The sequence below is a fragment of the Populus trichocarpa genome, chromosome 1, assembly GCF_000002775.5.
Source record: "Populus trichocarpa isolate Nisqually-1 chromosome 1, P.trichocarpa_v4.1, whole genome shotgun sequence".
Taxonomy (NCBI): domain Eukaryota; kingdom Viridiplantae; phylum Streptophyta; class Magnoliopsida; order Malpighiales; family Salicaceae; genus Populus; species Populus trichocarpa.
The window spans coordinates 37,298,633-37,420,591 of record NC_037285.2 but is presented as its reverse complement, the minus strand read 5'-3'; the positions used below and the strand labels follow the sequence as shown (position 1 = coordinate 37,420,591).

At 32.1% G+C, this 121,959-nt stretch overlaps 6 protein-coding genes across 10 annotated transcripts; 5 read left to right on the top strand and 1 right to left on the bottom strand.

The window, feature by feature from the left end:
* Positions 1 to 14,214: 14,214 nt before the first annotated feature.
* Positions 14,215 to 25,380, bottom strand: LOC7470815 (protein PLASTID TRANSCRIPTIONALLY ACTIVE 12, chloroplastic). 4 transcript variants are annotated; one of them, XM_024588919.2, is made up of 10 exons: positions 25,073 to 25,380; positions 24,885 to 24,961; positions 23,739 to 24,377; positions 21,711 to 21,823; positions 21,326 to 21,585; positions 20,233 to 20,354; positions 19,301 to 19,369; positions 15,304 to 15,360; positions 15,047 to 15,163; positions 14,215 to 14,582 (listed from the first exon to the last, which is right to left on the bottom strand). In XM_024588919.2, the coding sequence occupies exons 1-10, from the start codon at positions 25,104 to 25,106 to the stop codon at positions 14,484 to 14,486; spliced, it is 1,587 nt and encodes a 528-aa protein (XP_024444687.1). In that variant the 5' UTR covers positions 25,107 to 25,380; the 3' UTR covers positions 14,215 to 14,483. The 4 variants fall into 4 exon arrangements, with proteins under 4 accessions (XP_024444687.1, XP_024444693.1, XP_024444690.1 ...); XM_024588925.2 differs by having other exon boundaries at positions 24,885 to 24,958; positions 25,073 to 25,379; XM_024588922.2 differs by having other exon boundaries at positions 15,304 to 15,357; positions 25,073 to 25,378.
* A 14,853-nt stretch (positions 25,381 to 40,233) lies between these two features.
* On the top strand, positions 40,234 to 44,893 carry LOC7470814 (CSC1-like protein ERD4). Its single transcript, XM_002300301.3, has 6 exons — positions 40,234 to 40,867; positions 41,464 to 41,609; positions 41,684 to 41,959; positions 42,326 to 43,170; positions 43,475 to 43,730; positions 44,230 to 44,893. Exons 1-6 carry the CDS (start codon positions 40,597 to 40,599, stop codon positions 44,608 to 44,610), a joined length of 2,175 nt encoding a protein of 724 aa, XP_002300337.1. The 5' UTR covers positions 40,234 to 40,596; the 3' UTR covers positions 44,611 to 44,893.
* A 2,470-nt stretch (positions 44,894 to 47,363) lies between these two features.
* Positions 47,364 to 57,863, top strand: LOC18095363 (BAG family molecular chaperone regulator 3). 2 transcript variants are annotated; one of them, XM_052455933.1, is made up of 4 exons: positions 47,364 to 47,971; positions 49,215 to 49,471; positions 56,938 to 57,084; positions 57,647 to 57,863. In XM_052455933.1, exons 1-4 carry the CDS (start codon positions 47,731 to 47,733, stop codon positions 57,755 to 57,757), a joined length of 756 nt encoding a protein of 251 aa, XP_052311893.1. In that variant the 5' UTR covers positions 47,364 to 47,730; the 3' UTR covers positions 57,758 to 57,863. The 2 variants fall into 2 exon arrangements, with proteins under 2 accessions (XP_052311893.1, XP_024458553.2); XM_024602785.2 differs by having other exon boundaries at positions 47,369 to 47,971; positions 57,565 to 57,863.
* A 4,175-nt stretch (positions 57,864 to 62,038) lies between these two features.
* LOC7470812 (protein BREAST CANCER SUSCEPTIBILITY 1 homolog) lies at positions 62,039 to 67,752 on the top strand. Its single transcript, XM_002300299.3, has 14 exons — positions 62,039 to 62,194; positions 62,269 to 62,322; positions 62,406 to 62,476; positions 62,593 to 62,709; positions 62,948 to 63,438; positions 63,931 to 64,044; positions 64,137 to 65,099; positions 65,205 to 65,305; positions 65,499 to 65,685; positions 65,757 to 65,854; positions 65,959 to 66,085; positions 66,161 to 66,326; positions 66,662 to 66,780; positions 67,299 to 67,752. Exons 1-14 carry the CDS (start codon positions 62,061 to 62,063, stop codon positions 67,644 to 67,646), a joined length of 3,090 nt encoding a protein of 1,029 aa, XP_002300335.1. The 5' UTR covers positions 62,039 to 62,060; the 3' UTR covers positions 67,647 to 67,752.
* A 7,665-nt stretch (positions 67,753 to 75,417) lies between these two features.
* LOC7470811 (DNA damage-binding protein 1a) lies at positions 75,418 to 86,915 on the top strand. Its single transcript, XM_002300298.4, has 19 exons — positions 75,418 to 75,642; positions 75,768 to 75,816; positions 75,969 to 76,028; positions 76,115 to 76,206; positions 77,314 to 77,365; positions 77,554 to 77,616; positions 77,767 to 77,816; positions 78,293 to 78,368; positions 79,375 to 79,584; positions 79,703 to 79,809; positions 79,935 to 80,043; positions 80,562 to 80,762; positions 80,845 to 81,060; positions 81,739 to 81,849; positions 83,317 to 83,592; positions 84,006 to 84,280; positions 85,127 to 85,475; positions 85,615 to 85,899; positions 86,104 to 86,915. Exons 1-19 carry the CDS (start codon positions 75,539 to 75,541, stop codon positions 86,683 to 86,685), a joined length of 3,267 nt encoding a protein of 1,088 aa, XP_002300334.1. The 5' UTR covers positions 75,418 to 75,538; the 3' UTR covers positions 86,686 to 86,915.
* Positions 86,916 to 95,153: 8,238 nt separating this feature from the next.
* On the top strand, positions 95,154 to 111,647 carry LOC7487514 (30-kDa cleavage and polyadenylation specificity factor 30). The gene is made up of 7 exons (XM_024589293.2): positions 95,154 to 95,651; positions 95,744 to 96,100; positions 103,500 to 103,662; positions 103,857 to 103,967; positions 106,469 to 106,537; positions 108,869 to 108,955; positions 110,497 to 111,647. The coding sequence occupies exons 1-7, from the start codon at positions 95,260 to 95,262 to the stop codon at positions 111,382 to 111,384; spliced, it is 2,067 nt and encodes a 688-aa protein (XP_024445061.2). The 5' UTR covers positions 95,154 to 95,259; the 3' UTR covers positions 111,385 to 111,647.
* The last annotated feature ends 10,312 nt before the right edge of the window (positions 111,648 to 121,959 follow it).

The following is a 121,959-nucleotide window of genomic DNA, read 5'->3' as shown; positions in this document are numbered from 1 at the left end:
TATTCTACTTATAGGAAAAATATGATAACTCTATTAATGGAAAAATATCACTTTTCCTCTTGAATATATATATATTAGTTTTAGAAACTCTTGCAATCAAGTCCCTACTTGATTTTTCTAGCTCTAGAATTGCAATTCGTTGTACTAATCACATTTTTATCCTTGATTTTAAAAACTTATTTATTTTTAAGTCTTACTTGATTAATCACCCTAGTTTAATTTCTTACAAATGATTCCTAAAATATTGGCTTAAATATAAATCATAATCCTAATCAAAACAACATTTACCATAATCCTAATCCTTCAAATATTAGAAAAGTTATATATAATTTTACTTAACCTTTCAGTGATCAGTTTATTAGTGTAATTGTTATCCCATGATGATGAATGTTCCGATTTAGATATTTGAGCATGAAGTGTGTCTGTTTTGTCAAATCATATTTCTTCTTAATACTATAGTCATTGGTTTTTTTAATAAGATTTGAAATCATTTTCAAATCTCATTCCACCATGAACAAATATTTTACAATCAATACTATTCGAAAACATATGAAGTATTTTTCATAATTCACCTAGGGTGATGAATCTTCTATTGATAACTGAAATACCTTTTTTTATATAGTTTATATTGTACCCAATATTCACCCGTTTTTCAATAACGTTTTGTCAGGATCAAAACACATAATTCTCTATATAAGATAATTTAGTAATCTCAAGTTTAAGAATTACTTAAACAAATATCATGTGAGTCTTTCCATAAACATAAGTAATATCTCCATATGAATCCTCATACATATTAGTTTAGTGCACATGTCATCTAATAATCGCCTACATATTAGTTTTAATTATCCCTCATACCTTAGTTTATAAAAACAACTGTTTTTTTTAATTAAAAAAACATAATATTTAACAGTCTCAACAGTTCTAATTAATGTTAATTTTAATAAAGCTAGATGTGTTCACAGTCCGGTTTGGTTTGGTTTATGCCAAAAAATCCAACCGAATCGGATTTTTTAGTTTATGAAAAAATTGACCCAAACCAAATAAAAAATTGGTTCAAACCGAATTTGTTCAGTTAGGTCTAGGTTGGTTTTTTTTATTGAAGTCTGGAGATCCAATACCATTAGAGCCTTCAAACTTCCCAACATTTTCCATATATGCCTAAATTGTTCCATATGAATCTCTAAATTGAAGGAAAGGTAATTAACCCCAGGTGAAACAATGAAAACATATTTTTGCTTGTCAAGTTTCAAGATTCAACAAACACTACTAAAAAACCAAGGCCCATAATAAAAAAATATTAATTATATGGACCCAATATCAATTCCATTAGTAACAACAACATTTTGAAGAATGTCTTCAATAACCTTAATGAGCCCTTTCTTTTAACATGGAGCGACATCCAACAGAGAAAGAACTCAGGTAAGATTGAGTTCTTGAGACCAACTGCCTAATTCTTCCAGGAACCAACTTCCCCCACCACTTCCAGATTAAAGACCAAATTGGTAGCCACATTTACTACCAAGCCATGGGCATGCATCGTGCAGCTAGTGGTTTTAACACATGAATTTTCCAAATTCAAATAAAAATGAGAGAATTAAGAGAAAACCAAATGAAATTCTCAAGTGTGTCATAAAAACATCAGTTTCATATCCTTAAAAACTTGAAAAATTAAGTGGGCAAACAATTATACATAAAACAAGAGATGTGGACATCTAAGAAGTTATTAAGCGGTAGCCATCTCGAAGAAGATGAGATGTATCCCTTGTCCTCGTACTTGAAACAACATCTTCCTTCTTCTTTCTTTTTAAATTTCTTAGTTCATGTTTTTTGAGGTTTTATAACAAGAAAGTCTTTTAAACATCAATCAAATTCAGTCAGTAGAGAGTAGAGACTAAGAGATAATAGAGAGAGAGAGAGAGAGAGAAAAGGCATGGGGGGTAGGGTGGGGTGCAACTATACTATACTAGGTAGCTTATATACTAGAAAAAAAAATTCTAAGTAAAGCTAGAAAAAAAATGTTCTAAACCAAAAAGGAAAAATAGTTATAAATCAACTTGAAAAATATGGTAATTTCTAAACAATAACTTATGGGCCTTATTTGAATGTCTTTCTGACCTTAAATGGCTATAAGATTTTAACCTTTTAGGAAATAGGGCCTCTAGAATTTCGTAGCAAAATCTTAACCTGAATCAACAATCAAATTAAAATGTATGTTTATTAACATAATGTTGTGCATTAGGAAAAAAATCCTTGCATTAGTCTTGCCGGATTAGAGAGAACTCATCATCGAGTTCAAACTTCTCTCACTTTAATCTCATGGATGTCTAATCAAAATTTATCAACCCTTTACATGCTCAATCTTTTCATTAGAAATACAATACCTGCTATCAACATGATTATACAGATAATCCAAGTTGTGTGCAACACTAAAGATAATATTTTTTCTTATTGGCCAACCCAAGCCTTTCTCATTCTTTACTACATGTGGCAGGCCAAGATTTCTTAATCGAGTATTGAATTCAAAATCCAACATAACTTTATTTTCATTAATAACAACTAGGATGTTTTTTTTAGCAATACATTTTTTTTGACAACACCAAAACTATCTTGAAATTCTTCAAACATCAACTTTGAATAATTGATTATTGGCTATCAAGAATAGGTTGGTCCATTTACTTTCATGAGTGAATCCTTATAGATCCCAACTTATAGAAATTTTAGGATTTTTACAAACCTTAAGCTTAATAACATCTTAAGTTTCTTCCTTATCAAATTTTAATGGTTGATTCTAATCCATAAAAAAACTAAAATCATCAAAAATTTTAGTTTTAATATCATTGAGGCTTTTACATTTCAATCCTGAACTTCATTTGTTTTATGTTCCAATCATTAAAATTTTAGAGGGGAAAGAGTCGTTGAATAAAGAGAGATAATAGAGAAAGTGTTTGGTTGGTCATATTTCAGTCATAAAAAAATTGATTTTGATGTCAATTGATTATTCTTGGATAGAGAGTTCAATGAAGGTAGTGTCGTTCTTTGAACATGTTGTAAGAAAAATAGATCAAGACCCATAAAGTTGTTTAAGATTTAGATGGATTTTTGTTTTAGAGTGATTATAGTTTAGGGTAGGAAATGGTTTTATAAAAGCTCTTGGGGGTATTTTTAAGTGAAAAAAGTTGAAATTTAAATTGTTTTGATAGAAAAACTCATACCTTGATTTTTCAATTACTAGAGGTGGCTAGAAATTCATTTAGAAAACAATACGTTGTATGCCTAAACTTGTGTCGTCACGTGTTACAAAAAAAGTCAGACACATGGGCCTAACCTTCCAAACCCATATACGCCTAGACTTTTTTATCTTGGGCTGCCTTCTTCTAACATATCCTTTTATTTCTTTTTTTTCTTTTTGATAAAAAATCTCTTTAAATCAATTTATTAAAATAATATACAAGGAATTATCCAATTATATCATTGTGTTTAAGAAGATCTTGGCTTTTTTATGATGATATTAGCGATTGCTTTATTAATAATTATGTATTAGCCTAATATGCAAAAAATTTAAAATAATTTTCTTATTAATATTAAATAAGAATAAAATATCTATTTTTTCATTTTCTTAATGTAAATGTTTTATATAAATTTGTAAAATTTACTATTCTTATATTTCGTTTTTATATAGGTGAGTAAAAATATCAATACATGATTTTTTTATTTATTCCATAGTCTTTTCATTATCTTTTCTATGAATATCTATTTTATTATCATATTATTAAATAAAAAATATATTCTAAAAATACATTCTATGAATTATGCAAAAATGGAGGGTTCTTGGGTTAAAAAAAAAAACTCTTTAAGAACTTGATTGTCATAAAATTTATCTAAAACTAGAAGTTTGTATGCATGTACAAGGGGATCTCTACTCTTAGAGAATGGAAATATCTCTCTAAATTTTCCTCTTTTTCTTTGACGAGGGAGGGTTCCTTTTCTAGACAAATGATGGTAGAGCCATAAAACTATTGTTCGAGTACTATGCAGTCATGAAATCAATGTCTGTGTATTACGGAGTTTTAGAATAATTTTTATTTTTTCTTCAAATTATACAATATACTAAAACGGCTCAGTGCCCCTCTTACTGTTTACCTAGACTCAAAGCATTGTGTATTGGAGCAATATAATGGCAACCTAGCCCTTACCACAAAGAGTTGCAAGGGCAGCGGGGGAGGGGTGGAGTTGTCTTTTTACTGGGATGCATTTGACATTGAATGGATGGTTTAAAAGAAAATGATCACTTCAAGTTTTGGTGGGGCTGCCCTGGGTGTCAGCTAGGCCCGCGCCCCCACGTGAGGAGACATGGCGCTTGGGCTGACCTACCCTTGCGCTAGGTCAGACCCGAGCACCACGTGGTGCTAGGGTTGGCTTGTCCTTGCCCTGTGCGTGAGCCAGACCCATGCCCCTACATAGGGACACCTGGCACTTGGGCTGCCTGCACTTGCATTGGAACAAACCCGTGCGCCACGTGGTGAGACCTGGCGTTTGGGCTGCCTTGCCTATGCACTGGGTCACACCCTTTGAATTATAATAAAAATCATAATATTCAGAACACAAATAATACTATTTTTAATATTAATACTTTCGATTATAACAATAAAAAAATATTTATACCGCAAATAATAATATTTATACTATAAATAATACTATTTTTAGTATTAATACTTTTAATGATAATAAAAACAATAATTTGTGTACCACAAATAATAATATTTTTTATATTAATACTTTGAACTACAATAAAAATAAATATTATTACTTTCAATTATAATAAATATTAAAATATTTGTACCGCAAATAATAATATTCATACCACAAATAATAATATTTTTGATATTAATGCTTTGAACTATAATAAAAATAGTAATATTTATAACACAAATAATAGTATTTTTAATATTAATACCTTCAATTATAATAAAAATGATAATATTTATAGCACAAATAACAACAACAATAATAATTTTAAATTTTATCCTTCAAATCAACTATATGGTTTTTTTTTATGGTAATAATATTTTATTTCAAATTTATTAATGACAATAATGATAATAAGAACAATAATTTATATTTTAATCTTTCAAATGGTCCTGCGTCAGGACCCAATGGTAATGGGCCTTCATCAGGATCCAATTCCCTTCGGTCATGCGCCCCACGTGGTGACACATGTCGCTAAGGCTGCCCTAGTTGTGCGCAGGGCACACCCAAGCGCACACGTGGTGCTGGGCTGGTGTGTCCAGGGCACACAGGCAGACACAACGCCCATCACCCCTTGGGTCCGAGCAATGACAGACACATGCCCCCACCTCGCTTGGGTCCAGGCACGAACCCATGCCCCTCACCCCGCTTAGGTTCGGGAAAAGGCACTGAGCCCTACCCCCTTGGGTCTGGCCACGAACCCAAACCCCAAGCCTGTTTGGTGCGGTCAAGGACCCCACCCCTATGGGATTGGGCATCAACCCCACCTCCTGGGTTAAGACAACGCCCCAGCCCACTTGGGTCCGTCCACGGCCCAAAGACCACCCAACTTGGGTCCGGACATGCCCCGCGCCCAACAACCTGATTGGGCATGGACGCGTCCAGGTCCACCTCCATGTTAGGTGTGGACACGTCCACGCCCAACCCAACATTGGGTCTGGACGCGACCAGGTCTTGCGTTGGACCCAATGCAGTTGGTTCAGCGCAAGACCCAATAACAATGTGTCCTGCGCAAGACCCAACTCTAATGGGTCTTTTCTCAAGACCCAATTCGCTTGGGTCCTCGCCAAGACCCAAATAATCTGTGTTATAAATATTCTTTGGTTTTCTTAATATAATAATGTGTATTACAAATATTATTATTTCTCTTATAACTCAAAGTGTTCAAATAAAAAATATTATTATTTTTATTATAACTCAAAGTATTGATATAAAAAATATTATTATTTGTATTATAATCACCCTTGGAATTCTTAATGTAATTATTTATGTGATAAATATTATGATTTTTATTATAATTTTAAATATTCATATAAAAAATAGTATTATTTGTGTTATTAATATTATTATTTGTATTATAATTAATAGTATGAATATTAAAAATATTATGATTTGTGTTATTAATATTATTATTTGTATTATAATTAATAGTATGAATATTAAAAATATTATGATTTGTGTTATAAATATTATTATATTTAATATTATTAATATAATAATTAATAAATTTGAAAAAATATTATTATTAATATTAAAAAAATATTATTTTTTATATTATAAATTTTTACAATATTTTTTATGAAAATAAAAAGTAAAAATAGTCATCATCTAAAGTAAGTGTATTATTTATTCTTTGATGGTTCCTTTTTTGAATTGCTTTACTTTGAAGATGATTTGATGAGACCAGGGGTTCTCGTATTCGGGTCATTGGATTTTTATAAGGAGTTGAAGAAAGATTCTACCAAAATATATTTCATAATATAAAGATATTAAGATCATAATCTCATGCACAAATCCATGGAATGCTACGATGGAGAAGCTTTGGATGAGATTCTTGGAAATTTGGAGTTCTTCAATGATTGTTGGTGGAAGAACATCTAGGGAGGGTGGCTCCAAATGAATCATAATGGGAATTGAAATTTGATTCCTGGTTTCTAGTGAAACATTCAACAACATCTGAAGTGTGGGTTTTGAATTATATATATAAAAAAAGTATTGAACAGGCATGTCGATAATTTCTGGAGCGTTTGAGAATATAGTACCGATTACTTTTTAAGATACTTTTCGTTTGAAAATGTATTAAAATAATATTTTTTTTATTTTTTTATATAAAAACACCAAGAACAATACAGAACATGAACAGTCCTCCCCCAGCTCCTAAACCCCGCCCTGCCTCTCTCGGGCTTCAACTTAACAGTTTCCGGGGAAGATTTCAGACTTTGACCCCTGAAATATGTCCTTAGAAATACTAGGGTTTTGGCCATTTGTGCATGTTTTGTGTGATCAAGTTTTAAAGGGTAAAAATTATATGACAAAGAAGTCCATTGGATTTCAAATTAAATCTTAATTTAATTGTACTTTAAAAGATAACTAATGTATGTATGTTGGAGGGATTCAATTATGTGTAAGGAAGAGATAGAACAAATGATAGTTTTTTTGAAGGGTAAAAAAAAAACAAGTAAATTCCCTAAGTTTTTCCTCTCTTAACAAAATCCCCTCCCACCCTCCTCGAGGATAGGTTAGCACTTAACATCTTAAACTTTTTTTTTTTCTTGCCCTAAACTTTACCAAAAACTTTTTGTTTTGAAACCCGGCCTGGCGGGTTGACCCGGAACCCGGCCAACCCGAGGCTGGAACCAGGCGGGGTTGATGAAAAAATAGGAAAAGTCATGACCCGGTCAAAAACCCGGTTGCAACCCGTTGACTTTTGTTTTTTTTTACTAAAACGACGCCGTTTTGAATTTTTTATTTAAATAGAGATTGATCCGGCCGACCCGATGACCTGGTCAAAACCTGAAACCCGGGCCTTAGACCGGGCCGGGTTTAAAAACTATGCCGAAAAGGTTAAGTGTCAAGGAACTAACACTTAACCTCCTTTAACCCGAATTAGACATAACCTAAAAAATCTAAAAATCATCTTTCTATTTTTTTATAATTATTTATTTTATTTAAAATAACTTAATTTTATTAATTTAATTTTTTTTTAATTTTTTTATGTGTCAAATTTTATCCTTTTTATTTTAATAAACTTGAAAAAAATATATATTAATTAGTTATTTTTCAACTTGTTTTTCATAAAATAGCCAAACATTAAAAATATTTTTTTATAACATTTACCCAACATTAAAAAATAATTCACTTTTAAACAATTAAATTTTCATGAAAAATACATTTTTTTAAAAAAACCTACTTTCATGTGAACAAACAGAGTGCTGTGGACGGCACTATGACCAAAAAGTGAAAAAGCGCCATAATTCTCAAATGAAAAAAGAGAGGACCAAATCTCCTCATGTAATAATATTTCACTTTCAAAGACCAAAAGTACTTTCTGTAGCTGAGGTGTCCGTCTTTGCAGTCCAACCTGTAATTTGGTCCATCTTTTTACTGAAGTGGCACTCTTCCAGATGTTGCCTTGTAATAAGGAGAGATTTCATCAAATAAAGTGCTTCGGTTGGGTTTCATTTCCAATATACTGAAGTGTCCGTCTTTCTTGCTGATACGTGAAGTTAATTAAATCATGTTAAATTAATTTTTAAATAATTTAATTTTAGATTAAAAAATCAGTTTTAAAGTTGACTTATTATACTTAGATTTAATGAAAATATCAAATAATTATCTATGAACTACATATTTTTTATTATATTTAAAAAAAAAATTGATTCGAGCAACAGCTTAGCACATGACTGTAAACTACTAACAAGAACTAATTGAGGATGGAACATCACTTTCCCCTCCTCACATTTTATTGTTTGTTGGAATATTAAAAATTTTTGTTTTTGTTTTTGTTTTTGTTTTTTTTTTTTTTTTTTTTTGCATTTTTATATTTTAATATTGGGTTTATTGCAAATTAAATTTTGTTATTTATTTTGGTTTCTGTTATACCGGGTTATCATGATCTCAAGAAAATATCCTAACATTGGGTTGGTGCTCAGTTTTATAATCATCTACTCTTTTTTATCATATTATTAAATGGTTTATCATATTGTTAAGTAAAAAATGGTTAAAAAAAACTATAATTATTATGAATTGGACTTTATGGTTTATTTCAATCATATTTTTTAATTTATTTTTTTTCAATTTCATCTTCCAATATTGGATTGATTGAAAATTGAACATCATATTTTTTTTTATCTTCTTTCTATAGGGTTATCATGGTCTCATGACCGAGATCACGAGTTTTGCGAGTTAACCAAGTTAACTCGGGTTTTTCTGAGTCCTTTGTTTAATTGAATATTTTTTTTTAATTTCAATTTTCAACATTAGATTAATTGAAAATTAAGTTTAATAATAAAAAAAATTATTTACTTTTTATGGGGTTATCATAGTCTCACAATCTAGGTCGCAAGTTAGCCTAATTGCCTAGGGTTTCTTTCTATCATTTCTTTAAATCTCATCATTCAATATTAGGTTGATTGGAAATTAGACTATATATTTTATTTTGGTTTGTTTTCTATGAGATTATCTTTGTCTCATGACTAAAGTCACGGATTTATTCGATTAGCTCGAGTTGACTCAAATGTTTTTTTTGTCATTTTTTAATTAATTTTTTTCAATTTTATTCTTTAATATTGGGTTGATTGAAAAACACGTTATTTAAAAAATGTCATATGATTGGAAAACATTATTCTATATTGTCAATGGATTGGAAAACATTGTTTATTTTTTCCTACTAAAAACATGTTAATAATACATGTATATATTTTTTACATTCAATAAAAAATTAATCTGTCCTGCAACATAGCGCCGATAATTATCAAATTGGGTCTAAAAGTATGTATTCTATATCATTTATATTATATTTAATTTGACCATTGATTTAAATTTCAAAGGTCCCCCATTGTACATATTTTCTAAACTTTTACTAAAGCTATGTTTGTTTCCCGGAAAGTGGTTTCCGGAAAACCACTTTCCAAACTTTCCTGTGTTTGTTTATCATTAGAAAAGTTGATCAATGAAAAACACTTTCCAGTCAAATGAAAAGTTGGCTTGGTTTCCAGGAAAGTGTTTTCCTGAAAAATTTGGGCGGAAAACACTTTCTGAAGTTGTGAAAAATTTGGGCGGAAAACACTTTCTGGAAGTTGTGAAAAATTTAAAAATGTCATATTATTTGCTGATTATATCAAATTTGATCCTCAAACTTTTAATTTGAATATTTATTTTTCAATTTCATCTCTTAAAATTTAATTTTTTTTATTAACTTTGATCCTCATTTTTATGATTGTTATTTGTTTTTTCCTTATCATATTTTTATTGAAATTTTTTATCTATCAAATTTGATCCTCATTCTTTTGATCGTTACTTATTTTATTTGAAATAATTTATGAAATGTTAATTATTATTATTATTTTAATTTCTTCATCTTTCATTTTTTTTTATTTTTTAGATTTGATCTCTATTATTTTGATTATTATTTATTTTATTTGAGATAATTTATGAAATTATATTTTTTTCAATTTAATTCTCATTCAACTTTTTAATTTGTAAGATTTGTTCCTCATTATTTTAATAAACTTGAGAAAAATAAAATATTAATAAGTTATTTTCCAGCTCATTTTCCATGACATAATTAAACACTGGAAAATGTTTTCCAACTTATTTTTCATTACACTACCAAACATCAGAAAATAATTCACTTTCTCGGAATTCATTTAAACTACTTTCCAGCAAACAAACAGACGTAAACACCCTTTTTTTTATTTTATTTAATGATCAATAATAGTTTTTTAATCGACCTACGCTTCAATCCAGACAGGTCTCCTTCTTCAACTCTTTTAAAGAGGCATTTTTCACAGTCATCTAATATAACTAAAGAAATAGATTCCTTAAAGATGACTTCATGAGGTACATTTAGCATTAAAAACCAGTTTTTAATTATTGAACAAACACAACCTTAGCTCATTTTGTAGCTACTGCGTTCCTTCATGGGATACAACAAATTACGAAAACCTTAGATTCTGAAATTGGAAGTTACGAAATTGGCTAAAACAAGCATAAAGGAATCATGAATGCCTCACTTACCACCTGATATTAGTCAAGTTTGGGCCCACGAAGGTCCATTAAGAAAATGCCCACGAATTAGACCCAGATGACACGATAAATTTACCAACAAATCTGGATGAACTAACCAAACCTGATTTTTTTAATTTTTTTTAATAATATAGTTTTGAATATAAATAAGATAAAAAAATTTCTAATTTACAAAAAAACAAAAAAAAAACTATAAGCTATTTGAAAAAAAACTTTTTTCCATCATTGACTCATCATTCTTTCCAAGAACTATTTTAGAAAAGCATATTCATGTTCTACTCCTTCCACCACTCAGAGTCATTTTCTTAGATCTAAATATGCCTGAAATAGGACTTTTCAAAGCCACCATCACCATCTAATGTCTCTTTCTTTTGAAGATGGACTCTTCAAAACTTGAAACATGTTGTTTCCTCTTCAAAACTTCTTTGAACCATAAATATAATATTGCATTCAGTGGCTTTGATATGTGATGGTCTTTCATTAAAGATTTTTAATGCACCTTACTTTAGATTACTTGCTTTTTCATGATTTACAATTTTTTTTTTTTTTTTTTAGTTTTCAGGGTTGATCTAGGTTAACTCTTTCTATTCTTGACTTGGCTATTTCTACGTGTAGATCACCTGGTTAAATTTAAAAACTATAATGAAAGTAACTAATAAGATATTATTAGTTATTCTATGTGTATCGTAACTTAATACAATAAATCTAAAAATAACTAAAACATGAAGTTGATTTTTTAGATAAATGCATAGACAAATATCTTATAAGTGTAAGCCATATAAAGCCCTACTAGTTAACAATAGTTTAAGTACAATAAATTATGAAACAAAAAAAAAAAGTGAAGACAATAAGGTCATTTTAAAAGTGATTTTTTTATTAACTCTACAACAATCAAAATAAATATCAAAGCATTTAAATTCATGAAACATTTTATATATCTTTGGTCAAAATCCCTATTTCTTATTTATATATCTTTTTCTTATTTTGATGAAACATTTTTTTTATTAACATGATTGTTTGAATAAAAACTTAAGATAATTAAAATAAATATTCACACGAATTCTAATAATGTAAATTCATGGACAAAAAATTTATTTTTTAATCAAAAATCCTTTTTTTCTTATTCATTCAACTTTTTTTTTTTTAATGAAAGCATATCTTTTTATAGGTAGAATATGACGGGCCAAAATCTTCTTCTCTTTTTTTTGCTGGTAATTTTCTCTCTCCCTCTTAACATTTAGAGATTTAAATATGAGAAAAACAAAGTTTTAAAATCAAATCATAAGCATCTAAAACTACAAGGATAAAAAATGTAAAAATAAAAAATTTTAGGGACCATAACATAAACATCTAAAACTATAGGTACAAAAAATATACAAATCAAAAACTTTAAGGACTAATTGAACTTCTTCAAAAACTTTAAGAACCAAATTGAACTTTTTGCAATATAAAGGGACTTAAGAGATGGGAGGGGGGAAAGAGATTTTATGATTGAAATATTAAAAAAAAAAATTAATTGTGGCTAGTATCTTTCAATTCACTATGAATTAAAATAGTGAAATGATGAATTTTCTCTTTCAAGAGGAAATCTTTGAATTAGTTATTGAAGACAATGCAGTTTTTTCACAAAATCCATTTATCATTTCAGATTGATTGGGGCAGCTCAGTTTTTTCACATTCTTAAAGCATAATAAAACAATTAAATTACCCTTAAAAACAAAAATAATTTAATTGATGTCCATGAGTTTTTTTGTATTTTAACTTTTCAAAGCACAATAAAATGATTAAATTATCATTCAAAGAAAAAATTATTTAACTAGTGTCTAGAGACTTTTCATATTTTCACTCTAGTTTCTTAGTAATAATCAATTTGATTAAAATGTAATTTAGTATTTTAATAAATATAACATATCATTTAAAAACAAAATTAGATGGTGTGTGCTTTGAGAGGCGCGCGTGGGGTGTCTCTTGAAGGCCAAAATTCATCTTCCACAATGGTGTTGTAATTGTCTTGGTAGTTCCTCCATTCCTAGGTGGACACATATGGCTTATTAACCTTTGGTTTAGCACTGATTATCTTTTGTCTTGTTTTTTTTTTATGCTTGATTTTCATGTTTCACCTTTCAAATTTTCAAAGGAACCATTTAGTTTGTTTTTCATTAAGATTTAGTTCTTGTTATTGTGATTACTATATATTTTATTTTAAATAATTTATAAAGTTGGATTTTTTTTTCAATTTTATCCTCCAATCTTTTCATGTAAGATTTAATTCTTATTCTTTTAATTCTTATTTATTTTATTTGAGATAATTTTTAAAATTAATTTTTTACTATTTCATCCCCCTTCATTTTTTTTTTCCTATGAGATTTTATCCTTATTTTTTTAATTACTATTTTTTTTATTTTGGTAAATTTTTTAAATTGATAATTTTTTTTCAATTTCATCTTTCAACATTAAATTAATTGAGAATTGAGCTTTTTGATTGAGCGCGAGTCTAGAATTTCACGAGTTGTGAGTTTGAGAGATGAACCAAGGTTTAAGAGATTCGTCTGGATTTGCTTTTTTTTTCTTTTTTTAAACTTATATTTTTTCAGTTTCCTCCTTCAATATTTATTTAAATAGAGATTGGGCTCCATTATTTTATTTTATTTTATTTTCTATAGAAGTTTTCACTAATTTCTAAAATAACTCGGGTTATTTCAGACCTTTTTATTTATCATTCTTTGTTAAATTTAGTTTTTTTAAAATAAATTTTATTTTTTAATTAAATGAAATTAAGCTAAATTAATTAATTAAATATAAATATGAAATGTTCACTTCATGATATTTTATTTGGTTTATTTTCTGGGCCATTGCTCTGACGACGTGTATAACCTCATTCGATATATCAGGCAATCTTTTGCAGTGACTTTAGAATTTTCTTGGTGATCTCTTTTTATTGGTAGGGCAATGTTTATGATGAAACGACAATAAATCTCTAACAAGCTTTTTTATTTATTTTACGAGTATGATATTAGCATCTAATTATTGCCAAGTTTATTTTTTTCATTTTATTTATTGTCTATGCCTTTTTTCTTAATCATATTATTAAATTAACCAAGTTTACTGATCTCAATCAAATCAATGATCCAAATCTCAAATTTTTCTTGCTTCTTTAAAAATATTAACACCGCCCGAACATCTTTTTTTATGTTAGAAAAAATTTAATCCAATCTGCATAATAGCACGAACCACTATCTAGCAGACAACTAAAACTAAAAGAGGTCTAGCACACATGTCATTGCTTATCTCTCCTCTTTCACTTACAGTTTATATAAGCACAAAACCAGGAAATCCCAAACCCAACTTAGGTCCACCATCCCTTGCCCTCGCATCACAATTTTATATGGTTCCCTAATTTGCCATAGCTAAGGGCAAATGCACATTAATCAGGAAAGAGAAAAGGTAAATTATATTGGTACCCATTTATATCAAAATTTTCCATACCCAAGGGAAAATGCACATTCATCATAAGTTCTTAAAAGTAAGCTCAGCATACATCTCAAAAGGAACAAAAATGGTACCTTAAGCTGCAATTGATACTCATATTAGTCGCTGAAAGACCCCGATTAACAATGAACTGTATTCTGAGTTTCAATTATCTCACCACATGTCAGTTTCAATCAAATGAGCTGAGAAACTTCGTTGTTTTGAAGGCCAAGCAACAATCACTCGTCTTGTTCAAAGTCCATGAGGAAATCAGTTAAGTTCTCAGAATCATCAATTGCCTCTTCAAGACTCAACGGACCCTCTTTTTTAGGTTTATCCTGCAGGTTCAAGGAAATCAAGGACAAGATTCTTGTCAGGGGCTTGAAAAGTGTAGGAGCTGGTATGTACATGTAAGATAATAGAGGTGCACAACTTCTCAATTCCGAAAATCCTGACAAAGGAAAAATCCTCGCTTCTAATATAGTGGAATTCTAGGATTTCAAAGAATACAAGTACTTAAAACAAGTCTTTACTAAAATGAAGGAATTAAAAAATCTATCTATATTCTTGCAAATTTTGTCAAGGTTACGCCTTTTTTTCCACTTCAAATGAAATAGGCAATGGTACGAAAATATTTCCATTTTAAACAATTTAGAGTAGACAACACAAGAATGCTTCAGAAGCACCAGGAGATGTGTATCATAGCAACAGCTTTGGTGCTGCAGCACTGTGTGTTTGCATGCATGTGCCTGTATCAGATGAGGCAAGGCATTAGACATAATTTAGAAAGATGCACCATCACCTTTGATTTTCGAGCCTGGGGAGTAGTTTTATAAACACTCCAATTTCTAGTAATTTTTTCGTCTTCTTCCTCCTCTTCCTCTTCTTCTCCATCAACCTCACTATCCTCTCCCTCGCCCTATTGCAGGCGTGAACAGAAAGATGTCATTACATATGAAACAGGTACGTTTAATTAAAATGTACAGCATGATAAATTTGTGGTTTATGTGGATGTATGAAACAGATGATGGTCAAAATTGCAGGGGACACGAAGCTCACATCATTTTCACCAATGTCAACAGCTCGTGCCATAGCTTCATCAATGTCTGTCATCTGCTTTTTTGATCAAGAATTAAATGACGATGAGTAAATATTAAAAGCAGCCAAAATCAAGTACTCTTTCCTTGGGAAGAATTAGATGCAGTTATCCAAAAGAATACTGAAACTTATTTTGAGTGAACACGTAAACAATAGTAAACTTGTAATTTCAGTATTTTCCACCGAACATGAATATTTTTCTAGCTACATGTAGAAAATATATATATCTACTAATTAGGAAAACTGGAGTTTCCAATTTATGTTTTTCCTATTTTAAATAGGAAAATAGGGTTATTAGCAGTCAAAGTCTGATTGTGACTGCGAATATTTCATACATATAAATATGGATATAACCTATGCTTGAAATATTTCAGAATATCGATAGAATGAATAGTTTATTTCCTGCATTTGACTGATATAAACATAGAAAGTGTGAATATTTCTCTGTTGGAAGTAATTCTTTGACTTAACTGGAGTGATGATAGTAGCTCTTTCTAATTGTTGATTGCTTTTATATTTTTCAGATCAGAAATTCAATTACTGGATCCCAAAACAACCTGACCTCTAACACAAATCTAATCACTTAGTATTCTGTAATGCACCATATTGTATAAGAGCTTAGAAATATTATAGGAACATAGTAACTGATTTATAAGTACGGCTTGTGAGAGATGGTAAGGTGAGTTGATGTTCTAGCAACTCATGGAAAAAAAATTATGTTTCCAAATGGAAAACCAATCACCAAAAGAGTCAAAAGAGCAGACTTCAACCCTAAAACAGTCAGCCAAAAAGCATCAAGAGGTTGCATTCTATAGATTAGCCAAACTCAGGTTGAAAAGCTAAATGAGCAAGTGGAGTTGTCGATACAACACACATGGCAGTTTGCACTGCATGCTGAAAAATGAGAACATAGAGCTGAAAACAAAAGGCAGAAAAAGGAAAAGTCAAAATAGAGGCCTCAACAAGAAGCAAATTACCAAGTTCTGCTTGCAGAAAATTAAAGCAGCTAGTATATAAGCTATACAATGTGAACTGTGAAATGAAGTTCCTAAAGAGCTAGCAAAAAACCTAGAGCAAAAACCAAAAAGGCAAAACTAGTGCGATGGTTTATAGCACCACAACCAAAATTATAACTGCAAGTATTGCTCCATGGTCCAGACTTATCTAAATTTTCTTTGCGATTGATTCCTAGCAACAAAGAGGAGAAAGCACTATCAAGTTTAAACTTCAGTTCAATGATCAAACCATAATTCAAGTTTAAGGAGTCTATTCTACTTCAACACTCCAAGACTTGAGCTCAAGTTTTGATTTTTCACATGGATTAGGGTGTATGCATACAAGATCTCTCATGTCCTGATCACAGGTGTTTACTTTCCTCTCCCTATATTTGACTTTCTGATATATGGAGCTCCAACAAGAACACAAGTATAACATGAAAGAATACTCTTAAACTAGGCATTACAGGATAAGAATATTTTGCAAATGAGTCAGTCAAATATTTGTGCTATGGCTTGTACTCGTCCATGAGTATTTTGTATCATTTATTCAGTAATATAAAACACACCCTTTATCTCTATTAACTTTTCAGGTAGTAGCATGCACTAGCAGTCGAGTTCCATCTGCGTAAAAGAAGTTTGCCATGTGCTTGAGTTGGTATCCCAAAAGCTCATTCCTCCCGTATGCTTATTTGTAACCATTTGATTTATATATTTTCATTTAGGCTTGCAGTCGGTTTAACTAGAGCTCCATGCCTGTGTCAAGTTCTGAGTTTGTTTTGAATATTCTGTAATGACCACTTATTAAAGTTAGTATGTAAAGTTGATACTGAACAATAAGTTTTACACTATTATTGGTATACATTTTGTTAGGTTGGAGGCTTGCGTGGACAAGGTGGACCTTGGGATCATCCTATTTGCATTCCAGTCAAATGCTCGCTTATCAGGCCATGACAAGTACCACTACTAACACTAAATGGTTCATCCATCTATCTATGTCTAGAAAAATCTAAGGACAACTACAGTGGAAAATAACAGGAAACACATGAAAGATGTGATGGCTGAAACCAAAACAAACAGAAAGACAAATCAAATAATAATAATAAAAAAAAGCCTATAAAGAAAAAGAAAAAAGAAAACAATCTCAGAGATAAGTGTTTGTCCCAACAAACTAAGTTATAATATAGAATAACATTATCCCATATAAGGTTTAACAAAGAATGGAAAGTTCAAAAATCTATTGAGTTATCATTGTTCAGAGTAAACTGTCAATCAAAACTAGACCAGATTGTATTAGGGCAGTTCAGTTAGGTCTACTCCTTAAGAGAGATGGTTTTGTTTGTAAGCCAAATTATATATTTTAATTATGATCTGATTTGATTCTTTAAAAGAAAATGAAGAAAAGAAAGTAACTGTAAACCATGCAATCCTTATTTACACAAACATTAATTTATTATACAAATTTGTAAACAAAAATACAAAACTGTATAATAAACTTGATGCAGTATAGGAACAAGAAACTTAACTTGTTTGTTTGTAATTTTATATGTTTATGATTTTATTATTATGCAGGTAGAATTTTACGATTTTGTTTTGATTATTATTATTAAAAAATAATATTTTATGAGGATTCTTATTTCCTATTTAGTTTAGGATAGTAGGGTTTTTTAGTGTCTATATAACACCATTTTTTTTTTACAGAAGAGGGAGATAACATTGATGATTAATTAAAATTTCAGAGCTATGTTTCTTCTGTATATTTGAACCCCTACAGGGTTTTCTTGCAATCCTTCAGCCCACTTCTATACAGATCTACCCTCTTCTATATGGTTTCTTTCTTCTCTCTATTTTTCCCTCTCCTGTAGGGAATTCTACTTCTTTCTACTCTCTCTACTATCATGTCTGACATCAACCTTTCCAAACATTTTATACGTATTTTCTCTTTTCTTTAAAAAACTCCTGATCATGCACAATCTATTCTATCTTAAAACTATGCCCTCATTAGTTGTGATTTGATTTTGAACTCAATATGTTGATCTAAATAAACTCCTGTTTTAAATTTGTTAAAGTTCAATAAAAGTTCTTGTTTTTAGTAGTCTCCTCAGGAATCTACAAGGGTTACAATAGAAGCTTCTGATTGGCCTCAATAAGTTGATATTAGAAGCTGAGTGTTTTTATGTTGACACCTTGCTTTTTATGTGCAGCAGTGCAAGCTGCTTGTGGTGAAAATAGTTTACTTGTCTACAATCTACCCACATTTTCAATACGGATTTGATTTCAGGGTTTTAAATTATGGTTTGGTTGTAGCTATCACTGTCATGAATCAATTAGAAACACTGAGCAAATTTTTAGTAATGCCTTTTTTTCCTAATAATTTTACAATATAAACACAACAATCATACAAACAGCATGTCATAGCTAAAGTAGAAATTATCATTAACTTCATGTTAAAAATTGAGAAAAATAACATTATCTTCATTTTGAGAAGTGTGTGTTCTAATTCAAGAGGGCTCTTATTTTTTCTTTGAAAATAATGTTAATTTGTTCAATGAACCAAATAGAAACACTGCACAAAATGTTTATTTTCAAAAATAATGCTAGTTTGACAATTAAAAAAAAAGTTTGTTTTTTATTTTGAGCAAGTTCTTATAAATCAAAAGAACAAAACACGATAAGAAAAAAAAATTAAATAAGGCCCTTCCTTCTCAAATATATAAATATATGAAAACCCTGCAAGCATTTTAATTTCCATGACTTTAGTTTTTATTTGTTTGGATAGAAATTAAAGACTGAGAAGACAGCAAGTTCATAGTAAATTTGGGGGGTGAGAAAAAGATCATGTGATATTATTACAAATATCTCATCATTCAGCAATGAAGCATGGAAAAGCATATTTAATGATGGAAAAAGGAAAATGATTGGCAGAAAAGATAATATAGCAAGTCCAGCTCTCTGTTAATTACCTCAAGTTGTTCCGTCTTCTCTTTTGCCAGAATTTTTTCAAGCTCCTTCCTAGATATGATTTTTCCATGCTGATCAAGGTTAGGAAAACAAAGTCAGCATTTGACAAACTGCCGTAATAATCACAGGTATCACCTAAAACACAGAATAATTCCACTTGCTTTATGGAAATTAAATTTTAAATACATCAAAAAGAAATATTAAACATCTTGGGCAAACTTGAGAATAAAAGGCCAAGATCATCATGAGAGGGACTCCATCTAGTGGGGTTTGAGTTCCTATATGCACAATGCAACCTTGTTTTGTTCCTCTTGTAGACACCACCTTGATTTAAATTGGAAATCTTGATAGAATTAAAATGAAAGCAAACAACAAAGCCTAATCTAAACTCGTAATTCATATCCGTAAGTGTCTTTCCATTCATTTTTATTGTTGCTTAGCAGGCTTCAAAATATCTCGCGTAGAACCATAAACCTCAAATGATTCGAGGTCAAGTTCATCTGTTAGGTTGGCAAACCCAACTCCAAAACTCAGTGTCATTTATAAACAAGCATTCACGGGTTAAAAAAATTAAGTAAGATGCCCAAATAAGTGATGCAGGAGTAGGAATACAAAAAATTAGATGAGTCTATTAGCTGCAGTCTTCATGAAAGAAAAGGAACAGAGAGACTAAAATTAGAGAGGAACGACAAACAATTTTGATGGTAGCAACTTAATTCAATTATCCATTGGATGATATCATCCAATCATCTCACAGCTAAACTAACCATAACCTTTGTACTGTGGCCTCTAAAAGTAAAAACTGACTCAACACACTTGTAAACCAATTTTGAGTTCACAACATACACTAAAGCCATTGAAATCATCGACAAATGCTTGACTACAAACATATTTATAACGTGATTAAATAATTTAATTTGGTTAGAATACTAACTTCTTTCAGGTAATCCAGCATATTGGGTGTTGGTTCATGAAAATCTGGACCCCTGTAATCAATAATTTCATTTGGATCTTGAATGTAGTTGACGGTTGGGTAAACAGGATCTCCACCCCAAACTGCAAAGGCCAATAAAATTATCAACTGCTACAGCGCAGCAAAGAAAGATTGATAGCCTAACAAAGGAGTAATTCACCTTTCTTCCATCAAATTGCTTTATTAACATACAATAAAACCTGATAATTTAGGTAGGAAAAGAAGATAAGAAGCAGCCTTGCTTTATAAGGTCATGATAAATCCAGGAATGCAAAAGTGCTTTTCCAAAAAAACAAAAAACAAAAAGCAGAAATAGTCAATGAACGACTCTGTGGAGTGGACAGTGGGTGTTCCTAGTTCAAGTAATACTATCAATTTAGGTAACAGAACATGCAAAGTATTACGAATAATAGAACAGCACATACATGAATGTGTAGGTCCATTATGCAGCCAATCTGAAGGACATACAAGCTGATTTCAAATAGAAAGAATCCATCAATATTAAGGATGGACATTTCTTCAACCTTTTGCTTAGATAGAAAAATTAAAATAAAAATCAGAAAAGGAAAAGGTCACTTGATGGGAGAGAAAAAAAAAGTGCTGAATAACCAATTTATAGAAATTTAGTTTTTATTATTGTTCAAGTACCAGCTTCAAATTTATTTTTATGTTAGTTTTTTTAGTTTTATTTCCTATTTTAGCATTGATTTTTGGGGTTTCGCTATGCCTGTATAAGTACAATTTTTTGTGGTTTGAGAAAGACATTTCTTGGATTAAAGTTGAGTAACTTGCATATTCCTTATCCTTGTGGATCTCAAGAATCCTAATTTCCATGTTGATTCGGTTCAAGAAAGCCTCCTGTGGATCTCAAGGATTACTTGGTGGATTTCTAGGTTTTCTATGCATTTCTTTTGCTTTCCTCCCTCACTGTACATCATAGAGAAATGTGCACACACAAACAAACAATTTTCACATCTAGATCAAGAAGATAAATTACTGTGATAAAAATTAAAAGATAGATAAAGCACAAACTTATCAGCTTTAGATTAGATACTTTGCTTTATTAGATCCTCTCGCATTCGCATTGCCAAAGGATCTCTACGAATACGAACATCAGTCCCCATCATTATGCGAAATTCTCTATCTGTTTGATGGCAAAACATTGCAATTAGTTGAGCATTTTCATCTTCACCGGTCTCTTCAAAATGCTTCTGAATAGCTTCTCGTGAAGTGTCTCTCTTCCATGCTTTCACCCATTCCGAGTAGTATCCCATTGGACCTATCCTTTCCAGTCTCTTTTGTTCAGCTTCAAGTCTACACAAATTGCAAGTGACATAAGCCAACAATGTTTTTTTAAAAAATACATTTCCCTCAATAAGATACAGAATTACGTAGAGAAATACAAAATGACAGGTTCAAAATAGAGATCAATATTATACCGTTCTTCCTTGTAAAGATGTTTTCTAGCTCTGTAAAGAGAAGCCTCCGTTAATGTTGGTTCCTTACCATAAAGCTTCACCTGCCCAGTTTCAGCCATTGCTTTGAGAAAAACCTGCACCACGTTTGAGGCAGTCATTGGAAAGATACTTAAAAACAAGGAGTGGGTTTCTGAATTAATACATCACATGGTTTATTATTTCATTGATGCAGAACAGATTTGGGATTTTTGTCCTAGGAATGGTTTGTGGTAAGCCAAGTGATGTATAACCACTGACAATCCTGAAGAAAACTGGCTCATTTTATTCAATCAATAATTCAATTATCCTACACTGAATTCATGGGTGCTTATTTATAAGCATCAAACCAAGTAAAATAACAAAACCTAACAAGTCTTTAACTCCCTGAGGAAACTAGAATCCTAATTTAACTACTACATAATAAATATTATTCCTCAATAAGACTAAAAATCTAGAATAATCATACCATATTAAAATTCCTAACTAAACAAATATTGATTCCCATTGTTGTCCTTCTTCATTCCCATCATTCTCCGTAGTTGGAAAAAATTCAACCTTGAGTTCTAAAAGTGTCAAAGTAGCAAAAACTCCATGAACTTGCACGCACTCCATAGCCTGAAGAAATTTTTTTGTCCATCTTGTGTCTTCACAATCTCAATTTCCTTTGACAAGTTTTCTTCAATGTCATTCATCAACTTGTTCTACAATTACCCATTCTTTTAGTTTTTCCTCTTGCGATGCTACAATATCTAAAGTTAACTCTTGCGTCATAAAACACCCAATGTCTATTATTAACCTGTCAAGCTTAGCATTGATAGAAAATGGTTTGTGAAATTTGGACTTTGGTTTCCAATATTTCACCAACTCTAGAGGACTTTGTGTTCCTAGTCAATGGAACTTGATTAGCTGCATGTTGTGATAATCTGAATTTTTGTTTTGGAGGATAGATAGTATCAATAAGGCTCCCGTTATCATAGTACACTCGTAACTTACACATGTATGCGAATCGAATATCCATCTTACAGCAATTTTTAATAAGCATGGGTACTTTTAAGTGCAAATAAGCTGGAATAGCATGCTTCACATATTGAAATTGAACGAAAGCTAACTCCAGTCCAAATTTACACTCTAAATATCTCCAGTCACTAAATATTTCATGGTGTAACACATCCTCTTCGATAGGGTCAAACGACATGCGAGAATCTTACAAATAATATAACCAAAGCGCTCGATCTTGAAGAAACCAAAACAAGAAAGACACACTCGGCAGCAATTGAATTTGCTCAATCTGAAGTCTGAGCAAGCAACAACAAGAAAGGCAGTGTGGTTTGAACTGTAATGGATGAGTTGACAATGATGTTGCTTGTCTAAAGTATAATTATGGTGCAAACTGAATGATGTCGCTTGTGTAAAGACTAAGATAACAACTTCCTAAATATGACTAGGCCTTAAAATAATTCTGAAAATTAGTAGAATAACCCTGTTTCACAGGAACATGCTGAAATCACAATTTTTCCATGCTTACAAAATACCCCATGACTATTCACTTTAGACCCCAAACACTAAAATCTACCAGGGACACATATTTTTTTACCAAAAAGACTTTTTACTTATTGAGGAACCAAAGAGGAGAGTGTTTCTCTAAGTATAGTATGCCCTACTCCACCATTTAAGCTCATGCAACACAATTAAACATGCAGAACAGAGTTCCAAGACCCATGAACGAACAGGGGCCAGAAAGGCTAGCTAAAAAAACCAATGTCACTGAATATTTTTTGATATGCTACTTCAAGACTTCTCACATTTTAGTCAAATAATATCGAATTGCATGCTTCAAAACACTAATACTTTCTGGCATCAACACCATTTTTACATTAAAATGAATAGAAGGGTGGAGGACAACATGTCAAGTTTGTCCAGGCACTGCTTTGTTAGCATAACAAAATATCATCATAAAAAAAAAGTTCAGTTAAAGTCACTCGTTACTTTTTCTATAATTGGCATACTAACCGTTTCAACATCAGGCTTCCTCCTTTGCCATCTGGACCACTGTTCATTCTCTGGATTTCGCCAGTTCCACCATAATTCTTCCTGTGGAAGAATTCCCTCGATTGGCTTCTTCACTTTTGGATCAATAAAGGGATGCGGACGCCCCAGTTTCTTGTCTAACTCATATCCGGTATCTTCTTCCTCAGGTTCTGTATCATATATTACATAGTCAGATGAGTCATCTTTAGGTTCCTCTTTCATTTCCTCATAACTTTCAAGTGCCTCTGAATCAATGAATTCTATGCTTGCTTCAGAAGATTCAGGAGCAGCCACTGAAGCTTTATACTTTTTCCTCCTGCTTCCAGGCTTTTTGCCATATGATGGAGATCCTGCAGACAATCCTGTTGGTTCAGGAGCCCTGGCAGCCCTAACTCGATCAGCAGTGCCTTCTGGCCAGTACTCCTGGTCCGGAATACTAGCACGAGCACCAGATGCCGGTTCAAGCTGCCCAGATGTTGAGTCCATATAGCTATGGTAGGGAGGAAGCTCAACATATACATGCTCAACGTTCTCATCCTTCTTCTCACACTTTATACAAGGCAGTGACGGAGCCTTACGAACTTCCAAAGTTCCAGCTGGAAAAGAGCCTATAAATGGCGTCTGCATGGCAATTGTTAATCGAAATTATTCCATGTACCATCAGTAAATGGCAGATGAGATTGAATGAAGCATCTCTAAACTATGAAGATTTGGACTCTAACATTAGACAAATCCTCCTAAACATATTACAGTTAGTCTATTCATCGAATAAAGACTAGCGCTATTTGCATTATATTTGCTACAACTCTCAGGTGTAGGCATTTCCTTGGAAAACTCACTCAACGCTTCAATATTTGCTACAAGATTAGCAAACTTAGACTCTTCGCTGAACTTTGAAGCAAAAAGGTATCCAGCAGCAACAGCACATTTATTATTGGCCCTTCTTTAAATCAGAAATAAAGAAGGTTCCTGCGCTTTCAGTAGACTAATTTTCAAGCTTGAGACGACAGCCCACGTCATCAACATTCCTTCTATTGTTAATCAAACCCAGAAACTCAAAATGTAGAGTTCAAACAGTTAACAATACATTTGCATTAACAAACAAAAGAAAAGAAAGAAAAGCTAAACCTGGAAAAAATGATTGAAACGTGGCTTCCCATTAACAACGCTATCAGCAGAAATACTGCCCCTTAATCCTCTATCTGCTATACGCAAGAACCCAAGAAAACAAAAAATTATTCTCAAAGTTCTACATATATTGAAGAAGAACACAATATGTTTGACTGAATTTGAGTAATAATGAAGCAGAAACCCACCATGATAAAGCCAAATTGCTGATAGAGAAGCCATCACCGTGACTGTGACTGTGACTGTTCCTTCTCTAGTACGTAGCACATAAATGAAATAAATTATATCAGTTGATAAAGTTCAACGGAGGATTTTCTTTTTCATGGGATTGTGAGTGACACTTTCAAGAGTTCTAGAGTTTTAGTTTGAGGGGTTTAGCGCCGGTTGGTTACGCGTTTGCAAGTGCGGAGGGTTGCTCCAGTGGTCGGGGCTTTAGGAAAGGGATAAGGCAACACGGGCTTTTCTTTTTTAACAAGGCGGAGACCTATTTTATACTGTACATGGAACTAAACAATTTTTTTGTTTTAAAATGGAGTGAGGATGCCTTCATTAAAAAAAAAACTCAGGCGCCGTTGGTTTAGAAAGTTTTTTTAAAAAAATAAATTTTGAGAAAGTAAATTAATTTTTTCATATTTGGTATTGTAATAAAAAATAAGTTGGAAAAAATTTTCTATTGTTTAGTTATGTCATGAAAAATGAACTGGAAAATAACTTATGAATGTTTTATTTTTTTCAAGTTTATTAAAATAATGAGGAAAAAAATTTCTATTGTTTAGTTATGTCATGGAAAATGAACTGGAAAATAACTTATTAATGTTTTATTTTTTTCAAGTTTATTAAAATAATGAGGAACAAATCTTACAAATTAAAAAGTTGAATGAGAATGAAATTGAAAAAAATATAATTTCATAAATTATCTCAAATAAAATAAATAATAATCAAAATAATAAAAATCAAATCTAAAAAATAAAAAATTGAAAGATGAAGAAATTAAAATAATAATAATTAATATTTCATAAATTATTTCAAATAAAATAAGTAACAATCAAAAGAATAAGGACCAAATTTGATATATAAAAAATTTCAATTAAAAAATGATAAGAAAAAAAAATAACAATTATAAAAATAAAGACCAAAATTAATATAAAAATTAAATTCTAATTGATGAAATTGAAAAAAAAATATTCAAAACAAAATATATATCATCAAAATTTTGAGGACCAAATTTGATATAATCAGCAAATAATATGACATTTCTAAATTTTTCACAACTTCCGGAAAATGTTTTCCGCCCAAAATAAAAAGAAAAACACTTTTCTGGAAACCAAGCCAAATTTTCATTTGACTGAAAAGTGTTTTCCGTTGACCAGAAAGTGTTTTCTATTGACCAACTTTTCTAATGATAAACAAATACAGAAAAATTTAGAAAGTGATTTTCCAGATATCAATTTTCAGGAAACAAATGCAACCTCAGTTTTTCATTCTATGGTAAGACGTTAACACCTATTTCATTGTAGGTTACATAATAAAATAACAATTTTATTCTTTCAAGAAAAATCAATAGGGGTTTTTTCTTCATGCTTCATCAGTTATTTTCGGATGGAATTAATCATAAAATTGGTTTTTTCATATTTTTTAAATAAAGTAAAATAATTAAATTACTTTTAAAAATAAAATAATTATCTAACTTGCATCACGGGGTTATTTCATATTTTTTTATTATTTTTTTAGTTATAATCAAGTTGACTAAATAATAATTTAATATTTTACTAAATATAATTTTAAAAACAAAAATAATTGGCGTGTGCATCATACATGCTAGCGGCTGGGACACACGCGTGCTCTTCGGGCAGCACTTGAGGTGTTTTTCGATAGCCAAGCATTGTCTTCTGTATCGGCACTAAAAGAGTCATAACATGGTCTTCCCGGTGGTCAAGCATGTGTGCACGACAACATGACGTTTGAGCTTCAATAGACTTTTTTCTTCTCCTTGTCAAAATATAAAGGTGTCTTGTCATTTTTTTAACTAATTTGGTTCTCATTCTTTATATTGCTATTTATTTTGTATTTTATCTTTTTTGATTGATTTTTTCTTTAATTTTGTCCCTTGTCATTTGGTTTCATTTAATTTTTATATCAAATTTAATCCTCATTCTTTTTGTTATTTTTTTTATCTGTTTCCTAATTGATTTTTTTATATTTCAACCCTTAATATTTTGTTTTCATTTATTTTTATATCAAGTTTGGTCCCCAATCTTTTTATTGTTATTTGTTTTGTTTTGAATCCTTTTTTATTGTATTTGTTTTTCAATTTAATCCATTAGCATTTTGTTGATTGAAAATTTTACTTTTGTTATTTTTAGGGCTTTCTTTCTTCGAAGTTAGTCTTAGACTCATGATTAGAGTTACAGTTTTGAAAGTTAACATTGATTGATTTTGGTCTTTTTTAGGTCCTTTTTTAAAATTGATTTTTTTTCAACTTCATCCTTCAACATTTGATTTATTATGAATTGGTCTTCGTGCTTTTATTCACTTTTCTTTTTATAGGGTTACCTCAATTTTATGCTCATAGTAATATGTTAACCCGAGTAAACTATGATTTTTTTTTTTCATTGCTTTTTTATGAAGTAGTTTTTTTTTTGTAAGTTTCGCCCTTCAAATTCGGGTTGTTTGATAATTAAGTTTCATGATTTTATTTAATCTGCTTTTGACAAGGTTACCCCGATATCATGATCAGGTCCTAGATTTTGCATGTTGACCCAAATGGGCTTCTGTCAAGTTTTTTTTACCTCTGTTTAATTAAATTTTTTCTTTAATTTTGTCCTTCAACATTTTATTTGCTAAAAATTAAGCTTTGAATTTTTACCATTTTTCTTTTTATGAGGTTATCGCATTCCCATTTAATTTTTATTTCGTTGTCAAATAAGATCTTTCAACATTTGATTTTCAGAATTAGTTTTTTTTTTAATTTCATCCTTCAACATTTTATTGATTAAAAATTAGTCGTCATCCTTTTTGTACTTTCTTTTCCACGGGGTCATCCCAATCCTAAGCACATGGTCGCCACATTAGCAGTTTAACCCGGATTGACTATGATCTTTTTTTTCTTTAAGAAATTAATATTTTTTTTTAGTCTCGTCCTTTAACATTAAATTGTTCGATAATTGAGTTTCATAATGTTACTCAAATTTGCTTTTAACAAGGTTACCCCGGTATCACGACTATGTTCACCTTTAGGTCAAATATTCATTTTTATATATATTTTGATGATGATAATAAAATGAAAAACAGACTAGTAATATGCCTTGTTGAGAATAAGTTTTAAAAGGTTTATTCAAAGAACATATTAACAAACATAATGAATTTCATGATCAAGAAATCCAAGAAAGAAACAAAATGAAGATTTAGATTAAGTATTCTTTTAAAGTGCTCAATGTCAATTTTTATATCCTACATAATAGCACAAATAAAATGAATTCAGATTCTTCACTATTCATGCATTAAAGGATTGATATATAATATGATAAAATCTAAGATAGATAGCTATAAGAATTCACCAAGGTTAATCTATTAAAATTAGAATTCTGTATGAACTAGTCAACTATTTGGTATGACCAAATGAATCAATCGGCCATTTATTCATCAGTGATGAACATCTGGGAATTCTGCAGGAACCGGTCAACTGATTAGCTTGACTAATTTGAACCATTCGACCGTTTTAGTTGTGAGTGAGATTATAACGGTTATAAACAAGTAGTTTTTCTTATAAACATATATATTACTTATCTAATTGCAAAATTAATGAGGGATTCCAGACATATATTATATACAAGCTAATATAAGTGAAAAAAATATTATAAAACATCAATCCTTAATTATACTCTAATTGGTGTTATTAAACCTTTATAATCTAGCACAAACGTATTCAATCTCATTCTTATTATACTTAAACACTTTCAAATCTTATAAGTGCTATCTTGTGAGATATAGATATATTAGATCTTTCAATTGTATTATATATTCTATCGAGAGAGTTAATTATATAACAAAATTACTCTTGTAAACTTAAGCTCATGGTTGCAAGATTAACGAGTTAACCTGAATTGACTACGATCTTCTTTATAAAAAAAAATAATTTTTATTTTCAGTCTCACCCTTTAACATTGGATTGTTTAATAATTGAGTTTTATAATTTTATTCAATTTGCTTTTGACAAGGTTACCTCATTATCACGACCATGTTGACCTTTAGGTCAAATATTTATTTTTTATATATTTTTATGATAACAATAAAATAGAAATGGACTAGTAATATGCCTTATTGAGAATAAGTTTTAAACAGGTTTATTCAAAGAACATGTCAACAAGCATAATGGATTTCACGATCAAGAAGTCCAAGAAGGAAACAAAGTGAAGACTTAGATTAAATATTTTAAAGTGCTTAATGTCAATTTTTATATCCTACTTGATAGCATAATTAAAGTGAATTCACACTCTTCACTATGCATGCTTTAAAGGATTGGTATATAATTTGATATAATCTAAGATAGACGATTTTAAGAATTCACCAAGGTTAAATTGTTAAAATTGAAATTTTATATAAACTAGTCAACCTTTTGATTTGACCAAATGAATCAGTCGACCATTTATTCATTAATAATGAACACCTGAAAATTCTGCAAAAACTGGTCAATTATAGCTTGACTAATTTGAATCAGTTAACCGTTTTAGTCGTTAGTAAGATTATAACGGCTATTAATTACTAGTTTTTCTTAAACACACACACACACGCACACACACACACACACACACACACACACACATATATATATATATATATATATATATATATATATATTGCTTGTCCAATTGCAAAATTAGTGAGGGATTCCAAACATATATCATATATAAGCTAATTTAAGTGCAAAAACACTATAAAACATCAATCTTTAATTATACTCTAATTGGTGTTATTAAATCTTTATAATCTAGCACAAAAGTATTCAATCTCATTCTCATTACATTTAAACACTTTTGAATTATATAAGTGTTATCTTGTTAGATATAAAGATATTAGATCTTTCAATTGTATTATCTACTCTATTGAGAGAGTTAATTATGATAATAAAATTACCCTTATAAACATTTGAAAGTTAGGTAAAAACTCTTGGTATTGGTGAGGTGATTTCACTAGGAAAACATCTTGAAGATGATATCTCTTCATGTGAGGAAAATCTTGGTATGGATTCATCAAATGACTATTATACTCCTGTTGATTTATCAAATGACTATTATACTCCTAAACTTGGACTAGTGAAGGAATACAATACTTAAGTACAGTTTGGTACTTAAGGTATGGATGTAAGCTTGTCAAACCACGTTGAAAATGAGTTTGCAAATTCTCTTCTTTATTTCTTTACTTTAAGCATTTTAATTATATTGTTGATTATTGTGTTTATTTGAATTAATTTGCATTATTTTGTTAATATTAGTGATATACCTGATTCATCCCCTCTTAGGTGTTATAATAGCCTTAACATTTGAACAATAGACTAGATTATAGATTTTGCATGCTAACTCGAGTGGGATTGGATCAAGTTTTATTGACATGTTTTAAATAAATTTTTTTTCTTGAATTTTATCCTTCAATATTTTATTTGTTAAAAATTGAGATTCATTTTTTTCTTCATTTTATTTTCTATGGGGTTATCATATTCTCATTTAATTTTTACTTCGTTATCAAATAAGATCCTTCAATATTTGATTTTTTTTATAATTAATTTTTTTCTTAATCTTATCTTGCAGCATTTGACTTATAAAAGTAGTGGCACATTGACTAAGTAAAACAAGTATAAGTAGTAAGAGGTATGGTATAAATAGCTAGCAATGCTAGGAAAGAGTATGTTGAAGAGGTAAGCATTGGTAAAAGTCTAAATAGATTGAGCTTTAGGTGTGTTGATCACTCAAATATTTATCTTATCAATAAGGTAATAGCTGATAGTTTATATCTTCTAAGAAGAAGAAATTACACAATATGAACTTAATCCCGAGAGAATATAGGTAGAAATCTTGCAAAATCAAACAAAGCATAGGGATCTAAAACCTCAAACCTTGAATAAAAGGTTATTTGCTCTATAACAACATCACATAAGGAGAAGGAAAGGTTTACACAAAAGAAGAGATAGAAACGACAAAAAATAAAGGAAAGCTGTAAAAATACATTAAAAACCATCTGGGGAAAAATATAAATATAAAAATACATTATCGATCATCTTTTCTAGTAACTAATATGATCTATTTATATTGTTATAGTGAAAGAATTTCATGTAAATACTTAAATTTAATTTTAAGCAAACTCATTCACATACATGATAAGTCCTAATACAAAAACAAACTCTATCACATTTCCTTACTAATAACCATGTGAATCCTCAATAATTTAGAACATTAATTAATTCAATATGTTGAGAACTCTCATTCTGAATAGAATTAAACATTCTATTCAATTATGTGAACTATTGCTACTATGATCGATCGTTTCCTTTTGTTGACTTTACTCTTGATCCTCTAGTCAACTGCTTTTTTGTTTTCTTGATTAATTGAGACTTTTTAAGCCTAGTCAATTTCATTATTCACGATCAATTTTATTTTTATTTATTTAAACAATACCCATAATATTTCTTTAATTTTAAACACCTGAAAGCATATTTCCCTGTCATACTCATACTGAAATAGATAAAAAAAAATTAAGTTATACTCAGCAATAGCTTAATTATCAAGCATAAAGTATAAATAATACAGATATGAAGCAGCTTTATGCTTATGATTTCCATATTGATATCTTAGTTTCCTTAGGAATCCTATCTTTCATTGCATCCCCTGTATAAGAATCAATTTAATGTTATCCTCATTATTTTATATGTTTTCAACCATAGAATATACACTACATTATGCATCATTACATCCCTATTGGATATCAGCAATAGTTGATTGATCGACAATTTTTACAAGGATGATACCATGATGATTAAAAGTCATTTTATATCTTAACCTTAATTAGTTAAGTCATTGAATTCTTTATTGTTTGCTATCCTTGAAAAAAATGAAAATCAAACTAGAAAATTTTTTGATAAGGTTTATGGCCACTAAATAATTGATATTTGGCTTACTAAAATGTTTAACCAATACATTTACTTCTTTAGACCATGGTTGGTTACCTTGTTTCTAAGTTTAAGAGATATTGGTGATCGCTAGCCAGCTTGTCATTCTCATTATTGAGTTTTAATTTAATGACTTTATGTTGTGGCTAATGTTTAATGTCATTCCTTGTTAGAAGGTTTTTTAGGCCCAAAGAACTTAGAAGCTCACTATGTTCTAATTTATTCAATTCCACCTTAAGTCATCTCCTTTATGGCACTTGTATACTTTATAAAGAGGCTTAACATTATTGCTTTTTATTCAAAACTTTGGCATTATATTGATTCTCCAATATATTGGTTATTGAGAAATCATATTTTTCAGAGTTCATAAATTTCAATATATTGATCATTAATTTTTTTAAAAAATTATTGGCACACATAATTCTCAATTTATTTTATCACATGTATGCATAAACTTTTTTATTTGCACTTCAAAAATTTAGCAAAAAAAATTTGTCAAAAAACCTGCATATACAAATTTGTTTTATAGGGGATAAAAATATCTTACCCGTGGTGAAGCACAAGTCACATAACCTAAAAGAGGTGGTGATTTTATTGTTCACCGCCTCACAAAACACTATTTGTTTCAATAATTTTTTTTCTTCTAAATCTATATTTCTTTCCCTAATTTTATAATTTAATATTTAGTTTATTTAAGATAAGACTTCATAATTTATTGTGATTTGCTTTATACGTTGTTAGTTTGGTCTCATAACTTGTGTCATGGGTTTGACTCGAGTTTTTTTTTTTAATTGACAAGTTTTTTTTTCATCTTTCAACATTGGGTTAATTGAAAATTAGGCTTTATGATTTTTTTGGTTTGCTTTCTATGAGGTTATCTCGATCTTATGACTCGAGTCGCGAGTTTAGCGAGTTAACCTAGTTGACTCGAGTTTTTATCTTTTTTTTAAATGGTTTTTTTTTCAATTTCATCATTTAGCATTTAGTTGATTATAAATTAGGCTTCATTATTTATTTTACTTTGCTTTCTACGAGATTATCACGGTTTATGACTCGGGCCACATGTTTTGCAGGTTAACCCGGGTAGACTCATGTTGTTTTATTATGTTATGTTTTTAAATTGAATTTTTTTTTCATTTTCAACATTTAACAATGAGTTTATTAAGAATTGAGTTTCATAATTTGTTTTAATTTATTTTCTATAAGGTTATCATAATCTCATAAATTTTATCGCGGATTTGACAAGTTAACCTAAATTGACTCAAGTTATTTTTTTGTTTATTTTTTATGAGGTTATCCTCATCTCATGATCCGAGTTACAGATTTAGCAAGTTAATTAAGGTAAAAAAATATTTTTTTCAATTTCATTGTTCAACATTGGGTTAATTGAGAATTCAGTTTCATAATTTGTTTTGATTTGCTTTATATGAGGTTACTATAATCTCATGATCTAGGTTGTAGATTTGACAGACTAATCCAAGTTGACCTGAATTGATAAAATATGTTGTCATTTTAATATTATTATTATTTTAAATTGATGTCTTGAATTTTTATAAATCAAATTATATTTTTATTGGATATTTTTAGACTCATCAAGTCAAATAAATAATATGAGATCAACCTTCACACTTTTAAAATCTTTTTAACTATAAAAATATTAGAATATATATATATATATATATATATATATATATATATATATATATTAAAAAAAATTAATATGACCTGCGATATTATCCAAGTCAACAATCTCAAACATAAACCTACTCGTGATAGCAACAAAGAAAAATAATAGACCTATAAATCAATTTCTAACTAGAGAAAATATTAAGTTATGAAGAACATTGCTGTCCAAATCAGACACGGGAATAAATAATCTGAACGAAACAGGATATTGAATCTTTTACAAGGACTCCAACATGAATTTTGGGTGTTTTTCTAAACTAACATTGGTGTAAGAAAGTTTTGAGGAATTAGCGCCAGAAGGAAAATCTTGTTTTTCCGCATCCATTAACATAGCAGATTACAATAATAATTCACAATATTTGTTTTTTTTTTCTCCTTTTCTTATTTTTAGTTATTGCTTTTTTTTAATTTGATCTTATATGATATGTTTATGGAGATATAAAATAGATAATTTATTTTAATTTATCTTTATATAGTTATTACAGTATTAAAAAAATATCTCAGCATCGGATTGGTATCAGAAAAATATTATAGCATCACGGTATGGTCTATTTTAAAAAAAAACTTTAGTTAAATAAAATATAATTTCAAAAAAAACTGGTTATTAAACTTTCTAGAGTCAATAACCCAATTAGCAAGTTTGAAGAGATAACCTTGGTTGACCATGTTTGCAGGTTTAGCAGGGTACTTTTTATTTTTATTTTTTTTCTAATTGAACTCAATTATGTGATCTTGTATTTTTTTTTTAATCACATGGTTAAAAAAATAGTTTCAGAAAAAATATGTTATTAAATTTTAGAAAGTTTAAGGGCTCATTGACGTGTATGGCGAGTTTAACTTCTTTTTGTTTATAAATTTATTTTTTTCAATTTCATCATTTGATATTAGTCTGGGAATTGAGTTTCATAATTTGTTTCGTTTTGTTTTCTATTAGGTTATCATAGTCTTAAAAAAAAGTCTCAGTATTGGTTTGATACTCGATTTTTCGATCGTATATTTTTTTGTCATATAGTTAAATAAACAGTAATTTAGAAAGAAAAAAAACAAATTATTAATCCCAATGAAGTCCATTACCTCGTTTGCGGATTTGACATATTGAATCGGGTTACCCAATTCGTGGATTTCATGGGTTTACCCATCAAACCTAATATGTTTTTTTTTAGTTTTTGTCCTTTAATTTTTCTAATTTTTTATTTTTATTTGACTCTTATTCAATATTGAATTGGTTGAGAAATGAAATTCATGTTTTATTTTTTTCTGTTTTGTATAAGGTTATCATAATTTTAAATAAATATTTTTTTAGGGTTGATGTTCATTTTTTAAAGCATCTAATGTTATTGTAAAATTAAATAAAAATAATTTACAAAAATAACAAAGTTATTAAACCTATTAAAGTCCATGGACCAGGTCGCAAGGTGAACGAGGTTGATCCAATCTAACATCATCTGAATATATAAAACAATTATCATCTTAAAGTTTTTTAAAAGTTATGTCATGTTTTTACCGATCATTCATGTTGTCTTTACACTTATTAAATTAAATAATTCACTTTGGATAAGTTCTAATACGATTTAATTTGAAACTTGAGCTAAGTAAGGAACCAGGTTGGTAAATTTTAAAATCAAATTATTTGATTGGATTTAATGATACGGTAAAAAAAACCATCTTCATACTCAATATTTTTTAAAATTTTAAAAAAATTAAATATCTAGCCCAAGTAAAACACAGCCAAATATACTAGTTAACACTAAACTACAGGATACTCGCCCTTCCTCGACTAGTTGCCAAGATTTTTTAAGAAAATTATTTCATTTTTTACTTATAATTATGGTTTATATTCTATAATTTATAAACTTATAATCCTTTATATACGTGTAAAAAAATCAATAAGAAATTTAGATTATTTACAGAATTTTCATGATATTTTAATTAATAACTAAAAAACACTTCCAGTATTAAAATTATAAAATTACAAAAAATCTATAAAGTTAAAACAAAAAACTACCATTTGAAACCTCTCTTCGACCTAGCCGCCCTCTTTTCTCCTTTTCTTTCGATAAATCATATGAAGCTTGAATAACATTGGCTAGCTTCAAATTTCTTTAATTAATCTTTGACCAAAATCAAAATCAAAATCAACAACATGAAAGCCATTGCTGCAGCTATTCAAAGAGAATTTCTCCCTGCATTCCTTGCGCGTACTGGGGATGCTTTCTAAAGGCTTTACCTTATTTCTTGGAAAAAAAACATTTTTCCTTCTCAATCTTCCATGCCTGGCAGAAAATATAAAATGCTGGTGCCTACGAATTTTCACCGCCACATTCTTCGGTTAGCTCCTTTCCCGGCCCCGGGGACCTTTAACCCACCTTAAACACAAACAACTACATTACACAAAAACTATAATTTTATATATAAAAAAATTAAATATATTTTATTAGTAAATATATACATTTTATTAAACTTGTAATCTCAAAAACATATTCTAATTAAAATCTTTAAAAGTTATTGTTCATACTGTAGTTTTCACGAGTAATTCTGAGTAGTCAGATATAAATCTGTCATAACTAGACAGAGATATACCCTAGACAGTTACGTGAATGACTTAGTAAATATATTTATGGATCAATTAGACAATTTTATTCATAGGTAAAGATCTCATCACACTACACCAAAATAATCACTCAAAATGATTATAGTTTTTTATTTAACTGTTAGATCACGCTTAAACTTTTACAAGAATTTACAAAATTTATTTTCCGTTAAATAGCATAAAATCATTACTCTAATCACTAATTATTCCAGAATTTAATAAATATCATCGTTGTTAACCTGATATGAATCGAATTTGTATCAAGTTCGCAATTGCGACTTCTAAAAACATATTATTTGGTAAAATCTTTTTGCTTATTCCATTCCACTCTTTATTTGCATTTTACGTGCTGATTACTCAATTTATCCTTTGGTTTCTCGGTAGCATCCCACCAGCAACGTTCTTTCTTATCTTGTAAGTTGTATGCACCAGCTGGAAAAACAAGCGGCAGCAGCAGCAGCTTTGATGGGGCCGCCTTACACCCTGTCGTCACCCACGTAGCCCCCCAATGATCAGCTCCTCTCAATCCCCCGCTAAAACCGACAAAGTATCACTGCAATGGGTCCCGTCCATCAGTTCCGACATCTACGCGGCACAGTACCAGATACATCGTCGGCAGCCTGCTGTCTTGCCGCGTGTCCCATCTTCTAAAGGAAGTTTTAGCTTTGTCTGCAACTTGTGATTTTAATTTAAAAAGACTAGCGGGAAAATGCACAGTCTCGATTGAGCGCGTGCTAGTGACGTTGCTGGTTTGAGCCGTAGTGTGACGGCACCGTTTTGTAATGTTTTGAATTTGAACTGGCGGTGGGGTTAATAGAGAGTGGGCGTGGGGAGTTGGGATAGATTGACTGGTCTGTGAGGACACGGAGAGAAGTGGCCGTTTGACAGTCACGAATTCCACGAACTCTTCTCGTTTTGGATAACTCTCTTTATTCATCGACATCTGATACAACTAACCTGTCCTTTATCAGTACCCACAGATTTTAGAGTTACTCCTTCCAGCGTAGCGTCTTTTTGGTGGAGCAGATCGGTCTTTAAAGTAATTTTTATTTATAAATTATTAAAATAATATTTTTAAAATTTATTTTTTATATTAACCCATTATAATAATATAAAAATATTAAAAATAATTAATTTAAGATAATAATAAAAAATTAATGAATTATTCAACTTCAATAACAAACAAATATAAATTTACATAGCACTGAAGTTGTGGGTTGTATCATAGTTTTGAAATCTGGCCCGACCTGACCAACCCGAGACTAGAACTGAGCCGGGTTGAAAAAAAAATAAGGAAAGAAAAAACTCGACTGACCCGGTGACTCGATTGACCTGGCAAGACCCGATCAAAAACCCGATTGCGACCCGTTGATTTTTGTATTTTTACTAAAACGACATTGTTTTGATTTTTTAAAAAAAATTGACCCTGACGATCCAGTGACCCGGTCAAAACCCGAAACGCTGCGTTGGATCGGGACAGGTCTGAAAACTATAAGTTAAATAAAACAAAATTGAATATATATGTGAGAGAGAGAAGAGAGAGAGAGAGACTTTGTTGTTAAGATCAACTATCAAGATAACCTAAAAATCTTTGAACTTAAATTCTTTGTTGTTGATAGGAGAGATTCTAATCAAACTATGATTATCAATACTCTGAGAAAGAGAGATTATAAAAAAAAATCTTTTAAAAATTAAAAATATATTTTAACATTTTTTACGATAATGAAAGTGATTTTCTATCATTTCCCTGTATTTATCTCTTATATTGCAAGTATTGGTGATTCAACCTTTTAGATCAAGGGATCATCTATATGATTAACATTTTATCATGGTAATATTTCTTTGTGTTGTATTGAATTATAAATTCGATAAGAATCATGTTTTTTGAGAGACAAATGCATAATTATTAGCTATTCAAATTAATCCGCATGGGTGTTTATGTCTTTACATATACATCTTTATTTATCGTAGATTATAATAATAAATTAATGATTTTACCCTTAAAAAAACTTTTATTTAAGTGCTTTTTAGAGGTAAAACGGTTTTTTCTTTTGGTTCATTTGTTATTTGTGAATTATTAAAGGATGTTTGATCTTTGATAACTTTATTTTTAAAAATATTTTTTATTTAATTATAGATAACTATAAAAATATTTTAAAATTCATTTATAGTTAAATACTACTTGTCCATTCTATTTTATATTCTTTTAAGATTTCTCTTGTTGTTTTGTTTTAATAAATAAAAAATAAAAAATTATATACAAGAAGGAGTGGTGATTGATAAGAATTTTGTTTATTAAATTAAACATGATAAATTAAGTAGCCATTTGATAATGTTTGATACCGTATAGATTAATTACTATAATTAAGTCTAAATTAATTCTAAACCCTCCTAGTTTTTTTCCCCCTTCCTTGTTATTGGTAGGAGAGATTCTAATCAAATTGTGATTATGAATAACTACAACACGAGAGACAGATAAACGAGAGAGGTACAAGAGAATAAATTAAAAAAAATAATAATTTTAAGGATAACAAAGATATTTTTATCACTTTTTTTTTTTAATGATTGTGAACGTGATTTTCTCTTCTTCTTTTTTTTATCTCTTTTTTTACATTGTAAGTATAGGTAATTCTACCTCGAGTAATATAGAATTTCTTAATTTTTTTTTTTGTTTTTATTCGGGTATCTTCATATCTTTTTAAAGGGTAAAACTAATCTCGTTTGAGGTTCGTGGTTGTTTCTTCCAATAAGTACGTTTTCTAGAGATCGAACTTATATTTTCATTCTTGCAAGGATATAGCAATACTTTAACCGCTAAACTAATATTTTATTGGTATAGAATTTCTTAGATTGATAATTAATCTAAATGATTAACATTTAACATGGTAATATTTATTTTTTTATAAAGTCGACAAGAATCATATCTTGCGAGAGATAATTATATATTAAAAATATTCGGTGTCTTGGTATCTCAAATTATCTTTATTTTAAAAAGGATATGCGGTTTCCGTATTTTATAAGAGGATAAATGAAGGAATAACTCCTAGCTACGTAACTGACGCTACAGTAAAAGTAATTGATTGATGAATTAAAGCTCAGAATAAATAGAAATCATTTAAGGAAAATATGGTTCTATTCCTGCGACATGGTCACTACATGTTGTCAAAATTGTTCCTCTTACCTATTTTTTTTTTATAAATTAAAAAAATAGTTTTAATATTTTATTTAAATGAGTGTTTTTGGTATTGTGATGCGTAATATTTTTTTAAATTTTTCTTTATTTTAAAATACATTAAAATAATTAGCTTTTTAGATTTTTAATTTTAATATTAATATATTAGAATAATAAAAAAACATTAATATTAATGCTTTTTAAAGTAAAACATACTTTTAAAACATACAACCTCAGGGTCATTGAAAGCTTATATAATCATTAATTTCAGGACCTGTGAGAGTAGTTGAAGTACACATAAGTTAATCTGAACATCTATATTAATAAAATAAAATAAAAAAGCTATAATATTCCTAATTTACAAATAACAGTTAAAAGTTTTGTTTTATTTTTTAGGTAGTGTTTAATATTGTGTTATTGGTATTTTTTAAAATATTTTTTATTTAAAAATATATTAAAAATATATTTTTAATCCTATCACGTCAAAATAATCGAGACACATAAAAAAGTAGTCTAAACACACGTCAAAATAGTTAAACGTTATGAACCTGAGAGGTAGGATGCAGAAAACATTATCTGAAAAGATCACGTCGACGTGGACAGCGCTTTTTAAAAATGCTTAAATAAAAATTGAATCGTGCCAAATTAAAAATAAAATAAAATAAAGAAAGGTGGCATAAAGCAAGCGGTTAAGAGCTGAAACCCAATTTAGTACTTTCAAGTTATGTCTCACTACCAGGAGCTCGAAGCGCGCTCCGTGCCTTGATGCCATCCCCGCTTTCTTTTCACACACAGACACACTCAATTTATTTACGAGGACCGTGAAAATGAAAGCACTGCGACGATGATGATGAAAAAAATAAACAAAAGCGCGAAACCCCACAGAACCAAACAGCTCGTAAGCCTTCGTCTTTATGGCAGATATTTTGTATTCTCTCACCTTTTGCTTTCGAACCACCCACCAATCAATGCTCTAACATAAATACATTCAACATTTCCTCCCTCAACGGTTACTTGCTTTCATTGCCCTCATCTAAACCGCTACTTTTCCTTTCCTTCCCCCCTTATAATTCCCATTTCACAGTAATTCTGTTCTGAGCGAGTGATGGATTTCTCATCTTTCTTGACGTCTTTAGGGACGTCGTTTTTGATTTTCGTAGTGTTAATGCTTCTGTTTACATGGCTGTCGAGGAAGCCTGGAAACTCCTTCGTGTATTACCCCAACCGGATCTTGAAAGGTCTGGAACCCTGGGATGGCGCGTCAAGATCCCGCAACCCGTTTGCTTGGATCCGGGAAGCCTTCTCTTCCAGCGAGCAGGACGTTATAAACATGTCCGGTGTAGACACTGCTGTCTACTTTGTCTTCTTGAGCACTGGTATTTGATTAATTAAACTCTCTTTCTCCGAGTCTCTCTCTCTTGTAAAAAAGTTATACAAAGAATCGCTTCGATTGTAATGTTGTGACTGATTTATCAAGTTGTTAGAATCATACCATTTACGGGTTTCTTTCTTTCTTTGAGTCTTTTTAATTGTGTCCCTTTTTGGTGGTAGTTCTGTTCTTTACGAGCGTGTATGTGGTCGTTCTCTGTTCTTTCTTCCCCTTAAATTAATTTCTCGAGGCAAAGGGATGGTTGCCTTCCAAAACTTGATACTGTAACCTTTTCATTTTTCTCTGTTTTCCAATTTCCTTTTTTATTTACTTTAGTTTGCTCAGAACAAAGTTTTGTTTACATGGTGGTATGCAACTAAAAAAAGTAAAAATCTAAAATAATTGGGTTTGACAATGACTACTCTTATTAGTCGTGCTTGAATTACTGACAAGCACCAAACATCATAGGATTAAGCAAATCCATCTGTGTACATTTCTTCATGATTTCGGACAACTCTCACTTCCATTCCATGTATTATTTCTCAGACAACTGCTCTCCTCACGTTGTTTATTTTTACTTTTTTTTTTTGTTCTATATGACAGCTCTGGCAATATTGGTTTTGTCTGGCCTTGTTCTGCTGCCGGTACTTCTGCCTGTTGCTGCCACCGACGACAATGTGAAAACACAAAAAGATAAAGGCAATCAGAGTTTTAGTGACATTGACAAGTTATTAATGGGAAATGTTAAGGTACCTCCACAACTCCTCTTTCTTTGTTTTTTTTTGCTTGAACTGACTTGCTCCATGGAAAAATATGTCTGCAGGGGGGGAGTCCAAGGCTGTGGGCATTCTTGATTGCTACCTATTGGGTTTCTCTTGTTACCTATTTCTTGCTATGGAAGGCGTACGTGCATGTTTCTGGGCTGAGAGCAAATGCTCTAATGTCTCCTGAACTGACACCAGAGCAATTCGCTGTTCTTGTCAGAGACATACCTCCTGTCCCTGAGGGCCGAACTAGAAAGGAACAGGTTGATTCATATTTTAAATCCATCTATCCTGAGACATTTTATAGATCAATGGTGGTGACAAACAACAAAGAGGTATTTTTTTTTTTTTTTTTACATTAGTTTCTTCCTTTCCATGCTCTTGCCACTTACCCTGATGTTTTGGATTCCACATCCTAAATTGCTTCTGTAATTTGAGCCAACTCACGTTTTTTAGTTTCCAATTCCTTTGAACTTTCAGAATTTATTATAAAGAAAAGGGAAAAAAGAAGGAATTTAGTGGCTAGTAATATAATGATTCCATATCAAGTATATTTGAGGTTATCGTATATATTATTCCATATCAAGGAATTTATGATCCTTGACCAATGTCAATTGTGAGTTTTCTTTTTCTGTGTTGTGCTGCATACTGTATGAGCTCTGCTGATTTTGAGCCTCCTCTTTTTTCTAAAACTCTTCTAGGTTAACAAGATTTATATAGAGTTGGAAGGATACAAGAAGAAGCTTGCACATGCAGAAGCTGTATACGATGAATCCAAAAAAACAGGCAAACCAGAAGGATTGAGACCAACCATCAGAACTGGCCCCCTTGGTATTGTTGGTAGAAAGGTAGATAGCATAGAGCACTACAATGAGAAGATTAAAGAGCTAATCCCAAAGTTGGAAGCTGAACAGAAAGTCACTCTCCGGGAGAATCAACAAGCTTGTGCTTTTGCCTTCTTCACCAATAGGGTGACTGCAGCTTCTGCCGCCCAGAGTCTACATGCCCAAATGGTTGACACCTGGACTGTCATGGAAGCCCCTGAACCACGTCAAATAATATGGTCTAATCTTAAAATTAAGTATTTTCAAAGGATAATCCGGCAGTATGTTGTTTGTTTTATTGTGGCTCTGACCATATTGTTTTATATGATACCAATCGGGCTCATTTCCGCATTAACAACCCTGGATAATCTGAAGAAAATTCTCCCATTTTTAAAGCCAATTGTGAATATTGTCGCAGTTAAGACGGTGCTGGAAGCGTACCTTCCTCAGATTGCACTCATTGTGTTTTTGGCACTGTTGCCCAAGTTACTTTTGGCTCTCTCCAAGGCTGAGGGAATTCCTTCAGTGGGCCATGCAGTAAGGGCCACTTCTGGAAAATATTTCTATTTTACCATACTGAACGTTTTTATTGGAGTGACACTGGGTGGCACCTTATTCACCACGTTCAAGAGCATTGAGGAGAAACCAAACTCCATTGTTAGTTTGCTTGCGAGTAGCCTCCCGGGGAATGCAACTTTCTTCCTGACTTTTGTGGCTCTGAAGTAAGCTCACTACATTAACTTATAATTCTTTTCCTTTTAGAAAGCTATGGTTTTAGTCGTCTACCTCTCCAGAAGATGTTGCGCGACAGCCAGAGCTGTTTTATTTCGTTCTTCTGTCAAAGAACTCCCCTTGCCACAAGATCTTCGTGTGCTCTGCTAAACCACTTGGACATGAAAAAGAGTTTCTTATGCTAATGTGTTTGCCTTTTCTGTTTCTATTTATTTTGATCTAGATACATGGTCTGGTAATCATTATTCTTTTTGGAATACATTTTTCGACTTTTAAGTATTCTGTGGCTCTCAGGTTTTTCGTTGGCTATGGACTCGAGCTGTCTCGTATAGTTCCTCTAATCATTTTTCATCTAAAGAAGAAGTATCTTTGCAAGACCGAAGCGGAGTTAAAAGAAGCTTGGTTTCCTGGAGATTTAGGGTATGCAACCCGGATTCCTGGTGACATGCTTGTTCTCACAATTGTTCTTTGCTACTCTGTCATAGCCCCTCTGATTATTCCATTTGGAGTGGTGTACTTTGGCCTGGGATGGCTTGTCCTTAGGAATCAGGTAAGGATCTCACACCATTCATAAAAATTTTAGAATGTTTTATTTGAATTCTGGAATGGTTAGTCTGCTTGACTGGCAGTGTGTGTGTGTGTGCTTTTTTTTTGGAGAATTCATTGCGTGCTTTCTATGTTCATATTCCTTGAACTCTTGCAAATTCTGGCAGATAGAAATCAAAATTTCCACAAACCTGTGCTGGCATGAGATGGCTTGCATTCATTCTGATGGGTTAACGCTTCAAATTTTGTAGCTAGCTAAAACAACATGTATTGTGTATTGATATGACAAACATGTGCTGAATTTCGGGTCGATCTGTTTGACTGCGAAGCATGTGTTCACTTGATATTTTCATTTCATTTTGAAGTGCGCTGCAAGTTTTGGCAGATAGAAGTTAGTATTTTCACAAAACATGCGATTTAACTCTTCCAGTTTTGCAGCTAAACATGTACTACTCATCATGGTGCTAATCAGTATTAATTGCAAATGTGGTTAAATTTAACAGGCACTCAAAGTATATGCTCCATCCTTTGAGACCTATGGCAGGATGTGGCCCCACATCCACACAAGAGTCATTGCTGCTCTGATATTATTCCAAGTTACAATGTTCGGTTATTTTGTGGTGAAGAAATTCTCCTTCAGTACTTTCTTACTAATTCCACTGCCGATACTTTCCTTGCTGTTCGCCTATGTCTGTCACAAGAAATTCTATCGATCTTTCTCTGACACAGCCCTTGAAGTTGCTTGCCGTGAATTGAAGGAAATTCCTAACATGGAACGCATCTACAGATCTTTTATCCCACCAAGCTTGAGCTCTGAAAAGGCCGATGATGACCACTTCGAAGATGCATTATCACAAGTTTCAAGAGTCGGATCGTTTGCATGATATTACTGTGTTGGTAGCTAGCTAATTGCTCGATGAAGTCTTGTAGTACCTTTAGCTTCTAAAACTTGGACCATTTGTCGATTTGTGGATCACGTCATGGAATTACTTGTAAACATAGTGTGTATTTCGTGGATTTTACTCGAGAGTTGAAGCTTTTTAGGTTGCAGATTGCTTTCAAAAACATCAAGATGAACCGAAACCCGCGTTCAAGCAGTCGTTGTATTTCAACAAGTATTTGATTGTGTGCAGATGCATTATTAACAAAGTTTCAGTTTGTAACGTAGTTTCAAATTTCTTTAAATTTTATTTTTTTTATTATTTTAATATGTTTTGAAGTAAATAATATTTTAAAAAATAATCACATTATAATTATAAAGGGAATGTTATAAAAATAATCACATATTTTTAATGTAATCAAATTACTAAATAATTAATTTTATATGAACAATTAAAATTGTATGCTTCACTACGCGAAGATACGTGTCTAGTTTTACCATAATTGTCTGATTTTGAAATGAGATCTAACCTAGCAAGCTTTGGATTCCTAAGTCACAATTACTATTTAAAAAAATTATGATTGATTGAATTTTAAAAGAAATAAATTTTCTGCTTGCCCTTTCCTTTTTAATTAAGTTTGTGTGATCGGGTCAATTGTGTTCGTTGGATTTTTAAGATTTCATTGGTCAACATTTAATGATCCAAAAACAAAAGTCTAAAACTTTTTTGAAAAATCAGTTAGGAAAGGAGGCTGTGAGACCGAGATTTTCCCTTTTAGAATATTTAACACAAAAAAACAATTAACACTATATATATATATATATATATATATATATATATATAAACACACACACAGATACATGCTAGAAAATGGACTGAAATAGATTTTTAGGTAAAATAAAACCTCTCATTTCTTTGGCCACCACGGTGAGGCTGAATTATGTAAAGTAGACAAGCATGCTATAATATGCGATGTGTCGGCTGGTTTTTTGTTTTTAAAAAAAATACAAGGGTCAAATAACAAGTTGTTAACCCCCTAAAAACTTTGGACCGATACTTGATTTTGCAAAAACTAATTCATATTTCTCATTTTACAAGGATTAAAAATCAAGGGGCTATAATTGATCTGTAGAGAAAAATGCAACGCTATTTTTTAAAAGAGAAGAAACAACCTTGAAAATCGGGAGGAGAGAAAAATAAAAAAAAAGAAAAGGAATATACCGGTAGAGCCACATTGATGCTCCACCGTCACCACGCGCTACCTTAGAAAAAAGTCAATGACGAGACAATTCCAATGAAAACAAGAAAAACTACCATATAAGGTCGAAAAAAATTGAATATATCTTCCCAGCGTGATATCCATCTCACACGTTGACATGTGTACTATACACATTAGACACTTTTTTGTTCATTTTCATTCAATTTAGTCTTTGATTCTCTAATTACTGTTACATTTAGTCCTGAATTTTATCTTACCTGAACCTAATAAAAGCCTAATTTAGGAAATAATAAGGGAATAGAAAAGAAAGCAACAATTGACCAAGCAGGTAAGTACATTGCGGTTGTGTCCATAACTCGGGTCATGAATTGATCGTTAATGATATTATATTCATGACCCGAGTTGTGAATTCAGTCACTTCATGACAAATTATACACAGTTTATTTTGAAGCTCGGGCTAAACAATGATTCGAGTCAAAAGGTTTTAATGTTGATTCATTGGAACAGACTTAATGATATTATCAAAGAATCCTTCGTATCTTGTGGCTTAGAAATTTTTTTTTTTAAAAAAAGGCTCATGCAACATTGTTACTATAATTCTTTTAGTTTGAACGGGTCCTAACCTAATGAACTTAGTATATTATAAGTTTATGCTTTTTTTATTTTTATTTTTTAAAAAGTTCACAATAATAACGTTATTGGTAACTCATATCAATACCCATAATGGAGCTGTAGCTAAAAAATAACAATATTTTAAATAAGATTTATAGCATTTCATCTCCTCACCAACCAAAGCAAGAAATCCAACGGCCATTCTGATTCCAAGTCCCATCCAACTCAAATGAAAATAATAATAATAATAATAATAATAATAATAATAATAATAATGAAGAAAGAAAGAAAGCCTTAGTTTAATAATAACAACAAAACGGGAATTAAAGAAGGATGTAACCCACCGCAAGTGCGATGTTTGAGCGAAGCCCAAAACAATCTCCATCTCCACCCAATCTTATCGTGACTGTCGATAACAGGTCACCCAGATGCCACTCATTATTAATCTCTCTCTCTCTTTTTTATTATTATTATTATAAAAAAACCCCTTTATATTATTAATTTATTGGACTACCTTTGCTTAGACTGTCGGCAACTATCTACTACTTAGCTGTCATCCATGCAACTGTCACCCCTCCGACACATGATATCGTTCTCATTGGTCCAATCACTCTCTTGTCTTTTTCTCCTCTCTTGTCTTAAAAGCAAAACAGATTATTTCTTGAATTACAATAAACATTTTAATTAAATGGTGTTTTTGAGTTTAATAATATTGTATTTTATAGTGTATTTTATTTAAAAATATATTAAAATAATATATATTTTTATTTTTTAAATATTAATAATTTTAAATATAAAAAAATTATTTTAAATAAAAAAATTATTAAATTTTAACCAATCTTTATTTATATGGCAATTCCAAAATAGCCCTTAAGGTGTCTATTTCGTTGAATAACATGTTCTTTTATAGAAGAATTAAGGAGGAATTAGCAAAAATGGATGAGAGAAACTAGTTGAGAGACTTCTAAAACATCTGGGATCTAATTGATAGATGCTTTTGCTTTAGAACTCAATTAAGAATTGAATAATATATTAGGGTTTAATTTGAGGTTTTCCTCGAGGAAAGAAAAATCCAAAAAAAAAAAACGCTTTTAAAAACCCCACACTGCCACCGCCACAGCCCCCCGACCCCGGCATTCCACCCTGTATAAATTGAAGGTGTCGGTAAATAAAAACCAGCAGTACTGCCCCATTTCTTCCATCTCTTTAAAGACGAAGGAGACGGGTCCTTTCATGCTTTCTCGGTAAAAGCTTGAAAGATATGAGGTGAGATCACGCAGGATGATATATATATGGTGAAGGCAAGATCGCATCTGTGTGCTAAAATGAGCTCGAGCTCGACGACGACTGCAATGTCAACGTCGTGTAGAGATCATGAGGATGAGATTGAGTGGGAGATGAGACCAGGAGGCATGCTGGTGCAGAAAAGAAATGACAAGGATGATGGTGTTCCTCCTCTTTTAAATGTTCGCCTTCGAATTCTACATGGTGTTCTTCGGTACGAGATCTCCGTCAACTCTCAGGCGACGTTCGGTAAGTGCGCGCGCGCGCGCTCGGTGTGTTGCAGCTATATATAAAGATAGATATAATTTTAATTTTTTAAAAAATATTTTTAAAATGTAAAAATAAATGAGTTTTTAAATGTTGATAGATTAAATATTATTTTCTTCTCTAGTCATGTTTTGATGTTTTTTTTTGACCATTTGGCTAAGCTTTTTGGAAAAACGTGCGAATGTGTTATTTTATTATTTATTAACTATTTCAGGAATTTGACTCCCCTTTTCTCTTTTCTTCTTAAACCAGTCACCAGTATATATTATTTATTAACTTTATTTAATTTTATTTTTAATTTAAAGTCTATTGGACTCTATCCTTGCAGCTATATATATAAAGATAGATATAATTTATTATTTTTATTTCTCTAATATAATCTGATAACCTATAACTTCCTAATTTTTAACATCTACTAAATTCTTAATAAAACCTAATTTTAATTCTTTCTAGGTTTCAAAACTAATTTTTTTTTAATAAAATTGATTTTCAGACCATGATTGATAATGTACTTAAGTGTACTTTATATATATATATATATATATATATATTAATTCATTGATTAATTAATCTAGTAAGTCTAAAGTAACAATAACATGACAAAAATCCCAAAACATGAACATTACAAAAAACAAAAATATCCAAACATACTATTTTCTAAATAAATAATTAATAAATTAAATAGTTTTGTCGAAATTTTGATTTAACCAAAAGTTTAAATTTTAGTTTTTAACATTGATTCTAATTTATAACACCTCGTTTTATACATAAAAAAGCTATTTTAGATATTTTTGCAAAATATACTTCTATTTAATTATTTTTATCGTAGCTTATTTATAAAATAAAAACCTTCTGAATAATGGTATAAAATTAAAAATTATTTTTATTGTCATGTCAAACTAAACCTTAATGAACATATCATATTGTTGTTGTATTTGGTTAATATCTTGAGATAGAAAAAACATATACAAAAGAGACATAAATATGTTTCGTTGAAAAAATAAAAATAAAGATATAAAATAAATTTGTCTCTAAAATAATTTTAGAGTAAATTTCTATACTTAGTAAAAACATATCCCTATTGTTTTTATTTTTATATCTTGAAACAATAATCAAATCTTACCTCCTTAATGCTTTACCATAATAAGGCATGCATAACTAATGAAAGTGGGAGTTAGAAGAAAGTAAAATTAATTGTCAACTTAACTTTGGATAATGGATGCAGGAGAGGTAAAGAAGGTTCTGATGGGTAAGACAGGGTTACAAATAGGTGATCAGAAGATAATTTACAAAGAAAAAGAGAGGCTAAATGGCGAGTACTTAGATAGATGTGGTGTCAAAAATCGATCAAAACTCATATTGATGGAGGATCCATCAAGTATTGAGAGAAGATACATTGAGATGTGTAAAAATGCTCGTATCCAAACTGCATATCGGGCCATTTCTGACGTGTCTATGGAGGTTGATAAACTTACAGAGCAGGTAAGCGTTTAAGCTTAAATTATACCCATTTGATTAATCCTTTTTTCTTTTATATATATATATATATCCATTTTAAAGTCAATAGGTTGTTATCATACATTATAAAATTTTCTTTTAGTACTCTATAAACACAATTTAACATATAAATGATATCAAAGTCTAATTAAGAAGTTTGTAGTGAAAAATGTTTGTCATAATATACTTTGTAGTATCGGTATACCATGTTTTCTAGAGTTAGGTATTTTGGTTTTCTCAAACAATATCCTCGCTAAACTTCATCATTATTTACCTTTTTTGGTATTTGTTATCAGTTTGTCTTTGGATTTTATTTTTCTATCAGCGTGTTTTAGTTTTGTTCTTCCTTATAATCCTTTCATTTATGTCTAGATAATTTAGATTATCTTTTAGACAAGATCTTTAAATAGTAGTTTTTCAATGCATCTAGATTTGTTTGGTCAAGATAGTATCCAAGATTTCATTAAGAAAGAATATCAAATTTCCTCAATTAAAAAACATCTTCAAAATTGGAACATACCTAAAGAGTCAAAGAAAAACATATATCAGATAGGAATCTTTGATAGATGGATGAATTATTCTATAAAAACAATTGAACAAGCTTTACCTATTAATCTTCAAGTTCAAATTATTGATCGAATACAACCTGGTCAAATAAATAAATTTAAGTAAGATATAATTTTTTTTTCACATAGGTATAGTTTAAATTGTTGTCATTTGTTTCACATATAGGTGTAGTTTAAATTGTAGTTTAAAGTAAGATATAATTTTTTTTTCACATAGATGTAGTTTAAATTGGTGTCACATGACTTCATCGTCTTGGATTAGAGTCTCTCATACTCGTGTATTTAAGAGACACTAGATTTACAACTTTTTTGAATTCATTACTTGTAATCTTTTAGTCAAATCTTATCAATGGTCTAATATACTTGAATTGTTATCCTAGTTTCACTATTTTATTATTCGGTCTGAATATAAAAAAACTCTTAAATTTAAATATCATGACTTCAACATACATGCTTCTAGATTCTAGAAATATAGATATAATCTATACATTATATTATAAAGTTATAGTTATCAACATCTTTCAAAGCTCTTAAAAATTCACCCAAAAATAAAACTCTCATTATCAAAATTAACCCTTAAAATTCAAATATTCAGGTTCCTAAACTCTTATAGTGGAATCAAATCATGTGTCTTGATAATTAGAGATTACCTCATGTCAGTATTTCAAGATCATTACCATCTAGAAATAATTTGGTACAAATTATAGAAAATTGGTTAGGAAATGTCAAAATTATTTTTCAATCAGCTAAACATAATCCCTTTAAGATTACAAATTGAAGTCCTAGAAAACTAATAAGTGATATTCCTTCTAGTTTAAAAACTTCAGACTTTCAAGGAGTGGATTTTAGTAGGACTATTCATAAACCATATTATTAAACTAGTGAAACAAGTCTTTCATATACTATTGAAATTCAAGAGAAATTAAATTGTCCAACTATGTCACTAACACATAATGAATGCAGTACATAAATCAATTAAGTGTCATTCAAGAAGAATTTCAAATTAATAAATAAAAATTAAAAAATGATTTCTATTTGATATAAAATATTGAATTAAGAAATCAATTCTTGAAAACTTATAATCAAAAACTAAGAAATCAAATTGAAATATAATGTTATAAAAATCTCAATGGGATGCATACTTGTATCCTATTATTTACATGGTTAAAAACATATAAATATCAACAAAAACAAATAAATGTTGAAGCCACTTCTAAACAAATCTGGCATGCAACCACTAATAATCAAACTAACCTTATTCATCCTTCTCTTAGAGAAATTAAGATGAACTTTCATTAAAATGAAATTGTAGCAACCCTTTTCAAACCAACCACTACAGATGTCAATACTCCTATTTCATAAAAAGGTCTAAAGTCCATTCGATCTCAAAACAACAATACCAATTGAATTCTAAATACCATAGATAAAAAATAGTAGTATATAGAGATAAATGTCTTTGTAGTCTTTTATTCCTTACCGAGGGATGAGTTACTTAACTATCATTTTCCACCATTTCAAAGCCACTTTCCATGCCTCATTAAATACTAAAATATCAAATTATTAAACTATCCTTATTGGATGGTCTCATTGAAATGATCGCTCAAAAACTCGAAGCATTAAATATAAAAACCCCTTCAAAATCAGAAATAAAAACTCATTAAAATAAATATCTGTCATAAACCAAGATGAAAACACTCAAAGTGAGATTGAAGATCTTGCTGAGAAGTTCCAATTAGATTTAGTAATTAATAAGATTAGAAATCCTAAGCAAAATCAATATGAAAAACCCAAGGTCAAATATTACTATAACATACCAACATTTTCTAATGTCTAAACTGAATATCTGCCCTATCAAACTCAAGCTCATTATGATGGTGAAAACATATGTGAATGGAACATAGATGGATACAATGAACATAATATCATAAATAAACTTTAAAAAATGACCGTGATTGCCACAACATACAAATTTAAAAATCAAATAGATAAAAAATAGATCAAGCATTAGTCTCTAGATTTAATAGCCAACTCAAAGGATAGTGAGATCATTATCTTACCTAAAATTATAGAAAACTTATATTGAGTGATGTCAAAGTAAGAAATACAAATACCTTAACACCTGTCGTTGTAGAAAATGCAGTCTCAATCTTAATATTTGTCATTACCAAACTTTTATTGGTAATCCATAATAATTTCAAGAAAGCTCATCTGAAATCTTTTCGAATTTAAATGTCCTAAACTTCAAGATTTTAGATGGTAGAAGGAGATGTTTCTTTCAAATGTTTCCATTATAAAAGATTGACAACATCTATTTTGGAAAGAAAGATTTTAATATGGACTTCTAAATTTGTACTTCATGAAAATATAAAAGAGTTATAAGATTGATCATTTTGTGCTTAATATGGTTATGAAACCCTTGTTCCTCCCTCAAGAAAATATAAAATAGATTAGGAAGCAAAATTTTAAAGTTTGAAAGATGTTGATTACTTTTACCAATTATAAGTAATGCACAGTAAAAAACCTTTAAACAAGAAAAGATGGTCAAATAAAAAATCAACAACTTCAAAACAACCAAGTTTAAGAATTAAAGATAAAATAAAAAATCAACTCCTCAACTTTCTTAACTTTGAAACACAAACTGATATAAAAGAATACTACAATGATAAATTTATAATCATCCAAAATAATGAAACCCAACTTAATCTAATAATGAATAAGAAAATATTTAGGCAATTAACTATAACCTAACAGTGTACATATGCTCCTATAAACAAATTAATGTAATAACTCAAGAAAAATACTTAATATTAGATATCATTGATAAAATTAATGACCCTAAAATTAAGAGAGTTTCTCCTTAAATTAAGGAATCTAGTTTCAAATGAAAAAAAAAAAAAACCACACAACCTTCAATAAATCCTGAAATAATTTCCTAAACAACAAAATTAAAGCTATTGTTACTACAAAACAAAATCAAAGAGGAATTAAAACAACTTTGACATGATTGTAACAAAATTAAAGCTATTGTTACTACAAAACAAAATCATTTTTCATATTAAGAGGATTATATAAATCAAGAATTTCCTTGAATATCTCAAGACAATGAAATTATAAAAATCCCACGTCAAGAATTATAAATAACATAACAAAAATGATACATGAAAATAACCTTAGTTATTAACAATGAACATTATATCAAAACAATTGCTCTTGTAGATTCTGGAGCAGATCAAAATTCCATTAAAAAAGAATTAGTGCTAACAAAATACTATGAAAAAACTACATACACATAAAGTGGCGCAAATTGTGAAAAACTTCAAATTAATTACAAATTATCAAAAATACACATATGTAATTAAAAAATTTGTTTCAAAAATAGTTTTATATTTGTTAGAGACATTACCCAACAAACAAGACAATAAAATTATAGAAATCCCACGTCAACAATTATAAATAACATAACAAAAATGGTACATGAAAATAACCTTAGTTATTAACAATAAACATTATATCAAAACAATTGCTCTTGTAGATTCTGGAGCAGATCAAAATTCCATTAAAAAAGAATTGGTGCTAACAAAATACTATGAAAAAACTACATACACATAAAGTGGCGCAAATTGTGAAAAACTTCAAATTAATTACAAATTATCAAAAATACATATATGTAATTAAAAAATTTGTTTCAAAAATAGTTTTATATTTGTTAGAGACATTACCCAACAAATCATTTTGGAAACTCCCTTCCTAACCTAAATATATACTCGTAAAGTACATAGTCAATGAATCAAAAGCAAAATAATCGGTCAAGAAATAATTTTTAGATTCATATTATCTCTCAAACACATTGAAATAAATAATTTTCAAAGCAATTAAATTTACAAATTAATTTTTATAATTAAAAAAAGTGCACATTAAATCATGAGGTATATTATAAAAAATAAAAGATATTAGAATCCCTAAAAATCAAGAAAAAATAAAACAATTTCAATAAGTATTTAAAAAGAAAGTTTGCTTTAACTTATTTTTTAGAACTAAAAAAGTCATATTTTTCTATTCAAATGAATCAAAAATTACTTAAATATTGTAAAACATAAATCAACGAACTTCTCAATGAAGATCTTATAAGATCGAGCAAATCATCATAGTATCGTGTTGCCTTTTATGTTTAAAATGAAGCAGAAATTGAACGAGAAGTATAAAGACTTGTCATAAACCATAAACCAATGCCATTTGGACTAAAAAAATGCTCCTTGTTGAAATACTCTCGAAACTCATGTCAAGAGTCTTTATTGTTTAGGAATTCTTGATCCAGAGGCTTCTCTCATTGTTGAAACTGACACCTTTGATATTGGTTATGATGTTATTCTCAAATAAAAGCTTTAAGGTTAAGAATAAGCAGTACGATATCATTATGGTATTTAGTCGGGCCTTCAAAAGAATTATTTAACTATAAAATATAAAATTTTATCAATTGCCTCATGCATCTCATCTTTTTAAGATAATTTATTTCTAAAAAAACTTCTTTTATGAATAAATTGTCAATCTATTAAATAAATCATTGAAAAAAAAAGATCAAAATATTATTTCAAAGTAAATTTTTGCTAGATAACAAGCTATTTTATCAAATTTTAATTTTGAAATTGAATTCATAGAAGGAGAAGCAAACTCTCTTTCAAACTTTTTATTCAAAGACGTATGCTCTTACTCCCCCCTCCCCCCGTCAACATTCTAAAACAAACAATTAAAAATATTAAGTAAGGTAAGATCTTTATGTAGTGAGGCCAATATTTGCCTTAAATAATCATTTTTTTTATACTTTTGGTATCATATAGTTCAAACACTTAACCTATAAATTTTTCTCAAGCTCTTCAAACACCTTCGCCTATTTAGCATCAAAGAGCACCTTCAACGACTTCGTCATTACTTTATATATCATATCAAAAAAATCACATTGACCTTTACAAATTGAGAAATTATCATCTTTACATTTGTCCAATTGAAAAAGAATTTTACAATGAAAACCCAAGCAAGATCATTCCTCATACAATTCTATAAATTTATCCTAGTTGAAACAAATTCTATTGAATTAACCCACAATCAAGATTTAAATAATCCATTATAAACCACTTTTTAAAACTCATAAATTTTAAAGGTTTTAACCTTTCAAGACTGGAATCAAGGTTTTTATACCTTTAAAAGATTTTCTCAAAACAACTAACCCCAAGGACTTAATTACTTTGATTATTAACAAGCTTGGTTCAAAACTTTTTTTTTTCTAAAAAACTATGATCATTATTGGTTTATCTATTTTAATATAAATTGTTGAAACAAAATTTCAGCTTGGTTTTCAAATCATTGGTGTCAATATTTTCTCTTATAAATGAAGTTTTTCCTTAAAAAATTACATAAGGTTTGAAATTATTCATAGCAAAAAAAACCTTCAAATTCAATTTCTACCTCTTTGCATTTCATTTTAACCATTGGTTTCTCATGGATTTTATATCGTGTTTTCAAAATAATGCATGATGTAGATGAAGTTATTGATTATTCTCCATATCTCATAAGAATATTAAAGTCAAATGGTAGCCTCTGTTCAAATAGACTTAAGCATGTTTTTTATTGGTTACAATTTCATCAAGCTCCACAACAAACTTTTCTCCATTAACTTCATATATATATATAAAAAAAACAATTCACATTCTCATGTTCAAAAGTAGAATTCAAGCCAACCTGACATCATCGAGTTCAAAATAAAAATACAAAAAGAAGCTTTAAGAAGTCCTTTATCAAATATCAAGTTTTGATGCATAAGAATTCACTAATAAAAATCCATATATATATAAGCTCAAAATGTTTTTCTTCTACTACTCTATAAACTTGATCCATTCATGATCTAGATGAAAACTTGAAGTTAATAGCATCAAAGATAGATGAAGACATAAAAAAAATTAAGCTTATAAAGCATAAACTTTTATTTATGAAAAATATTACGATATGAGCGATGTGGACATAACAAAGATAATACTCGGTTGGGATTTGCTATGCTTTGGCATGACAAGATACATCTAGAGTTTTGACAATTTCAATCATTTAAAAATTCCAGGTAATGACTTTTTTAAGTCTTTTATATGGGTTGACATATAGTTCTAAGAATTGGGAAAGAATCTGAAACATAATTAAGGCATCCCAAAAAGTTTTGAAGCTGAGTTTTATCTTTGATTTTATTAGGGGATTTATCGGCAAATTCTATTGCTTTGCTAATTATAGTTATTGATCCTTGATAAATGTTTTATCCTAAAAATTTTATCTTTATTTGACATAAGTTGATTTATTAGGTTAAGACAACAAGTTCATTTTATTTGATAATATTGAGAAACTTTTGTGGATGTTTAAAATCTTTGGTGATTGATTTTGAAAATAGAAGGGTATCATTTATGTGTACAATTGTGAATTTTGAATATGGATTGAATATATCATTCATGATTTTTTTTTAAAATTTGAGAAGGTGTTTTTTAGTGCAAATGCTATTACGTTCCATTCATGATGTCCAAAGGAGACTATAAAAGCTATTTTTTTTAATGATTTTTCTCATTAATTTGAACTTGCCAAAAACTTGATTTCATGTCAAAATTTGAAAATACGATGTAGTCTTTTAATAAGGTGTCTTTTATTGGGTATAAGATAACTTATCCATTTAAGGACATTTTTGAGTGGTTTATAGTAGAAATTGCTCCTTGTTCAATTTCTACTTTATTTTGAATATAAAAGGCAACATAAGACCAGGGTGATTTGCTCAGTTTTATAAGACACTTATTAAGAAGTTTGTTTATTTATGTCTTGCAATATTTAAGTAATTCCTAATTATAAGTTTCTTATATATAGGTTTCTGCGATTGAAAAATCTATATTAAATGGAGTTAAGGTACCAGAAATTCAAATCACGACATTAATTGAGATGCTAATGAGACAAGCGATTAAGCTTGATAACATTTCTGCAGAAGGAGATGTTTATGCTCAAAAACATTTACAGGTATCTTTCATGCTCTTGGTTTTGACATTATGAAAAGGCTAGTGTTAATTTCTTTGCTTTCTTTTTCTAATTTAATTATTGTAGTCAATATGCTTCCAATTCAAGTGATTGTGGCATTTTAACAGGTTGTTTGGAGTCAATTTTGTACTATAATTGAATTCAATTATTGTGTTTAATTTGAATTCAATTGATAAATAAATTGAATTTATATGTTTGAAAGAGATTTTCTATAACTAAATTCAATTCATTTTGATTTTTTATATTACACTTATCACCTTCACTTTATTCAAATTCTCCTTCACTACCATCACCACAAGTAACCCAAAAAAATCAAATTCAAATACTTTTTTCTAAGGTCTTTTTTTCTCAATACTACACAAACCACAAAATTGAGGACAAATATTATGACTTATGATTCTATCATGAAAAAAGAAAGAAAGAATCTTACACTTTTGACAACAATGTGTTTAATTTATGTAGGGTAAGAGGGTGCAGCGGTGTGTTGAAACACTAGATGTGCTGAAGATATCAAATCCACTGATAAAACCTGTTGTTGTCGCAGCCAAATGGGAGACATTTGATCCTCCTCCCACCACGTCCCGATGGGAATTTTTTAATTGATTTTTTCATGACTGATCTTGTTTTGCTTGTATTGTATCTATCGTGCACTTGACTGGCCCAATATTGTATGGTCATTGTCATTCTTATATTTACAAGTATTGAAACACTGTAATTACATGGCTATTTTATTTAAATAAAAGATTTAAACTTCAGTTTAATAGAGATCAAATTAGGTAAGCTACTCCTCTTTTTAGCACAATTAACACATTGGTTTTGTTTTTTTTTTTTTTGCAATAAGTAATATATTAATTAATTTTTATTGTGAAAAATCTACAGAATAAATAATAAATAACTTTTATAGTGGTTTTGTAGATTTTAGAACAATATTGGATACACATTTAGGTGTTGTTCGAAGATAAAAAAGTGATGAGATAAAACAATATTGAGATGGTGAAATATAGGGAAAATTGTTTGACAAAAAACAATTGTATAATTACAAGATGAGAAAAAAAAAACATAAACAAAAGATAAGTACATATATGTATAGATTATTTACTTGTATGATTTTAGAACAAGAGCAACATAGAAAAGAAAAGAAAGTTGTTGTCTATGAATATAACATTTACCATTGAGGTTAAATTTCTGGTCAACAAATACAAATGGTTTCGGTGCGACTTGTCTCCAAAAATTTCAACAATAGTACCTTAAAATATTTTATGCGCTTCCAATCAAAACCTACGAACTATAAGACTTACTTATAATTTTTCTCATTATAACAAAAAAACCTAAAAAAAATGGAACGAGAGCACAAGGGCATAAAGGGCAAAAAAAAACATACATTTTATATATTTTTCATTTTTAATCTCTTTTATTACTACTAAGAAAGACTTCCCTCTATCCTCATTTATACAAGAGGCTAGGAATGTAGAGTTGGTTTAAGATTAATTATAATTAATTCTTAATAATTTATTGTATTTGTATAATGAATGAATATGATAAGATACAAAGAAATTGATCGATCAATTTCACATTCACTCTTAATGGTTTTAAATGGTTTGTGTATAAATATTGGGTCAAAAATATTTTTTCAACCTTCCCCGTATGAATGAAAATTGATTGACCAATATATAAAGACACAAGGAATTACAAAGATAGAATTAATTGGAAAATCATTATATTAGGATAGGTAGCTTTAAATATTTTCCGAGGAAATACAATTGAATTTACTTAGCGAAATAGTAAATGCGATGTTTTAAACATTCAATCTTTTGTATACCAAGATAATAGTATTCAAATAGTTCTTTTCCTATAGTTTTATTTAGTTTTCACTATCGTATTTATTTTGACCTTAAACAACACTTGGTTTCATAAGTGTTTTAAATAATTAAACCCTTCGAAACTGTCATAGCATGTCTAATAAATATACAATCCATACTTTTATGTCATATTTTAACCATTTTGGAATCAAATATCACCATTTTTGTAGGACCCACCACCTTTCTCTTACGCACATACTGAAGTATTTTCATTATGTACTTTGTTAAGTATATAATTGAGAGTTAAACTTAACTTCCTCCACAAGTTTTGAGGTGTTTCTAGGTTTATCATAATGGTATTATTTATTTTAAAATTCAGTTTTTACATTCAATAATGTTATTTTATTGAGGCAAATAAGAAGCAATATTTCAATGGATAATATTATTTGAGAAAAAAAATCACCAAAAGATGCCCCATGTTTTCCATTTTTATCACTTTTTATTACCTTTATTCTTTTATTAAGTTTATTTTTAACTTCATTAATGTAATGTTAAAACATTTCAAGAGTTGTATCTTTGTTTTTTAGTAACTAGGTATAACAATACCTCATGTAATTATCCATAAAAGTAATATAGTACCTTTTCTATCTCTAGTTTATACAAATTTGAAAATCGCTATCAAAGTGAATTAAATATAAAGGTTTGCTATTTCTTTTAATTGTTTGATAAAAATATTTTTTTGTGAATTTTGATTCTACACAAACTTCACACTTGTGATTTTTTTAGAAAAAAATAATTGGTGGTAAGAATCCAAGATTCATTAATATTTGTATAGAATTATAATTCATATGTTCCAACTTGTCATGTCATATATCATAAAAACTCAAGCAAGTAAGAAAAAGAAGCATTTTTGTGATTATTGTTTTTATATTAAATTTCAATGGTCATTATATTTATTTTGGTGGATTTCTCTTTATAACAAACATATGCTATTTTTAAAAAAATTATTACTCTAAAAAAACGAGATTTTGAACCTATTTTTTTCCTCAATGATAAGTCAAACACCAAGTTCTTTCTAATGTCAACAATCTGAAACACGTTGTTAAGGTAAAAAGCTTTCATGAAGTCATCTTTAGAATAACTTTTTTGGTCCCTGATACTTTTGAGGTTGACTAGTTTTCATGTATAAGTATTTACCATCTACTTATTTATGAGTGAGAATCATCATCTTTTCATGCGTAAATATATTTTCTATCATTACTACCAACTTATCACTGCTCATGATTGTTGATCAAGCTGATGTTCAAAACAACTGCATATAAGCTCATCTTTTATACTTTATTCTAAAGATTTTCAACCTTAATGACATGGGCTTGAGCAACCCTTCTCTCTTAGGATTGCCTTGTTGGGCCTATTTTTGCAATATTTGGCTTGTTGTTTATTTTGTTGCAAAAATAATATTTGCCATTAAATTTCTTAGCAATTTTTGTGGTTTTTATAGTGGAACTTTGTTACTTGTTCAATCACATTTGACCTAGAGGCCATTGAGAAAGAGTTGAATTTTCTTTTGGACAAGTTATCATCCTTTTCTACCTCAAGCTCATAATAAGATTTTTAACCCTCATCTTCCTCTACTTGTGCTTTAGGTAATTTTTGAAGTATTTCCAATACACTATAAATTTTTCAATAATAGCAGTTACTTGAAAATATTCACTTAGAACATCATTTCAACATGAATATCATGCAAGATGAGTTGAAACTCTTGAACTTTATTCATTATAGTTTTGGAATTAAGCATCTTGAAGTCGTGAAATTTATCGATCATGAGTTTTTTCATACTGTTTTTTCAATCTTATACTTCTAATTCAAAGCTTCCCATTATACCTTTTCACCATTGATGAAATCATATATATCATGGAGCGTATTGCCTAATCCATTCAAGATGTAACTTTTGCACACAAAATCAACATGTATTAATGCATCAACAATTGCTACAGCAATGAGATCAAATTCTTTATCGAATAACTTTGGTGCAATTTCAATTAAAAGTTTTGTCAAGTTCAAGATGGTTGGGTAAAATATTTTTTGTTATCAACTTTTAAAGTTTAAAAATCATTAATCTCTCACCTAAACCATAAAAAAGGTGATAGTGAAATTCTACATGTTAAAGCATTTTTTTGTTGTGGCAGCATTTGCCGAAGCAATAACAACATTTTTTTAGTAGAGTTCATATTTTTTTTTGTCATGGAAATAAAGATTTGATTATTTTAAACAATAAAATTATTCAGTTAACAAGGTTTAATGAAAAATACACACACACACAAGCAAAATAAACAATTAAGATAAAAAGATTTTAGTCTTGAGATTGTTGGGGAAATTATTAGTATAAATCAAATATATATTTGTATGATAATAAAAAAACATGAACAAAATATTAAAAAAAAGATAAGTTAATATATAAAGTACTTACATGTAGAATTTCATAACAAAAAAAACAAAAACAATACAGGAAAGAAAGTTGTTTCCGAATATCATATCTTATATCCTCAAGGTTGACAAGTGTAAACGATGATCTCAGTGTAGCTTTGCTCCTATGATTTCAACAACAATTCTAGAGGTGATTATTTTTGGTTCGGTTCGGTTTTTTAGGACAAAAACCAGTTCAAACCGGTTTGACTCGGTTTTTCCGGTTTGGCTCGGTTTTCTCGGTTTTGTTTCGGTTTTTTTCGGTTTGGGTTCGGTTCGGTTCGATGTTTTGCTTATAAAACTGAAACCGGACCGGACCGGCCGGTTTTTTCAAAATTTTAATCGGTTTAATCGGTTTTTTTTTTCAATTCGGTTTTTGTTGTTTTTTTTGTTGTTTTCTCGATTTAATTATTTTTTTGATTTTTTTGCTCATCCCTAAACAATTCCTTGAAAGCTCAATGAAAAAAATATATAAAATAACCCATTTTTTGTCACTTAATTATATTGTTATATTCATAATAGTATTGCCACGTAAAATAATACTTTATTGATTTTCAATCCATGCTGGCGGTCGTTTAGAATTGTCGCGTTTGAAAATTTTAAAAACAAAATCAGCGGCAAAAAAAAGTAAAAAAAAGGCGCGTGAGCTTAAAGCGTATTGGCGGGGTGCAGGGAATTTTCAGAAGACGAAGAATGATAAGGAGCGCCGTCAGTGAGTCTTCTTCTCATTATCAAATTTCAATCCAGAGAGAAAGGCGAGCGAGTTGCAAAATGGGAGATCCAACTCACCTCGAGAAAATGGGCAGAGAGCTCAAGTGCCCCATCTGGTACACCAACTCACAAATTAATCAATTTGTTATTTTATTTTATTTTTTCAATCTAATATTTTTTGTTGTTGCAGCTTAAGTCTTCTTGACACTGCAGTCTCGCTTACATGCAATCATGTTTTCTGCAAGTAAATTCCATTTTACTAATTTTTTGTTGGTTTTGAATTTCAATCCCTCTACTCTACTCTAATTTATTCATGTTCCCTTTCAGTTCATGTATTGTGAAATCGATGAAATCAGGTTCCGATTGTCCAGTCTGTAAAGTGCCATACCGGCGTAGAGGTATGATGCTTCTTGCCTTTTATTTTCAATTTGAATCGTTATCATTTTTTCTTATTTAAAATCTTGGAGTAAAGAGGAGGGTGTTTTCTGTATTTATTTTATTTTTTTCGCTTCAGAGGTTCGCGCTGCTCCTCATATGGATAACTTGGTCAGCATTTACAAAAGCATGGAAATTGCTTCAGGATTCAATATATTCGTCACTCAGAATCCACCACCATCAACTAAATTATCAGGTGATGCAAAAAAATATAAAAAAAATCAAGGGAGGTTATTGGTTCTGTGCACTTACTTTGTATCCTTGTTCAACTTCAAACATGAGTCTCCTGCATTAATCATGGAGCACTTGCGATGAATATTCTGTTTGCGCTCCCTTAGATGAAGTTCTAGCAATCTATATCTTTGCTTTTTTTTTTGGTTGTGAGGGTAATATTGGGTATTTGTCTTTATGATTTCTTGCTGTTCTTGTTACAGATGTACAAAAGCAAGTAGGAGACGATACGGACTGTGGCAGAGAAGATATTGGTTGGATTTGTCAGGATATGTTAGATGAGCAACTTAAAATATCCAGACAAAAAGATTCAAGGAAACTTGATGAATCCAACATGGAATTATGTGGTCCCATTACTTCAAAACCTTCGTTTCCAACCAAGAAAAGAGTTCAGGTGCCACAATGCTCTCTTTCAGGCACATCGGCACAACCTGAGAAGCTACAAACTGGATCAAGAGAAATAAAAAAAGATGACTTTAAAAATGATTCATCAGTCTCAAGGAAGAACCCTGTTGTCGATGAAAAGGGAGAACGCATGCTATCGCCTTTCTTTTGGTTGAGAGATGAAGATGGAGAGAAGTCAAGTCAGCACACTGATATGGATCAGCTTCTGGATATCACACCACCAAATGTTCCTACTTTCAGTGATATCAAAGACTCAGATGACGAAAACCCCCCTGAATCATCCTCGAAAGTGAGTCCCAGTTCAGTTCATTGTCCGATTCAAATTTATCCCAATATCTCTTGTGACTTGCTACTTCTCTGCTATACTTGTGTCTCGTGAGCTGTCAATTACTCATATTTTTGGTTCATAGCTCCTGTAATTGATTTGGCTTATCTGGTTCTTCTCTTCTTCTTGAATTCAATCAACACTTTTTCATTGAGCCTTCTTGAACAGATGTCAAGTCATTCGATGGATATTTCATTTCCTTTCAGAATAAGCATACAGATAAAGTGTGGATATTGAAAAATGAAAACAAAAATAAAAATCATCAAGTTGTAAAGTTTATGTCAATCTATTGGAAACACAACTCTAATATTCATTGTATCCATAGCTTATGCTCTCCTCAAACAAAGCTAGTTAACCCAAGCAAAATATATATCTTGTATAGAGTTCCTAAAATTACCCTAACATTTAGTCCGACCACATCAATTTGCTTACTCGTGTTTTTCTAACATGATGTAGGGGGCAGTGTGTGGCAACGAATCACATGTTGCAGATTTTTTTGACAGTGAGATGTTTGAATGGACGCAACGAGCTTGCTCTCCTGATATTTTTTCAAGCCCAGCAAAGATGCAGGTATTCATCCCACCCAAGTAATTTTGTCTAATTTTGGTATTTTATAGTGCTAAAGTCATCTGGCTTTCGCTGAAATTTTAAGTGAAATTTAGGCTGAAAAAACAACGGAAATGGATGGAATTCGAGAAAGTAAGTCAGAAACACCCCCACTGGATGCAAATACAAATGAAGAACGTAGTGATGAAAGCAAAAACTGTACTGATACCAAACCGCGAATGGGTATTTCTGAAGACATACTGGCCAGTCTATCCTCTCCAATAGTTAAAAGTGCAAATTACCAAATCGGGCGTAATACTTCCAATAAGAGAGGCAGGAATGCTAAGGACACAACATTAAGGAATTGTGCTCGGAAGAATGCAGATAAGGGTGGTAGGTTGAAAGGAGAGAATGTTTCTTCTGTTTCAGTTAGAGAAAATTTGGACCAGGCTGATGAAAACACGGTTACTGATCAGCTGCCTATTTCATTTGATAAGAAACAAGGTCGCAGTAATCTTAAAAGGAAGAAGAATGGAAAAGTGAGTAGAAAGATCAATCTCCGGTGCAAGGAACGAAAGCTGGATTCTGTTGAGATAAACATGATTAAAGAAGTCCATTCAATACACAACCAAATGGACAAAGATGAACACGCCCATGATTACTTTTTACCTGCCCCTCTGGTTGAAGATAAAAAACCCTCAGAAATCAAGGGGAAACGTGGCAAACAAGGTGAAGAAGTCAAGTCTGCATTGTGTCCAGAACATAATCAAGACTTAAAATGTAAGAAAAACATGGAAGTTTCATTAGATGGTATCATAGAAGATGGATTAGTCAGTGACCATCAAGAAGGTGCTGACAATGTCTTTGCAGAGGAAGCTCAGTCCACTGAAAATATTACTGGCAACTCTGCAAGGGCAACTGAATCTGCTGAGAAGGTTCAAGCCAGTCTTAATACTCGAATTCTTGATGATTTGGCAACATTAAGGGATCATTGCCAAGAAAATGGAGCGGCCATACTTAACTGCAAGCTTAATTATAATATTCAATGTGCTTTCTGTCTTTCTTCAGAAGTCTCAGAGGTATCTGTTTGTTTTCCTTGTTTTTGTGAGTCCTACTTTGCTTTTTTCCTGTATCTCATGACTTTTGAATCCATTTCATTTCTGAATCTTCCACCAAAATTACAGGCTTCAGGAGAGATGATCCACTACAACAATGGCATACCTGTGGCGGCAGATTATAATGGTGGATCCAGGGTCATACACTCTCATAAAAACTGTGCTGAGTGGTAAGAGAATTCTTCAAAGGAGCTCATAAAGGCAATTCATTGAGTTTTTAGTTTTTTTAATTAATTTAAGTCATGGGCCTGTATAGGAGTGCTAAAAAAATGGTTACTTTCTCTGGAAAGTTCTTAGCTTACACATGTCGTCATGTTGTTGTTGTGGTAGACATCGTATAATTATAAAAAATCATACCTGCAGGGCACCTAATGTCTACTTCGAGGGTGATAATGCAATTAACCTTGAAGCTGAATTAGCTAGAAGTCGGAGAATTAAGTGTTGCTGCTGTGGACTCAAAGGTGCTGCTCTTGGATGTTACGAGAAGAGTTGTCGCAAGAGTTTCCATGTTCCTTGTGCGAAGTTGACCCACCAATGTCGATGGGATACTGTAAGTGTCATAAATTCAATGCTTTGTAGTTCAAACATCATTTTGATTTTTTCTCAAATCTCTTGCAACAGGAAAACTTTGTCATCTTATGCCCTCTTCATGCTTCTTGTAAGTTGCCGAATGAAAGCAAACAATCTCAAGAGAGGAGAAAAAACTGCATTTCAAAAGGGTATTCTAAATTCCGTGGACAAATTTATCTCTTAAGTAGCTGACTCTAGCTGCTACTTGGAAATCATACTAAATGCCTTTTACTCATTCTCCTTCCTCTACCAGACAAACACCAAGGCAATACAATCAAGTTACTTTCAAACATGACATCAATATGCATAAAAGTCGGAAATCATGTTTAACACATGACAAGTTGGTTCTTTGCTGTTCGGCTCTCACAGTTGGAGAAAAGGTAATAGAAAATCTACAAGTGACTTTCGGCTTTGTAACATTTCTCTTTCCTAAATGAAAATGTTGATTACTGCAGGAAATTGTTTCTGAGTTTGAGAGTTTATCTGGAGTTACAGTCTTGAAGAATTGGGATTCAAGTGTCACTCATGTCATTGCATCAACAGATGAAAATGGAACATGCAGAAGAACCCTTAAAGTTTTGATGGGTATCTTGAAGGGGAAGTGGATAGTGAACATTGAATGTTAGTATAATTGTTTCCATGAAATGAATTATCCGCTCAAGTTATAGAATGCTGTGATATCTCAATGTTCAAGTACCTCATTTGTGTGTGCATTAAAGAATCATGGGTGCGTGTATGTGTAATGATTCTGCATGTGTATTTGCATTTAAAAGTTAGGATTAGGTGCCACCTGTGGCATTGATTGAACTTATGTAAATGAAACATGCAGAACCCTATTATTTTTATCAGTATATTCGAGAGGAGGTGGATACAGAATATTGAGCATTGGTGATTGACTCTGCATGTGAATCTAGCGGTTCTGCTTGTACTCAACCCTTTGTTTGTTCCTTCTGTAGGGGTCAAGGCTTGTATCAAAGCCATGAAACTTGTTGAAGAGATGCGATATGAAATTACTGCTGATGTTCACGGAATCAGGGATGGTCCACGAAATGGAAGACTAAGAGTCCTGAACAAGGTTTGCTCCTGCTTCTACAGATGTCATCTTAAACATTTTGGGAATCGTCCTTTTTTTTCTTGTTTCCATGGATTCATCTATAATTGGAAGGCAGATCATTCCCTTCCCATGCTGGCATCAGACCTGTAGTTTAGTTCATCTCTAATCCGCATGCTCCATAAACTTTTGTATTAGTTTCATCTTACTTTATATCTTTGTCAAGATTCTTCTGCGATCATAGAACTCATGAACTCTGGTTTTGAAATCTGCTCGCATTGGGTTTTTAATCTGCATCTTTTCTCAGAGCTAGTAGACTTTTTATCCTCCTGTATCAGGCTTTGTGCTTTTATCTGTGACCGTAATTTGGTTTATGAAGAAAAAAATTGGCCCTAGTTCTTTGCATGCAAGCTAAATCACCTGTTAAGCATAGTTCTAACAACAATGTGTGCATGCATGCATGTAGTTCTCTTTAGGTGCACTTTGGATGCATGTTCTTAATACATCCAGCTGTTTTTATTGACAAGTTCTATTATGTGCAGCAACCAAACATTTTTGAGGGATTTAAGTTCTATTTCATGGGAGATTTTATCCCTTCTTACAAGGGATATATACAAGATCTTTTAGTTGCTGGTGGAGGAACAATTCTGCACAGAAAACCCATTTCGGGAGCCCAGGGAACCTTGTTACTGGACTCTAAACCTCCAACTTTCATAATGTACAGCCTCGAAATGCCTGATAAATGTGATCCTAGCAAGAAGAATATGATATTAAACCGAAGGCAGTCTGATGCAGAAGCTCTAGCTAGTTCAACCGGAGCGAAGGCGGTAAGCAATAAATGGGTTTTAAACTCTATTGCAGCCTGCAAATTACAAAGTTTGGCTCAATAATGCTGGATTTATATTTCAAAATTGGGAGCTCTGTACATGTTTCATCAAGACTTAGGTATGAGCATTGCCTCTTTCATACATCAATTCATGAGCAGGTTTTACTCAAGCACTCTTGCTCTCCCTTCCTAACTAATTCTATATAGTTCTTTCTATGGTGATACGCTCGTAGCTATTCTCTAAGTATAGTGTCCTTGCCATGTTCAATAATCAAATCCTGGGGATCTTTTGTTTCACAATATAACCTCGTTTAGCTGCTGACTGCTCTCAATGAAAGGACTTGGATCATTAATAATTGAACATTTGTATACCCTCATTGCGAAAGATCAAAACAAATCTGAAGAACACGGGTCTGCGGAATCCATCACAACAAGAAGCATCAGAAACCTTAAGAGCTTAGATCCTGTGACTAAGAATATAGAAAACAAAACAAAATTTTAGAGAGTACACTGGAAAACTGAACTAGGCAATTGCACATGAACAGTGTTCACATCACTAATCATGTCTACTTCGACGAGAAAACCGCTTTCCTCTTTATAAATAATTGAAGATACTCAAGAGTATTGTCTTAAATGGAAAAAAAAAAACTTGATATTATGCAGCGGGAGGCTTGCTAGTATTGATCTCAGCTTCTAGTTTAGCAACTTTGTTGTTTCTTTTTAAAGAGCGACAACCATCAGGGGAGCAGAGGACTTGCTCTGAAAGTGCCCTATTACTCTCTTGAAGTGCTTAATTCCCTTGTGCTTCTCCTCTGCTGCTACTACTTTTCTTCTCCACGAAACAAGCTTGAAGTTTTGCCATCAATGTCTCATTTTGGGATTTGAGGTCATAGACAAGCTCCTCTGTTTCATTCAATTCGTGAACCTTTCTTGCAAGCTCGGCTGCCATAATTTCCCTTTTCCTTTCCCAAGCTTGAACACATAATTTCTAGGCTCGTTCGTATTACCAAGCCTGCACTTAGCTGTTCCTTAACCGCTCTTTCCCATCACTTGCGGATTCGTCCGGTTTCTGGTCTGCCGGAGCTAGACTAGGTCTAAGATCTGTGTTACGCCGCCTAAGCTGAGCTACCTTTTTCTCGCCAGATAGAGAATTTTGAATTCGAACTTCAACATCATCCAGAATGGTCATCATTCCAGCATTTTGTGGGAAAATAAGTGCATGCATGCTGCTATTTGCCATAAGGAAGACTCATATGGAACATTGGTTTATCAGTTTTGAACAAATACCTTAATCATCACCTTAAAGGCAAAGAATGATCAAAAGCAGCAGGATATTTCTGCAAATAATGTCATGGATCTGTTTAAGTCTGTTGAGCAGCAATTTCTTATTTCTTTTTTTTTTTGGGTACAGAAGAAAGAAAGCACAAAAGCAGCTACGCAAAAAAGAAACTCCTTATCTTAACAGCATCAAGCAAAACACGAATGCCCGGAGGAGGATGATTCCATATCTGAAACATTAAATCTCGTAATGGCCCAAGAGGTAAGGTCTGGATTCTCAAGTTGCTAAAGGTCTATAGAAGTCTAATTTGAAGAATTCTGAGCAAATGCAAGGATGAGGAAGAGAAAGCGAAAATACAAACACCTTTTAAGCTACAGTTGAACTTGTTGGAAGGGGTAGCAATTCAGGAGATGAAAATGCCCGCGGCTAGCATTTTCCATGCGAATTTTTTTAACGAGAAATAATTTAGGCAGGTATAAGGTATTTGATACATCAACCATCATCAAAGGGAAGAAAAGGGTACGTTGGATATGAATCATTAATTCTATTTTTTGTATTTGGGTGTTTATTAGGTGAAAATGGAGGGTTTTAGATCTAAAAACTTGTAATTTGATTTTCCAGCTATATTTTTATGGTCAGAATCTAAATAAATAGACAATACATTATCTATTTATTTTTTTTCAATAAAAGATATACGATGTGATATTTATTTTTTAAAAAACATAAATAAATTACACAAGCATTACCTTGCAGGCTTAATGCATTAAGTTTTTATTTTGTTGAGCCAAACACGTGCGTCTAATTTGTTAGTTTATAAACTTTATATTTTATAATTAATTACTTAGTTATATGTGACATTGTTTTTGTTTATGTAAGAACATATTATTATTAATAAAAGATATTCTTTGTTTTTAATATTTATTGAAGTTTGATTAATGAGTCTAGAGTACAAATAAAGTTTTTGAAAAAAAAATATTTTACAAAAAAAATTATAAAGTCGTTATAATTATGAGAATTTCTATTGTATTAATGAATTGTTTCTAAATCTTTATGGTCAATGCTTTATTAAGACTATGACATTAATTGGAGTTGTTGAGACCAATATATATCATGTTCTTTTCTTCATAAAATGAAATAGATGTTCTCATAAACTGAGGTATGATTTGGAACTAATATGAAGGTATTTGTCAGATGATATATACACTAAATTGATCTGTTTGAGGATTCTATATGGTGAGATCACCTGTATTTATTGAACAACTTGTGTGACAGTTATGTAAATGATCATTGGATTATGTAAGTGATCATTAGACTTGAGATCATTAGGTTATATTATACAAGGAATGTTATATTTTGATCTTGACTAATATTGCCTTAATCAAAAGTAACAAGTGAATAAATATTAGGTGTAACATGAATTATATGAAAGTATTTAAGTGATCAAGAAATTATTCATTTTCCTATATGAATTAGAGAAAATATTTTACATTGTCTCAAAAGGTATTAATTGTGAAATTCTTGTGGAATATGGAATGAGATTTGAAAAGGGGTTTCAAATCTTAATTAAAAAATCAATGATTATGGTTCTGAGAACAAATACAATTTGACAAAGCAAATATTTTTCATGCTCAAACATCTAAATCGAAATATTATTGATGAAGAAATAATAATTACATTCATAACAAATAATAATTACACTCATAACTCATAAACTATAAGTCAAACCACATATGATTTTTATAATATATAGGAGATCATGACACAATGCTAGGTTATATATTTAATTTTCAAATATAAATCAATTAATATGTTGAATTTGATACTAAGTTATTTTTTTTAATTTATTTAATCTGATTTTGATTAGTATTATGATTTATATTTGGATCAACATATTTGAAATCTAATGAGTTACACACATTAAAAAACATTATTAAGAAATTAAGCTCAAATGATTAATCAAGTGAGACTTGATTGTAAATAAGTTTTAGAAATTAACAATTATAATGCAATTTATACAGTGATTACAATTCTAGACCCAGAAAAATCACTGCATAAATTTCTAAAATTATCTTAAAATAATACATGTGATATTTTCAAGGAACAACGTGATATGTTATCATTAATAAACTTATCAAATTTTTAATATAAATATATTGCCATGTCTTATATTTTTTGGATGATGGTGTGATGATATAAGATCAAATAAAGACTTTGCACATCAGGTGCCACCTGTATAGTGTTGTAAATAATGAAGATTATTTCAAAAGATTTTTATCTAGTGTTTATATAGTGAACTTTGATATGGATCTGATGACCTCGATAGACACAAGACCATTGGGTTTGACAATTATGCCAGACTCAAGAAAATATAGGTCTGGCGAATGTGCAATATCTAAAATACTTGGGTTTGACGATCAACCTAGCCCAAGGCAAATAAGGGTCTGGAATTGGTGTTAGACCCAAAACACTTGAATTCAAATATTATGGTGTTTTTGACTGTATCAGACCCAAGATAATCTGCTAAATTAAAAGTATTAAAGGCATGGTAATGCGTCATGCCTCTTCTTGGAATTAATTTTCTAACAATGACAAAATTATAACAACTCTTTTTAAATTTTTTTTTTTAACAACTACAACTTTTTAATTCCCTAACATCTCTTTTATTTTTTTAACTGTTGTAACAACTCTTTAATTTTCTAATTTATTTTCTGCTTAACTGTTACATGTTAGCAACTTATAAATATCATGCACTTTTACAGTCAAAAGGAACAGAAAAAAAAACATAGTATTATTTTTCTGTGTTTGCAAAGCTTGCTGATATTTCATTTCTATCTTTGTCGCTGTTTCTTAACCCTTGTTTTTAGAAGAAAAATTTGTTGGATTCTGGAGAATAGTCTTGTGTTGATGAAATATCCTTAAAAACAATATCTATACATGCCTCATGTTATATTTTGTTTTTGTTCATTGTATTTTATTTACAATATATAGATAGATAGAATAAGGAAAAGAAAGAGGTAACACTTAAAATATACTAGGAGGTTTCTCCTTACGTGATATACTATTATAAATTGCGATAACCCAACTTACTTTGAAGAGATAAAATTCGATATCCTGATGTTGCTAGAGGTCCATGGAAGTCTAATATGAAGAAATCCCGAGCAAATGCAAGAACGAGGAAGAGATAAAATTCGATATCCTGATGTTGCTAGAGGTCCATGGAAGTCTAAGATGATATTTTTTCTTAATATTAAAATAACAACATATTCGATTGACCTGGTTCAATCCGGGTTAACGTGTCAAATTTATTACTCAGGTTATGAGATTATGATAACTCTATAGACAAAAAATCAAAATAAATTATGAAGTTTAATTCTCAATTAACCTAATATTGAATGATGAAATTGAAAAAAATTCAATTAAAAAACGACCTGAGTTAACATATCAAACTTGCAACTCGAGTTATAAAATCAAGATAACCCCATGAAAAGCAAATCGAAAGAAATTATAAATTTCAATCCCTAACCAGTCTAATATTGAATGATAAGATCAATAAAAAAATAAATTAAAAAAAGAACATAAAAATAACTTGAGTCAATCTACCAAACTCATTATCAAGTTATCAGACCGAGATAACCTTATAAAAAAATAAAAAAAACAACCTAATTTAACCCGAGTTAACATGTCAATTCTGCGATTTTAGTCTTGAGACTGAGATAACCCCGTAAAGAGAAAGTCAAAACAAATTATAAAACTCGATTCTCAATCACCCCTATTGAACCTAATGTTGAGTGATAAAATTTGTAAAAATCTTAAATATAAAAATGACATAGAAAATAAGCCAAGTCAACCTGAGTTAACCATTAAATACTATTCTCGGGTTATAAGACTAGAATAACCTAATGAAAAACAAATGAAAACAAATCATGAAGTCTAATTCCCAATCAAACACAATATTAATTGAAAAAAAAGTCAATTAAAAGAGAGAGAGGGAGAGAGAATGAGTTAATTGGGTTAACCTGTCAAACCTGCGACCCGGATCATGAGACGAAGATAACCCGATAAAAGCAAGTTTAATGTTGAAGGACATGTGACTCAGGTTATGAGATTGATATAATCTCTTAGAAAGAAAAAAAAAATGGCCTAAAATTATAAGGATTAAAATGCTAAAACCCGTGATCTTGATCGTGAGACAAAAATATTCTTATAAAAAGCAAATCAAAACAGATTATGAAACTCAATTCCCAACTGACCTAATGTTAAATGATAAAATTGAAAAAAAAATCAATTAAAAAAACACAAAAAACAACTTGAGTCAACCCATTAACTACTATTCCCGGATCATGGGACCAGAATAACCTAATGAAAAGTAAACAAAATAAATCATGAAGTTAACTCTCAATCAAATTAATATTAAACGATGAAATTGAAAAAAATAATTAAGAAAAAAAAATCCAAGTCAACCGGATTAACCCGCCAAACCAGGTTAACCCGTCAAACCTAGAATCCATATTATGTGAATGTGATAATTAAATAGAAAAAATATATAATATTAAAGGATAAAATTAAACAAAAAAAACATTGGTTGAGAAAATATCCAAGAAAAAAAAAAGCAAATTAAAGCACCATTCTTTTTATAAAAAAGGATACAGTAAAAGCCTGATCTTTTAGTTGATGGTTAATATTAAAAGAATTGGGAATGATGTTAGATACTACATGTTCTAGTCATATACTAGATGTTATGCTGCGCACGATGCCGCGCGCTTGTAGCATGCTTGTGCGTTATTGTGGTTTTGTGGAAAAAATCATAAAAAAATAAAAATAAAATCATATGGAGAAAAACTGTTGCGCTCCACAATGTTTTCAAGGAAAAAGTTACAAAGCTAAATTCTCAATCAGCTTAATATTAAAAAAACTAAAATCGATAAAGATAATTTTGGAAAAAATCATAAAAAAAAACAACGAAAGGAAAAAAAACCATACAAGGAAACAAACACTGTAACAATCTATAGTGTTTCATGAGAAAATCTACAGTTGTAATTCTCAACTATCTCAATATTAAAAATAATAAAATCGATAAAGATAATTTTAAAAAAAATCATAACAAAAAAATAATCATGTGGGGAACACTGTACAATCCACAGTGTTTTAAAGAAAAAAACTACAAAACTAAATTATCAACTAGCTCAATATGAAAAAGAAATAAAATTGAAAAAGAAAATTATGGAAAAAAAAAACAAAAAAAACCATGCGGGGAAACACTGTAGTAATCAACAGTGTTTTAAAGAAAAAAACTATAACTCTAAATTCTCAACCAGCTCAATATTAAAAAAAATAAAATTGACAAAAATAATTCTGAAAAAAAACACAAAAAAATAAAAAGAAGAAGACAATTTTGAAAAAAAAGCAAAAAGAAAAAGAAAAAGAAAAAAATGAGAAATAAAACATGTGGAGAAAGTTAAAGCTAAATTCTTAACTAGCTCAATATAAAAAAAATTCAACAAAGATAATTTTGAAAAAAAAATATGGGGAAACACTGTAGCAAAACAAAAATCATGTGGAGAAACATTGTAGCAATCCACAATGTTTTTTTTAAAAAAACTACGAAGCAAAATTCTCAACCAGCTCAATATGAAAAAAATAAAATCGAGAAAGACCATTTTAAAAAAACAAAGAAAAAAAATTCATAAAAATAAAAAAAACCATGCAGTGAAATATTGTAACAATCCATAATATTTTTTTTAAAAAAACTACAGAACTAAATTCTTAATCAGTTTAATATTAAAAAAAAATAACAAAAATAATTTTAAAAAAATACAAAAAAAAAAGAAAAAGACAAATCTTGAAAAAAAAAACATGTAAAACCCAAAAAAAATAAAAAAAATAAATAAAGAAAGCTACACTACTTTCTTTATACCCTAGCGTTTTAAGAGTGTTACTTTATTTTCTCATGAAACTTGATCTTCTTAATTGTCAGATATGAGAGAACACAATTTGTTCCAGTTCATTGCATGTAAAACACATGTACGTGGACACACTTGAGGTATTGGCCCAGCGGTGGAAATGACTTGTTCTCTTTCTTTGCATCTGGGTTCAAACCTTTTTGTGCACGCCTGTCACCCTCACGGTGCCTTATATGCTCACTGGATTTGCAGGATGTTCAGTGAACCGTGGGATTAGTCGTGGTGCGAGCAAACTGGTCCGAACACCCACGTAAATAAAAAAAAAATACATGTATGTGGTCAAGGTAAAAAAAGCAAAAACCGGACATTTTCGTATCTAATAATTACGTGAGGAAACTAGACAGTTATCCATGCTTGTCTCCGTTATTCGTTTGTATAATTGCTTGATTGAATTTTTACAATATATTAAAAGAATTCATTATTATTTTTTTCTACTTAAAAAAAATTAAGAATAGGTAAACATCATGAATGGGAAAAATATATTGATGGGTGCTACTTATAGAAGGAATGCGGTAGTTCAAGGACTTAATTAGAAAGTTATGTATAGATGGGGGTCTGACTTGGAGTTTACTAACCAGTGAAAAGAGTGAAAAAGGCCAGAAACGGAGACGGAACAGCAAACACACTAGAGAGAGCAGGAGCCGCTAGGGCTCTTTCATTTCCTTCGAGCAAAACACAGACGCGCAGAGAAAGAGAGGGGGAGATCTGAAAGTGAAGATGAGTGTATGGAACTATGTGGTGACTGCTCACAAGCCCACCAATGTGACGCACTCTTGTGTCGGCAATTTCACCAGTTCTCAAGAGCTCAATCTCATCATTGCGTAATAAATCCATCTCTTTTTTGTTGGATTCAATTGATTGTTTTATATATTTATCTACCGTCTTTGTTTTTCTTCTTCACTAGGGCTTGGTTTCCTTAATATCAATTTCATTTTACTTGCTCCAGGAAATGTACCCGTATCGAAATCAATCTGCTTACTCCTCAGGGATTACAGGTAACCAACCACATGTTTTCCCGTTGGATATGTCCCAAATCACAAGTTTTAGGAAGGATGGATGCTTTATGAGAAATTACAAGTTATTAGAACTATCTATCTAATAAGACATTAAAAAAGCATGAGAAATGACTCCAATTTTTTCCTTGCAGCCTATGTTAGATGTTCCAATATATGGACGAATTGCAACTCTCGAACTTTTCCGGCCTCATGTTAGTATCTCTATTTATTTCACCTTCCGGCTGTGTGTTTTTGTTGTTCTTAAATCTCAACTCAATTCTTTAATGTTTTTTATCAGGGTGAAGCTCAGGACTTTTTATTTATTGCAACAGAAAGATACAAATTCTGTGTACTTCAGTGGGACGCAGAGACGTCTGAGCTAATTACCAGGTTTAAGCTGAAATTGTCAAATGATATTCATCTCTTAGAGCTTTTTGTGACTAAAATCTTCGAAGTCCAACTGTTGAATACGTTACCTTCACCTTGTATCAAAGATGAACCGTGCATCTAGTGACTTATGAGCTGGTGTTATACTGGGAAATTCTAAACATGTTTAGTGAGAGTGTGGTTTGCTTTCTGTGATCTTGCCCACCAGATTTTCTTCTATTTTTTTTTTATTTTGACATTTTTCCAAAGCCTGAACCTTGAGTCTTATCGATGCCTCCTTACTTATTAGGTTGTCTAATTTGCTTTGCAGTTCCACTAGTATGAAACTTAGCTGGCACAATTACAGTGCAACTAATCAAGTATTAGTGGAAGATATTGGGTTCAATTTAGGGTTTCTTCACTCATAATTTTATTTTGTATGTTCTATGCCTGTTGACTTGTTTATGAATTGGTTAGAATTTCTGCTGTATCCGCTTCTCCCATATAACTTTCTTCTTTATGCTCCTGTAAAATTTAGAAGAAATTCTCTTCAGGTTTAAGGATTTCTAGATGGAGAATAATCAAAATAGAAAACTAACACACATGAATTAGATGAAATCCATATCAGCTTTAAGTATTTCAAATAATGGATAATCAATAAAGACTAAAACACATGGAAGAGCGGTGTTTGTTTGATTGAAAATAATTGTTTATAGCTATTTCTGTCTCTTTCCATGATGTGATACATGGGTCAAATCAGGAGCTGTGCTTTTATTCCTTCATCTTGGTCGGTTTGTTAAAATGTTCATCAGACATTTTAACGGATTGAAATATAATTATCAAAATAATGGGAAATAATATGGGAACTACAGTTTTCCTTATTTGAGACAGTTGGAGTCCATAAGCAACCTGTTGTAAGTAGTAACTTAGTTGCCGGTATTGGGAAAAGGAAAGATGGGAAGTTGTATATAGAGGAGTAACAAAGTTAGTTGGGTGGGTGATATTAACAGCCTCTAGTTTTCTTGTGTCTAGATATTAGATGCCTCGATGAATCTCTGAAATTTTTATAATATGTGGATGGCATTTTCTATACTATTCTTGCATTGACTCGTTCTTTTCCTTCTCATATAGAGCAATGGGGGATGTATCAGACCGTATAGGTCGCCCAACAGACAATGGTCAGGTAATTATTACAGTTCTAGGTTCATATTGAGTCTCTCCATCATTTCTCCTAAGCTTTTCGTTCATGTTTTAAGAGTAGTTTTCCTTTATCTTCCTCAGTCTGGACAAGTGTGCCTTAACTTCTTATTGGGGCTAGTAATGAACTTCTTCCTGACTAGTTCATATCTTATCTTTCCTTTCTTACTGCAGATTGGCATAATTGATCCTGATTGTAGATTAATTGGACTCCATTTGTATGATGGGTTGTTTAAGGTTCACGATCAAACTATATTCCAACTTGAATTTTCAACATGGCAGTGTGAATTTTACTGGTTGACATAAGAGCATCTTATTATCGACATTCTTCTCTGAATTGTGATGGAAAGAATGATCAATTGATAGTTTTACTGGTTGTTTTCTCAGGTCATTCCTTTTGATAATAAAGGACAGCTCAAAGAGGCTTTTAACATAAGGTATGAATCTTCTATCCAATTACTCAACATCAGTTCTATGGATAAACCTGCCAATGACCTATCTAAAGAATATATGAATCTGCTTATGAAGACCTTGGCTGTGAAGTTGATGTCCAGTGTATTGGATCTGGATTCCTATATTTCAATTGCACATACATGCAGCGCATGTGTGTGTATGCAATAACCAGGCGTGATTTCTCTTAGGAAGCTGCTTTCTAGTAAATACATGGATATATATTAGTGAGACAATTGTAACAAAAGCTATCTGAATTGCTATAGAGAAATAGTAGAATGATGTAAGTTAATTTTGAGACATTGCTCTTTCTGGGAAAGGAGGGTCTCCTCATGCCCATGCCCTAGAATTCTATGATGTCTGCACATAGGTTTATGGTGAAGAGGCCGAATTTATCATTGAGTTTTATTGTTTCTTCATTATATGCTTATACAATAATTTGTTTATCGTGTCTTCTTTACAGGCTTGAGGAACTTCAAGTTTTGGATATCAAATTTCTTCATGGTTGTTCAAAACCAACGATTGTTGTTCTTTACCAGGTCCGCTGTTTTCCTTTTGCATCCCCACTTTCAGGATGTAGTTCTTTCAAATGTATTTTTTTATGCACGAATCTTTTGAACATTTATATATATTTTATTAAATTGAAGTGATGATCAATCTAAAAAAAAGTTACTTTCTCTTCTCATATCAAATGCACTTCATAAGTTTTCAAATTATTCAAGGAGATATCCTGCAGCATAAGCTCTGAAAATTATCTTTCTATTAAAAAATGTGTTACATTTTTACATGAAACTGGCTATGTTATTAATCAAAATAACTAAGGGTGAGTTGAGAAAGTCTTGTGTGCTTGTGGATTCTGTGTATGTTTAATGAGTAAAGTAGGTTATATAAACCATGCATGTTAATGACTAAAGTAGGGCATATAAACCATCAGCTGTCTTGCCTAAGTCCATGTTTTTTTTTCTGAAATTAATAAAGAAACTGGGGCCCAAATATTTCTCCATATCAACTGTGTTCTAGCTAAGTTTCATTGGATTCTGCATTAGAAAATTAAAATCAGAAGCACGAGTGGTCTGAAGCATGCAGATATATTCCAAAGAAGCAACCATGTCCACCCTGCAATATAATTTGTCTGCAAGTTTCTGTTCTACATCCACTGCAATGGTCGGACAGTATCCACACATTTTCTCACTCTTAGTCACTACCTTGACTGATTTTTGGGGTTCTTGGGCACCTTAGATCTTAGAATGTAGCTTTTTTTTTTTTTTCAATTTTTGTGTTTCTTTTTGGTTCTTTTGGTGCTTGCATGCTCTTAGTGTGCTTTGGACTGTGCCTTCCTTTTCACCCTTCTTGAGTAATTTATTATTCATGTGGAAAATGCTTAACAAAAACTCTTATGTTGAAATGATCACTTTATTTGATAGTTGCAGCTTGACACTGGTTATCTAGAATATAAATGTCCTGCATGTGAATTTTTATCAACTATACGCATATTATGGGAAGAAAACTTTAGATGCCCATTTTATTCTGTTCTTATCATTGCAGGATAACAAGGATGCCCGTCATGTTAAAACATATGAGGTTGCTTTGAAAGATAAAGACTTTATTGAGGGTCCTTGGTCGCAGAACAATCTTGACAATGGTGCTGATTTGCTAATACCAGTTCCCCCACCTTTCTGTGGTGTTCTTATTATTGGAGAAGAAACAATTGTATATTGCAGCGCCAATGTTTTTAGAGCGATCCCAATCAGACCTGTAGGTCACTGGTGGATTGTTGTTGATATTATGCTAGGTTCTCTTAGTAAATTTCCAGGATGCAAGTACTGACTTTTCTATGTGTTCATGACCTTTTTTCCTTGATTTTCAATGCTAGTCTATCACGAAAGCATATGGAAGAGTTGATGCTGATGGTTCTAGGTATTTACTTGGCGATCATGCTGGGCTTCTTCACCTTCTAGTCATAACCCATGAGAAAGAAAAGTGAGTTTTTCCTTGCTGATGATGATGATCTGCATGCATTCATTTTTTTTTTCATTGGAAAAGCAAACTGATCACTTCTCACTATTATTAGAATTTTCTCAAGCTTGTGCACATTTGTGCTACAGGGTCACTGGCCTCAAAATTGAGCTATTGGGAGAAACTTCTATTGCATCTACCATATCATATCTCGACAATGCTTTTGTCTTTATTGGTTCAAGCTACGGAGATTCACAGGTATGGTGAATATTAGAAAATTCCATTTTATTGTTGAATAATAAATTCGAAATTGAGATCTTTTTATTTATATAGTGTTGTCCTGATGTTAGTGAATCTGTACTGGGATTTTTCAATTTTGTAATGAATAGGGAGAAAATGTGTTTTACTTGGTTTAAAAACATCTATTTAATTGATTGATGTTCTGGTGGATGCATTGCATGAACTGTATTTCATAGAGTTTGATTGCAGAAGAGGAGGACAAGAATGGGTCTATCTAAGAATTCTTCCTTGTCTTCTTAGTAGTTGACATTTTTTTATAGATTTCATTTGTTGAAAATTCTAATTTTCTACATCCGAATGGTTTTCATTTCAGTTTTTTTTGGTAGTGTAAGGAAATCCTTGGTCGTGGACCTGCTCTGTTTTATTCTCTTGTAAGAAAAAGTAATATTGACATGCAGGGAAAAATTGACCTTGTCTATAATTTTAGTTCATGTGCATTACTAGTGCATTGACAATCTTGTTGATCCCAAGTGCAGCTTGTAAAGTTAAATCTGCATCCCGATGCAAAAGGTACATATGTAGAAGTTCTGGACAGGTATGTCAATTTGGGACCAATTGTTGACTTCTGTGTGGTGGACCTGGAGCGGCAAGGCCAAGGTCAGGTTGTCACTTGCTCTGGAGCCTATAAGGATGGTTCTCTTCGGATAGTTCGTAATGGAATAGGAATCAATGAACAGGTTTGCTTATTTTTTACTGGTTCCTTGTAAATTGATTGTGTGCATTTTTATTTGTTTATTTATTTATAGAACTCAATTGTAGGCATCTGTAGAGCTTCAAGGCATCAAAGGAATGTGGTCATTAAGATCTTTGACTGATGATCCATTTGACACCTTTCTGGTTGTAAGTTTTATTAGCGAGACAAGAATTTTGGCAATGAACATTGAGGATGAGTTGGAGGAAACTGAAATAGAGGGTTTCTGTTCACAAGTGCAGACATTGTTCTGCCATTGTGCTGTGTTCAACCAGCTTGTACAAGTAAGTTTACGTGTTTCTGGTGAAATAAAAAAGAAATTTCTTGTTTGTTCCATTGCATCTTGATTAACCAGATCAATTTGACTGATTAATTTAGTTCAACAAATCCCAGGTGTTTATTTTATATTTGTTATGGTTTGATGCGAGCAACATTTTTTCTTATGCTTCTATTATGTCCTCTTACTCCAAAAATGCTGTGCACCACAAGGCTGAACTTGTGCTTGTGCTATGGAATTTCTCTTACATTTTCTGTTAACAAGGCTTTTACCATCCTTTGCTAACCATTGGGTTTGGGATCAGTCACATGATCTTGCGTTGATATGCTGAAATCCATTCCTTTTCAAATGTGAATTCATGTGCACTGTCTATTGTCAGGTACATTTTAATTATTGAGAATTAACTTGTGGCAAGTGTTAATTTTTTAATGGAAACTAATTTACCTGCTCCCTCTCCTCCAGTTTACCAAAAGGAAATTTACTATTGCATTCATCATATCCTAGAAGCTCTCACAATGATTGTTTTTTTCAAGTTTTATTATCATTCCTCTCTTTGCCATTTTGAATTTACAATTTTGTGAAATTAGGTTATGTGATAAGGATTTCTCTGCATCCAATTTTTTCTGCTAGGAGATACTGTTTATCCACTATTATATGTCGTAATATGGGAGGATTGACCTGGCAGGTTACATCAAGCTCTGTAAGACTGGTCAGTTCTACAACTAGAGAGCTCAGACAGGAATGGAATGCTCCATCAGGTTATTCAATAAATGTCGCCACTGCTAATGCCACCCAGGTTTGTTTCATGCAATTCCCCATCTATTGGTGTTGACATTTGTGTTTCCCAGTTTTCGACAATAAATTTGCAGCAGGTTTTGCTGGAAATGAGTGAGAAACTGTTCTGTTTTGTTATCATATGCAATAATACTGAGCAATTCAGAATCTTGTTTCACCTTATTTCTTCTAAACAAGCCCTATTTAACCCTACTTCCGAATGAACAAACCCTAGATCTCCACAAGTCCTTAATTGGACATAAATCCAAAGTTTTCTTGTATGTGTGTTTGTGGGATAGACCCTATTAGCAATGATTCCAGCAGGATCCATGCTGTCAGTAGCAGAAATAGAGGGAAAGAACAGAGAAGGAAAGAGGAGAGAGAAACAGAGGGAGGGTGGTCCTTAATGGGACATAAATCCAATGTTTTCTTGTATGTGTGTTTGTGGGATAGACCATATTAGCAATAATTCCAGCAGTATCCATGCTGTCAGTAGCATAAATAGAGGGAAAGAACAGAGAAGGAAAGGGGAGGGAGAAAGGGAGGGAGGGAGAGTGTGGGAATCAATTACATTCATCGCATAACAAATCTGGCTCTGATACTCCTCTCATACAGCAACAGAATTCAGCTTAACAAAAGCAGTCGTGGACACGTGTCCTCACAATACTCTTCTCTGATAATAAAAGACAACTAAATGAATGACGAGTCATAACTAAACAAGGCACATGCATAATTGGAACGATGATGTTACAACTGGGAATAAAATTCCCAATTCTAATTTGAATTCCTAGCCTCAACCTTATAAATGTCATTTCCCAATTCCTCCTTTCACAGTCTTCTCCCACCTTAGTCTTGTATCATTTTCCTACATCAAAATTTCTCTAGAGCAGGGCTGGATTGGCTATATGCTTGGCATTGGGGCAAATATTTTGTTTGCATCATCTTGAAGGCATCAGGTCTATGACTATACCTGTAACACATGTAGGTCAAGTGCCAGTTTGTCAAGCTTGTGAGAACTGCATTCATAATTTGCTCAGTTTTTAATTCTAAAAAGCAGTTGATGTTTTTCCCTGGGGAGAAAAGAAGTAATATTACTCATTTCTACTCCAGCACATCATCTTGAAGGCATCAGGTCTTTACCTGTGGCACATTTGTAGATCACATGCCAATCTGCCATAAACTTGTGAGAACTGTTTTCATAATATGCAGCCTTTTATACAGTTGATATTTATCCTTGGTCACGGGGGAAGCTATATTGCTCGATTCTTCTTCTGTGCATGTTAGTGATTCTGCCAACATGTTACTTCTATGCTTAGGATTTGACTTCAGCAGTTGTTGGCATTTAATTGTATGGTTTCTGTTTGATCAATGCTTAACTTCGATGAGTTCGCTATGAAGAATGGTTGCTGGTAGCGTAGGTTTTTCCATGTGCTAGGTTGTCCATATAGAATGAGAAATTATTTCAATTATTGCACCACTTATTTGACAGGTTTTATTGGCAACTGGTGGTGGCCACCTCGTCTATCTGGAAATCGGTGATGGGACACTGACACAGGCAAAACATGCACAGTTAGAGTGTGAGATATCATGCCTGGACATCAACCCCATTGGAGAGAATCCCAACTATAGTCAACTAGCTGCGGTTGGAATGTGGACAGACATAAGTGTCAGGATATTTTCATTGCCTGATCTAAATCTCATAACAAAGGAGCCATTGGGAGGAGAGATAATACCCCGTTCTGTTCTTCTATGTTCCTTTGAAGGGGTATGCTTATCACTTTCAGTCTTAAGTGGTTTTTTTTCTTCTTCTGGATCTGCTCGAGTTTCTTTGTGGCTTCAACTCCATGTCATACATTGGGTCACATGTGCAAAGAACAGATTTCTTGATTCAAAACCAAAGATAAATTTGACTTGCAAAAAATATTTCTCAGAATGTTTAGTTTAAACGAACAAGCCAATGAATTTTTATCATACTATTGCATTCATTTGAACCTCCAGGAAGATGTTTGTTGGGTTCTAACCCCTGCTTTGGTGGGACCATAATCAGATAATGAACTTTTTATTATGAATAGTGAATATGGAAATCTCACCAATATGTTTTTGGGTGCTCACATTTGTTTGGTTTTTTCTCCCATGGAGAGGTAATTTTGAGTGCTAATAATTTATCTCTTTCTTCAGATAGCGTATTTATTATGTGCCCTTGGAGACGGACACCTCTTGAACTTCCTATTGAACTTGAGTACTGGCGGGTTGAAAGATAGGAAAAAGGTGTCTTTGGGGACCCAACCTATAACACTCCGTACTTTCTCATCGAAGAATACCACACATGTATTTGCTGCGTCAGATAGGCCAACTGTCATTTACAGCAGCAATAAGAAACTACTTTACAGCAATGTAAACTTGAAAGAAGTCAGTCATATGTGTCCTTTTAACTCTGCTGCATTTCCAGACAGGTAATCTTTTGTGTCCCTAATTTTTTTGTTGGCTTGCACCACGACACTGTAGCAGGTAATAGGGAAACACCTTCGATTTTATCGAATGCAATTTGATTTTGCTGGTTTGATCAAACACATTTCGTACGGAAACACTTTTGTGATGTGATTTTCCTACTACTTTTTACTGCAAAATATTGAAACCAGCAGCAAAGTTTGCAAATTCTATGTACATGTAATCTATTTTTTTACTGATTATAGGTAGCTATGGTGCAATTATCTTTGATTGGAGATTCTTTGTTTCTTTCCTATATATTTTCTTGTTAGGAAACTATATTCACCATTCCACTTCTTTGAGCAAATAGCGTCTCTATTATAATGCTATGCAATCACTGGTCTTCTAGAACTTATGAAGGTCATGATTGCCATTGCTATTTAAATTTCTCTCTTGCATCTTAATTTTGTTTTTTAAAAGCCAAACAATCTCTGAAGAACTATGAAGTCATTGATTCTGAACTAGTTAGATATGGGCTATCTATCATTTGACTCTGCCTAATTGAGGCTCTTGTCTTTTGTTGCTGTACTATGATTCATACTGATAGGACTTAGCTTCTCTGTTTCCAGAACAGAGTGGGGTGATAATTTTAAGAGGCCTGGTTTTGGCATGGCATGAAAAGGAATATTGTAGATAGATAGGATGGGATTGTTTGAAATGAGAAAATGGAAAAATAGTATTAGAAACCGGCTTCTGTATGAACCGTCCTATGGTTTATTACTACTGTACTGCAGTTTTTTCCTAAAGGGAAAGAAAAATACTTTCTAAAAGATAAATTCACAGTTCATTGACTTGTGGTATATTGTCAACAGCCTTGCTATTGCAAAAGAAGGGGAACTTAGCATTGGCACCATCGATGATATCCAAAAGCTTCACATCCGCTCTATTCCATTGGGTGAACATGCACGGCGTATATGTCACCAGGAGCAGTCTCGGACTTTCTCCATTTGTAGTATGAAAAACCAATCCAATGCAGAAGAATCTGAAATGCATTTTATTCGATTGTTAGATGATCAAACCTTTGAGTTCATATCAACATACCCACTTGACACATTTGAGTATGGCTGCTCCATACTTAGCTGCTCCTTTTCTGATGATAGCAACGTGTACTATTGTGTTGGAACTGCATATGTTTTGCCAGAAGAAAACGAGCCAACCAAGGTAAAGGTCACCCTGATTGTTATGGTTTTTCTTTGTTCAGAGATATGAAGTTAAAACAAAACCAATTGAAAAATTGAGCAGTGAGCACTTCCTATATCTCATATTCCACCCATATGTCTTCCTCTCATGAACAATGTAGGGCCGAATACTGGTTTTCATAGTGGAAGATGGGAAGTTGCAGCTTATTGCTGAGAAGGAAACAAAGGGGGCAGTATACTCTTTGAATGCTTTCAATGGCAAACTGCTGGCTGCTATTAATCAAAAGATCCAGTTATACAAGTGGATGCTCCGAGATGATGGAACACGTGAGCTGCAGTCTGAGTGTGGGCATCATGGGCACATACTTGCCCTCTATGTACAAACTCGTGGAGATTTCATTGTTGTTGGTGATCTGATGAAGTCAATCTCCTTGCTAATCTATAAGGTGAGTATTTCATGTATCATGAAACAAATACTTGCTCAATAATTCAGTTTGTGTTTGTTTTCATCAATCCATCATCAACTTGTTCCAATTATTTGCTGCTCGACTGCATAACTTTGACATGTATTACATCAAAATTGAAGAGCCCCTAGCATTTATGTTGTTTCTGATGATGCCTAGCTGACACGACTGCTAACTTGTTTTCAGCATGAGGAAGGTGCTATTGAGGAGCGAGCCCGTGATTATAATGCAAATTGGATGTCGGCAGTTGAGATTCTTGATGATGACATTTACCTTGGTGCTGAAAATAACTTTAACCTATTCACGGTTCGGAAAAATAGTGAAGGTGCCACTGATGAGGAACGAGGCCGTCTTGAGGTGGTCGGTGAGTATCACCTTGGAGAATTTGTAAATCGATTCCGACATGGTTCCCTTGTCATGCGCTTGCCAGATTCCGATGTTGGCCAGATCCCAACTGTCATTTTTGGGACTGTTAATGGTGTAATCGGGGTCATTGCTTCACTTCCTCACGAGCAATACCTCTTTTTGGAGAAGCTGCAGTCAAACTTAAGAAAGGTGATAAAGGGTGTTGGAGGATTGAGCCATGAGCAATGGAGATCATTCAACAATGAGAAGAAAACTGTAGATGCCAAGAATTTCTTGGATGGAGATCTTATTGAGTCATTCCTTGATCTCAGCCGTAGTCGGATGGATGAGATATCCAAGGCAATGGAGATCTCCGTGGAGGAGCTTTGCAAGAGAGTGGAAGAGCTGACAAGGCTGCATTGATTCAGTCTCGATCATGTCTACTCGTTTGTTCTATTTTGTTTTTTTTGGTTGCTTTGTTGCACATGGACGAATCATGTCTTGTCGGTTTGGAGGGATATCCAAGGACGAACCGTTTCTTGTAAGGAATCCAGAGGTGTATGTACAACATTTTTTTAAAAATCATGTTCATATGTTATTTAGAGACCTGCAAGTGGAGTTAGCCTATACAGCTGCCGATGGTTTCTTTCTAAGTGGCACTTGTATAATTATTAAGAGCTGAGAATCTAGATCGAGTTTTTAGGATCAGGTCAGGATAGAGAGTCCATCAACCTTTTGCTGCAGCACAGATAGGAGAATCTTGCCCTGGAAGCAGACCTCCTCAAACCGTAAGATCCTTCGAAGTTGAAAGGTTCTCGTACAAGCTCCAAGTAATGCGCAACTGGGAAGTTTGGTCGATATCAGAATTTGTGAATAAGACATCAATCTGATTCTCGTCTGGTTGTTCGAAGCCTCCCAGGTGAGATTCAAAACCCAAGAAAACAAGTGGCGGGAAGAGACTTTGTGCATCCAAAGTTTCTTGTATTTCCTTCTCTAACAGTGAGATAGATCCTTTGACTGGGATTCTGCTTCGTACACCGCAAATGTCTAATGGGAGAGAATTTGAGGAACACAATCACTTTCTAATGTCATTGCATATCAAAAACACAATTAAGGTATAAATAACTCGAGAATTGACCTAATCAGACTCAATATAAACTTGTTTTTTTAGCACTTCAATGTTTTCGCGGATTTTCTAGTTCAATTATCAAAACAGCTACCCGAGAAAGAGGGTTTTCTTCTTCTTCTTTTTTATTAAGAGTAAATATAAAAGCGGAAAGTTATCTAGCTGTTTGACATAAAGACTTTGTTAACCTAGAACCGGTTCTAATCGGTCTTGTTAACAGATATAAACGTTAGTGTTGATTTAAGATCAATCGTAAGAAATAAAGTGTATGTGTTCATCATTTGGTTTATGAACAAGAATCGTGTTTTGTAAAATGTTTCTTGAACTGATGTTCTATGATTTCAAACGTATTACTGTATAAAACTTGTGTTTGGTTTCTGTATAGTGAGTTGGTTAGTTTAACACCTATTTTCCTCCCATTTAAGCATATTAGAGACTTTAAATTGTCTACTCATCACGTAGAAACATTATATTTTTTAATTTATGATTTATTTGTTATTGTTCAGGACCTGTGATGAAATTTAGTCCTTTGTTTTCATATGATTTCTTTAAATTTTGGAGTTTAGTAATTGAATATTGTTAAGAAGATTACATATAAATTGTGGATTTTTAGATGTTTTAATTAATATTCCAGAAATTAATGAATTTTATGGAGACAACCTTTTTATTATCTAGGATTCACCAACAAATGATATGGACAAATCACTGTCTGGTTTTTAGATAATTGAAAGTCTTGATTATAGTTTTAAAACCCGAACCGGGGTCTGTCCAAGATAAGGCCAGAGTTAAGGGTCAGGAGAGGTGACCCGAGTCAACTCTGGTTGGTCTAATTTCTTCTTTTATTAAAAAAACAAAACAATTGCATTTTGAACAAAAAAAGTTTTTTTTGTTATGGGAGGGAAAAATTGAGTAAAAAAAGGATAAAAAAATTGACTCGAGTTAACTCGAGTTAGCATGACAAATTTGTAACCTGGGTAATAAAGGACGAACTAACCCAGGTTAATCTGTCAAGCCCGCGACTCAGGTCATAAGATTTGGATAACCCAATAGAAAAGAAAACGAAAAAAACCACAAAGACAATTTCCTTTTTTTTAAAAAAAAAAATACAATGTCGAATGATAAAATCAAAAAAAAAATAAGTAAAAAAAAAAAATGATGTCAACCCGTGTTAACATTTTAAACACGTGACCCAGGTCATTAAACCAGAAGCACTATATTTGAAAAAACCACAATGCTCAATCCCCAACCAATTAAATGTTAAGGGGAGAAATTGAAGAAAACTTCAATTATACAAAAGTATCCAAAACTAAAAAAATAGCAATTAGAAGAACAAGGATCGAAATTGAAATAAAACATAAATTAAAGGACAACTATAATTTTTTTATTGAAGAGTAAAATTAAAAAGAAAAGAATAATTTAACTAAAGGACCCAAAAAATCAAAATAATGAGAACTTAATTGAAATTTTTTTTTATCACAAATTAGGATTGACATAATTTTTACAAATGGTCTCTATTTGGACGACCAGTCCTTGGTTCGTAATCGGATAGCCTGCCCGTGGTCTCTGATCGGGTGACCTGCTTGTGGCTTGTGTTCAGGTGACCTGCTTGTGGTGTGGAAAATATTTAGGATCTCTCACAAATGGTTTCTGTTCGAGCGACCAGCTTGTGGTTCGTGATCGAGTAACTTATTTATGGTCTCTAATAAGGTGACTTGCCCATGGCTTGTGTTCGGGTAGCCTTTTCGTGTTTGTGAAAAAGAAAGAAGTTTTTCAAATGGTTTCTGTTCAGGCGACCAACCTGTGGTTCGTGATTGAGTAACCTGCCCGTGGTCTCTGATTGAATGACCTGCTCGTGGCTTATGTTCGGGTAGTTTGCCCATGATGTGAAAAGGAACAATTTTTTTTTTAAATGGTCTCTGTTTTGATGACCAACCCGTGGTTCATGATTGGGTAACCTGCCCGTGGTCTTTGATTAGGTGACCAACCCATGACTTGTGTTCGGGTAGCCTGGATGTGGTGTGAAGAATATCTAGGAACTCTCACAAATGGTCTCTGTTTGGGCGACCAACTCGTGGTTCGTGATTGGGTAACCTACCCGTGGCTTGTGTTCGGGTAGCCTGCTCATGGGGTGGAAAATAATTTTTTTTTTTACAAATGGTCTCTGTTCGGGCGACCAGCTTGTGGTTTGTGATCGAGTAACATGTCTATGGTCTCTGATCAGGTAACTTGTCCGTGACTTGTGTTCGGATAGCTTGCTTATACTGTGAAAAATATCCATTCAAAAACAAAAACACAAAAGAAAGAACTCTCTCTCACACACCTATTAAAAGCTTACCCTTCATTTTCCTAAAAAAAAAAAAGCAACTTTGCCGCCTTTCCCACATCAAGAAAAACAAGAACAATCACTTTTTCTTTTTCAAAGCCAAAAACACCTGCGCTGAAAAAGCAGAGACCCTATCTTTACAAGATCAAGACAATTTTAGAAATAGACGCACTTAAGTAAGGTTCTAAGTCCATAATTGTAATTCTCTATGTTAAATTACATTCTAGTTCTTAAATTTTAAAACTTATTTACAATTTAATTTTTCACCAATAATTTTAATGTGTGTCAAACATTAGGTTCCCAATATATTGACTCAAATATAAATCATAATCTTAAATAAAATATGATTAAACAAATTAAATAATTTAATTTATTATCAATTCAATAAGTTGATTAATTTATATTTGAAAGTTAAATGCAATATCTAATAATATATTATGATCCCCCTAAATATCAGGAAAGTCATATGAGGTGACTTAAACTTTTAGTAACCAGTTTCTTAATATAACTATTATCCCTTCATCAAGAATGTTTTGATTTAGACATTTAAGCACAGAATATGTTTGCTATGACAAATCATATTTGTTATAAACACTATAGTCATTGCTTATTTGAATAAGATTCGAGACCCTTTTTAAATCACAAATCACTTTGTGCAATGATTTTAAAATTAATATTATTTAAGAACATGCAAAACACCTTTTCTAATTTATCTAGGTGATGCGAACCCGAAAGGTAAGAATCTTAGAACCCGCATGTAAAAAGAAAAAAAACTAAGAAAGCTAAAATCATATTTGGTTGATAAAAGCTTGATATATAAATTACCTAAAACGAGGCACAAAATCTATTGGAATGAAACCTCCACTCAATGATTATAAAAAATTATGAATGAAAAATATAAGAAAGATGCCAAAAAGACAGTTAATCTATGATAAGTCACTACAGTTCAATGAAGTACCAAAAGTATAAGAATCCTCTCACACACAAACACACAATATGCAACAATAATAATCAATACCAACCTGAATAGTAAATCTTACAAAAAATTATTTATAGTGTTGATAAAGACCTAATCTTAATGGACTAATGAGTTGACATCAAATCCAATTTAAAAATAACCCAAAGTATATAAAGTCCAAAGTATAAATTTTTTTAAAAAAACCCAAGTCTGAAACTTAAAACACTAAAGTCACGTAAAATAGTCTACAAGAACATAAAACTAAATGTTTCCCTTGCTCCCACCATAATGAATATGCTCTCTTGACTCTTCGTAAGTGATGCCTCGTCTTTGAAAGATATTTTTGAAATATGAAAAACATGTCAGTAGCAAGAATAATATGCCTTCACAAACACCCTTACATGTTTACACTCTAATAGATGTCACTCCTCTCACGTTTTACTTAAATATGACTTTTTATAATAATATGCTCATCTTTTTGCCTTTTACCTCTCGTATTGACCATTTCAACCTTTTAAAGAACTAATCTCAACCATATTATTCGGTCGACTGGTTTCTGCAAAATTTCCAGGTGTTCATCATGGATGAATAACAGTTGATTGGTTCACTTAGTATGCTCAGGTGGTCGATTAGTTCAGCTTAAAAACCAGTTTTGATAGTTTCAAACCTGGTAAAACTTGAACTAATTAAAATGTATATTAATCCTATTTATGTATGCAATGTGAAGTGTGCAAGTTCATTTTAATTTGCTATTGTGTAAGATATAAAAATTTAACAATAAGCCCTAAAATGAATCCTTAATAGTTAAGTCTTCACTTGCTTTGCATCTTGGACTTATTGATGGATTTCTTCATTCATTTCCATATGCTTGTTGATCTAATCTTCATATAAAACCTGTTTAAACTTAATATCATCCAAGCATATCGTTAGTCCACTTTCCATTTAATTGTTATAATAAAAATACAAGATATTATAAATATTAATATATGACCCATAAGTTAACATTACAAATATAAAAATGCTAAATATTACAAATCAAATATGAATATGTTACGAAGACGCGAAAACAAACATGTAAGTAAGAAAACTAAAGTAATATGACTCAATTAACCAAAAAATATCTTTAGAATACTAATATGGCCTAATATTATGGAGGCAAATAAAAAAAATATTAATGCAAATTGACCCTATATGATTTATTTTGTAATTTCAGAATTACTTAAACCTAAGTATGTCGAAATAACCCTGAAATTAATATTTGAAACTAAGAAACCAAAAACCCAAATAATATCAATTGTAAGTGTATATCTTTGAGTTTTCGAATTCAATCTATTGTAATTTCAAGCATGTGACTTAATTTTTGTAAATGATTTGCTTCTTTTCTTTTATATATATGTGTGTGTGCGTACGCGTAGGCGCTACTAACTTTCTTTTGATAGTAATGAAATTCAAAGACTTTTTTTTAAAACTATGTCGTAAATTTCATAATTGAAGAAAGAACACAAAAACAAAATGGAAACTTAAAGATAAAAAGATATAACTTGATTTTAGAGTCATGTTTTAATACTAACTGATGCGAACCTGAATGGTAAGAACCCTAAAACCCACAGGCAAAAAAGAACAAACCTAATAAAGTTAAAAATATATTTGGTTGATTAAAGCTTGATATAACAATTACTTAAATCAAGACACCAAAACTATTAAAATGAAACTCACACCTAATATTATAAGGAATTGTGAATGAGAAATATAAAGAAAACTCTATAAAAACAAGTATTCTTGAATAAATTAAGATAGTTCAATGAAAAAAATAAAAATATAACAATCTTCTCACACATAAGCACATAATATGTGACAAAAATAATCAATATCAATCTGAATAGTAAACTTGCAAAAGAGCACTTATAGTATTGAAAAAGATATAATCCTGATGGACCAAAGGGTTGACATCAAGTCCAATTTAAAAATAACTTATAGTATGTGAAATAAAGCCCAAAGTATTAAAATAAAAAAAAACTCAATTCTAAAACTTAAAATACTAAAGTTGTATATAATAGTCTAAAAGAGCAAAAAACTGAATGTTTCCACGCATAAAGGCCTTTTAGCCGACCTAGTATCTTTGAAAACAAGGATAGTTGTTGTCACCTTTTTGTTTCCATGTAGAATGAGGAAACCTTCCAAATAAGCTTGCTGCCACCCCTTAGTTTCCTTGTAGAATATCGACTCCTTATTAACTCTATTCCTTTATCAGCTAAGAATTGTTAAGTTGTCAAACTTATCAAATATAAACTTTTTTATTGCCTTAAATGTTTCTATGTATAACAAGGACCCTAACTGATATGAAATCAATAAAACACATTAATTAATCAAGGTTGTCCATGCTCTATTTGGACAACCCACCATTGTGAAGTAATTAGGCCCGTGTTGTAGATGAATTAACCCCCTTACATATAAATTAAATTGATTAAAGTGTGATCATCATTTGTTGTAGTCTCTTTAAAATTCACTTTAGCTCAAATACTTTAAATAAACCCATTAAATATATAATTGAGCTTTTCCCTCCTTGATCGCGCAATTAGTCTAATTAGCACTTCTAATGGGTCCTTTGGTGTTGAAGGTTGCATTATAGATTGATCCACATCATTAGGGCAATGTATTATCTATTAATTACTCAAATACTTTCAAATAATCCATGTTATGCTTAATATCTACTATTTTTTTTTACCATTGATTAAGTTAATGTGTAGTTTGGATCAAAACATAACGTTCTTCATATAAGATAACTTAGTAATTTCAAGTCTATGGATCACTTACACAACCATTATGTAAGTCTTTCAATATACACAAGTGATCTCTCCATATGAATTTATCAAATAGGTCAATTCAATATATATATTATTTAACAAACACCTACATAATAATTTTAGGTATCCTTAATACCTTACCTTATGAGAATAATTATTTTATTTCATAAGAAAAGGAACATAATATATATCGGTCTCAACAACTCTAATTAATATCCAATCTTAATATAGCATTGACCATGAATATTTATAAACAATACTTTAATACAATACGAATCCTCATATTTATAACCACTTTATAATTTTCTTTGCAAATAATTTTTGTCTCAATAATTGAATCTTTACTCTAGACTTATTAATCAAACATAAATGAATAATAAAAATAAAAGATGGATTTATTAAAAATATATTTTTTACATGAACAAAATTAGTGTTAAGTATAACCAACCATTTGATTACATTACACGTACACTAACAACAAAATCACCAAGAGGTTATATAGTATATACATCTCAATTAATATTCTATAAAATTACAAATCAAATACATTTCGTCAATAGCCCATCAAACCAAGAAAATAATTTTGAAAATGAAGAGGAATAAAGTGTTTCAAATCAAGAAGATTTTCAAAGCTAACAAGAAATTCAAGAACAAAATATCTAATATACCTATAAAAATCCTCAAGATCCAAATCCACCTAAGCAAAACCAAGAGATTCAATAGCTTGACTTTCAACTTCACCCTGCTAACTTCCTTACCATTATATTTCAAAAAAATATGAAATCAAAATAAAGGATAAAGTCACTATAAGACATGGAAATAAAAGCATTATTTTCAAAATTTTACCTATACAAAATATGTTTTATATGCAAGATGGAGGACTAATTGATATTAGGGGTGAGAAAAAAACCGAAAAACTGATTAAACTGAGAAAACCGGAAAAAAAATAATTGAAAAAACCGAACCGTGAAAAAAAACCGATTAAAATTTTGAAAAAACCTACTGGTTTGGTTTTATAAGCCTGAAATCGAAAAAACCAAACCGAACCGAATCCAAACCGAAAAAAAGAAAAAAAACCGAGCTAAACCGGAAAAAACCGAGCCAAATCGGAAAAAAACCGAGCCAAACTGAAAAAACTGAGCCAAACTGGTTTTTGTCCTAAAAAACCGAACCGAGACCGGTTAGTTTGAACCGGTTTCGGTTCGGTTTTGGTTTTTTTTTTAATTTCGATTTGATTATTTTTTTTTATAAAAACCGAACCGAACCAAAAATAATCACTCCTAATTGATAAATATGGTCTTTAATCTACTAGGATTATCTTCATGAATTATTGTAGCATAAATATTTGAATGCTCCCTTGGTTTAGTGGAAAATTTGCCACATCGTGTATAAATATTAATTACTTTATTTTGTTTTGCAAAATGAATTAATATAATCCCTTTAATTTTAAAACTAATTAATTAGTTTCTTTAGTCCACTTTATTTTTTTTAATTTTTTTGTTTTTTTCTTTAAGAAATAAAAAAATAAAAAAGTAAGTAATATGAAAAATCGGAGAGAAGAAAATATTTTTTAGAACAAAATAATATTAAATTAAGCATGGTAAAACTACATAGAGTAATTTTGTAAAGTAAAGAGAGGTAAAACTACAGAGTAATTTATAAAAGAAGGAAAAAACGAAACCGGCATCCAATTTCAGTTTCTGCTCAACACGGCCTTGATTTAGAAATAAAATAAAGCCCTAATTAGACACCAGCAGTGCCATACCATACCATACCATACCATACCATGGAGGACTCAGAGGGAGTTCTAAGCTTCGACTTCGAGGGCGGCCTCGATTCGGGCCCCGCCAACCCCATCGCCTCCATCCCAGCGATTCCATCCGACAATTACGGCGCCGCAACCGCAGCTGCCCCCAACACCACAAACACAACCACCAACACTACCAACAACAGCAACTCTGGTGCGGCGGACATCCAGGCGGGTCGACGGAGCTTCCGGCAGACTGTATGTCGGCACTGGCTTCGAAGCCTTTGCATGAAAGGCGACGCCTGCGGTTTCCTTCACCAATATGACAAGTCTAGAATGCCTGTATGTCGGTTTTTTAGACTTTATGGAGAGTGCAGGGAGCAAGATTGCGTTTACAAGCACACCAATGAGGATATCAAGGAGTGCAATATGTAAGTAAGCCACTTTCGGTCAGTAAATATTAATGTAAATAAGGACATCCTTTGAATCATCAGTAAGAAAATATGTGTGTGTGTTCTTGTAGGTACAAGTTGGGGTTTTGTCCGAATGGTCCAGACTGCAGGTATAGGCATGCCAAGTTGCCTGGACCTCCACCTCCTGTAGAAGAAGTTGTTCAAAAGATTCAGCAACTGAATTCTTACAATGGTGTGACCTCTAACAAAAATTTTCAACAACGAAATGCTGGTTTTTCTCAACAAATAGAAAAATCTCCCAATACCATCATAAAACCATCAGGAACGGAGTCGGCTAACGTGCAACAACAACAACAACAACAACAACAGACCCAGACACCACATCTTACAAATGGCCAGCACCAGCAACCCCAACAGCCTAATCCTTTGAACAGAATTGCAACGCCTTTACCTCAAGGAATATCTAGGTGTGTTCAGAGTTCTGAGGTCCTTTATTGAGTTTTGTAAATCAATTATTGTATTTTGTTTTTCTTGGATATTCTGATTATCGTTATTAAAACTACACATATAGATGACTTTCTGTATCAAAAGTCTATGATCATCTAATAAAGCCCATTATTACTTCAAACCTCTCTCTCTCTCTCTCTCTCTCTTTTAATTTGCCCTAACTGTTCACTTGTGTAAGTTGGCTTGAAGGTCCCCAAACCCTATAATTTGCAAGGATTAATCCTGTGCATTGAATCCTACTGATGCTAAAGTGAAATGGCTCTTGGCGTGCCTCAGGCATGAAGGCATCCAGCATCTCTTTATGTTCCATAGAGGGTGGAACAAATGGGATAGTTGCATCATTGCTTGAAGAGACATGCATCAGCTGTAACTATTCTCACTGTTCAATTTACTCCAGATTCTAGTCCTGTTTTTCTAACAACTTCTCTTGCAGTCAAGGCCCTTAAAACTGTTTCAAAAGATCATCTCCTAATCTTTGTTTGAAAAAAATAACCCCTCTTATGAAGTGGATGTTTTGAGAATGTTGCTTATTGTGTTTGTGTAAAAAGTTTGTGGATATATTTCATTGGTATATGCTTTTCAGGCTTCTCTTTACTTTTGATAATGCATTCTTTACTTCTTAATTTAATGATGTTTTTCAACTTTCTCATTTTATTATTATTTTTTCCTAAACAGTGTTGAGATATTAATTAATGCCTCACATACAGGGACAACTACTTTTCATGTCCTGATTCCTTGGGGCATAGCTGTTTGCTGTCAGATAACTTAGTCTAGTGTGATGGTATTTTAAGCTGTTGATGCAAAATGACTGACACCCACCAATATGTAAGTAACAAAGAACTCATGCAGGACATCTTTGAAGTATCTGTTCTGATAGCGTTTGGTAAAGAATTAGGGCAAGGAAATTGGAGATTTAGAGTATAAGAACAGGGGATTTAGGGCATGGAATTTGAATTGGTATGAAAGTAAAAGGCCACCAGCTTTCACATTACTAGTTATTCTAGGAATCACACCTAGTAGATAGAAAACCTAAGTAGGCATCTCACCTAGGGTTCCTAGGAGTCACACCTAAGATTGATTGGATGACACACCATTAAATCGTAATTGCTGGAAATGTTATTCGTTGATCTGGTTCTCTTAACAAAGCATACCAACATGGCTACTTATAGACTCCTCATACACCTAAAGCATCATGTTGCTGAATTCCAGGACTTAAATCTTAAATAAGAAAATACCACCATTTCTATTTAAATCTACCTAATTAAGGACTAATAAGCCACTTGAACATAAAATAAAAACCTAGACCTAGATGACTTTCAGCAGAAATTATAAAAATGCCCTTGTGTTCAATAATTATAGAAAGAGACTATAATCCTGCTTCCTTTTGTTGACTGCATCATGTGCGATTCCAGAAATTACAGAAACATCCTTGTGTCTGATAGTTCCACAAAACTATTATAATCCTGCTTATTTGATGTCTGCATTAAGAACTTAATAATTCCTAAAAAAAATAAAAATAAAAAGAACTTAAGCAGAATGCCTGATTTTTCTTATTGAATCACCTTTCTCTATGTTCCTTTTACTCTTTTGATCAACCAACTGTGAAACTTCTAAATTCTTCTCATACATGACTTCTAGTTTTAATGTCCATAAGGTGATAAATGAATTTGCAAATACATGCTGAACTTGTTCTGTTGATGCATTTTGTATTAGTGGTTGATAATTGTAAAAGTTGTGTTCATCCTTTGAAAGTTGGCTGTTTTTATAGCAACTGTATATTGGTAGGATTTGCTGTAGAATCAATTTTTCACTCAGACTGCTAAGGGAAGAAGTAGCTACAAGGGACCATTCTTCCTTTGCATCAAATGACACAATAAGGTTCCTTAGAGAATTTGATGAATGCATGGTAAGTAATTGATGTTGCAAATGGTTTTAATAAGTGCATGCCTAAACAACCCAAAATAGAACTAGTTTGTTTTTCATGCTCTGTATTTTTATTGCGTTATGTTAATATTCATCCTCTCACCCATCTATCTACGAACTCATTTAGTTATATGTATGTCTGTGTGTACATATACATGTATCTGTGTTACGGTCTGTTTTGGATTAGGAGGCGAGGGATAATTAGTAAGCTTTTGCTCGTGTTTGAAATTTTTTGAATGGATTAGGTTCCCATGTGAGTCAGCTAAGAGTGATTAAGACTCAGTTGGTTTGTGTCCTCAAGACAGTAGTCCTATTTTTAAATTGTTTGGTAAACAAAAAAAGATAATTGGGCTCTGCAATGCAGTTTAAGCCTCAAAACAGAATTTTGGGAATTTGAAACGTGTTCTTAAACAAGCTTGTAAACATGAACATAAAAATTCAAGCTGTAGATTCGTATGTAATGGTGTATGATTCCAAGTTTGAATGATCCTAGGATGACTGCACTGATTGTGTGATTTGTAATGAGTTGCAATGGATGGGAGAAAATGTCTTTTGGGATTTGGTTGATATAATGAACGATGCAGGAAAAGTAGGAAGCAACAAGTAATAATAAAAAGAGCAGCTAAATTTAAGAAAGAATGAACTTGATAGGAGTGAACATAGATTTTGGGGGTGTATAAACTTATGATTTTGATAAAGAGAAAACATCCTGAAAAGCTGTGAATGAATCGGGATGACATTACAACTTGGAATGGGAGTAAGAAACCTACAATAATAAGAAAAAACTTAAATTAACTATAGTTTTCGCATTATGTTCCCAGGTTAAAGCAAATTGTCCCTGTTTTGGCACATCAAGCATATAGAAGTCCTAGATAGTAGCCTCATTTTATGATAAAAATTGTTGAGCAATTAACATGTACTTGCGATTTGTCTCACCTGTTTGATTCCCGGGCCAATATATCATAAGTGAAGCCCTAATTTCCATCGTCAACATTTGTTGCCACCATATAACTTTCTGGAATCCTTTCTTTGAGACTGCATTATACATTTAGGAAAAGGATAGTGTGGGTAATCTGATGAATTTTTCATAAGTTGCTTTATGTTCTCCTTGTGTCTACTTGATTTTTAGTGACATCATAAAGGGGTAGGCATCATAGATTGGTGGGGAATCCCATTTTTCACTGGTCAAGAAGGTACAGACATCATAGTTCGGTGGAGAATCCGAATTCACTTCAACAACGATACCATCTTCAGAATAATGACCCTGGAAATTAACATTATGATGCAGCCTAGGGGAAAAAGTCTGATTTTCAGTGAATATGTGAACAAGGTAAAAGCTGTAATTTCAGTGATTTCCATGTTGGAACTTTTTGCAAGAGAATAAAGATTTAGTGCTTGCTAATAAAAAAAGCATTCCTAAAACATAGAGGAGGTTCCTCATTTACAATTAAAATATCTAAATTCTTAACTTAGTCGATATAAGCTTTCTGAATGGGAACAAGAAACCTTGATTTAGAACAACTCCTAGTTAATGCCCTTATAATATTGGGGTGATAGAGAATGATGTCAAAACTGCTAAATTAACAAAAGGAAGGATTAATTAATAATAGCTCCTCTAATGGGAGAATAGTAGGAGTATGCACTCAACTTTTATTATGCTGATACCTAAGAAAAACCAAAGATCCAGAGTGAGGGATTATAGCCCTATAAATGTTGTCAAAGCTTCATGCATGATTTTGTTGATGGTGTTATGAAATAGGCTTTCTTGCAGTGATGGTGCTTAGTAGATACAATTTTTGATCCTAGAGTGTATGCATGGTTCGTTAGTTATAGAATGCTGCTTTGGTGGCTAATTAGGTGCTAGAGGATGCCAAAGAGTAGGAGGGTAGTGGCGTTGAAAATGGGTTCTGAGAAGGTATATGATTATGTAATTTTAGATATTTGAGTTTATAGAGGAAGTCCTTTGGAGCTTCTTTTTCTAGCATCCCTTTATAATTGTTCTTCTTTTAAGATTCCAATTTTTTGCAATGGGAATTTCTTATGATCCGTCATAAGGTCAGTTATAGAGACCATGTTATCAGCTGAAGGGTGTGTTGCTACACTAAGGTTAGAGGGGCTTCTAGTACTGGTTAGTTTGTGTGAAGAAAAAAATTTTCTTAATGGAAAAATGGCTTTGAAGCTTTCCTCTTGAACCTCATTTCCTTTGGCACAGAGGCAGTCACTGAAAATGTGTGGTCTTCAAAGGAACGATTGTTATTCCCACTCTAGGATGGCTAATCATGAATGTGAATCCTTGTAAATTCATGTCATCAGTTTCTCCTTGTTTCTCCTAGTTGGTAATGGTTCTTGTATTCATTTATGGGAGGAACTGTGGATAAGGGAACAATCTTTTTTTGACAGCTTCTTTTCATGTGTATCACCTTCTCAGTTTGTGTAATCTGAAATCCCAATGGATGGAAAACATAGGACCTCTTTTTGTTGCTGCCTTTTTTGTTTGTATTTAGCATTCAATACGATACGACGAAGTTTAGTGACTTGTTGTAGGTTAGAAGCTTCATATGTCTCTTCTCCTAACATTGTGCTGTGTGTCATGCTGGGAGTCACCTTTACCTTTCTCCACTGATAGCTTAGGTTATGTGAGGGTGTTTGAGAGTGTGGTAGCGGTTGCTTTTCAAAGTGTTTTTCACTCGGAAATGCATCAAAATAATGTTTTTTTATTTTTTTAAAAAAGTAATTTTGACATCAGCACATTAAAACGATCTGAAAACACAATAATAATAATAATAATAGTAGTAGTAGTAGTAGTAGTAGTAGTAGTAATAATTTGAAGCAAATAAAAAAATTTCAATTTATTCAAAAGCGCTTTTGAAACGCAAAAACAAACGGGCTCAGACTATTTGTGTCTTTTGGTAAGAGCACAAGACAAGTGTGATGCTTGCAGTTATATAGGCTGTTTGAATGTGAAGGAATTCTAGAAGTTTTAGGACTATTCCAATTCAAGATTGCTTTTATGGGATAGGATAGTCCTTTTGACATTGCAATGGGGCTTAGCTTTAGAGGCTTTATAGGAATCTCTTTAGCTGACACGAGGTGGGACTGGAATGCTCCCCTATCTTTAGTTTCACCTTTCAAGGGGTACATCTTCCTAGTCTCCTTTGAAATTTTATTCTCTTTTCTTCTAGTATATTTTCTCATATACATGATAAAATTGCCTGTATTATGGTGAGTTGCATGGGATACATGGCATCAATTGTTTGAGTTGGTAGAGAACCTTGGATATTTCAAGTAAGGTTGCTGGTTTCCTGTCAATTTCCTATGAGGGTAATGGGGAAGGAAAGACCATAAAATTGTTATGCGTTCTGTGGCCTATGCGACAATTTGGTGTATTTTGTTGGAGAGGAATGCTAGAGCTTTTAAGCTCAGTTTACATAAAGAAATTGTTTTTAGATAGAAAAGTGTTTCTTGCTTCATTATGGTGTCATGCTTCAGGTACTTTTAGAGGGGTTTCTTTAGCTGACTGAGGCGAGATTGGAATGCTTTATTGTTATAGTTTTGTTATGCTTTGTTTCTTAGATTGGAGGATGGCTTGTTCTCCTAACTGTCTCTGTATAATTTCTTCTTTTCATTTATGAAATCTTTTATTATCTACAGAAAGGCGGCTTCATCAATGCTAACACCCTAGGTTCAAGCTTAGAAATAATAATTAAAAAAAAAAACATAAAAAAAAACATAAGTTGCAGATCTAAATAGTTGTTTCATTTAGCCTTCACATGGTTTCAATGAGGTTATTTTGATCAATTTTTATTTGAAAGTCTAAAATCTTAGGAATAATGCTCTCAAAGTATATAATTATCCATTCCTAAGACAACTGAAAAGGCAGGGATGGCTAAACTATAGGATAGTCCGCTAAGTTAGATCATCTAGTTGAACCGACCTTTAATTGATGACCATATACTTCATAGTTTATATGAACTAGAATCAAATATCATTTCTCTTTCCTTCGCTATGCCAGAATCTACCTGGAAAGACAGGAAATGAAGTACTCATAGAAGGTACTGAATGAAGAGTGAGGACATGGAGTATGGTGTCATGATGAGTTGCCAATGAACTGTGATTCTCTTGTTAAACTTTATAGATATTTGGCTTAAGTTTTGTGACTGACTGGTTATTCATTGTTGGTGTTTTTGGGACAGAACATGGCTAGTTAATGATGAGACTAAATTTCTGTTTGACAAGGGTTTTTTAGGGACGAAGAGGATATTTTTTTGTGCTGTAAATTACTCATTATTAGGAAACTATCCTTTGTATTTGTGATTTAAACTGGTATGGCTATCAACTATTAATTTTGCAGTGAATCATAGGCCTATCTGCCTCTCAGGTGTCCTTGTGCTTTCCTGGTATGGTGATGAAATTCAATGAGTGGATGGATGTTTAGAGCTGATATCCTTTCAGTGGCGAAAGTTTATCTTCTATTAGTTTTATGAGCATTGTGCTTTTAAAATTGGTGGTTTATAAGGTGCCATGGTTTGGGATTTTTTATTTTCTTTTAATTGAAATGCTCATAAAACTAGGTTTTGTTTTGCCCCATCTGCTTGTATACTGTTAGAACCTATTGAGAATAAGTGGGAACAGGCTTTTCCCTGACTTCCCATATAAGTGTTTGGTTGTTAGCATGTGTGTTTTAGGTGTTTGAAATTCCTCTCAGCTTATTACTTAATTCTAGATACAGTTGTTATTGATAGTATAAAGCCTTTCAAATGCGTTTCCTTTTGAACATCATTAATTGTTTTCAGTAATGCAACACATCTTTCATGCTGATTTACCATTTTATTTTTGCATCTTGATTTCTGTCAATAAGCAAATAAGATGGGCGTGGAGAGGTGAAAGTGATTTAACTGATTTACAGGGGAAGTATCTCCTTCATCCTGATTAACTAAGAATGCAAAGTTTCATTATGGTTTAAGTTGCAAAATTCTCTGGTGATATCAATTTCTATTTTGCTACTGATTGAGAATGTGGGCTTGTGTAAGTAGGAAATGTGGGCTTGTGTAAGTAGGAGTTTCTTGGTGCCACTGGACCTCATCACCTTGAAGTCCTCATGCTAGTGTTTAGGATGTTCTGCATGCTGTATGTGGGTTTCTCTGGCTGCCTGGTCAAGCTGCTAGTAGCCTGTTCTTGGTTTTTATTAATACATGAGTTCACTTTATTTCTAATCTACTTTTTGTATTTTTTCTGTTTATTGAACTTCTACTGTGTGATTTGCTTTCCTTTTAATTGTACTATTGCATTGCATCGAAAAAGACATTGTACTCTACCAATTATAAGTTGGGGGTTGATTTCAGTGTCTTTTGGCACACCTTGTTTATAATTAAATTGCAAATTTCTCTTTTCCATAATTGAATGCATTAACTTATTTGTCCCATATATGGAATTTAGGTACTTTATTGTTAAGAGTTGCAACCGTGAAAATTTGGAGTTATCTGTGCAGCAAGGAGTATGGGCAACTCAAAGGAGCAATGAAATTAAACTGAATGAAGCTTTAGACTCTGCTGACAACGTGATTTTGATATTCTCAGTAAACCGGACTCGACATTTCCAGGTAAATTTGGAATTTATTATTCAGTGAGTTGTTTAATTTGGTAGTTTGGATCCCCAACTTTCCCTATAAAAAATTGTTTTGGATTGGTTTTGATTAAAGGCTGCTACTTGGCTAACTTGGTTTCTAAGTTGCATCAAGTTGCCCTTGTTTGCTCTGACTGAGATGCTAAACCTGAAATTGTGTATGGTTGATAGGGTTGTGCAAAGATGGCATCCAAAATTGGTGCTTCTGTTGGTGGGGGGAATTGGAAATATGCACATGGAACTGCGCATTATGGGAGGAATTTCTCAGTCAAATGGTTGAAGGTATTCTTTTTCCCTCTACATCTATTCTGTTTCTCTGAATTTGTTTCTGCCTTGAATGATAAGACATGATACTGTAATTATAAAATGACTATCAGTGTTTTAATCCGAAGTGAAGTATGATAGATAAATTGAGAAGAAAGTTGTTTTGATTTCAATTGGAGTTTAACAAATTTGATTGATGTGAAAGTTTTGCGTTTTATTTCTCTCATAACTACATCTTGTTAGTTGTAAATTAAGAAGGATTTATGCAGAAACCTCAGGCTGCAACCAGGAAGGTTTAGTGCATGATGCGGGACAGGTTCCAGTTTTTATCACACAAATGCTTTATGGTGGGCCTTGGCTTGGAAAATTGGAGATTTAAGGTTTTAGATTAAAGAAAAGTGATACAGGGTTTGTAGAATTGCGGTTGAGTTATTAGACAATTAGCATAACATTGTAAATAGATGATAGATAACCTTATGTCGTGTTTACTTTTAGAAATAAATTTTCCAATTTTATCTCCACTTTTGTCATTATTCTAAACTCAATTTGTCCATAAAAACAAGCTTACTAACTGGTACTTCTATAAAACAGAGAATGAGGTCCTTGTTTGGATTGTTTAAAATAATGAATGTCAAAAAGATTACATAATAGATGAACCAAAGAGGGCCTTTGTTTATTAAAGAGGAGAAATTGGAAAACAAACTTTTAGTAGTTTTCTTGTTTTCTAGAGAACTGGAAAAACCGAAACACATGTTCAAAGTAAATACTACTTGGTAAACACATTTGTCTTAGTTTTCTGTTTTCAAGAAATCTTTTCTAGACAACTAACTCATGTAAGTACTACTTAAAACATCAAACTAAGTGTTTAACTCTCATTACTCATGCTTAATGCACCATACTATCTTAAGGAGCCAATTGCTGGATTTTTCTTTTAAAAGAGGGTATTCTCTATAAAATTAAACGATTACATTAGCATGTATATTGGGAATCAAAACTCGTAATGCTAATTAGACCTGAACTAAATAATGAAAACTTTTATTCTTATGTGGAATAAGGAATAGAACAAGAAACTCAAATCTTCATCATGAGATGATATTTTATATATCCTAATTCCTGCTAGAATATAATTACTTATGTTTCACATAAAAATTAAGCTGATAACATGGTCACTTAAAAGTAAGCTTAAAATTCCCATGTTGTTGAGGATGGGTTAGTGACATGTTTTGCCCTTGTATTTTTATATGGAAGTTGCTCCCAATTTTATTTTTATTTTTTAATAGATTCTACCCTTGTTTTGTAGGTTATGTAAAAAATCTGCCCCTGTCTAGTTCCTTTGATTGGGTGCCATGTGTTAAAGATTTGTGCATAACAGCATAAGAAAATTACATGTGGAAATTTTAAAAATAATAATAAAAAAAAAACCAATTTTGAGTATCAAGGAAATTAAATTAAAATTATAGGAAAAAAGATTGGGTTTTTCAAAATTAGAAATTATAAAAATACTAAAGAAATAAATTAAACTATATTTATTAGGTAAAGTATCTTTTTTCCTCAAATTTAAAACAAAGGTTGGATTTTTTAAAATTAAAAATTAAATTAATATTTACAAATTAATTAAAATGTTATTGAAGAAATTAAATTAAAAATATTGGGTAAAGTATACAACCTTTATTCCTAAAATTTTAATTCAATTTCTTTACTATTCAAATTTGGGCCTTTTCTTTACCCCCCTTCACTTTTTTTTAGAAACTTTTTGACCTTTTGTTAAATTTTCACGTGTAATTTTCTTATGCCTTGACGAATTGATTTTTTACATGTGGTATCAAATACAATAGAACTGGACGTGAGGTAAACAACCTTATGAAACTTATAGTAGAAAGGAGAATTCATAAAAAAATCATTGAGAGACAAAATCCATAAAAAAATAACAGTATAGGAGTAAAAAAATGTGCCATTAAACCTGGCACAGGCAATATCTTCAAAAGGGGTATCAATTACTTCGGTAATGCTAACTAATTTTAGACTGGTTCTTTGATGACAATCTGACAAAATATATATCTTGAAATGTATATAAAGGTACTGTATTTTTTAACTTGACTTGGAGGCTGCTTTAATTAGAAAAGCAACAATGGATTGTAGAGAAAACTAGATTCCTAAAAGTCATCATGCATTATTTATTTGTTGTGCAGAGTCCTGACTCCTGAGTGGCCTTGCTCATGATTTTGGTGGCTTCTCCATGTGAACTGTAACATATGGAATATGATTTATTTTGAATTCACAACTATCCTTTCTCCAAATGTTATATCATGGCTAGCAGAAAAACAAAAACTGACTGCTGCTGCTTTTCAATTTCATATTACCATGACAGATTATGTGCACTAGATGCTTGTTATTGAATGTTAGAATTCAAAATCTGGGGATAGCCATTAAAATTATAAAAAATCTCGCTACATTAGTTTTTGTGTATGTTTAAATAACACAAATATATGACTTAGCTAATTGCAATTTTCCTTTTGAAGTTGTGTGAACTGTCCTTCCACAAAACTCGCCACTTGAGAAACCCATTCAATGAGAACTTGCCGGTGAAGGTACTGTCTTTGGTCTTCGTCTATTTATTTTTTTGTTCTTCTTCTATCCCCCTGCATACTGTGTATACTATGTTTGTGAGGACTTGCATTTTTCTGCTCTTATCTTATAAAGAATGAACTTTTGAGTAATAAGTTCATGAAATTGGATTCTAAGAAATCTGCCTTACCAAATAAGTTCAAGTTCCCAACTACAGGAATTAATATTTGATTGTTTAGGAATTTTAATGTTGTATGATTATTTTGGACTTTCTGAGTGTTATGTGGGAATATTAGTATTTATTATTTAGAAGTTAAAATAGGAATTTAGATTATTTTAGTTTCTTATTGTATTAGGACTATGTAATAGGTTTTCTTATTTATATGGTTTGGTGCCTATAAAAATAAATAAGCACCCTACCTAGATATTAAGAGAATGTTGAATATTAATTATCAGACTAAAACTAAGTTTCTCGTTGAGAATTGGTTCTCTGGTTTTGTGTTCTCGTTGGTGGTTCTACACCACAATGCTTGTGTATCAGTGGCAGTCCTAGAATGCCCTTCTAAATGCCTTAAAGAGATTGCTGCCAGTGTATGCCATCACATGGACTGTGTTTTTTGGCCTGGCAAACTCTTATGGATTTGATATGTTCACTTGAGAACAAACGAGCTACCATACAGCTCTTAACAGCTGATTGTATCCAAAGGAAATTTTTGAACCTGGATCACACCTCCTGAAGATAATATGCCACATGATGTTTAGATGCTTTGACACAACCTTGGTCACCTCTCTTAAATATATGGTGTTCTGTTGTTACTTATAGGACGTAAGCATTGTCGCTAATTTTCTTCAGAATCATACAAGGACCTTCACTCTTTGAATGAAGCTTTATATATCAATACCTTTAGGATACTTTCAAGTCTGATGAGTATTTGATGATACCGAATACCCACTTTTCAAATCTATATTTGGAAAGATTGTAGAAGTAGCCATAGATCCAACATGTCAATTAAATGGTGGATAATCTTGTTTATGGTATGTCTTATCACCATAGATGCACCAAAAACCATAATTGTTTTTTGGTGCAAGCAAAGCTAGGATAGCAATGCATTAATTCTTAAAACAATTCTTTGGAGCTGGACAACAGTTCATCAATTCTTATAAGCTTGGCATGTCACAAGGATTCTTTCATAGGCTGGAAGATTAGGCTTTTAAGACCCTGGAATTAGAGGCAAAGGATGCAACTCATTTGGTAGTTAGCAGGTGCAACATCAGAAAAATCTGACAACCACCTAGTTTCCTCTAGGATCAACATGGAGAAAGGGACAGCAGCTGATTTTAACACTTCTCTTGCTATACAGAAAAAATCACATTTGATTTGGGCTAGCTACCTGGAAAAACACCAGAGATGCGTATTGTCATCAATGCCCTTGTAATTTTGATGTCAAGTTAACTCATTGGCCTGAAAACCATTTTCTTTCCCAGAGAGAAGTCCACATGTTGATCTGAAAGACAAGATCAACCAAGAATGTGAAGGACTTGCACAGGAATCATGTCACATAATATGGAATCACCAAAGGCACCACAAGTAAAAGTAGCAATGTTTGGAGTTACCAGAATGGTTTTGTAGGTTATTTAAAAAATTACAGAATTACCGTTAAAGGCCTATTCAAGTTCCCAAAGATGTTCCTTTTCATCAACCATATATGAAATCAATGCTTCAGCATTATAACCAGTCATGGAATGCCTTAGAAACTACTGCCAACTGCACCATGAAAGGGGTTGTGTTTAGGCCTGGCAAAATCTAATTAATTTGATATGTTGAATTGAGTACCCTAAGGCACCATATCAGCAATTCATGGCGCTCATAACTTAACAGAAATGCCTGAATGCAATGGTACAGCTGCCAGTTTTACATATTGGATCAATTGTGGCAATTTTTACTCTTTGATTTGTTAGCATGGGCAAAAATCCCTATGTAGAATGCATGAAACTTGTGTGAAATTATTAATGGAATTAAGACAAAAAAAACATACAAAAGGCCTTGTACTTCTACTGCTTGAATGGTGTAATAGTGAATTATTACTGTTATCATTGTTATTTTTGCATTAGTGCAATCATCAAGAAATGTAAGTACCTCTGATAATTGAGCTCCACATTTGAAATCATTTTTATCAATATGATTTCACTGCATTTCTTTTGTTATGATTGTTTTCTTGGTTGAAATTTCACTTATTGGAGCTACAAACTGTAATCAAGTCCTAATATTAGTCCAGCTAGTCTTTTCAATTCTTCATTGATGCTATAGTGTGTTTGCTTATTCCAAGCACTGTTTGTACTTCTCATGAACGCAGATTAGTAGAGATTGTCAAGAGCTAGAACCCTCTATTGGCGAGCAGTTGGCGTCCTTACTTTATCTGGAGCCAGATAGCGAACTTATGGTATGCTTGTTCCATAATTTTTTTCTTTCTTCTAAACACGGTGAATTAGATCAAGAAGCACATGAACAATTCAGAGAAAATGAAAATGAGATTGAAAAAAAGAATGATGTGTTGTGCCATTGCCCTTTCCTTTTTTGGCAATTAAATGTAGTCACATTTTGAAGATTTTGCTCTTGATAATCTTAAAAAAGTTTATTGTCCATTTGCCCTGCATTTAGAATGTGGTAACAAAATATGAGAACATAGAATAGAAGTTACAGTCATGTAGATGCATGTAAACATGTATATCAGGTTGTCCCACAATTGGTAAGGGATCATGTGAAATTAGACAAGATATTAGGTTCACAGCTTAACAACCAAAATAGGTTTTAACATGGGATGGAGGATGTTGCTTTTTTGCATGATTGAGATGACCACCATATAGTATTTGTACTTCAACAACGTTTTCTATTATAGTTTTCTTAAATATTTTCGTTTTGAGTTCTTGTAGATTTTGAAAAATGATCAATCAAGCACATTTTTCTATAAATGCCCTTTCAAGGGTGTATAAACCATTGCTACATAAGTGATCAAATTTCTGGAACAAATATATTGTATTTGATTGTTTTGTGAAATCTACAAGAACTGGGATAGAAGACATTTAAAAAAGAGGAACTCATGTACAAAATTCAATCAAGTTTAGATTCGAAAGTTATGGTTATTTCTTGAATGATTTGTATGATAAACAGGGTAGGTTTGCTATCAACTTAGTGGTTTTTCACAAACGTAAATGGTGTGCCTTTGGATTGTTGGTGATGCAGTTTCTTCACATTATTGTTCCATTTATGCGATGCTCTATAGCGACCTAGGTGTAATAGGTGCAGGCTTTTAGTGTATCCAATAATAATAATAATAATAATAATAATAATAATTTGTCACAAATAGTTTACCAGGTGGATCTACTATATTTTAGTCCTTGCTAATTTAATGATATTTCACTTTGGCATTAATAGTTTAAAATTTGTAACTATCACCCATATAGTTTCCAAAAGATTTCAGTGAGGCCCCCTAATGTTAAATAACTATAAAAGCAAACAAAAGTTTCTCTTTTCCAGTTTTCTTTCACTTTTCATGAATGACTTTTGTGTTTTTAAATGTTTACAAACTTAAGTAAAAATGTCAGACCCTGCAGCTGCTCAAGGGTATTAATCCTAGAATTCAAGATTTCAGGAACAAGTTAGCATCAGTTTTCCTTTTTCTTCTTTTATGTTGGATACATTATCTCAATTATGGACATCAGCTCCTTCCATTTATTTCTCGTCTTTGATTTTGTACATTTAGTATTCTGTGGTTGTAGCTGAGGGTTTAGGGAGGTGGGGATCCATTAGCTCAGAACCAAAAACATTTCTTTTGTAGAACAATTTTTTATATTGATGAAACCAGTATGCTTAATGGGTGGCCTTGCCAGACCCAATATTGCATTGGATCCTAAGGTGCAACTCTCCAAATTATGGAATGCAATGAACTAAATGTATCTAAATAATGTTCCTTCTGGGGTGCAGGCAGTCTCACTTGCAGCAGAAGCAAAACGAGAAGAGGAAAAGGAAAAGGGAGTCAATCCTGACAGTGGTGGTGAGAACCCTGACATTGTCCCCTTTGAGGACAATGAAGAAGAGGAAGAAGAAGAAAGTGAAGAGGAGGAGGAGTCCTTTGGGCAGCCTCTTGGACCAGCAGCTCAAGGCAGGGGGAGAGGTAGAGGAATGATGTGGCCTTCTCACAATCCAATGGCCCGTGGGGCTAGACCCATCCCTGGCATCAGAGGTTTCCCCCCCATGATGATGGGTGCTGACGGGTTTTCTTATGGAGCTGTTACACCCGATAGCTTTGGAATGCCAGATCTCTTTGGTGTGGCATCCCGTGGATTCCCCCCATATGGTCCGAGGTTTTCTGGTGATTTTACTGGTGCTGCATCTGGTATGATGTTTCCTGGGCGGCCTTCCCAACCGGGGGCTGTGTTTCCAGCTGGTGGATTTGGGATGATGATGGGTCCAGGACGTCCTCCCTTTATTGGGGGGATGGGTCCCACTCCATCAAATCTTCTCCGAGGTCCTCGGCCAGGTGGCATGTTTGCACCGTTTCCTGCGCCATCCTCCCAGAACAACAGCCGGTCTGTTAAGAGAGACCAGAGGGCGGCCGCAAATGATCGAAATGACAGGCATAGTGCAGAATCAGATGTGGTCAGGGGTGCAGCTGGGGAATCAAATGACGAGAGAAAATACATGCAGGAAACATTAAAGGCTTCCCATGAAGATCAATTTGGTGCTGTAAATAGCATCAGAAATGATGAGAGTGAAAGTGAGGACGAGGCACCAAGACGGTCAAGGCATGGGGAGGGAAAGAAGAAGCGCCGAGGTTCCGGAGATGATGCTACTCCTGGCTCTGAGCACTAACAGAAGGCGTACTCGTTTCTACTGGAGCATAACTAATCAGAAAGGCCTACCGTAGAACATGCGCTTCCTCCATCTCTCACCAGCCTTCATTCGAATGTGATTTAACTGTGGACTCTTTGTTTTTTGAACACTTTTTGGGGCATAAAAATGTATGGAGAAATGATTTTTTGTACTGTTTTTTTTTTCCTTACAATTTTTTAGGTTGACATGTCAGATATATATAAATTGGTGTATAACTAAATGAGTAGAATGTTGATTAGATATCTAGCGATGTCTATGGAGGATGAACATTATACACGGCCCTGGCGGGGATGAGAAACATAAAGAGATAAAAAGCAGGGAATACAGGGCTAGACGATCACGCTGCCGGTGGCACAATCCTTACAGTTCATATTCCTATAAAAAAAAGTTCCTTCTTTCTATAATTTCCTAGACCCTACAATCCTTTTGTTGCTATGATTTATTCAGATAACTGTTTCTGGGTTTTGCGAACGATCTTTCCAACACCAAAATCAACAAAAGGGGCAAGGAGATCAGCATCAAAGATTGATGGAGAAATAATGCAGGGGAACTCTTGAAAAGCTTTTTAACTTAATTAAATTAAATAACAAAAAAGCTCCTAAGGTTAAAAATCAACAAAAGGGTTTCTGGGTTTTACTTTGCCCCCGTAGTGTAAAAAAATATACTTTACATACTAGGTTTAGCGTTGCAAATTCAATCAACAAACAAGTTTAAAATATATCACAGAATTGCCATTATAATTAAATTAATAACTAAAAAGCTCTTAAGGTTAAAAAATTAAATATAAATCCTCAACTCTATGCAATTCACAACTGCAAATTAAATTAAATTAAATGAAATTAAATTAAATGGGATCATCTTCTTTCCTATCTTTTCTTTCTTGCCATCACATTTCTAACTACCACCATTTTTGCAATTATGTTGTGTTCCCCAGAATCAATCAACAATCACACACACCTCTATTTCTAGACATTTCTTCTTCTTCTTCTTCTTCTTGCTAATAAGGTGAATCATCTATTCTATCCATCTAAAAGAAGTAATCAAAATATTTCTAGACATTGGAATGCAACCAAGAATTGCACTCATCAAATAAATTTGAGATTATGAGAAAATAGTGAAAATGTGCATAGATTCAACTAACATATTTTCTAAATAAATGATTTGTTAGGTTTTTCAAAACATATAAACATAGCAAAAACAATATTTTTTTAAAACTTGTGGGAATCTCAAGGATCATGTTAGACGATCATTTAGGATTTGTGCGAAGATTCCCTAAAAACAATTCTTTTTTTTTTTGGAGTTTAATCAACTTCTCAATCCAAGATTGTTGCAAATCATAAAACATTCAATTATCAGACCTCTAATAATAATAATCCATATAAATAACTAGATTAGAAATCTCTTAAAACTCATTTAGGAGAGAGAAATTGCTATACTTTTAATGTTATCTCTTTATTTTCTTTATTATGCTTATCTATATAAGTGTATCTAATGTTTAGAGTGTGTACAATACATATATTGAGAAAATTATGACGCATAACATTCTAATTATAGAAAAAAGATTACCCTATTAATAGAAAAATATCTCATATATTATTTCTAAATATATTTAGAAATTTATGCAATTAAGTCCCTACTTGATTTTTCTTGGTCAAGAATTGTAATCCCTTGTATAAATTACATTGTAGTCCTCAATTTCTAAAACTTATTTATAATCAAGTAATACTTGATTAATTATCTCAGTTTAATTTCTTACCAATAATTCTTAATGTGTATGGCCTATTAGATTTTTAATATGTCGATTCAAATATAAATCACAATTCTAAATAAAAATATAATTAAATTAATTAATTTTATTATCAATACATGAATTTGCTTTTGGGTAGAAAGTACTTCTCTATAATTCTCGCCTTTAACCCTTTCCTAGTAAGTTACACTCAAGATAATTCATTATGACCCACACCTTTCTTTATGGCGTGGTTGAAGTGCACTAGAAAATGAGGGGCACATTTAATGTAAATGGACAGTGGTTAAAGCTTTATATGGATAGAAATTTCAATAAACACAAGCACTCCATTAAACTCACCAATGCTAAATGATAACCAAAGAAAGTCTAACTACAAGCTATAAACTAAAACTTCTTAAGATGCAACCTAAGTTTCTTAAATTCCTTCATTTTGTTTTTCTATTTGTTCTTTTCTTATTACTTGCATTTTTTTTCTTGTTCTAGGTTTGTTTAAGTTTGCAGGAGCTTCATAAACATTTTAACCTTTATTTTTAGAAATTAAGTCTAGAAGTTGCTCTTCTATCCTTCTCTTTTTCTTTATATTGGGGACAATTCTTAGTTTAAGTTTGGGGCCGATAAACCATTTGCATCTCCTTGTTTTATTTGAACAATGTTTAATCATATTTTAATGTTTTTCTTTGGATCGATTATTAATTGGACTTGTGTTTTTAAAATCAATCATATGGTTAACTATTTCATATATTTTTTAATCAAATGTAAGAATATAATAGATCAAAATGAAACAGGCCAGGAAGCTGGCAAGTCATATACTACAAATCAGAAGCAAAAAGGAACATGCTCTCATTCATCAAAAATATAGGGAGACAACTACCTAGAGAGAAAACTAAAAGTATCACATCGGTTAGCTAAAGAACCCAGGATCTAGCAGGTGCCAAAGATAACCAACCAAAAAGAATACCAACTAAAAGAAAATCCAACAATTGACGCAATTTGCAGTTAAGAGAACAACCAATGGCTATTGAAACACACAAGGGCCATTAATAGGAGGCTTGCAACCCCAACAGTAAAAGGAAAATAAACTCAACCAACATTCAGTCGGGAGTGGTCCACAACATGGAAGTGGAATATTGTGTTGAATAAGATTTGAAATCTCCTGAAGACTCTATCAACCCCCAAGCACTTTCCTTTAAATATTCATTTGTTCCTTTCTTTTCATGTAAGGTAGACACCGATGCCCAAGGAAACTCTTCGCATTCGAGCTTCAAGATTGCTTTTCCCCAACCTCAGACCATGCAGAGCACTATACAAAGTCGTCATGCTCCTGTCAATCCGCAACCAGGACTTAATCTTTCCCCACAAGTAGGATGTCCATTCACATGCAAAAAAACAAATGGCCATGCAACTCCTCTTCATGCTGGCAGAACACACAAGGGGATCACTAGGAAGAAAAGGCAACCTATCTCGAGTTCGAAGCTTCCTTTGAACTGCTAGCCACAAAATGAAGCAGTGCTTTGGCAGAGACCACTTTTCCCAAACAACTCTTTCCCATGAGACTGGAGAGCCAGATGGTCGAAAGAAGTTATAAGCATGAGACATAAATTTATCCATTCCAGAATTCCAGCCACTCATCAAAGCAATACTCCCAGATTGACTTCCACAGTGCTGGATGGTGTAGTCTCTAAGGAAGATAATAGACTTCCATAGGGGAGAGGAAGAATGGTGGGCAGAAGCAGTCCAAATAATTTCATTGCGTAGGTAGAAATGGTGCACCCAACGTATCCAGACAGAATCAGATTTGAGATGGATATTCCAAAGCTGCTTTGCAAGAAAACTCATGTTGCGAGCTTTGATATCGAACAACCTAAGGCCTCCTTCTGCCTTAGGCAGGCAAACATATTTCCAAGCAATCAAAGCAGAAGTGCTCTTCCTAACACCCCCAGTCCAGAGGAAGTTCTTGTAGATGCTAGTGATTTGTCTGATAACAATCTCTGGCAGCGAGAAGATGTTCAACCAAAACTGCACCTTCCCATATAAAACAGATCTTAGAAGCTCCAGCCTTCCAGCAAAAATGAGGTGCTTGCCAATCCAGCCTTGAATAGACAATTCTAAGGAATGTAGGAGAGGGGAAAAATGACTAGCAAGAAGCCTATAAGGGCTAAGGGGGACTCCAAGATAAGTGAAAGGAAAACATCCTTCATGAAAGCCTGTAGTATGAAGAATACTTAGCTTATGACTGGGACTAACAACTCTAAAGAAAATTGAAGACTTACTCGGATTAATATCCAACCCTGCAGTCTTGCCAACGATTATGAGCTGCTAGAAAATACCATTAACTGAAGAGCAATCCCCACGAGAAAGTAGCAAGACATCATCTGCAAAAGCAAGGTAGCTAATGTCGTGGATACCACATTTTGGATGGAACCGAAAGCCAGGTTGCCTGCAAGCCAACATGAGCATCCTAGAGAAGTATTCCATGCAACAAATAAACAGATAAGGGGACAAATGGTCTCATTGCCGCACCCCACTTTTCCCAAGGAAGAACCCATACAAATCACCATTTACAGCAATAAAGAAAGAGGTTGTGGAAACATATTGCATGATAAGGTGAGCAAATCTCTCAGGGAAGCCAAACTACCATAATAGATCCCCTATAAAGTTCCACTGGACTGAGTCAAAAGCCTTCCAAAAATCAACTTTCATTAGACAGTGAGGGGAGGACTGTTTCCTATTATACTGCCAAAGAAGTTCTTGACTAAGTTAATATTATCACTCATTAATCTGCCACCCAAGAAAGCATTTTGCATGGGGCTGATGATGCCAGACAGAACATGAGCAAGGCGACCAACAAGAATTTTGGCAATAACTTTATAGATCACATTGCAGCATGAGATTGACTTGAAGTCACTTGTAGAAGATACATTGGCCGATTTAGGGACTAAATCAATGACTAAGTGATTAATCTGTTTGAGAAGTCTGCTAGAGATGAAAAAGTCTTGCACAACAGCACATAAATCTCTCCCACAACATCCCAGGCTTGCTTGAAGGAAAGAGAGGAGTAGCCATCGAGACCAGGAGCTTTCTCATTCTTAATACTAAACACAACATTCCGAATGTCCTAATTGGAAACTGGAGAAAAGAGAAAATCATGAGAACTTGGATCTATGCAAGGCCCACGTTGGATAATAGCACTATCCAGGAGGATAATAGCTTTTAAAGTACCAAGCAAACGCTGGTAGTATTGCATAAATTCAGATCCCACTTCTTCCAAAGAGGTGCTAATATTACCATGGCTGCACTGAATGGCTGGTATAAAATTTATCCGGTGGTTCTAACTCATGAGGGCATGAAAAAACCTGGAGCCCTTGTCACTCTCATTGAGAAAAATTGCATTTGGCTTTCTGGTTAAAGAACATGTTTTCTACAGATTTCAGCCTCAATAACTTCAACCGAAGGAGTTTGTCTTGCTCTAATAGTAGAGAGTTGTCTCTATCATGGTGAAGTGCAATTTGATAAAGATCCAACTCAGTTTCAAGTCTTGATACATGCTCAGAAATATGGCTGAAGTGGAGCTTATTGAGTTCTTTCAATGGCCCATTCAGAGATTTGAGCTTCCTGCAAAGAGTATACATGGGAGTGTCATAGAAAAAAATAGACCAATTTCTAGAGACAATCTCCATAAACTGGTCATGCGAAGCCCACATATTAAAGAATTTGAAATTACAGTGACCTGGCACTCGTTGATCAAGACAGACTAATGCTGGAGAGTGATCTGAAAAGGTACCCGACATGTCGAAGTGAACATGAGCTGAGCACTGCAGAGAGGACCAAAAAGGGTTAAACAAAACCCGATCCAGCTTACTCCGAACATTACCATTTATCTAGTTAAAGTGGCAACCAATATAGTTGGGATCATGCAGCTCAAGATCAGAACAATATTCTCGAAAGTCTGAGGTTTCGTAAGTAAAAACAGCTGCACCATTATGCTTATCTGCTTGAGAGAGCACATAATTGAAATCACCGAGAACCATCCATGGACAAGTAGAACACCATCTCCGCAAATCCTCTCATAGAGATCGACGAGCTATAATAGTGTTAAAGCCATAAACAAAAGTGACCATGAAGTTATATTGAAAGATCAGACTGCTAACTGAAAGATGAAGTCCTTGAGTAGAAGAGTCAAGCAAATCCACTTTAACCGTAGCAGGGTTCCAAAACACAATAACGCGGGCAGTACCAGCAATATCAGCATTAGAAGAAAACTTCCAGTGCTTGAGGCGAAGTTGCTGCATACAAGCAACCTTGAAAGAGAGCATCTTGGTTTCAAGAAAACCACAAACATCCACCTTGTTCTTCTTCATGAATCAAACAACCTCATGTTGTTTCAGGGGATTGTTAAGACCCCTGATATTCTAGCTAGAAATAATCATGTGTTTGCAGGGGAAGGAGGAACCCTCCTACCACTACTACCTTGTCTCTGATTGCGACTCTTTGTACCATACTGGTAAGTCACCCCTGGACCTGGAATAACTACAGCTTTAACCCTATTCTCAGAACTAACTATCAAGCTTGCAAGAACCATTTTAGACTGAGATGTAATTTGAGTTTGGTCATCAACAATGACCTGTTGAGGGCCTTTACAAGAAGGCACCACCTGAACATCCACTGTGCCTGCCACTTCCTTCTCCTTGCCCTTACTATTATAGCCAACCTCAACTACCATCATTGAGCTCAAACTCTGTTGCTTGCTCTTGGTGACAGCAGCCTTGGATGAAACTACAACCTGCTCCCCTGTAGTGCTGCTGTTATGCTTACGGGAGTGATTTTTGCCTTGGACTACTACCTAAGCCCCATTGGAAACCTCAGCTTGCATTGGGTCATAAGCCTGCTCAACCTGTATGATCTTAGTGTTTCTCACAACCTGATCTCCTGTAGGACCCAATCTTTGGAGAGCACTCCCTCGATTCCTACTCTCCATTTCACCACTACCCTAAGGTGCCAAGTTACTACCAGCTGAAGGACATGCTACAGTAGAATGGCTAAGTTTTCGGTATAGTTTGCAGAATCTTGGCAGAGTTTCATAGACAACTTCTTGATTCAGAGTTGAGCCATTAGACAGTATAACTTTAATAGAAGAGGGTAGGACATCTATTAAATTCACCTCTACCAGGACCCTAGTATAGGAAAGTCGTGCCATAATTGAGGTTAATCTATCACTCTATAAAGGTTTCCCAAACATGTTGGCAAGCTTTGATAAACAATTGGGAGTCCAGCATTCCAAGGGAAGGTTAGGGAATTTCACCCAAACAGGAACCCTAGACATCTTCTCAGCAGAGAAATTAAAGAATTGAAGCATAGGTCTCAACATAAATGGTCTTCCAAACACCAAATAAAGGCCTCCACTGAGGATAACAAGTTTGTCCTCCACCTTATTGAATCGGTAAATCAACCACCCTGAGTCATGAACAGATAAGGTGGCTTCATAGTTCCAAGTATTACTAATGATATTGTTTAGGGCTCTAAATCCTGGAGACTTACCCGTAACATACCCAACAATACAGGATTTCCATACATCACAATTAGAACCCAAATCCACAGACAATAAAGTATAAGATTTAGAACAATTTATACCAGAAAAATGAGTAAGCTTAGAACAACAATCGAAGCTACGATTACTAGTAAAAAAATCCCTCCATTTGCCTACTGCAGGTTCATGAGTCGAAGAAATACCTGTTTCAGGGGGAGCAGAGGCAGTTGGAGCTGGAGGACCAACAATGGTGGTACTAAAGAGATAGCATTCACAACCGTAGGAGCAACAACAGCAGGCAGAGGAGCAACATCAGCAACTTTGGGTGAGTCACCCACTATCCGGTCTAAAAAGGTAGTTGAGGATCCTCCCATCTTAGAGTCGTTCTCCTGTCTCTTGATAAAGCACGTAACCAGGGAGGAGAGGAATTTTGAACCAGAGTTAAATCCATCATCTGGGCCAAAATAATTAACTTCATCCACATCAAAAGCATCTTTGTTTGACAAATCTTGCACTAAAACATCATCAGCATGATAAGATTGGTTACTCGAACTAGGTCCACCCGCAAATACTGTGGGAGGTGGAGATGATTCTGTAGAAGGGGGGCTTGAGGCAGCACAGAGAGTATATGGAACTTCCAAACCCAGAAAGGAGTTTTCAGTCTGAGTCGTAGGTGAAATGTTTCGCTTACCTCGGGTTGTAGGTTTTCGTTTGATTTTTTCCATGTGGGCCAAAGAAAAAACAGGAATTTAAGAAATAGAAGAGAATCGCAGAACAGGAAGAGTCAGGGTCCAGTGGGTGCCATCGCAAGGGAACCAATTTTCAAGGAAAAACGAAATCTTCTCTCTCTAACTTTCCAAGTTTTTAGCACAGTTAACTATATGAAATAATAGTTAACTATTTTTTATATTTGAGTTGTTTAGAGTGTTGTTGTCTTTTCTTTTTTCTTTTGGAATCGGTAGGTCATTTAATAGTTATTCAAGATTATAAATTTATTTACAAACAAGAATGAGATAGCTAATTGTCTTTTTTTTGCTAAACCATACTTTGTATACCTTGACAATTATTTTTATATTTTCTTTTAAAAACTAAAAGGTGTCTCGTTTCACATTCTTAAGGCTATGAGTACCAATGTTCGGTTTGCAAAAAACAAAATGCCAAAGAATTAAAAAAAATTATGAATATGTACTTGTTATGTTTTCTATCTATAACATTTATGATTTAAGTAAATATATCATTTAAGGTGTCGTGATACTTAGTTCTTTAGGCCATATGATTTGAACATGATCAAAGTGAAAGCTCACTATATGAATCACTTAGAAAGATTAAGAGGATATAACACATTAAGAGGATGGAGCATTAAGAGTCATGATATAAAACAAGAAAAGTGCTCAAATGACAAATAAGAGCAAAGTTATTAATGTAGGAAAAGGATATAAGACATAGTTTAGCTAGCTTGAAAAAGTTGATAAACTATAAAGTTTGAGTTTATTTTTAAGTTTAAAAGTTTTAAAAACTACAAAAGCTTAAGAATGATTAATGGTTGAATAAAAAAAGTTTTGGAGAATTTGTTGAGTGAGTGTTATGACCTAGGAGCTAATAGATATTAGCTTATGAGTGTAAACACAATATAGTTATTTAATGAAACTGTTAATGCATTGTTTTATCTTTTAAGTTTGTTTTAATTATATTATGTACTAATTTATTTGATAAAGTCTATATTGTGATATTTGTATGATATATGGCATGAGAGATACTCATACATTATGGATAATACTATTAAGTGTTTTGGGCGTAGTTTTGTTAAGATTAGTCATTGATGATGATATGCATTAGATCTTTATCATAGGATGATAGTGGATATTCTCACTTTTATAGTATGTTGATACTAAGAATAATGTGTAGATGCTTATTAAAAAATATATTCATCAAACGTGGCTTGTGTGATAACTCATTTGATATTTACCCACCGTTTAAGTTTATTTTAATTACATCATGTACTTACTTCTTTAATAAAAATCTACATAGTGATATCTGTATGATATTTGGTGTGAGACATATCTCATATATTTTGAATAATGCTATTAAATATTCATGGTTATAAGAATAATGTGTAGATGCTTATTAAAAAATGTATTCATCAAACGTGGCTTGTGTGATAACTCATTTGATATTTACCCACCGTTTAAGTTTATTTTAATTACATCATGTACTTACTTCTTTAATAAAAATCTACATAGTGATATCTATATGATATTTGGTGTGAGACATATCTCATATATTTTGAATAATGCTATTAAATATTCATGGTTATAAGAATAATGTGTAGATGCTTATTAAAAAATGTATTCATCAAACGTGGCTTGTGTGATAACTCATTTGATATTTACCCACCGTTTAAGTTTATTTTAATTACATTATGTACTTACTTCTTTAATAAAAATCTACATAGTGATATCTGTATGATATTTGGTTTGAGACCTATCTCATATATTTTGAATGATGCTATTAAATATTCATGGTTATAGCTTTATTAAGACTAGACATCAATATAAGCGATAAGAGTGGTGTGCAATAGATCTTGATCATATGATCACAGTGGAGAATCTCACTTCTATAGTATAATGATACTAAGTATAATGTGTAAATGTTTGTTAGAGAAAAAGTTTATCGGACGTGGCTTGTATAAGAACCATTTTGTATTTACCTAGTGTGTATAAGAATCTCGTAGAGATGGGTGCATCCGATCCTTTGACTTAAGGTTATCATATTATCTTGTATGGAGAACCATTTACTTTGACACTTTTAGGTGGACTCTGAAAGGTTGTGTATATAATAGTGATAGGGTATATACTAAGACATATAGAGGTTTATAAATAATTAATATAGGATTTGTCACTTCTGGTAAAGAAAGTTAATGTCGTTAACTATTCATTAAGTGTATGCTTTCACAAAATCTGTATGCATAGTAGGAATTGATTTTAGATGAGTTATAAAATTATATTCCATATAAAGTTTATTTACTAGGTAATGAGAATAAAATCAGAAGTGGCTATATAGGGCATGCACCTTCCAAGCCTTAGGTCAATTCATGGCATTTTATGACAAAGAGGTTGAATTATATGTTAAATACTTAGGAAGGGTTGAAAAAAGTCTTGATTGATTGTTTCTAATCACTTTGAGTGTCATTACAGAATGCTAGTTCATTCATTTGATTCAATGAAACAAGATGAATGTAGAAAGTATTCATATCATATTTGATTGAAAGAATAAAACAGTTATA

Coding starts and splice junctions, on each gene's coding strand:
- LOC7470815 (XM_024588919.2), bottom strand. CDS start 25,106: ATGGCTTCTCTATCAGCAATTTGGCTTTATCATG. Junction 24,962..25,072: donor AGCAATTTGGCTTTATCATG/GTGGGTTTCTGC, acceptor TCTTGCGTATAG/CAGATAGAGGATTAAGGGGC. Junction 21,824..23,738: donor GGAAGCCTGATGTTGAAACG/GTTAGTATGCCA, acceptor AACGTGGTGCAG/GTTTTTCTCAAAGCAATGGC.
- LOC7470814 (XM_002300301.3), top strand. CDS start 40,597: ATGGATTTCTCATCTTTCTTGACGTCTTTAGGGACGTCGTTTTTGATT. Junction 41,610..41,683: donor TATTAATGGGAAATGTTAAG/GTACCTCCACAA, acceptor ATATGTCTGCAG/GGGGGGAGTCCAAGGCTGTG. Junction 41,960..42,325: donor TGGTGACAAACAACAAAGAG/GTATTTTTTTTT, acceptor AAACTCTTCTAG/GTTAACAAGATTTATATAGA.
- LOC18095363 (XM_024602785.2), top strand. CDS start 47,731: ATGGTGAAGGCAAGATCGCATCTGTGTGCTAAAATGAGCTCGAGCTCG. Junction 47,972..49,214: donor CAACTCTCAGGCGACGTTCG/GTAAGTGCGCGC, acceptor TAATGGATGCAG/GAGAGGTAAAGAAGGTTCTG. Junction 57,085..57,564: donor ATGCTCAAAAACATTTACAG/GTATCTTTCATG, acceptor TAATTTATGTAG/GGTAAGAGGGTGCAGCGGTG.
- LOC7470812 (XM_002300299.3), top strand. CDS start 62,061: ATGATAAGGAGCGCCGTCAGTGAGTCTTCTTCTCATTATCAAATTTCA. Junction 63,439..63,930: donor CCCCTGAATCATCCTCGAAA/GTGAGTCCCAGT, acceptor AACATGATGTAG/GGGGCAGTGTGTGGCAACGA. Junction 65,100..65,204: donor TTTCTTCAGAAGTCTCAGAG/GTATCTGTTTGT, acceptor CCAAAATTACAG/GCTTCAGGAGAGATGATCCA.
- LOC7470811 (XM_002300298.4), top strand. CDS start 75,539: ATGAGTGTATGGAACTATGTGGTGACTGCTCACAAGCCCACCAATGTG. Junction 77,617..77,766: donor TGTATGATGGGTTGTTTAAG/GTTCACGATCAA, acceptor TTGTTTTCTCAG/GTCATTCCTTTTGATAATAA. Junction 85,900..86,103: donor TCTCCTTGCTAATCTATAAG/GTGAGTATTTCA, acceptor ACTTGTTTTCAG/CATGAGGAAGGTGCTATTGA.
- LOC7487514 (XM_024589293.2), top strand. CDS start 95,260: ATGGAGGACTCAGAGGGAGTTCTAAGCTTCGACTTCGAGGGCGGCCTC. Junction 95,652..95,743: donor GATATCAAGGAGTGCAATAT/GTAAGTAAGCCA, acceptor GTGTTCTTGTAG/GTACAAGTTGGGGTTTTGTC. Junction 96,101..103,499: donor TTACCTCAAGGAATATCTAG/GTGTGTTCAGAG, acceptor TATGGAATTTAG/GTACTTTATTGTTAAGAGTT.